The 106,638-nt window shown below is 44.2% G+C and overlaps 8 protein-coding genes across 24 annotated transcripts; 5 read left to right on the top strand and 3 right to left on the bottom strand.

Annotated features, from left to right (window-relative positions):
- Positions 1-1,166: 1,166 nt before the first annotated feature.
- Positions 1,167-14,066, top strand: erap1b (endoplasmic reticulum aminopeptidase 1b). 2 transcript variants are annotated; one of them, XR_010323771.1, is made up of 20 exons: positions 1,167-1,383; positions 1,873-2,441; positions 2,761-2,899; positions 3,413-3,547; positions 4,642-4,762; positions 5,448-5,602; positions 5,901-6,014; positions 6,461-6,592; positions 6,914-7,045; positions 7,500-7,580; positions 7,807-7,964; positions 8,582-8,661; positions 9,284-9,467; positions 9,802-9,958; positions 10,613-10,797; positions 11,717-11,878; positions 12,405-12,545; positions 12,660-12,741; positions 12,961-13,576; positions 13,790-14,066. XR_010323771.1 is itself a non-coding variant. In XM_064296429.1 (19 exons), the coding sequence occupies exons 2-19, from the start codon at positions 1,912-1,914 to the stop codon at positions 13,120-13,122; spliced, it is 2,850 nt and encodes a 949-aa protein (XP_064152499.1). In that variant the 5' UTR covers positions 1,167-1,383; positions 1,873-1,911; the 3' UTR covers positions 13,123-14,066. The 2 variants fall into 2 exon arrangements, 1 of the variants encoding a protein (XP_064152499.1); XM_064296429.1 differs by having other exon boundaries at positions 12,961-14,066.
- A 667-nt stretch (positions 14,067-14,733) lies between these two features.
- Positions 14,734-21,351, bottom strand: gtf2h2 (general transcription factor IIH, polypeptide 2). 2 transcript variants are annotated; one of them, XM_064296431.1, is made up of 16 exons: positions 21,198-21,351; positions 20,252-20,345; positions 19,967-20,044; positions 19,548-19,584; positions 19,108-19,194; positions 18,939-18,989; positions 18,776-18,830; positions 17,835-17,940; positions 17,593-17,683; positions 17,123-17,210; positions 16,818-16,925; positions 16,513-16,576; positions 16,064-16,167; positions 15,553-15,655; positions 15,313-15,352; positions 14,734-15,214 (listed from the first exon to the last, which is right to left on the bottom strand). In XM_064296431.1, the coding sequence occupies exons 2-16, from the start codon at positions 20,305-20,307 to the stop codon at positions 15,104-15,106; spliced, it is 1,179 nt and encodes a 392-aa protein (XP_064152501.1). In that variant the 5' UTR covers positions 20,308-20,345; positions 21,198-21,351; the 3' UTR covers positions 14,734-15,103. The 2 variants fall into 2 exon arrangements, with proteins under 2 accessions (XP_064152501.1, XP_064152502.1); XM_064296432.1 differs by having other exon boundaries at positions 21,203-21,321.
- Positions 21,352-21,978: 627 nt separating this feature from the next.
- On the bottom strand, positions 21,979-46,846 carry marveld2b (MARVEL domain containing 2b). The gene is made up of 15 exons (XM_064297528.1): positions 46,688-46,846; positions 45,154-45,415; positions 42,894-44,107; positions 42,053-42,088; positions 41,657-41,805; positions 40,980-41,151; positions 40,495-40,545; positions 39,439-39,593; positions 33,021-33,723; positions 31,998-32,162; positions 28,875-28,996; positions 25,240-25,401; positions 24,486-24,657; positions 23,054-23,095; positions 21,979-22,914 (listed from the first exon to the last, which is right to left on the bottom strand). The coding sequence occupies exons 3-15, from the start codon at positions 44,088-44,090 to the stop codon at positions 22,816-22,818; spliced, it is 3,225 nt and encodes a 1,074-aa protein (XP_064153598.1). The 5' UTR covers positions 44,091-44,107; positions 45,154-45,415; positions 46,688-46,846; the 3' UTR covers positions 21,979-22,815.
- Positions 46,847-48,005: 1,159 nt separating this feature from the next.
- Positions 48,006-52,066, bottom strand: ak6 (adenylate kinase 6). 2 transcript variants are annotated; one of them, XM_064296438.1, is made up of 5 exons: positions 51,817-52,066; positions 51,226-51,318; positions 50,687-50,745; positions 50,315-50,460; positions 48,006-49,674 (listed from the first exon to the last, which is right to left on the bottom strand). In XM_064296438.1, the coding sequence occupies exons 1-5, from the start codon at positions 51,851-51,853 to the stop codon at positions 49,485-49,487; spliced, it is 525 nt and encodes a 174-aa protein (XP_064152508.1). In that variant the 5' UTR covers positions 51,854-52,066; the 3' UTR covers positions 48,006-49,484. The 2 variants fall into 2 exon arrangements, with proteins under 2 accessions (XP_064152508.1, XP_064152507.1); XM_064296437.1 differs by lacking the exon at positions 51,817-52,066 and adding an exon at positions 51,684-51,788.
- Positions 52,067-52,095: 29 nt separating this feature from the next.
- rad17 (RAD17 checkpoint clamp loader component) lies at positions 52,096-63,970 on the top strand. 2 transcript variants are annotated; one of them, XM_064296433.1, is made up of 17 exons: positions 52,096-52,247; positions 52,976-53,066; positions 53,322-53,570; positions 54,055-54,138; positions 54,248-54,410; positions 54,709-54,845; positions 55,846-55,898; positions 56,197-56,322; positions 57,052-57,121; positions 57,404-57,515; positions 58,618-58,815; positions 58,999-59,084; positions 59,248-59,394; positions 60,610-60,756; positions 61,255-61,375; positions 62,300-62,357; positions 63,111-63,970. In XM_064296433.1, exons 2-17 carry the CDS (start codon positions 53,025-53,027, stop codon positions 63,358-63,360), a joined length of 2,043 nt encoding a protein of 680 aa, XP_064152503.1. In that variant the 5' UTR covers positions 52,096-52,247; positions 52,976-53,024; the 3' UTR covers positions 63,361-63,970. The 2 variants fall into 2 exon arrangements, with proteins under 2 accessions (XP_064152503.1, XP_064152504.1); XM_064296434.1 differs by lacking the exon at positions 52,096-52,247 and adding an exon at positions 52,389-52,545.
- A 318-nt stretch (positions 63,971-64,288) lies between these two features.
- Positions 64,289-76,087, top strand: ccdc125 (coiled-coil domain containing 125). 2 transcript variants are annotated; one of them, XM_064296435.1, is made up of 12 exons: positions 64,289-65,071; positions 66,226-66,577; positions 70,518-70,576; positions 71,141-71,227; positions 71,474-71,551; positions 71,905-71,990; positions 72,429-72,511; positions 72,824-72,939; positions 73,126-73,239; positions 73,596-73,758; positions 74,068-74,186; positions 74,295-76,087. In XM_064296435.1, the coding sequence occupies exons 1-12, from the start codon at positions 65,054-65,056 to the stop codon at positions 74,826-74,828; spliced, it is 1,809 nt and encodes a 602-aa protein (XP_064152505.1). In that variant the 5' UTR covers positions 64,289-65,053; the 3' UTR covers positions 74,829-76,087. The 2 variants fall into 2 exon arrangements, with proteins under 2 accessions (XP_064152505.1, XP_064152506.1); XM_064296436.1 differs by having other exon boundaries at positions 74,071-74,186.
- A 138-nt stretch (positions 76,088-76,225) lies between these two features.
- Positions 76,226-100,639, top strand: LOC135233170 (zinc finger FYVE domain-containing protein 16-like). 9 transcript variants are annotated; one of them, XM_064296441.1, is made up of 20 exons: positions 76,231-76,481; positions 77,205-77,259; positions 78,016-78,123; positions 79,382-81,012; positions 82,116-82,212; positions 87,811-87,876; positions 90,616-90,780; positions 90,907-91,061; positions 91,567-91,783; positions 91,984-92,106; positions 92,228-92,383; positions 92,483-92,707; positions 93,293-93,375; positions 93,755-93,859; positions 94,338-94,488; positions 94,794-94,874; positions 95,692-95,854; positions 96,961-97,066; positions 97,396-97,572; positions 97,970-100,639. In XM_064296441.1, the coding sequence occupies exons 3-20, from the start codon at positions 78,054-78,056 to the stop codon at positions 98,126-98,128; spliced, it is 3,930 nt and encodes a 1,309-aa protein (XP_064152511.1). In that variant the 5' UTR covers positions 76,231-76,481; positions 77,205-77,259; positions 78,016-78,053; the 3' UTR covers positions 98,129-100,639. The 9 variants fall into 9 exon arrangements, with proteins under 9 accessions (XP_064152518.1, XP_064152517.1, XP_064152515.1 ...); XM_064296440.1 differs by lacking the exon at positions 77,205-77,259 and having other exon boundaries at positions 78,013-78,123; XM_064296442.1 differs by lacking the exon at positions 77,205-77,259.
- Positions 100,640-101,686: 1,047 nt separating this feature from the next.
- On the top strand, positions 101,687-105,017 carry fam151b (family with sequence similarity 151 member B). Of its 4 annotated transcripts, none has more exons than XM_064296453.1 (5): positions 101,687-101,806; positions 102,915-103,037; positions 103,224-103,383; positions 104,132-104,349; positions 104,845-105,017. In XM_064296453.1, exons 2-5 carry the CDS (start codon positions 102,920-102,922, stop codon positions 105,000-105,002), a joined length of 654 nt encoding a protein of 217 aa, XP_064152523.1. In that variant the 5' UTR covers positions 101,687-101,806; positions 102,915-102,919; the 3' UTR covers positions 105,003-105,017. The 4 variants fall into 4 exon arrangements, with proteins under 4 accessions (XP_064152523.1, XP_064152520.1, XP_064152521.1 ...); XM_064296450.1 differs by lacking the exon at positions 101,687-101,806 and adding an exon at positions 101,991-102,289; XM_064296451.1 differs by lacking the exon at positions 101,687-101,806 and adding an exon at positions 101,992-102,198.
- Positions 105,018-106,638: the final 1,621 nt, after the last annotated feature.

Here is a 106,638-nt window from a genome sequence, read left to right on the forward strand (position 1 = left end):
TTGATTCCTCTGTCCTTGCATCCTTTCCTTGCATCCTCTGATGAGTGGAGCTAAGGAGTGAGGAAATGATGCAAGGAAAGAATGCAAGGAGATAAAAATAAATGATTGGAAAAAGCCCCTAACTACCAAACTACTCTTCAGAGATCTTTTTATGAGCCACACTGAAGAAATTATGCGATCTTTTTTTCATTCCAATTTGGTCCTCATTTTGTTTTAGTCACAGTGTGTGTACATGTTTGTGCGAGCACAAAGGGAACACCAGCATATTAATGTACATGAGGCTGTGATGTTAGTAAGCAAAACGGAGAAAGTTTCATGCCCAGAATGGATGTATCGGAATGCATTGAGCTTTCCACCCAGGAGCATGTACCCCCTTCAGTGTCATTATTGTTTTGAATATATTGTTATTTTGACATTATTCTTATTAACATTAATAATAATGTTATGTGTGATAATGTCCTATTCTTGTTGTGTCCATTGTTCTTGATTATGAATTTTGAGGAATAAATGAATGGTACTCTTAAATGAAGATGCTATGATGCTGATATGATTCACTCAAATTATTATTTTGAATACATTATTATTTTGATATTGCTAATTATACTGTAATTAAAAATGTTATTAGTTGTAGTATTTATATCTGCAAGATGATGCAAGATATTGTATTTATTCTGATGACATGGTGGTGGTGATGATGGTGATAGCCTAAATGTCACTTACAAAGATGACGACTTTGAAAAGCGGATAGTAGCCTACAATTAAAAGCAAAATGTGGCAGCATTGTCACTATCTGTAATTACCTGGAACAATATGAAAGGAATTTCAATGCCATAGCGATATTCTATATAAATTCCTATAGCCGCTGTCATGATGTTTGCGCTAGGTGATGATATCTTATTGAATAATTTCTACATTGTACAGTTCAGATTATGCTAGTCTCAGAGTTCAGAATAGTAACAACATTACCGTAGCCTACTATGAAATGAATGGTTACCTTTAAACATCAGCAACAATTGCTGAAAACGTGAGTATATTTTATGCAATTACATCCAACTGTATTGGTTACAAGAAGAAAAGCAACATTACCCTTCAAAAATATTTTTATTTACTGAACTTTTATTTTGAAAAACGATAACCGGAAATCTCCGATGTTAGCAGCACGGAGCAGTGAAATAGCACAGTAAATTTATAATTGTATTTTTCTAAAATCATTTACTTACTTAGTTTGTTTGATGTTGAAATACGTTTCTTAAAAAATAATTCTATTGCATTTCCGAATTTAATGGTGTCCCAGAATGCAGATCAGCGTTAGCAGTTTTATTTTCACTTTCTCTATCGCGTTCGCAATTCATAAAATCAAGTTTTCAATTCTATGCCGCTCAGGTGAGTAATTCAAATTGGTTAAAATTAGTTAAGATAGTTATGCACTGGTCGAAATGACATACTGTATACTTTTTAGAATCGTGATGATTGAATGTACGTTACGAATGGCGTTCTTCGGTTTGGTTAAATTGGTAGGCTATTTAACCAGTGAAGTTAACTATGATGCTAGAGCTTAAATCGAAACAAATTTAAATATGCGTTGTCATGAGGCTGTAAGTGTGGCTATATCTTAGAGCTCAAATTCAGCTACATTCTTTGTTGTGTTTCATAAACGTTCAGTAGACAAAATCTCTATATTGTCAAAAAAATAAATGTATACTTTACTTCAGAAGCTATGCTATTCATTATGCGTATTGTGAATAACTCAGTGCGGTCCCGTAAATCGCTCCAAACTGCCGATTGGCTGTCATGCTGCTTGCCAAAGACATTTCAATAGAACTATATCACGGAAACTATATCATTACTTAATTTTCTTTATTGTAATTGCAGGGACACGCTTTGGTGTAGGTTGTCTAAGCCCGGAAGACCATGGCTAGAAAGGGGCTGATGCCACGGAGCACTGCATTTTGCCTATATGTTCTTACTGCGTTCCTACTCATCTTCCCTATTCCCTCCGTCGCTACGACGGAACGAAGTGATGATGAGAAAACGTCGCCCCCTCTAGCCACTAACGGTCAACCGTTTCCCTGGCGCAAAATGAGGCTTCCCGAAACAGTGTTGCCTCTGTACTACGACCTCTTCATTCACCCTAACCTGACCACCCTTGACTTCACTGGGACCGTTCATATCCAGCTGGAAGTCCTAGAGGACACTTCAGTCATCATTTTACACAGCAAGGACCTCCGGATCTCCAAGGCGGCCCTCCTAGAATCAAGCAGAATCCTGCCTCTGCAGGTTCTTGAGTACCCTGCCTTCCAGCAGGTGGCACTCCAGGCAGATGGCGTAACTTTAACCCGGGGCAGCCGGTGCGCGGTGTACTTGGAATTTGCTGCCAATCTCTCCGAGAGCTTCCACGGGCTTTACAAAAGCACGTACCGCACGTCCGAGGGAGAGGTCAGGTAAGGCATCCCTTTGTTAAATTTTGTTAAATTTCTGGCTTAGTAGCTTTGCCTGCACTGCGCAATCGGCATTGTGTGTACCGTTATCCTTCTTTTGCATTGACGCACTTGTGCTCAAAGTTCAAGATTAATTCATTTTTGGTTCGTTTTCCAACTGAGCTATTTAAAGAAGTTCGCTGCCAAAAAAACATGTATGTCAATAAACAGTAGTTTTTCTTGGTGCGTGTCAGAAAAGGCTGTTTCTTAGTACGTCTGACTCATTTAGATTAATGGCTGCTCTTCTGTAGGATGGCCTACTAAAATGTTCTGTCTGTCTCAGGGTTATGGCTTCCACCCAGTTTGAGGCCACGAGCGCCCGGGCTGCCTTCCCCTGTTTTGACGAGCCAGCCTTCAAAGCCAACTTCTCCATCCGGATCTGCAGGGAGGCCAGACACATCTCACTGTCCAATATGCCAAAGGTGTGCTGAACAGACTGTTCTTCAGCCAACACACATGCGCAAGCATGCACATATATACATATGTAATGCCTGCACACATACATGCATATATGCATATGCACATACAAATGCACTCACATGCACACATACACATATAATGCATACACGCATGTCCATGTATTCCCGTAAAAAACACATGCAGATACATATACACTCACATTGTCAGGTGCACGCATACCCAGATGCACACAGATTCACCCTCTTATGTGCTAACACACACATAGTCATAATGACACAAAAAGGTACAAACAAGAAAGCGATCTGTAGCTTTAATCACAAAAGATGTTTACTTTCTCATTGTTCAATATTATAAACCATACCACTGGTTATATGCAGACAATCAGGAATTATAGAACTGTGGAGGCATAACATCACAATAGAAATCTCATCACTAATGAGTGCCTCTCTGGAGCCACCATCATGTGACCTGAGTAGGATGTGAGGCTCACGGTGAGCTGTTTTCCCCACCCCCAGGTAAAGACGGTGGAGCTGTCCAATGGTCTGCTGGAGGACTACTTTGATGTGAGTGTGAAGATGAGCACCTACCTGGTGGCCTTCATCGTGTCAGACTTCGTGTCTGTCAGCAAGATGAGTCAGCATGGAGTCAAGGTAATTCCCACGCTCACTTCTCATGTGGTTTTTTTTTTTTTGTCTGTTTGTTTTTGCTGTGAGTAACTGATCTCAGATCAGTAATGAAATGTTTCCCCTTATGGGTGGGGTCAGGATAAAGAGTGAGTGAACTGACCTTGGATAAGTTGCCAAGTGTAAAATGTCCCTAGAAAACCATTACCTGTCTGAACCACCATGTTTATGAAGGCTTCAGACCACCTCTTGGGTCCCAAGCACTATGGCAGATTATTAGATTGAATGTGGTGAATTAATCTAATAATTGTGTGTTCTTATGTGTGAGCATTATTCCGCTCCATTATTTCATTAATTTAACTGACTCATTCTTTCTCGTTTGCTTGTTTTGTCTTGCGGGTTTTATGCATTTATTTACATTTTGAATTGTTAAAAAATTAAAATAAAAAAACATTTATTGTTAATTAATGAATTGTCATTTATTCGCTCTTGCTATGCTTTTGCCTTTATTTATTTACACAAAAAATATTTGCCTCATTCCTGATTTCCTCTATTATTGCATATTTGTCACAGAATGTTTTCAGGTCTTTAGACAAAGGGAACCTAAGTAAACACAAAACAGAGAGATTCTGTGGTAAGACCTGAAACAAGCAGTTTATTCTTGAAAACCTTCCAGTTTGTCTGAATTAAAGTAGTTCTGCAAAGAAGAGTGGGCTAAAATTCCTTCACAGCGATGTGAAAGACTGATGTCAAAGATAGTTTTGTTTGCAGTTTAGTTGCAGTGATGTTGCTGCTAAAGGTGGTGCAACCAGTTATTACGTTTACGGGGGCAATTACACATGGGTGATATGGGTGTTCGATTATTTTTTTCATTAAATGAAATTTTTACAAAAAATGTATTTTGTTTACTCAGTTTCCCTTTTTCTAATATTGCATTTTATCTAAAGATCTGAAACCATTCAGTGTACAAATCTGTAGTAATAGAGAAAATCAGGAATGGCGCAAATACTTTTTCCTGGCGCTGTATGTATGTATCTGTTTATTTATTTATTTATTTATTTGCATTTTTTAGAAGTCATTTATTTGTTCATTTATTCACACGTACACACACCTTCGTTTAGATATCAGTGTATACTGTGCCAGAGAAGATTGACCAGGCTGAGTTCGCTCTGAATGCTGCTGTGAAGCTCTTGGACTTCTACGATGATTACTTTGATATTCCTTACCCTCTTCCGAAGCAAGGTGAGCAGGACATCTCGCATAAATGCCGTGCTTCCGTTCAGGGAACAGAACCGTGCGTGTTCCTGTGTGAAGTTCCCTGACTCGTGGTTGAATGGCGATTGCTTTTTAATGCCAATCCACTAATGTGCATCACTTTGGATCATCTGCTAAGTGATTTTAATCTAATATAACTGCGTATTTGTAATGCAGAAATTGCAACATTAAAACTGTGTGTCCTCATAAGATCTCTTCTGTATTAATGTTGCATCAATTATTTGTATACCTGCTAGAAGCCTTTATGGTGTTAGGTTTTCTGTGAAAATTGCTCTGTAGGTCACTGTACTGCATTCAGATCAACGAACCTCCAGTTTAAAGACCCCACAGGTGCACCATCTGTGCTAGGATGGCTGCCCAGTTGTGATGCATTGCCCATTAAAGACCAGATTTATTTAAGATATTAAACTGTTACACTAATTGTGCTGTGTCGTACTGCTGCTCCCATTAACCTGTGTGAATATATCTGTGTGCTTTATTTTGCAAGTTACTCTAATGGAAAGAGCATCATGTAAAAGTGAGTGCGTGTAATTAGACTGCAAATGCCGGTCTGCTGGCTACTGTTAGAGGGAGAAAAAGAACAGTTGACGAGCGGAAAAGTGAAATCTTGTGAGAACTGAGTTTGCTAAACATCTCCCGTTGACCGCTGCAGACCTAGCGGCCATCCCAGACTTCCAGTCCGGCGCCATGGAGAACTGGGGCCTGACCACCTACAGGGAGTCGGCCCTCCTCTTCGACCCCAAGAAGAGCTCCGCCTCCGACAAGCTCGGGATCACCATGGTCATCGCACACGAGCTGGCCCATCAGGTTCGTCAGCCTTCCAAATGTTAGCCAATCAGTTTCCCCGGCCTTCCGTACACTGGCCAATCAGGTTTTTCGGCCTTCCATACACTGGCCAGTCAGTTTTCCTTGTCTTCCACACTAACCAAATAGCTTCCTGAGTCTCCCATACACTGGCCAGTCAGTTTTCTGTTTATATCTCACTGGCCAATCAGGTTCGTCTGCCTCCCTCATACTCACAGGTCCCATGCCCTCACCACTTATCATCTGATTTATTCTGCTAGTGCTAATACATTGCCCCCCTCCCTCAATCTCTCTCTGTCAGTGGTTTGGTAACCTGGTGACCATGCAGTGGTGGAACGACCTGTGGCTGAACGAGGGCTTCGCCAAGTTCATGGAGTTTGTGTCCGTCAACATCACCAACCCTGAGCTGCAAGTGGTGAGGCCAAAATTACTGACCACTGGGGATGACTCTTGGCAGTGTCCTGTGATTTATAACCAGAGAATTATGAATATGGGACTTTACCATGGGAATTTTTAAATAATATATGGTCTATAGTAGAAGTTCTTCCTTCACGCACCTCTATAAATGCAAAACAGATTATGCAAATATGCTGAAAATATGCATAGATCGAAGGCTCTGGAGGACCAGGCCTGTATGTGTATTCATTCAACATTTGTCCTTAACATTGGGTCTTTAAGTTGTTTCAAGCTAATTTTGGTGATTGCTGAACTTATTCAGTTGTGTTTGAGAAGAAAAACATTAATACTTGCATTTCATTGTAAGTCAGAGTTGTGGAAAAATGTTGATTGAATCCAGCCAGTGTCTTGCTTAAAGTTCCAGGGATTTCCGTGACTGTTTTCCCCCACTCTCTTTGTTTGCAGGAGGATTACTTCTTGGGGAAGTGTTTTGAGGCCATGGAGGTGGATGCCCTGAGCTCCTCCCATCCGGTCTCCACGCCTGTGGAAAACCCCGCCCAGATTCAGGAGATGTTCGACGATGTCTCCTATGACAAGGTCCAGCAGAACCCCACTCCATGACTGCATATCTTTAAAGTGGGGGTCTGCAGTCCTGGCTCTGGAGAACTACAGGGTCTGCTGGTTTTCGATGGTATTGGCATTCAATGGATCAATTAAAGTCGTTTATTGTACAGTTACTTCACCTCAACTGGTTTCTTGGCTCTGAGCTGGTTGCTGATTTTAAGGTGTAAAAAAGCCAGCAGACCCTGTGGCACTCCAGGACGAGGGTAGCAGGCACCCGCTCTGGAAGTTAAGACCCAGCCGCTCGATCGTCTCGCTTGCTGAAGGATGCATTACTCGACCGATTGTGTGTTACAGGGAGCGTGTATTCTGAACATGCTGAGAGATTACCTCACTCCCGAGGCTTTCAAAATCGGGATCGTCCGATACCTACGCCGCTACAGCTACCAGAACACGGTCAACACCCACCTCTGGGACAGCCTGACTGGGGTGAGAACAATGCATCCATTTCATTCTTTTCTTTCCTATTTTCATTTATTCAAACATTCCTTCAGACAGCATACAGCTTCTCTGTTTTCATCACATTCATCCAGCCATCTTTGTGTTTTGGAAAATGCATTTATTTATCTGCTAGAGCTGAAAACTGCATTAATTCATTAATGGATTAGGTTCCATGTTGTTAAGCTGAGCTCGAAATTTTTTATCATGTTTATCCTGCTAAATTTTGCATTGTAAGGTTAATTTAAGTCTATGCTGTCATAATATGATTTTGAATACTGTATAAAGTACTGCATTTTACATGGGCAGTTATATGAAATGGCTTTCAACTTATGAAACAGTGTAAAATTCTGCAGAGTCTGTAAGTGGTCCAGCAGATTGGTAAACACAGTAGTGTCAAATTAATAGTTTGCATATGTGTGTGTGCATTATTCTGTGACTTCAGATCTGCCAATCAGATAACCTGGACGAAGGGAGGCTGGGAGGAGGGTTCTGTTCTCAGGGAAAGTCCCACTCAGCAGCTTCCGTAAGAGACCGCACAAGCACCCGCCTCCCGCACACACACTTCCCTTTCACAGTCAAATCAGGAAGTAAACCGAAGCTCAACAAATGTATTGGGAAATGGCCATGAAGTTCTGTGAGGCCCTTTCACTGAATTAACTGACTGAATTTAAGTGGAATTGACTCTCATGGCCAGTGTGTAACTGACCACTTTTTGACGTGACTGACACCTGTCGCTTGTGGCCCTGCAGAAGTGGTACACGGAGGACGAGCTGGACGTCCGAGCGATGATGGACACCTGGACTCTGCAGGAGGGGTTCCCCTTGATCAGTGTGGAGGTCAAAGGTCGAGAGGTCAGGCTGAGCCAGGAGAGGTACCTCAAAAGCGAGGACCCCACACAGACCTCAGGGTAAGAGCCTTTGGGCTTGTGGTTGCCCTGTGGAGATAAAGCTCTCCTTCTCTGTGCAGTAACATGAGCCCATGCCCTGCTGTTGAACCTTGATTCTGCCAGTGCGAGTGAGACCAGCAGCCCCATTGGACAGTGTGCAACTGCTACTAGCGTAGCACCGCCCAGGCAGGGAGGGTTTTGGTCAGTAGTGTAGTCCTCTCATGCGATGACTCCACGGCTGAGCAGGTGGATGGCATGGGTGGCAGATGGGCACATGCATTCTGGATGGCATAAGAGCAAATCTCTGTCCTCCCTAATCAACAGAGCATGTTGTGGCAATGAGATAGGCCAGCAAGTGTGATTACATTTGGAGGCACAAAATAACCTTTTATTATTACAAAGATTAGCAAAGATTCTTTTTTCTTAAGACTTGGCTCTCTGCCAGAGAAACAGCAGTTTTACCCTCAAGCAAGACACAACTTCCTTTTGTAAACATACGGTTACATACACAGATCATGCGTTAAATATAAAAATGAAGTAATACATTGCCGATGTACTTATGTTTGTTTTCATATGCCTGCCAGAGATTGGCTCACTGAGGGGTCAAAGTTCAGGCTTGTCTTCCTTCCTCTCCTCAGCTTCCTGTGGCAGGTTCCTTTGACCTACATCACCAGCCGTTCCTCCACCGTCCATCGCTTCCTGTTGAAGACCAAAAAAGGTGTCCATCTTTTCTCTCAAAAAACATATTCCCTTAAAAAGCATATGCAATATGCCTGAGAATGATTTCTCCTTGATTAAAAAAATAAAATAAAATCAGAACTAGTTCTTGGAACTCATTTTCTAACAATTGTTCTTTTAAGTTTTTTTAAAACAAAATTAACATTAATTGACAACAGGTCTGTTTTAATAAGGCATTCAGACTGTGAGTATCATTTCTATATAGCAATGAGAAGTGATAGCAGACCTGGGTCAAATAGGTATTTGTTTTGGATTCTAATACTGTTCTGTGCTCTATTGATCTTGCCTGGTGTAACTGAGCCTGCCAGGAGGTTGGGTTTGCACTTTTTGAGAGTACACCATACATGATCAGTAAAGCGTAGAAAAGTATTTGAATCCAAAACAAACACATATTTGACCCAGGTCTGGGTGATAGGAATGACTATTCTGCTGCTGTTTCACACTTAAAGTCTGATGACTAGACCATTTGTACTTACATGTGGCCTCTGTCTAAATCAGTATTTTAATAAGCAGGTTGAAGGATGTTATGGGAAGCTTCACCTGGTTGCCTCCATCATTAAAAAATCCCCTATTCTTCACCCCCCCCCCCCCCGATCACGCAGACGTGCTCTACCTGCCCGAGGAGGTGGAGTGGATCAAGTTCAACGTGGACATGAGCGGGTATTACATCGTCCATTACGAGGCGGGGGGCTGGGACCCCCTGATCGGCCTGCTCCAGCACAACCACACCGCGCTCAGCAGCAACGACAGGACCAGCCTCATCAACAACATCTTCCAGCTGGTCAGGTGGGCATGCGGAGATGGGCGGGGGTCAGGGGGCGGAGTCTGGAGCTGGAGAGCGGGACTGAGGGTGTGGGATTAGGGAAAGGGTACCGAGAGTGTTCTGGGTGTTCCTGTCCAGAGTGATTTACTAGTAAGAAGATCTAACAAGCCTAGAAGAAATCCATTACGTCACAGATGAATCTGGAGTGCCGAAAAAACATTTTAAATTCATAGACTCAAGTAAGGTAGTTATAAGCATGCAGTGATGGTAAAGCTGAAGTTCTAGATGGTGTGTCATGTTTTTTAACAATATTGTGTCCTTTCTGTCTGTCTGTCTGTCCATCTGTCCGTCCCCCAGCATCGGGAAGGTCCCTCTGGATAAGGCGCTGGACCTGTCTCTGTATCTGAGCCGAGAGACCGAGATCATGCCGGTGACTCAGGGGCTCAGTGAGCTGGTGCCTCTCTACAAGCTGATGGAGAAGAGGGACATGGAGGAGCTCGAAAACCAGATGAAGGTCAGGGGTCAAGGGGTCAGGGGGTGCTTTTCTGTTGGGGTGAAATGGCTGGGACTCAAACCTGTTCTTACAAGAGCGGTTCCTTACCCATTATACTGCACTGCCGCCCCTATGACATATCTGTTATATCACTGTGTTATGTTGGGAACAGATGAGATGGTTTAACACAGTAAAAACCTGCAGTGTAGATTACATTTTATCCCCACTGGATTCAAAAACTGTTAGAGTTGAATCAACACTGAGCATTTTACTATATGTCACAGTGTTCAGGTTAGGGTCAAATGAAATGCATGATGTCACTCTATTCAGGTTAGGGCTAAATGAGATTAATTATGTCAGTAGTCAGGTTAGGGTCAAATGAAATTCATTAGGTCACTGTGTTCAGGTTAGGGTCAAATGAAATGCATTATGTCACTGTGTTCAGGTTAGGGTCAACTGAAATCCATTATGCCACTGCGTTCAGGTTAGGCTCAAATGAAATGCATTATGTCACTGTGTTCAGGTTAGGGTTAAATGAGATTAATTATGTCAGCAGTCAGGTTAGGGTCAAATTAAATTAATTAGGTCACTGCGTTCAGGTTAGGCTCAAATGAAATGTCGCCGTCTTTGTTCAGTTTGTAGAGAGCTGAGATGGTCTGACTCACTGTGTTGCAGGGCTACATCGTGCACCTCTTCCGGGGCCTGATCGACGGCCAGTCCTGGACGGACGACGGCACGGTGTCCCAGAGGATGCTGCGCAGCTACCTGCTGCTGTTCGCCTGCGTGCGCGGCCACCCTCCCTGCGTCCGCACCGCCACCGAGCTCTTCCGCCAGTGGAAGGAGTCCGACGGAAACATGAGGTCAGGGGTCGCCGAAGCCTCCTCAGATACGCGGAGATGGGTCTCAGAAACTGCCTTCCAGCTATAAAGCAGTGCTTTTTGTACTTGTCTTTAACACTGACATTTTGCCTTGTCCCTGTCAAATAAATAAACTGCGACAGTACAACAGGGATAATACAAGACCACAGGCGTGTAGGGGCTACGGTAGCCATCGGTAAGGGATGGGACACACTTCCTGTTGCTGCCAGCTCTCTCCTGTAGCACTGTGTGTGCCCTTAGTCTGTAATATACTGTAGCCTGTGGCTGAGTGAATGAACATATGCGCTAAGAAAAGTTGTTGGCGTAAGGTGCAGGGTCACAATGTCACAAAGTGGTGTCTCCAGAAAGCAGGCAAGTGTGTAAATGTTTGTCTTATGTTTCTCGGTCTATGAGTGGAGTGTGTTTGCTTTGGCTGCAGTACGCCTGGTGTGTAGGTGCACAGGACACAAAGTTAACTTGGCAGACAGCTGGTGATTCGAAAAGAAGAGAATTGTTCCAGGAAAAACTCTTAAATCAATTCTCAGTTCTATCAATGGCGTCATCTGTATCCAGATAAGGGCGTCTACTAGTCAAATAAATAGTTTCATGCAATAATGTAAATATTCCAAATACTTACTGTTTACTTTACTTTATTTCCCCACTTGGGGAAATTTGGTTTGCAGCCAGGGTAAAAGCAATCAGTCATCACCAAGAACATCCAGGAAACAGAACAACAACAATAACAAGACAGCAGATTAAGTCAAAATAAGCTTTCCAACAATAGCCCAGTACAATAAAGTGCAGAGAGAACAGTTCCTTTTTTTAAAATCATTCAGAAGTCGGCAAATGATTCTTTTATTCACTCCGAAGTTGTATAAACTTTCCCCCTTCCCTCTCTCTCTCGTCTGCATCGTGTCCACAGCCTTCCCAACGACGTCAGCCTGGCTGTTTTCACGGTGGGCGCGCGCACTCCGGAGGGGTGGGACTTCCTGTTCGAGAAGTACCGCCATTCGCTCTACATATCGGTGAAGAGCCGCATCAAGTCGGCCCTCTCCATCAGCCCCCTCTCCCACAAGCTGAAGTGGTGAGTCGCCGGTAGCGTGGCGCTAACTCTGCCGCTAACATTTTGCATTAGATTGGAATCGCATTCTTTCTGTTAAACGAAGCATGAAATGGAAGATTTCCATCAGCTCAGCGCACTAAGAACAATACGGGCAATAAGAGGAAATACAAGACTGGATAAGAAACTTCAGAAAGCCACATAAAGTTGTTTGTGGATTGTGTCCTAGTCTCTGTTAGCCAGTGTGCTCTGAATGTCTCACTCTCTGTTTTTATGCTTGTCAGTCTTGTCCCGACTATGACTGTCTTTGTCTGTGTTTCATGTTCTCTCACTGTCTGTGCATCCATCTTCTCTATCTCTGTCTGCTTCTGTCCATCACTCATTCTCTTTAACTCTCGTGTCTGTAAATTAATCTGGCTCTCTGTCCCCGTCTCTCTCACACACTTTTACCTCTCCTCATTCATCCATGTGTCTGGATTTGAAAAAAATACAATTTCACTGTGGTGACTGACTATTTGTCTGTTTGTCTTTCTGTCTGTCTGTCTGTCAGGATGATGGAGCAGAGCCTGCAAGGTGAGGTGATGAAGACTCAGGATCTTCCCTACGTGGTGGTAACTGTCAGCAAAAACCCAAAGGGCTACAAGCATGCCTGGGACTTCCTGCGGGACAACTGGGGCACCCTGGTGAAAAAGTGGGTTCACTCTAGAACCTTCCTCTCTCTTGGTGGCTTATAGGATGCAAGCAACCATCAACAGAAATAGAAGCCAACAATTAATCTGACCCTTGACCCTCTCTGACCCTGCAGGTTTGACCTCGGCTCTCACTCCATCTCGCACATGGTGATCGGGGTGACCAACCAGTATTCCACCAGGGAAATGCTAGAAGAGGTATCTTGTTACCTAAGCTCTGTTTTGTTGTGGTTTAGAAGCAATTTAAGCCCCTTACGAGTGTGTGTGTTTGTTCAAACTGCTGTGTTTTTGCACTAGGTGGTAGAACATGGTATGCTAAATGAATGTAAAGTAATGTAAGTAAATCAAAGTTAATATCTGAGAGAGTTAGCTGTGTGCTTAAGGGCGTCCCTCTCCATCCTCCTCCTCCCTCCCCAGGTCAAAGCGTTCTTTGGCTCTCTGACGGAGCAGACGGGGTCAGGGCTGAGATGCCTTCAGCAGGCCCTGGAGAGCATCGAGGAGAACATCCGCTGGATGGACAAGAACCTGCCGCTGCTCCAGGGATGGCTGGACAGATGGGGGCCAAAGCCAGGGGCCTGAGTTCTGGAACTGGAGACATGGTCCGTGTGCCTCAAGAAGGACTGAGGAGCTGTGTTCATAAAATGCCAATTAAATCATTTCCTACAAGTGTCATTGGATACAATTATACAAAAAAACTGTAATTTCCCCACTTCGGTAGTAGCATAAGTTACATTTCTGATGGAAAAACCTCTTGAATCATGGATATGAAAGGAGCCTTTCAGGCACAATCAGAATTTCTTGTGAACTTCTGGATTATTCAAAAAAGTTCATTAATTTGTGTTGACTATTGTTGACACTGACTGTTTTTATGAATGTGCCCATCCTCACCCCTTACCCGCTCTGTTGTAATCATTACTTCTGGTGGAAGGGGTGGGTGGTGGGGGGGTGGCACTTGCAGGTAGTCTGTCGTCGTGGAGATAACACCCAACAAGGTGACAGACTGCTGAGAGCTTCACCGGCATATAGATCAGGGGTGTCAAACTAAATTCCCAGGGGGTCACAGTGTCGGCAGGTTTTCGGGATTTCCTTTCAGTCGGCCAATTAAGGCCCTTAGAATAAGGAGTGCCGATTCTTTAGCCAATCGACTGCTTAAATGAACCACTGGTGCTGAGAACCCTCCCTGAAAACCCAGTAGACACTGCGGCCCTCCAGGACTGGAGTTTGACACCTGTGGTATAGACGTTAGTCGCTGAGAGAATTTGTTTGAGTAGAATGCTTTGCCTTTGTTTTCTTTCCATTTGTATTTCGTATTGACTCTTACGGATACTGTTGCACTAAAATTGATTCACAAATACCCGTTTAGCCTCTCAAGTTGGCCCTCTACAAAACCTGTAGAACATGCTGCCTTTATTTTACATATTTTGCTGAAGGGTGTATTGTTTTTGCTGTCAATCTTCTATTTGCTGTTATTGTGTGTGTGCGTGCATTAATTTAATTTGGGTATTTCCTTATTTTGTTTTGGTTTTTGAATACTGAATCAACTTTGTGCAGCATGAAGGTGTATGTTTGTTCTTTTTTTTTTTTTCATTTGGACTTACAAAAAAAAACGATTTTTTTGCTACTTCCGAGGATAGTCCCTTCACTTCTGCATTCGGGAGCGCAGGCTAGTGCTCGCCTTTGAAAGCCACTGCTTCTCTTCACTGCAGTCTGAGCTGTGCGGCTAATGCAGTAGGGACTACATTTCACGCAGCTGGGGCAGACAGACCGCAGGTACCCGATCTACCGGGGGGGGTCGCTGTTGTGCGATGAGGCCGGCTGTGCAGCAGCACTCCCTGCCACAGTTACACTGGCAGTCAGGGTTCAGATAAAGGCGGGTACGTCTTCCTAGGACACCTTTGTCTAGCTGTGAGAAATGATGGTGCAATTCTTTGTGTGCTGCATGAACAGCTAATGAGTGAAAAGTACCCTCTCCAAAGTGAGCCTTCTCTTAAGTTTCTGTGTGTGTGAGTGTTTTTCTTTTTGTATGCTTATTGCTAGCTAGGATGATGCTTTGTTTGTAGACTGGTTGAGGAAATAAATAAAAAAAGTGACTCTGCCTTTGAAGTGGCAAGATCCTCTCGTAAAAAATGAGTCACGTGGTTTTTCAATGAGTTTGAGATGATGAGGGCTAAAATGAACAAAAATGTAACAAAAATTCATTTATTGACAGGTGTCAGGTTTTGGTCCACTAATCAGAAAGTCAATTACAACATCTGTCCACCAGGGGGTGCAGTGATTCACTTGGCAAGAGTCTCAGCTTGCCATTTCGAGCTTGCATCCGTGATAAAACCTCACTGTTCCCTTTAAGGAAACACATTTATAATACTATCGACCGTTTAAATTTGTCCATATCCAGCTACCTCCACGGCTGTTTGAGGTTCACAGTGGTTGTAAGGATCCACATTTCCCTCCGTGTCCATCTTCAGTCGAACCCTTGTGAAGGACGACCCGTTTCAGCTTTGATGAGCCCAGTCTGGACCCAGAGGGTCATCGACCTGTTCTGCAGTCAGTCCTCCAGGTCTCAGGGGGCGCTCTGAGTGTGTATACAGCAGGGGCAACAGTGCAAGGTCTCGTGGATGAAAATGTCACACTCCACGCAGAACGCGCAGTTGCACAGCGAGCAAATGAACACCTGGTGGGCAAACAAACAGAGAATAGAAGTTTCAGCCATTTTTTAAAAATAAAATAATATCTATGTGCAATAAAATGTAGTTAAAGGGCAATAATTACACTTTTGTCTTTCAGTTCCCCTTCACAAGCTTGGCAAAATCTGCAAAGGAAGATCAGTGCATCCGTGTTACTGTGAATTTGTTTTCCACAATGATGACGATAAAGCCACGACATGGATTTGATGAGAACTGTAAATTTGAATGTGATTAAATGTAATTCAATTTTGAATGTAATGTAATTAAATGTAATTAAAATTTGAATGTGATGTAATTAAATGAATGAAGGCGCTAGGCAGCACACCTCTCCCCCTGGTAGTCCTCCAGGGCCATCTCCTGAAAAGCATCCAGAGGGAAGAGGTGATGGAAGGACCGGGCCAGGTGAGGGGCGGAGACCAGCGTCAGCGCTGCGGACAGGAAACGCAGAGGCTGGAGTCAGCGTCCGACCAATGGCAGGCCGCCTCACGCGCCACCGTAAACTGCAACTCCGGACCACTGACGTACCACCGATGGACACCACTAAAACTACCCTTCCATAAACAGCTATACTCACTCTTTCACTGCTGATTAATGCACATACAATAACATACAATATGCAATGATAACAGTCAAGAGCATCACATGTTTTTGTGGTAATAAGTGGCTATGAATGACTGAATGGGTTTTTAAAGAATGAATTATACTGAATGATGACTGTGAATGTGGTTACATGCGTAAAACGATACCCAATGCTTTGGAACTCCTTCCCCTTGACAAGACTAGCCTCCCTGACAGGAAGTAGGCACAAACAGGAAATGACTGAGGGCGGTACCTACCGCAGACTTTGCATTCCACGGGCAGCTCGGTGTACTTGGCGCGACACTGCGGGCAGTAGTACCCCCCCATGGTCAAACCGGGACTGTCTGTGCTGTCCAAATGCCTGTAAAGGCCGGGGACAAAAACAAAGGTGCAGAAAGAAAGCGTCAAATTTTCACAATGCGAATATGTGACACCGACTTAATTCACACGGTTTTTCAAATCGTTGTAATTGTAACATTTTTTTGGCACAATACAAATGCCTTGGGTGACAAAGACATGGTGCAGTTAAAATATTTACAAAAATATGATTTCTTTCAATTTTTTTTTTGAATGTCTCTTGTAATATAGGTTTCAGCACAGTAGCATAGCAGAATATATGTTTCTTGAGATTGAGGCCAGAGACTCACGTCCCACACAGGGGACAGAAATGAACTGCAGGGTCTCAGGAGGATACCGAGTCACTCACGCCATGCTGAAGGAAGGCTTGGAGTCCGGATCCGACACGGAAGCCATGGTGTGCTGGGGGAAGCCTGTCAAAAAATACAACCACATGTCCATGATAAATGTCTATTGTATGTGTCACATGACCAGAACATTCCAAATGCGTAAGCAGTAAAAATCAGACTAAGAAGCAGGGGACAGACTGAACCACCGCGGTCAGAGTCCGCCTTGCCGCCGCTATGCTCAGTATGTCCTGAGAAGGGAGCGGAAAGGTTGGGCAGGGCCCTAGTGAGGTGGCTAACGAGCGCTCCACGCTAGCCCGGCACGCACCCATGCGTATGAGGGAGCACTCCGAGGAGGAGCTGGCGGGAGGGGGCTTGACGTGGAAGGTGAGCAGCTCGCGCAGGTGGGTCTCGTCCAGGATCACGTGGTAGGTCCCTACGAAAAGGGCGGGAAAACACACAGCGGTCCAAAAAAATGAACCGATAAGCAAAACAACCCACACTCAAACAGACGCTGGCTACCTGAAAGAGTCTGCCTGTGATGAACACTCGTACATACATCATTATCATTCCATGTTTTTTTAATGAATGTGTTGTTAAAGGTGTAAAGAGTCGACTGAGCGCGCTCCTCACCGCCCGTGTCCCGTGTCAGTACCGTGCACACCCGCACCTCCGCCGACAGCCCGATCACCGAAACGCGGATCTTCTTCTCCTTCAGAGTCTGCAGGGTACGGCACTGTTACTGACGCACACACGCACACGTGTGCACACACAACACTAGCGGGGCTAGAATCACTTCCAGTTCAATTCAGTCTCTCCAGGATATTCAAGACATGAATTGAAAGATGCCCAAAATGTTCTACGAGGAATGCATCAGTTCATTTATTCAGTTACTTCTGAAGAGAATGAATTGAAATGGAATTGGCAATCAACTAAAGATTCTATTCACACTTTATATCTATATGATCAGGTCTATCGGCAAAATATACAGGATTAATCACAGTCATAAAGATTACAAAAACCGTCATGTCTGCTCCAGAGTCTACTGTGGTTATTCTTTTGTAGTACTATCCTTTATAAGTGATCTTCGACCTTTACAGTACCTTGACTAGCTCATAGATGTTGGAAGGGTCGCAGGTGGTGAGGCTGCTGAATATGACCAGGATTTCCCTGCTGGTGTGGCCAGGCATGTGCCTGCAAGGACAGGGCCAAGATCCAAAGGTCAAAAGGTCAAAGGTCATTTAACAAAAATAATCAAGTGTGTCCCGTTCAGAGCTAAAAAATACATTTTCTTAAATACAACAAAGATTGCACATTTTGACAGAAAAATCTCTCTCTGACGTACTTGAGCGTCTGCATTGCCAGGGAGAGGGAGTTGTAGAGGGAGGGCTCCCCGACACATGTGGAGTCCACGGCTTTCCTCAGAGCGGCCACGTGCTTCTTAGGGTTCCCTGTGAATGAGACACAGCGCTGTTGCCGTGGAAATAATCCACTCTGCTTTCGGGAGGATCACACGGTACGGCACTCTTTATTACGTGCAGCACAGAGACATGTACACATCGGTTTAGTGCACGCACGCACACACACACGCACGCACGCGCACACACACACACACACACACACACACGATCCCTATAGCATACAGTCTTCCACACTACTGACCCTCCAGAATGACCTCAACAAGAACCGACTTACAGACCGATCTTAGAGACTTACAGTACGTCATATGGGCCAGCGGTTCTGAACCCTGGTCTTAGAGGGCCGTAGAGTCTGCTGGTTTTTGTTTTCACCTTAAACAATCAATAACCGTTTTAGATCCAAGAAGCCAGGTGAGGCGATGCGAGTTAATTGTTTAATAAACTGTTTTAATGAACATATTAGTGCCGAGTAACAGCAAAAGCCAGCACACTCCATGGGTCTCCAAGACAAAGGTTAAGGAAGCCTGACCTGGATGCAGAAGTCACACTGAATTATGAATGTCTTTACCTCCTTGCCTCCAATACCTGCACCAGGTAAGGCCACTGCCAATTAACACCTTAGCAAGCCAGCTTACTCATTCACATACTTTTAATAGCTCTGCTGTCAAAAAAGAGTGCTCTACCTCATAATCATCATCAGGAAGGCATGTCAAACTTAGGCTGTTGTGTAAGTCTGAAGTCTTGATGGAAAAGCATGTTGGGATTTAGAAAGTATCTGTACCTAAGGGGTGTGCCAGCGCCAGTTCTTTGACCTGTATGACTTCACTGTCCAACCAAACACTGTTCCTGGGTGCTTATGATCACTCACCAGCCAAATCAGTCAGTTTCTCTGCTCTCTTGTTCTTTGTAGTGATGATCCCAATCTGAGGGGGAACACGAGATCACATGAGCAAAATGTAGCGATATCAGAAACTTCAATAAAGTTTTATTAACATAAAACATCTCAGTAACAGACCTTTCTACTCACTCACCTGGCTGATGGGATTCTGGTCAAAGTACTCCTCCACGAAATATTCCATCAGCTATAGGGTATTTAGAAAGCGTGCAGACAAAACATTGACACACAATGGATGAGTTGTTCTAGCACTACCATGTTAATAGAAGCCAACTGTAGACAGGAAGTTGCAGCTTGTGCCCTACCTTCAGAATGCAGGCTAGCCTATTGGGTTTCAGGTCCTGGTCTTCCATTGTCCTGGAGCTGTCAATCACCACATACATGTGGCGCATCTGCAACAGAGAGAATACCTAGTATCCCGGCAACAACTCTGTGCTGATAACAGCCTAAATGTCAATCTTGCTCACTCATTATCTGAAATCCCATGAACAGCAAACTGAATCTGAAACCCTTATGGCTTTCAACAACTACTGTCATTATTTCAGTGCCATGGAGATTGCCTGAATAACAGTATTGGGGAACACTTTATTATAAAAAAGATGAAAGCAAATTTGTTTTAAAAACCACCACTACAAATACAAATTCAAACTGATTCTCTAAAAGACATTTTTGTTTCGCCTAATGGCTGAGTTATTTCCTTCGATATTCCTTTATGAAGTCCGGAGAGCATACGATGCACACTCACCATGCCAAGCCGGATCTGTCCATGGCTTTCAAACACTCTGCAGGGGAAACAAACAAACAAGAGGTGCAACTACAGAGTCACACAAGTATTCCAGCAGACCACAGTAAGACCACATGGAAAATCTGGGAGACCCCCTGTCCTTATACTCACAGTCTTAATTCAGAAGCATTATTCTGACACATCATCATTAACTTCATGACTAGTGAAGCGGTGTGCATAATCAGTAATTAAAGAGTTGTAAAGAGGGGTTCTACTCTTCATAGTTGGAATGGCACATTTGAAAATAACATTCATTGCAATTGAGTGACTTTCTGCTTATATCATTTTCAACACGCAAGATCAGAGTAAGGAGTCCAGTAAACTGATGGTGTGAGTTGTGGGCCTTGCGGTTCCATGTAGGAATTTCCGCCGGTCCCTACCTCTTCCTCTTGGTTTGGAAGAGAATGTCCTCCACGGAGGCCTTGAGTGACCCAGACTCATCCTCCTTCAAGACCTCCCTGCAGGCCAGAAACGACACCGTGAGGACAACCAGCACCACAGCCCCCTTACATTCTGCATCGTTGTAACATCGGTGAGCTAGCGCTTTTACGCACGTGCAAGAAAAAGGTTTTGAAGCCGATGGTGAGCGAATTTCATTACATTGTGTGTTTTGGGGCCAAGTAACAGGCTTTACTCTAATGACTGATCGGCGAAGTCGGACTCACCAGGTCCGTTCATAGCCCCCCTCCCAGCGCTTCGTTCTTTCGGGTTCCTCGTCCATCCTCTTTCGCCTTCCTGACAGCAGCAAAGGATGAGGGACTAGAGGGAAAGCGCAGGCATGGTTCATTAATCTTGTTAACTAGCTAGCATAAAATAATAGCTCTACTCAGCTACGGTCTCATTAATATTATAGGACCTAAAATGACTAATTAACAGGCTAAATGAATCTGTTGGGTATGTCAGCATTCAGTTATTTTGCGCTTCCTCCTTGTTTGCAGGCGATTTCATCATCACAAATACTCCACTGTGTTACAGTGAGATTCATGTCACTTCTGAAGGTTGATAGCGAAAACAAGTGGAACACATCTGAATTGCAAAGTATTTACACTATAAATGACATGTATTTGACATTTTGATGTGGCACACAGTTTGAATGACCATATTCTCTTCAGATGGTAATATTAAAAACCACAGGGCCAAGTTACATGAAATAATTCTGGAAACACTGGAATAGAGCTCGTTTAATTATCGTTAGCTGAAATAGCCAATATTGTTTGTTGTAACTTGGCCTTATTTTGATATCAATACTTTTAATGGCAGGCCTAGAATTATAGAAGTTTAAATCAATGACTTACAGACAGTGGTTTGTATGCGTGCGTAACTTTGTTTATTTTTGTACGCTGAAAACGTTTATTGCTCAGATCAAAATTGAGCGCGTCAGAAATAACATTCCGATAGTTAACCTATGTGTTAGCTAACTTAATATTACCCGGCACTTGCAAAATCTTGTAGCCAAGGGACTATGAATAATGTTAGTATATTGTTTTTCAACATGAACACAAGTCGCAGTATATTACAAACAGATAGTATTTTAAAATAGATTGCTGATACACATGCGAAATGGTAAAAACAAACAACAATAAAATAATATTCATTACAGAGTTGACGTACCGTACCGTTCCGAATTCTGCAACGGTGTGCACTACAAAAATGTCCCGCGTGTGCAAAAGCTGTGGAACAAACCGTTCCGTCCTCTTCGGAACTGCTTCGCAGTCGTGGGGTTAAGAAGTAATCGGATGTTTCATTTGAATGTCTACAATGCTGGCCGAGTTCTCACATGCGAGGTGAGTGGCAAAATAATCAAACTCCACTTCGAGGCAAAGTACAGGTCAGTGGTGCACATAACAGAATCAGTTATCTTTGTTCACGCTGCACAGTATTCCAAACATATGCTACACACAGCCTCTGTACCAAAATCAAGGTAATTTAACTCATCAAATTAATTGCTTTACATTATTTATGTGTTGCATTCATATGAGAAGTAATATTCATTCTACAGCGAGATAAACGGAGTGAATGTGAATGTCAGAACTGTCTGTCCTGCACTGACCAACAGAAACGATAGGGAAGACTGAGGATTTTTGCATAACTCAACAATCATCACCTGTGCCAGCAGGAACGAAGCCAGAAATGAGCCTCTTACACACACACAACAACTTCAAAAAAGTAGTAAGTTAAATATTGTGCTATTTGAAAAACGTTTTAGTATGTATAAAATATTTATACAATGTTGTATATTTTATGTAAACAATGTTCATAAATGAAGTGCTGTGTGAATGTTCAGCTGAACAAGCGATCAATGAAAATGAGGTGTTGGTACTTGCATACATTTTTTTAAAGACTTAAGAAAGCATATTATCACTTATTATATCAATGAATAAAACACACCAGCTTTCTTTACTGTTGTTTTTATTGAAATTTTCGTATTTACAAAATATAAAGATACACATTGACCTTTTCCATCATCACAGCTTAAAAAACCAGATATGTACCTGAGATGATATTTCACTTCAGATTTTCATTTTTATTTTATTAAAAACAAAAGCAAGATGATGCATGCAAAAAAGACTCTTGTCATACTCACATATTTGCATATTTACAAAATTTAATCTGAATAAAAATCTCTCTATGATTAGTTAATTTGCTTATTTTAAATTAAACAAGAAAGTTGTGAAGCATGGTAAAGAAACATGTAGCAGTGCATGCTGAGGTGTAAAGTCTTCCAAACATTAAAACTAATAGAAAAATACTGAAGGATCGGTTCATATTTGAGCAAAGAAGAGAAACTCACAATTTCACAAAAAAGGATTTGATGGTTAGAATGGTTAAAATGTACAGGTTTTTCTTTTCCTATTAAAGAAAAACTAGAATTGCAAATTCCATGTTGACATCAATTCAAAATAACTTTCCAATAACCCAGTGTTGTTCTTCTCGAATATGTAGCATGTCACATTGTTGCCGTGTGGTGGTGAATCCATTTTGTTTCCTGAGAAGAATTATACTTAAGAGCCATTTATTATTAATATTAAGTGAGTTCTGTCACAACACCGCAAGTTACAATAGCAACGCACCCAAACATGTAAAACAAACTTCATTTTCCCAGGTATCTTCTCATGGTTAGCTGGTTGAGATCATTCCTGATTCATCCAAAAATCGCACAATTGAACCCTAGGCAAAAGAGGCGGTGATTGGCTGGGGGAACGGGGTCAGGGGTCAAGCATCAGGCACATCACGCCCTACGGTCATAATCGCTGACCTTCTTCTTGATGTGGGCAAGCTTGGCCTTCAGATATTTGCTTCTTTTCTTCTTTAACTGGTAATTTGAAGACTGGGGGGGACAGAAGATAAACAGTCATTACCTTGTAGTTACACTCTGCTAACGTTTTAAGAGACTACGTGAACAACCTGGCCTGTAGCATAGCCATGGGTGTGGCTACTGAGTGCTGTCAGTTCTGAGTCAGACATACCTTTTTAAGGTTCCTCAGATGATTATATTCATCCAGTGTATCCTGTCCACATAAAAAAACCATAAGTTTAATCAGCTTTAATCACAAATGGAAAAGTCATGTGAGACCAAGAAGAAAGAGTAGCAGTGATGTTTTCATAAGCTAAGTATCACCCATCTGTCGATGCTTGAACTTGAAAGAAGAAATAAAACTGAGCAATTTCATGTATGAATACCAAACTCATAGATGTCACAAATTTTTTATATCTCAATCTCAATGCAGATAATAAATTCAAAAACATATCAAAAGGCATTGCACGCCTTCATCAGTGCTATAATTTTTGGTGAGTTCTTGTTCTGTAGATTTTTAACATGAACTTTTGTAATTATCAGAAGGGTGAAAATCCATGAATTCATGTCCTGCTTTCCTGCCTTCATATTTATATTTCATATGCGTATTTCTTTATATATTACCATAGCTTATTACCATAGCTTATTACATAGCGCTTCCTGCAATCAGCACATAGTAATCTGTGACTCTGAAAACACAGTTTGGATTATGTTTGAATTTTTGTGGGATTACATAATATACTTTACTGTTCCATAATGTCAGTGGGAATTCAAATAAATCCATACCAATAGAATCAGGTCTTTAATGGAGTGACCCCTGACCTGGAATTAATTTTGTGTGAAGAAGCCACTGGCGCTTTCAGTGTGGTCTTTTTATTTTCAAAGACATTGTTGAGTTTATGCACTTAAATGATAATATTATTCTATCCTTGTCAGTACCTTGCCAATTTTTCCCACTGTACTGTAAATGTTGTCCCCCCCAGCACATACACACACACACACACACACATGCGCGTACGCGCTCTCTCTCTCTCTCTCTCTCTCTCTCTCTCTCTCGCATGGACAAAGACACATGTAAAAATACACAAACAAAAATGTACACTTTTAATCTCACATAGAAACACCTCTATGTGTACACACAAACACTCACACATGCATACACATACCCATACACACAGCAATCATTTCCTGAGAAAGAGGGCAATATTTATGGGAGAATTTGATTTTATGAAGCTGATAGTGTGGGTGGAGCTATCATGTGCTGTCAATCACTTATTTTAATTCACAAACTAATCACATTTATGCAGTTTATCCAAATATAAGCTCTGTTACAATTCTATTTTTAAAATTGTCAAAAATATTTTTTTTCAAATTTCAAAGTTTGGTTTGACATACCAAGACCATATACCAGTTATGTATTTCAATACATTACAAAAATGTTGTGTAAAATAGAATTGCATTTAAACTGCTCGACCATGATTCTATCGGTATGGATTTATTTGAATGTCGTCGATCACATGTGAATTTAGGAATTTGCTAAATCACGCTACACTTCAGCAATGCCAAGTTGCAACTGCATTTCTGGTGAGTTCCCCATATCTTACCAGGTACTGTGGGCTTCCTTCGTGGAGACTGTTCAGCTGTTTGTCCAGCTTGGACAGGTTCCTGTTGATGTCATCTAGCTCAGACTGCAGGTCCTTGTACTCCAGCAGGTCCTTTTCAAATGTGCGCTTGTAGTCTAATCTGTCCTGTTCAGTGAGGATGGTGGGGAACTCACTGGAGGGAGGGAGATGGAGAGAGAGAGAGAGAGAGAGAGAGAGAGAGAGAGAGAGAGAGAGAGAGAGAGAGAATAAAAGAAGTACACTGTAAGCTCTATGTCAGTTAAGCAGGTCATTTGAGTTGACCAACCGGTTCAAAACCGGTTTTTACTGTCAAGGTTGTGGTGACTTTCATTTCAAACCAGTCTGTTTGGGGAAGGAATTGAAACCAAATGTTTTGTGAGGATTTTAAAATGAATTAAGGGAACTTCAATTCATTTCCAAAACTGACTAAATTGGAAAGGAGTCAACACCAACCCAGGTCACTTTGTTCAATTCAGTGACCTAAAAAAGGAGGCAAAAAGTGAATACTGCAGCCCTCCCCTGCCAGGTAATCATTTACCTGCTCAAGATTAAGTGCTCTGCCAACCCCCTAACCCTCTGACCCCACCCCCATACCCTCTCCTGCCCGGCAGGCCAAAACAAACAGTCCCTGCACGCCACCCCAATCCTGCATTTTTGACTGAAGTAATCATTTTTTATCTTGCTTCCCCAACCCCCATTCTCACCGCCCCCATCCCCATCGGCCCCTCCCCCTTACTCGTCAAAGTCGGTGTCGTCCAGTTCGTCTCCAGACTCCCCGCCCGTCGTGTAGCCGCCATCATTGTATCTATTCTTTTTCAGTTTCCCTGCAGAGCTGGGGATGTCAGACGGGTTGCTGTAAGGTGCCGAATTGTACAGGGGGGCGTCCTGCTCTGGGCCCCTGGATAGGAGGAAAACACACACACACGCACACATTACATTACATTACAGGCATTTGGCAGACGCTCTTATCCAGAGCGACGTACAACAAAGTGTATAACCATAACCAGGAACAAGTATGACGAAACCCCTAGAGAGAAGTACCGGTCCAAGTACAGGGAACAACCGCATAGTTCAACTTGGCACACATACACAATGTCACTTTAATTTCATTGGGGAGTTGACATAATTACCACACTGATTAACAGCAGTTTAAATGACATTCTTTCAGTCTTGGAATTACCAAACATACTGTACAACTGAATTTTTTTCTTTTTTTGTCACTTTTAAAAATAGAATAGTTTTTTTTTTGTTTTGGGTTACTTGCAACAGGACTTATATTTGGACAAATTGCATCAGTTTACTGATGCAACATGAAGATAAAAAATCTAATATATATATATATATACAGTACAATGCAATCTGTAAGTATTGGGCACTGAAATATTTTTTGTTGTTCTGGCTCTGTATTCCAACACACAGCATTTTAAATGAATCAATGAATATGAAGTTACAGTGAAGACTGTCACCTTTAATATGAGGGTATTTACATCCATATCAGGTGATCCAAGTATTACAGCTGTAACGATGTTCAACTATACACAGGAACTTTGGGGCCTCTGACTCACTGACCACGGGACTGACTCTGCTGAGTCAGGTTCATCATTAAATTTTTGGTCAACCAAGTGCCTGTCCACTTCCGCTTGTGACCCTGCGATAAACTCTCTGCGTGATCGATTAAGCATCAGCTTGGGGCAAGGAACACCCCCTTTTTGGAGGAATGGGGAGCCCAATTTAACAAGCTTAAACATTAACGCAGTCGTCAATGGTCTATCTATCCATGTTTCATTGACTCCAATAGCACAAGCCAATCAAATGTTTGTGTGGCCAAAATAATAAACCAATCAAATTACAGAGATCATACATGGGGTTCTGTCGCGTCAGTGACTTTTGAGGATGAAAGTCATCAAAAAACTTAACAACTTTGCTATGATGTAAAGCATTGCCTAACCGACAAGACGCGCATCTCCTTAAGGACATCACCAGACTTTGCTGCGCTTCCCAACTTGCACCTCGCTGGAGACCTGCCTGAGTTGGCCTGCCACCGTCCGTGAAATAAACCAAACTGGTTTATTTCGATCTACAGCTGTTTGAGGAACACGTATCTGCATACTTTCCCTCTGTATCTCCCTTGCGGCCGGGACCCAAGTGGAAGATTTGTGCACATTCGTCGTCTTGACTGTAACCTGTTGCGACCCCGACTTCACAGAAGAAGTTTCCCTGCGCACCTGCCACGGACCCCTGAGACCAGTTGACGAGCTGAACGAGCATCACCTAACGGAATTAAGGACTGGCCTCCCTTATTATGACCGTTAAGTATTGAAACGCATATTTGACACTGACATCAAGGTATAGCGTAGAGTACAATTTGAAATACCTGTTTAGGTTATTTTACTGCTGTTTGTTGTTGTGTTTTGTTTGTTGTGCGTATGTTGGTCGGGAATAGCAAATTCCCTGACTTTGTAGTTTACGTTGTTAAACTTTAATTTTTTATGAGACTGATATAACGAATTAACCAAGTAACATAGAGTAGTATGTCACTAACTAATAACACCAACTAACCTTCGTTAAATGGTAACACTGCCAACCTCTTATGTTTAGCCATCGCAAAATCATTATTTCCTCATATAATTCTATTTATCATATTATATAAATGATTGTTTTCAATTAGCCTGTTACCAACTCATTATCATAATCAATAAATGTATATTCTTTATTTATAACCGTGTCCATGTTATTTCAATAAGTTAGGCTCTACTGATGTCTCAAATTCTGATTGGTTGTCGAAACTCCATTTATCTGAGTAAACCTCACTACACAGCTCAACTTTATAACATTGAAATCACAGGGAACTTAAAGAATCAAACAATATTGGAATCTCACACAAGAGGCAACATTCATGCACAGAAATGACTTGGGATGTTTTGCCTTTTTGTTTAAGGGTCTAAAAAATGCCTTCCTGCATGACTGTACAATATAAATGCTATAAATTCCAAACAAACCAGAGCTCTCAAAGTTTCCAGGTCAATTAAAGGAATAAGTGATGAAGTTCAACAAGCCACCATATTTCACAGTGTACTGCAGTGCGTATATTACCTCTATAAAAAACCTGAAGAGTAATACAAGGCGAGTTTTTGATTGTTTAATTTTAACAAGGCCAGGATACTGAGAAGCAGCCATCCAAAAAATAAATCAATAAATAAAATAAAAGAACAAAAACAAACAACAAACAAGTCACTCTAAAAGTGCTGAAGAACATTGAGGTGCTGTAGAATACTGTACTTGGCCCATTCATTTTCCAATAATTTGTGCCGCACCCTAATATAGGAAACAAGCTGGCCTACTTTTAGCTAAGTATCTTTCTAGGAAAAAGTACAATCACAATACAGGTCCTGTAACCGCAGTATCAGTCCAACCTGCTGATGTGGGAGGAAGCAGGGGGTGTGTAGGCGTAACTGGTTTATTGAGTCTTATGTTTATGATTTCTGCCTTGCCCAACTTTTTGGAATGTCAATGTTGCTTCTCCAACCATTTGTTTGGTCTGGAGGCGGTTTTGCTCGTCTGCACCAGATACCAAAAGTTACTTCACTTTAGGGATCGTGGGTCTGGCATGACAGGGTGGATCAGAGACCCTCAGACACATACTGTACGCAGCAAACTCTCAGAAATTCAAGCTGTACAGATTCTGCACTGATATATCAATCAGCTGGATTGCTCGTCCAAATTCATTGTGGGGCTTTGGCAGCTGATCCACATACTGTAGAGATCAGTGAATCGTCCCTAAACCAGAGAATTGATGAGTCCTGCATTACTCCATCAACCTTCTGCTGTTGTTTTCCACAGTGGACTGGGTCTCTCTTAACATGTTACACTGCTGTGGTGATATCACAGGTCTCTAGCAGCTTATAAATGGAGAGGTGAGGTTGTTGCTTCATGTAATGTAGTGCTTCATCTTCACCAGTGGTCCTAATCATAGAGAGACACATAGTGTGCTGGTTTTTGTTGTTCCTTGTCACTTAACCGGTTGGCTACAATAGATTGGGTGGCTGTGTAGCACAGTGAATAAGGAACTGGGCTTGTAACCGAATGGTCATAGATTCAATTCTTGGGTAGGACACTGCCATTGTACCTTTGAGCAAGGTACTTAACCTGAATTGCCTCAGTGTATATCCAGCTGTATAACTGGATACAATGTCAAATGCTATGTAAAAGCATGTAAGTCGCTCTGTATAAGAACGTCTGCTATATTCCTGTAATGTACAACAGTTGATTGGCTAAATTGGCTGCTCGTTAAAAGGGAAACAAGCAGACCCTGTGACTCTGTATGATTGGGGTTGGGGACTGATTTAAACTTAACTGAGGGAGTGTACTCACACAGGGGTATAGGGGGGCTTGGCGTAGTCGAAGCTGGTGTTATCCAGGAAATTCCGGGAGCCTCCAATGTTGTCTGGATAGTCGCTGACCAACACCTCCGGCATCTCAGACACCTTATTCACCTGCACACAGGGCAACATGACAGCATATCAGCAAGCGATGCCTTTCCACATCATAGTAACACGATGACAGCTATGTTTACAGCTACGTATTCTTGTGTACTCCTGATTAGATTCCATTGTTTTAAAACCCTTGTCATTCCTGACAAAAAATACAGTGCTGCACAACCAAGCAATAAACACATATTTTTTTGGCAAGATGTGTGTGTCACAGTCCATTGGGTGGCCAACTCTCAAGCCGTATGTGATTGCCTCTGTACAGTTGAGGGTTTGATCCCCTGCCATGACACCTTTGAGCTATAGAACCTTCTCTATCTGTTACTCTCTCAGAATAAACTAAAACATTCAAAAAGAGGGTGGGGACTGTCTGTTCTCCTTAAAAAATGAACAATTCAAGGAATGTTTCTTTTGCACACTTTCAGGGCACCTGCCACTTCCTGTTTTCATACTTTCCCACACTAGGGGAAACGAGAGCATTCCTTTCTGCGTTGTGAGCCTTCTGCGAACAGAAACTTCAAAATGGTGCACGCCCTCAAAGAAGATCACCGACGACAAAGAATGGTACTATTGGAAAACGTTGGCGTGTTCCAAGAGGACAGATGAGATCAGTGCTACAGGTGGGAAGACCCTGGTCTGGAAATGTAGCCGCGGCTGTTCCCAACCAACCCGCATCTCTCACGACTTTGAGCCGCAGGGCCCAGTTAGCCACGCATCAGCGTTTTTATCGGATCTGTACAGCAAACAAACCAGGTGAACTTTAAATCCAGTCTGAACTGGTTGCTCTGCTCCCGCCCAGGTGAGATGCCGGAGACGCTGTGTCACAGCTCAACCCGAATGTTGTCAGTCAAAATTTATTTGTTTACATGGATTGTATGGCTTGTATGCTCTCTTCTTAATGACGTTCCGAACAGTTGATTTCGGTACGCCTAAGGTTTGGTTTATGTCTCTGAGTTTTAAAAAAAAATATTTCTCAGCCTCATAATGGCTTCCTTGACTTTCATTGCCACAACTCTGGTCTTTATGCTGACAAATGCCAAATTCCAAAGGCATTCAAAAGCCTAGAATCAAGAGTAGATAATGTAAGCTGTCTGATGCTTGCAGTAAAGAAGCAATTGAACACACCTGACTAATCAGAAACACCTGTGAAGCCATTTGTCTCAAATATTATGGCGTCCTGAAAAGGGGGGCTATGTATATAAGGCGCTCTTATTTCTACACGGTGAAACTAAAATGTACAAAAATACCCTTTAACAAAAGCTGAGCATCTGCACTCTAACCACATATGAATTGTTTGATTACAAATCTAAAATTATGGAGTACATAGCCAAATAATGGAAAAATATGGCTTTGTCCCAAACATTATGGAGCTCACTGTATACTAAACTTTTTTGTTTAGTTCAATTTAGTTCAACTGGCTTTTCAAGGATTAATAACTTGATTAGATGAGATAAAGATCAGCACAAGTGAAACTGCTCCAACAGGCCACACCTAGAAACTGGACATGCAACTCTGCTCTTCCCCTCCCCCTCACCCTCCCCTTCCTGACAGACGCTGGAGACTCCTGGCAAACAAGTCTGCCTCCCTATCTCTCGAACCCAGGGGAGACGCGGCAAACACACTGCCCGTCTTCCTTACCGCAGCTGCAACAGCGTAGCAGTAGTCCCTATACGCTGATGAGTATCTATTCATCAAAATGCTGTCTCACAGTTAGGCTACCCCCAAATGCATTGTTTTCTTGGCCATTTATACAGTCTCCTAACATGAATATATGATAAAATATGCCACAGAGTATGTACTGAAAGAATTATATGCAACACTTGATTATTGTGCATTATTGGTCGACATATACTATATATAGTGAAACTCTGAGGGAACCAAAAAATTGAGAAAATAAGCCTCAAGCCCAGAGGGTTAAAATAGACTTTTAATCTTAATTTGCATCGTTTACATTAAATAATGCAATACAATAAAGCAAATAAACACAGATATTAAACACTGATCCCAAGGCATCACCTATTGAATGGAGCCAGCTCTCCAAAAGCAGACAGTAGCTTGGTTCTGTCAGAAATACGAAACTCTGGGGATGTGTTCAGGTTGGCCGCACCAAGTGTTTACAGACTGGGTATTTAGAGACTGTCGACTGCTGGGTGTGTATATGTTTGCATACACTCTATGCATATGTCTCCCCTTGGGCTTTCACTTTCATTGAATTGTTTCTGTTGCATCCATATTAGATTCGCCATAAAGGAACTTTAAAAAGGAATTTCAGTTGGAATGTGTAGCAAAATGACAGAACAAAACATTCCACTGCTGACGTCTCTTTTTTGACAAATGTCAGTGATGATCCCTATCATTTTAAGCTGTTGGATTTTAGTGTGTGACACAGACAGACAGTAAAAAAAAAAAGCATTAGCATTTTTTTTTCATCCTCAGAATAAGGCTTACGTGAATGGCAATCAAAGCTTCGCCTGCAACAGCCCGTGGACAATAGCTGTGATTTTTGCGAACCTTGTTTGCATGCACAGGATTTTGGAGAGATGTCATTTCGCTGTTCTGCTACTCTGTCACTGGCTTGATTATTTTGTAAGGTAGAAACTAGCAAGCAAGACAGAGGTGCAGAAGATTCCACTGACTACAGTGGCTTGCAGTTGTACTTTTTTTTCAAAACGTGGTGCTAAACCGTCGGTGGGTGTGGAAGATATGTTATCCGTTAGAGGCCAAATGAGTTTTTTCCTCCCCCAGGGGCCATTTCAGAAGCCATACAAAAATCATGACATCACTGAGAAGAGTGAACAGGGACCCAGATCACGTACGCCTGGTTTTCCCTACACACATGCACTTCAAAGCCCAACAGCCAATGTCTAAGAATAGCATCATATTCCATTACAATGCAGAAAACAACAACAATTCACCAAAATCGAAACCCAATGTTATGTCGTATTTATAAACGTAAACATATCTGCGGTTTTATGGACTTTCCCAGGCTCCATACACTTCAACTCACCCACTCCCCCACATCATGTGATGTGCCGTTGCCGACAAGCTTCACCTCCTCCCACAGGACGTTGGCTTTGCCGTGCTGACGGAGCTGCGCCCTCGTTTTCGCAGCGAAGACCACGAGGATGATGAGGCCAATCACCACCAGGACACCGAAGACTATAGCGATGGCCTAGCGGGGACAGGAACGAGAGAGGGGGTTAAAATCCATTTAGAAAGGTGGTCCGCACCAGTACAGCCCCCAACACAATCCCCATATTTACCAAGAAAAAGAAAAAAAAAAATTTTAAACACAGCTTGAAAGCAAAATAAACACATTTAACAATGCTAATTGCACAATGCTAATTCCTAAAATTGAACGTGTAAAAAAATAAGCACATAGAAAATTATTACTTTAATTACAAACAAAATTATTTAAAGTATGACATTTACAGTTCTTATTTTGTCGGACACTTTTCGTACTTACATTGGGTCAAACAGCACAAAGTGAAAATAACAAGTTTACATGACAAACACCAGGACAGAGCTGATGTTATTTAGTGCAGATAGAGTATTTAGTACAAATCTGACTCTGCCACTATATGGGTGAAAGAAATAAGATACTGATTAAGTGACTAAGAACTGGACACAATGCTTTTGGTACTGAACTAAATAAATTAAATTGGCCCAGGAAAACAGTAGCGCTGAAACAAACATTGGTGACAAGTAATGCCTTTTAGTAAACAGAGAGGAACTGCCCACTCAAGTAAAGTGCAGGTTCTGTACCAAAATAATGTTTTTTACCGCAACTTTTTCTTTTTTTTAATTGAAAGGGACCATTTGATTCTTGGTATAACTGGAGCAACGAAAGGAGCGCCATGCATACATATGCTCACCAGAAAGTCTTAAAAAATAAGAATTAAAATCAAGTGACGAGAGCAAGCCGTTCAGTCTTGTTCTTTTGCCTACAACAGATATCATGAGCTAAGCGCCGTCGGGTGGTTCTGCTAAATGAAAGGCCAGTCGGACCCACGGTCGGGCTGACCCTTACCTCCTGTGGCTCCACCACGCAGTAGTGGTACAGGTACTGGTTGATGAAGATTCCGGTGGGCTCGGGTCCCTGGTTTTGGTACTGGGCGCACAGCGCCACCACCTGGTTGTAGTACACAGAGCCGGAGGCCTGGGCCGTGGGGTTGACAGCCACCAGGTAGACGATGGTGGCTATGAACATCAGGATGGCCAGGATGGCACCGACGATGATGACTGCCAGGTAGAAACGGCGGGAGCGGGAAATGTTCTGGCGGGAAACCACCAGGATGAAGATGACCAGGACGGCCAGGAAGGTAATGGCCGCTAAGGCGATGAGGAATCCCTTCCCTGCAGCCGGGTCGGTGTAGTTGCCTCCGATCCCTCCGTAACCATAGGAAGAGCTGCCTATGCCGCTGCCCCCGTAGCTGCCGTAACCACCCCCATAACTGCTCCCGTAGCCGCCCCCGTAGCCGCCCCCGTAACCGCCCCCGTAACTACTCCCATAACCCCCAATGCCTCCCATTCCCCCGCCAAGGCCTGACAACCCCAGGTCTGTCTCCCAGGCCAGTGTGGACGCCACGCACGCAAAGATGGCCACGCAAAGGATGATGATGATGATGGATACGATCTTCATCACGCCGGGCGGGGAGGTCCAGCGATAGAAGTGCAGGAATTCCTCCTCCTTGAAAGAGCGACTCCTCTCTCCGTACAAATCCCGGCTGTGGCTAGAGAGAGAGAGAGAGAGGGAGATAAAGAGAGAGTTAGAAGATGGGTGGAGGAGAAAGAGATGAGAGATGAACAGGACATGACAGGAGAAGAGGAAAAAGATTGAAAAAAGGGAGAGTTATTTCAATTCAATTCAATTCAATTTTATTTGTATAGCGCTTTTAACAAAGCAGCTTAGTCACAAAGCAGGTTTACAGAGAACCGGCCCCCAAAGAGTAAGCCTAGGGCAACAGTGGCAAGGAAAAACTCCCTGACTGATAGCAGGAAGAAACCTTGAGCAGAACCGGACTCAGAGGGGGAACCCATCTCCCGCGGGCAGATGGGTTCATAAGGAAACTGCCACGGGTGAATATATATATATTCGGATGAATATATTTATAATGAGCTCATTCAGTTTTTTTTAGAACCCGACATATTGCATTCTTCCCAGTGATGAGTCCATAGTAAGTTTGAAATTGTGGTGCATGTTGTCACCCCCTGGGTAACCCCTGACTTACATTCACCTACATTTGATCTTCAAGCTGGTTCAGGGGCTTCTTGTCCTGTAGCTATTGTATGAATGTGTTCTTAAACTTTGCTTATCAGTAACACATCAAGCAGTTGCCCACTAGCCCACTTGTCTAAACAGCATATGCTAGAGCAGGGGGGTCCTATTATATCTGAAAAAGGGTGATGTGGGTGCAGGTTTTTGTTTTAGCCCAGAGCTAAGACACCTGATTCTACTTATCAAGGTCTTGACTGAAAATCACGATTAGTTCATTAGTTGAATCAGGTGTCATAGGGCTAAAACAAAAACCTGAACCGACATCAGCCCTTTTCAGATTGGATTGGCCACCCCTGTGCTAGAGGTCGGCTTAAAAATTGTAACTGCTAAAGACCATATTTTATACGCAAAATATTATTGGTTCTCAGCTCTGACTGAGACCTGCAACTTGACCATGTGCACGATAATTTAGCTGAACCCTCTGCACCAGATAAACTATGTATATATAAATTTATTGCCACCATTACAGTATCACAAGTACAGAAAACTGTCCGAACAACATGCACTCTGGGGCTGCTATTATGCCACTCAGAGTCCCAACAGAGCACTGTACAAGCCAGATATGAAAACTCTGCCATGTGACTGCAGAATGCCAGTCCTGGGTGACAGAAGTGAGGTAACTTACTGTCTGCTGCCATGATTGTAAGGGGGAGGACCTCCCTTGTGGCCTGAGGGCATTTTGAATTCCGCAGAGTATCTTCACGTCCCTCCCTGGTTGTGAGTGTCCTTGTATCTCTGCACAATGCACAAAATAGATAGCCATGTGACACAGCACGGAAACAAAAACCCAAAACACAGGATTGCTGGCAAATTTGCCTCAATAATTTTGAATGGCACCTTTCCAAATATTGAAAATGTAAAAAGCCTCTCATTAAAACTAGAAATACTTTTGATTTAGCAGCTGTTTTGGTGTTTGTTGAATTTATACACAAAAACATTGATATAAAGAGTTCTCTGATCTATGATACAAATACATTTTTATTCTGTGATCATCCTTTTTAATTTGTTTCAAGCAAATGCCACACAATGTGTATTACCATTTAGATTTTTTTAAAATATAAAATGTTTTAGGAAAAGCGTCTTAAAGTAGGCTACGTGTGTGAAATTAATTCAAATATTCAGAAATACATGTTTTTCAGTCAATGGCTTCATATCTCTTTTCATAAGCACCCACCAGTTGAATTGTCCTTGGTGAAGCACAATTGTCTATAATAGTTGTCAATTACTGTAAGAACAATACAATCCCTGTATCTGGGTTTTGAATAATAAAGGTATTCGTGTAAGAAGGTGCGGGCCTTTCACTTGTCCTTCCCAATTGCCAAGTGTCGCATCACAATAAATACAGTATATTTTCATGAGTTTAGTTTTCAGTTATATATTTTTATTTCATATATATATATATATAATTTATAAGAAATGTTATAAGAAATGTAAATTGCATGTGATTATCTTTCACATGTAATTTACATGTGAAAGGTTTGTACTTTTAACTTCGATGGGGTAAAAACTAAATTCATTCGAGTTGGTTATCGTAGACCTGTGTGTTAACATAGTTCATGCCAGAAAATTATATTGGCTAATTTTTCACATCGATCCAAATCAAAGTTGTTTATTGAATTAAACAATTAAAAACTGTTAAGGCTCCTGCGTGAAAAAAAAAAACGAAACATTTACAATGATTTATGACAATAATAAATCGAAACTACCAAAACCTGTGAGTCCCGAAATCAAAATATTTTAATATTAACAAAATACGCGATGCATGCACACCCAAGAGCGCACGACTGGTAAAACCAGCGCTATCTAGTGTTCTATTTATCTACATTCTACATTTCCGCACAAAATAATTTATTTGTCAATTATCTTGATGAATTCTTTGTTTACTCAATATACATGATGCGCTTACTAAAACACTGAGGGAATTGCGCAGTGTAGCGCTGATCCAAAAAAGCGGCTCGCGCCCTTTCAATCCCTCGATCATTCACGTATGTCAATACAAAATAAATAAGTACATTAAAAGCCACGTCCACGTACAGTTTTCAAACGATTTAATTCTGATTTGCTGCGGGAAATCAATAACAAATTAATTCGTTCCAGAATTATCGCATAGAAAGCAACCTACCTGATTTACGCCTAGTCCGTGTAGGAACACCACAGCGCGCTCGCTGAGAAGACTTATATGCTAAAAAAAAAAAAGGGCACGCCAGGAGTGCATCACAGCTGTCCTGTCCTCCCAGGTAGGCGACTGTTGCTCCGCCCATGCGTCGCAGAAGTGGGTTTGGTTAGATTTCCCGCTGTCAAATTGGTAATAAGAATTTAAATCCCATTGAAAGCGACGTCCCTTGCATTTTTTACTTTTCAAAGGTATGCCAAAGCGAACTAACAGGTTTTCTTTACTGCTCCTTACCTTTGTTTATGCTTCTTTAACCTACACACCAATGCCCGTGTCCTACATTTACTTTTCCTGTTCCAAACCACACAAAGGCTCAGCTTTTAAACTGGACACGACTTTCAAAAGTTGAGCAGTAAATTATGATTCACAATGTATTATAGTGGATTGAGTTAAATCCAGACACAATAGCCTGTTTGCTGTTTCCTTCTTTCATCCATGATGGAGGAATATAGCTGCCTCATAGCCTATACACAGTAAGCCTATTTTTGTATTTATTAATTTATTTATTAATCTGTGGATTGGGAATATCGATCATATTTGAGTGATTACGCTATGTGGTGTAATGAATGACTAAGACTGAAACCTCCCATTTCTTTGTTTCTCTTACGCCAGTTACCTATAGCGTCCTGAAACCGATCACGGGTTGAAAGATGACACCTCCCCGACACACTATAAGTTGCAAAACCAGAAACTGCTTTCAGTGGATTTAGACATAGGACACCGCCATCTTTCCATCTCCCAGCATGAAAAACACCACTATTCTTTGATAATGTGGTTTTTGATAACGCATTTTCAGGAGCTTAGTTTCAAACGGGGCGAAAACATCAAATGTAATATTAGCTTAAATACTAAAGTGCAGGTGCGTGCGTGTGAATACGTTGTGCACTTGCGAGGGATTCCAGAACGTGGATCAGTGGTGGCAAACATGAGAATCACCAATCACTAAAATCGAAGGGCTTCACGTACCTCTCTCCAGCTAGATGAATAAATGAAATGTTTAACTGAAAGGAACACACAAGCTGTACTTCTTTGTGTTTCTACAGTAGGAAGAAACCTTAGTAAGGACAGCGCCCAGTGCCACTGGTAGAGAGGGAGTCAGGCAAAAAAAAAATAAGTGTGGTGTAGTGGGACATACTGAAGAGAAAGAACTAATAACCACAAGGGGAAAAGTTCTGGGGCAGGGAGCTGATGTGGTCTGTTTAATGTAAATTACTTATTAAACATCAGCTATTGAAACTGCTTGTGGTAAAGCAGTTTTTGCTAAGTAGGATGGCTCACACAAGAAGGATTTGTCTTGTACTGACACATGATACAAATTAAATCCAAGTCTGGCTCTGCAAAGTACATTTGTGCAGTACTGTATATTTATTTCACACCCACACACACACACACACACACACACACACACACACACACCTGGGGGATATATGACCACTGGGAAAATTATACTGCTCTGTGGAGCAGACTGTTATAGGGTTAACCACGCCTGAAAAAGTACTGAAAGCAGTGCTGGCTTCCCCCCCCTTTTTTTCTTTTAACAATGAAAGGACTATTTGTGCTACCTTAAATTACTGTCCATAGCGGCAAATGTTTGTTATCAAAACAGTGGCAGGATTGTCTGGCTTGCGCCAGGGTGTTGAAGAGGTAAACAATCAAGAACAATTCAAGACACAAGAGTGCGAGAGTTTTTCAGCTTCCAAACCAGTATCTATTTACATATTCTGCAGATATGTGGAGGTTCAAAGAAAAAAGATACCACAACACGAATGCTCATCGCACAGCAGTTTGCACACTCCTGGGTGAATGCATTTACAAAAGCAGGAGGAACACAAGGTGCAGTCAAACTTAGACAATTCTAGAGAGCACCGTTTTGCTTAGGTTCACAAAGAGGAAATAAATATTGGTTTCAAAGTAGTGGAGTGCCATCTATGAAGTCTTAAAAAAATTTGCTTTACTGAGTTTATGAAAGCAAAAACACATTAGGATTTCAAACTCTCATGGAAAAAAGAAAATAAATCACACAAAATATTGTTAAACAAATAACAGACTGAAGAGGCATTCAGCTTAAAAACACATGCACATTTGCAGACCTGAAATTATACTGAAGAGGTCTGTGTCGAAATGAGCACAACTTGATTACAATTCCAACGTGAAGTTGTACAGAAGGTCAGATAATGAGACACAGACCAAAAAAAAAACAGATCATATACACAGCAGTACAGGAGGTAAAAGGCTTTGCCACAACAGGACGTAGAACCATGACCATGACTTTTGAGAACTGCAGCCCGGTTGGCTCAGTTTCTCTACAAATTTTTTCAAGGTCACGCAACACATGGGCTGTCTTTTACAATGGTGTTGTGCCAAAAAGCCACAGAGTCACGCCACAGAGCAGGTATGCAGATGCCTTTCTGAAAGCAACACCGGTAACGTTACTCAGAAACAACGTTCGGAATTACAGACACCGGAATCATGGAAACGAGCAATTCAGTCAGAAGGCACGGTGAACGGTTAGCATCATTCCCCTCCCACTCCCCTTCAGAAATACAATCCCAAACAAACGGAATTTCCTTTTCAATTTTCAACACGCCGGTTAATTCCAAAGTAAATGTCACATTTGTGATGTATTTTGGTTCCATTTGGTACTGTAGTCTGCACTGAATGACCGCCATTTGGAACTTGCCCCATTGTGCAGTTTTTGCCACAGATCAGCTGTCTTATATGTTCCAAAAACGACAGAAGAGTCTCAGTTCCCACATCTCCCTTCCATTAAGCTTTCATGTTCTCTTTTCAGAGAGAGGGGAAAATGAGAAAAAACAGTTTCGAACAGTCCCCTTTCTCCCCCGAAGTTGTGCTTGCGCAGGCAGGATCTGACTGGTCAGAAAGTTCACTTTGTTCAGCAGGCAAAAAATTTGATATCTGCTTCCAAGTCCATTTGGCGTGGAAGGAGGCGAGCGACCCGTCGGCGCCGGTGGCGGTATCGAGGCGGCGGCCTCTCTCTAATCGTAGCGGTCCGACCGTGTTCCAAGCCCGTCCAGGCTGTAGCCGTCGTTCCAGTCCATGACCTTGTTGTACTCCTGGATCTTCTGCTTGATGTGAGAGAGCTTGTTCTTCAGGTACTCGCAGCGTTCACGCTTTTCCACGAACGTGGGGTCCTGTGAGGGGAGCGAAAACAGAGACACGACATTTCGAGATTTTCTGACACCCAAATCATGGTGTGGATCAAGCGTTTGTCATACCGACAAAAGATAATCACGCTTTTAGGCACCTGTCCATGTTAAACATCAGCTACAACATACCAAGAAAAGTCAGAAGAGGAACAGAAAAGCAACTTTTGTACTCTCCGTTACCAGCATGTTTATGGACCAATCTTCCAGACTCACAATCATGAATAAACAGGACGAGAGAGAGAGAGTGGTAGAACAGGAGGAAAGGTGTGAGTATAATCTCTGGTGGACAGAGGCCCATGATTCATATGGGGAATAACCAGGAGATTACAAACAGGTCGTTCCGTTGCTAGGGCAACACAATGCATCAACCCACAGTCACCAGTGGAGACACCCCCTCCTCACCACAATACACAGGGGCACCTGCTCAAGTGATCACAGGTAACCCTGACATGGAAAAGTGTAACATAAAAACTGTTACCAATGTAAAGATACAGCTCTGTTACTGGGGTCACGTGGAAGTGTTTGTACATTTGGACTGATTTCGCTCTCCTTTGGTTCAGGGTTTTTTTTTTTTGCCACATAACAATTCAAGACAGACTGAGGAAAACCCTCCCCCTCTAACCCCGACCCTCCCACAGGCCCATCCGAAGATGGTGAACCTGGCACAAACGCAGAAGTGAGGTTCTCTGAGATACACACACATACACAGAGCATGACTGTGCACACTGAGCATGACTGCGCACACACAAGAGAGCGAGGGGAGAGGGAGGGAGAGAGAGATGAAAGACATAGGTCCTTTTTTCTGCTTCCCTTTTGAACAGGCTGGTGTTTGAATCGTACCGGTTACTCAGACCAGCGCTACGGTACAGCACCAATCCAGACTTACCATCTTTTTCCTCTGATACTCCTGCATGAGGAAGTTGATGCGGTCCTGCTCCTGAAAGACAAAAAAGGACTTTACTCTCAGGGTGAATTCTTCTCCTTTCAAACCCGCTGGACTATCTCACCGTTTTACCAAGCAATGGTAACTACAATCTTAAACAGAGGTAGTTCATTTTTAAAAGCTCTGGGCTAGCCAACAAGCTAGAGTGCTGGCTAACTAAGTGTCATGTTGAATGAGAAGAGCCAGTATGGCTAACTAAACATCAAGGCAACATTATGTTTATTCACAGTTACAGTTTGTTTGCAGAACCAATACACTATATTCTATACTGTATAAAATGCATTTTACGTGTTAGCTTCAGCTAGGCTATGTTTCAGTATGGGGTGAATTACAGGAAATGACTTGGACTCATTAACTGGGTCACGAGCTCTGAAAGTTCGGGAGTCTCCGTTTGAGATGAAAGGAGGGAGGCGGGGTCAGTCCCTCACCATCTGGCTGGTGGGGTGAGTCGGGAGGCTCCTCATGAGCCCGTCCATCTCATCGAACTTCTTGACCATGGCTTGGACCTCGGCGTGGAGCTCCTTGTACTCGGCGTACTGGTCGTTGAACACAGCCTTGTACTGGTCCCTCTCCTCGTCTGTGCGGATGGTGGGGTACTTACTGCACAGAGGGAGGGGAGAAACCCCAAATATCAGCCTGCCGTCGAGCTATGGACATTTGTCCATTAGTCAATCAATCAATCATTAGAGGCATTTAGCAGGTGCTCTTATTGAGAGCGACTTACACAACTTTTACATAGTAATGCCATAGCATCCATGAATACAGCTGGATATATACAGAAGCAATGCAGGTTAAGTACCTTGCTCAAGGGTATGATGGCAGTGTCCTAATCGGGAATAAAACCTGTGACCTTTAGGTTACAAGACCAGCACCTTACCCATTATACTACACTGCCGCCCCACATCAATGAATGAATGAATCAATCAATCAGTAAATCACTTACTCACTCAATCCCTCGATCATTCATTCAGTTTTATATCGTTTTGTATAGAACCACATGCAGGTGTCGCATTGCACCAACAATGCAACATCGGATGTGAGGTGCATCCCCAGGTCACGGGATTGAATAGGATCCCCGTTCCCATCGCGAATCCCCGGAACTCACGCCACATAGTCGGGCATTATGACGGGCTTGGGGATGTGCCCAGACGGGATGTGCCCACTCAGGATTTCTGGCGGCATCACCACCGAGGGCGGGGCCTGGACAGGAATGGCCCGGACTGACTCCACCGGTCCGTTCGAACTTCCGATCAACTGACACGCCCGAGCGCAGAGAAGAAAATCAAGAGCAAGGAAACGGCAATACTACAGCACTACAGTGCCAACAAACATACTCTGTATTCTACTATGTCATGATTTTTACCATTTACCATTATAATAATGACTGATTTTAGCATTAAATAATCTCAAGCTAAACAGAATTTTTATGTTGTATCTGAAACTATTGACAAAACTACTAAAACCACACACAATGTCTGGAGGATAAAGCAAGAATGGTTACCAAGGATCTTGGAACAGAAGATGCTGTTGTTTTCATCTAAGAAGCAGGAGAAAAGAAAAAACTCATTTTAAAATCCATGTGAAATTTATGCACATTTCTGATACTTCCTTCAAAGACACGGAAGATACACAACAGAAAAACGTATAAAACAGGAACAAGCATAAATGGTTAATCCATTACGGACACACTGAATAGGTAAAACTTCCAGAAGTAGAACACCTGTGCCTCTTGGTGTTGCTAAGGGATGGCACTAGCATCTGCATACATAGCAACACACCATGGCAACCCCCAGGTTAGTCAAGAGAATCTACAGTCTACCGGGACCCTTGGTTATTGGAGACACAGAACAAGCATGAAGCTATAACATTACAGAGTCACACAGACTACATGCAGAAGACCTTTTTTGTTCTCAATTCCCTGTTCAATGAATTTCTGAATGAAAATCTAAAACACTGAAGAGTTGGCCAACAACATTGAAAAGAATTATGTTGGGAGCTCTGAATATTTTTCTGGTATGAGGTCTGAAATGGGGTCATTACTTGATGTTAGCAATTCAGTCTCAGAGACTAACAGACTTATTTATCATTATTACTGAAGAGCTGGGCAACTACAAGTGAATGGGTGCATCCAAGGGGCGATGAATTGTGCTGTGCCATCTTTTTTCCTCTCAGAGTTGTGAAATTAGCTCATTAAACTCATTTGGTCAGGGACACTACAATTTCTGGGGCTGTTTCCTCCAATAGCAGTCAAAAACATCACTAGACTGAATCAACTGTGAATCTAATAATGGGCACTTCACTTTCTACCAGACTATTTTTGGGGGAAGGGGGCCCAGCCTCACCTCCAGCGCCATGCCCTCCCTGAGACGGCGGGCGGCCTCGTGCCTCCAGAGCTTGAGGCAGACGATGGCGCCGATGAGGTACACCAGCATGGTGACGAAGAGGAAGATGATGGCGGCGGTCTGTCCGGCCTCCACGCGGCAGAAGGCGCCGTTGATGCCGTTGTTGAAGACGGGGTAGGAGCAGAGGCCGCCGCGGTTGGTGTCCCGCACGTACACGATGCCGGCCGCCATGAAGAGCAGGGCCAGCGCCAGGTTGATGATGAACTCCGTCAGCGGCCACCAGTTGGAGTCCAGCAGGATGGTGCGGTAGTACATGGTCATGCCCATCACCAGCAGTATCACGGTGACGACCCAGGCCAGGCCGGCCACCACCAGGATGAAGGGGGTCTTGGGACCCGTGTAGTAGGCCCCGCTCCCTACCCCGGCCATGCCCTGACCCCCGTAGCCCCCGTACATCTGGGGCTGGGAGTAGCCGTACATGTTGAACCACTCGTTGTCCTTGTGGATGTACGCGCAGACGCAGGCGAAGATGGCCGCCCCCAGCAGGAGCTCGATGCAGCCCAGGATGCGCAGCAGCCCCGCCCACGACTTCATGTAGGCGTAGCGCTCGTTGTAGGCCTCCACCCGCTCGCTGTAGGTGAGTACCGTCTGGACCGTGCGCCCGTCGATCGACTCCAGGGGGTCCAACCCGAGCAGCATGGCCTCGCGCTCCTTTCGGGAGTTGTAGCTGCCCCCCGACCCGCCGTAGGGGTCCCGGTAGGAGCCGGGGACGGAGGGGGAGTGGGGGGGTGAGCACCGCACCCCCTGGGAGGTGCCGTTGTTCTCCGGGTGGAGCATGGCCCACGGCTTGGCGTCGCTGCTTCCGTCGCTCCCGCCGCCGCCGCCGCTGCCCCCGCCGCTGCCGCCGCGGAAGAAGTTTTTGACAGAGTCGGGGATGAAGCGGCGCACGGGTTTGATGTCGAGGGCGTCGAGGTTGTCCTCGCTGTCACTGGGGTAGAACTCGGGCCCCACGGGGGGGACGTCCGGGAGAGGAGGGGGCGGCAGCGGGTCGGAGCTCAGCGCTAGCTCCGCCCCCCTCAGCTCTCCGAGCGCGCGGGGGTCATCCTCTCTCCTCAGCGAGCCCAAGGGGACCTCGTCGTAATACGGAACGTCCCGCACCCGGTCAAAGCGGGCCGATGGCCCTCCTCCTGAAGACATGGGGAATGTGTACAGCCCTGAGAGAGAGAGAGAGAGGGGGCAGAGAGGCACAGGGAGAAAGAGGGAAAGAGAGACAGAGAGAGAGAGAGGCACACAGAGAGAGGGGCACAGAGAGGGGGGCAAAGAGAAAGGGAGAGAGTGAAAGAAAGAGAAAATTACTTGAAGAGGCTTCTACCCCTTCTGCCCTTAAAAAACCTTCAGTCAAGTGGGCACATAATCAGGTTGCATGAACAATTCACACCCTGTAGTTCAAGACCCACGCCCACAGAGTCAAAAGCCCGAACAATCTTTGCATACAAATAGCCTGAACCCTTGTGTTGTCTTCATATTATATATGGCCCCCATGTCCACAGGGTAAAAAATGACCTTCCTTGCTGGACCCCTTGTTGTTGAACTTTAAACCCTAAATCAACCTGTTACTCCTCAATGAATCTGTGAATAAGTTTTCCTACTTCACAATCCAGAGAGACTGCATTTCCTCAGTCTACACAACTTGTTTTACCGCAAAACACACATCACAGTTCTTTTTTTGCTGTAATAGATCTGTGGTGCATAACGTATGACTTCTGATATAAAAAAGTGCAATATTTAACGTTTTCTAATGACATGGTCACTGCAGGAAAAGTCATCAAATTTCATGCTGAAAAAATTTGATTTAGGGGGTTTTCGCTGCTATTACACCCTTTTTGTGAGGACAACACAAAGGTTAAATGATCAATGCTATGAAACATGTGGTAGCCCAAGACAGAAATTCTACAATTCTACACAATCCAACTAATCAACCCCAATGTCACAATCAATTCACCAAAAAAAGCAGCAAATAAAAAAATGATTCCTTCCCACTAGTCATTTAGTTCAAGTAATTTTCAGATCATCAAAAACTTGGTGTACACCCAACAAAGAACCCCATGTGTGTGAGAAACAGGAGTGTGTGAGAAACAGGAAAACTCACGACAGATTTCTAAAACAGGAAGTCCAAGAATACCCGCATACCATGATAGCTGCACCATTTCATTAGTGTATTAGCCGATGAATAGGTTTAAAAATGTGTTGGTTTAAATACCTCGTTTACACGCTGTCACTCGGCAAGACTTACATTGCCTTGCAGGGGGGAGGTCACAGTGCAAACCGCGGTTGGCTTTGAGCACTCAGCTACCTGGACAGAGCAGGAGTCGATGTCACAATGACCTGAATCTCCACAGGTGAGTGAACCCAGGTGATTGGCCAAGAACTGCTCTTACACTGTGGTAGAAGCACAAGATTGAGGCCTGTTGTTTTCACAGGGAATCTCCGCCACCAATTAACACACGGTTTGTGTCCCTCACCTAAAGGAGAAGAAAAACACAATTAAAATATATTTCAATATTTTTTCAAGCAGTAAAATCTCTCTAAAATTCCCCAATATAAACAATAATCTTGTCCCTAAAAATGTACTTTTTTTCTAAATATACTATTTTATGGCTATATGAAAATGTCTAACTCCCCATACCAGTCCAGAATAGAATACTGCCATTTGACAACTGAAAAATAAATTAATACATTTTGAACATCTCAAATGGGCTGCTTTTAAATATAACTTTGGTAATTCATATGGAAACACAATCTCACCAAGTACTCATTATATTTAATGACAATAAAGGAAGCAAAAGACAATACCCCAGTAACACCACTTCCCATTAACAACAGACGTATACAATACTTTGTACATTATAACTAGGTTTTTACTGGAAATGAATGAAACATATCAGCTGGGACTGCGTCATTGAAAATGCATGAAGCATCAAATCTGTACATCAATCAAACCAGGAGTAACTGGCAGTGGACGTAAACATTAGAAAAATACAACCTGAGGCACTAAATGCCACCAATGGGATGGTCATTTTCATATTTTATTTCTTTATCCGATTTTCATCAATTGCAGAACAATAAATGATAGCTATATAGCCTACGCAATAAAAGTTCAATACACCGAATTAACAGGAATACAAAGTTACACTCAAAGTTTGTATTTCTAATGTCAAATATTTTCTGTAACTTATTGTGCAACACCTTTCCGGAACGGCCGACAACATTCAGCAATCAGGTTAGCCCCAGCTGACCAAACTTAAAACATGTCATGTGGTTAAGATCATAGGAAAGTAATTTTCCTTTCACAAATAGATAACTCCTATATTCATAGAAAATGTGCAGAATCAAGCGCCGCTTACACACAATGTTACAATTCAGCAATGTCCGCCTCCCAAGACGTTCTTTAATATAACGTCGTTACATTCACTAAACTACTTACCCGTCTTCGCAAGCTGCAAGTTTGTTTTTTGCCCAGAAATGAAGAATAATTCAATTGAGAACGATAAAATTACAACCTAATTATATGAAGCACAATCGTAAATAACTGCTTTAACAAGAAACATGGCAACCTGTTGTAACCACTGAACCGAATTTGAAACTTCAAGAGAACATCGCCCTACTTAATAATTCAAAAAACTAATCATCGACTAACAAGAGTTTATTTATGTTTCTGTCGATAACTACTACCACTTTAGGGTCATCCGTATGTTGCTTCTTTTAAGTAAAAAAAAGTGTTTTATGTCTCCTACCTGTTGTTTGGAAAATATGTTTTCCTTTTCGTCCACCTCCACCGAAACCATGAAAAGTGCAGGAATCTGACCACGTGACCGACCCATCCCTGAGAGTGACGTAAGCCTCTTTGATCCAGACGGAAACCTACCTGTCCGGGGAGTGGGGACGGGGGACGGGGGACGGGGTTCTGTCGACGCCAGGATTACGAGCGGAAGTGATACTAATGACTAATCCAGGAACGTAATAATTAGTAACGATCCCTCTCATCTTAAAGCTCTCAGGCTTATAAAAATATGTCAGATTATTTTTAGGTATAGTACAAATGTTACTTGGTTCCTGTTTTGGATGGAGCAGGAAGTCGGAATATGACTGTCATTGAGGGAATGTGTAATATATCAGCTTCTTAACACGAGACATAAAAACCAACCTGCAATTATTTCAGGTGACACATATCATGATTTCACCCCACATCATGTACATACTGCTACACAAATTATAATAAAAACAAGATAGTGTTATTAAGCACAGGGTTTCATTCCAAACTGTATACTAAATATAGAATATATTATTTATTGCAGAAAGACAGGCAATATGATATGATTAAAGAAATCCATATAGCCCAGTGTTATCATGTGATGTGATTTTAAGGTTCTTAAGATATCCAGTGTATTTTGTCAGTTCTTCGTGGTCACGCAAGGGTATATTGTTTCTCATTTCCTCAACATTTTCAGTAGTACTTGGCATTGTCTGGTTTCCAACATGTAAAAAAAAAATCCTTCCCTTTCTTTTCCTGGTTTCAAATAACGCTCTTCCTCCCCCCAGCCCCACCCCCACCACCCCTTTGGACGACATGTCCAAGAACAACGTAACTGTATCACAGTGAGGCAACAACAGCAGTACCTTCAAACAGAGGCGCATCACATAACTGCGAAATTACCATCTGCTTAGAAGCCTTTGTGAAACATATTTAGTAGATCATCTTTTTTTATTTTCAACATTCTGGATATAAACCAGAAAATATGTGAACAATAAAAATTAAATTAAAAAAAAACTGAAACATTTAACATGCAAAATCAAGTCACTTTTGTAATGCTTGGTAAAAATTATATTTTACATTGTACTCCCGGGAATATGTTATGAAAACTGAAGAATGTTAACTGAACCTAGACTCTGATAACATGGATTACCTTTAATTGGTTTAGTTAGCCTCCAACTGTATAGACGGTCATATACTGAGAGACATTGCATGTTGCCATGGATACTGGATTCTGTTACGCAAATTAGTAACACCTCTGTGCTTTCATCGACCAATTAAACTGTCTTCAGACCCAGGTCTTGAATTCAAATGTATTATTTATTGTCATGTGAAGTACAAATAATTATACAAAGCTTATCAATACGAAAATGATACTGTCCCTCTTTAAACCTGGAGTATTTCATGGAAATACTACAATAGCAGTCGACACATACAACATGAACATCAGTCTAATGAAGTGACTTGAACATTACATGATTAAAGTAAACAAAAATTGTGTATAACTCAAGACATTATGTGGCCAAACCTTTTTCATTTTGCTCATTTGCATCATGACTTTGTGAGATATAATTGTGGGGGTTTTCTTTATAACTTTGTTCCATTTTTAAAGACATATAAAGTAGCCAAATGCACTCACTAGCGTGAGCCACACTGTGATGTCATGATGTTAATAGGTTTTTACTTTTCCTTCTTCTTACACACCCCCCCATTTGGAATCTACCATTAAACTATCCATTATGGCATCACAGTGTGACTCACAGTAGCACACAGAGTAGTACTGTGGTCCTCCCACTTTGTCCCACACTATGAGCCAGAGTAGCATATAACTGTCTACCAGAATGAGGGCAGGCACATCTCCCACTAGTAACCTGTTCACAAAACAGCAAGGAGGAGGAGGGGGGGATTCAGCTACCTGTAAATGCACAAAATGCTCTCATTCCATTGTAGGATAACACAGGAACATTCTGGTTGCAAAAGCCCCACCTGCCCTTTGTAAAAGAGTGTGTCCCTTTATTTCCAGGTTAATAAAGGGGAAAACAAGTACACAATGTTCCACAAGGACAAGGCACAAAATAAAGGGCCCCATTACAAGTTATTACTGTCTTTTCCTACAGCCATTGTGTCATCCATATCTGGTTAACATTCTCATTTTTCTGTTAAACTCAAAGTTTTTTTAAAATCTCTTTCGAAGTAACAGACAAACTCTGGAATGCTGCATATACAAATATCAAATCACTTCAAACTGAATGTACCATTATGTTTATATCATTGGGAAAAGTGGACAATTTTAATATTGGCTAACTGCACTCAAATCCAGTTGGGTAGTCAAATACACAAGGCCAATCTTAAACCTATATCAAAGGTCAAAACTGAGGCATCCATCAAAACATGCAGTATATTCTTGAAGTGCAAGTCTGCTGAATTAATACAAGAATAAAGCATCTCCATCAAAAAAGACTGCATTGGAATTAGTCTACATGAAATATGTCATAGTGCTAGTACTTGTTGACCTCTTCACATTTATCCTACCACTTTCTATAGGATTCTCTTGTATCTCTGAGGCTATAGCATGCGACAGCTTGTCTCTCAGTGTGGGGTGACATCATCAATGTGGCAGCCGGAGTCTCCCCAACAGCCACTGACATGTCCCTACCTCGGTCTGAGCAGCTGAATGCCCGTATATGGCGGTACTGTGTGGCTGTGTGTGCATTCGCGTATGTTCCGTGTGTGTGTGTGTGTGTGTGTGTGTGTGCATGTATGTGTGTGTAAATGGGTGGTCAGTTATTGTCCTTCATCCACTGCTCTGTCCACTGCACTATCTGCTCCAGGTTGCGCTCCAGGTCTTCAGGGTCGTTGCTAGGCAGCTGGTGGACAATCTCATCCCTGTAAGCTTCCATGGCCTCTTCGAAGATGGTCTGGAAGATCTCACACTGGATATTATCCTGTAGCTTTTTTCCAGCGTATCCTCTAGGCAGACCAAGAGACAGAAAGAGACTTTTAAAGGCCTGTTTTGTTACTGAATATATTCAGGGAAACTTTATTTTCCTAGTGTGAGAGTGAAAAACTGTCATACACAGCTGGCTTACAGTTTGAACAGCTTTAAGCTACAGTTAGGCTGGCTCACTGTTTTAGAAAGAATTAAATTAACAAAATAAATAAAGGAAGAAGAAATAATTAACAAGGGAGAAAAGTGCCCAGCTAAAATATTCACAGTCAACTGTGTTTCCCTCTCAGAACACACAGAGGCACCATTGAGTTTCAAAGTTACACAAGATGGCATTCAATATGCAAACTCCTCCAAAATGCCTTGGAGCAAAAAAAAACCGACATGTCTACAGAGGGATCACACTCTGATGCAAAGCAAATGCCCCATTGGTTTTTTTTTTGTTGTTTGTTTGATTTTCTAAAAATGTTGCAGTAGTTATGAAAAGGTTAGGTGCTCCGTTGGGTTGCTTCAAACTGCAATGCATCAGCATTTAATCCAGGCCATATCTACAAGTTAAACTACAGTTCTTTTGTGGTGGCAGATGTGGAGAGTCATAGCTAATTTAGAGAGGTAGGACTAATGTGGAGGAGGTGTGGCTAACAGGGCAGGGCCACCACTGACCTGCTTTCCAGGCGGTTATAGAGGACAGTGTTGTCGGTTCTCAGCACAAACACAATGTTGAACCAGCGCTCGGGAAAGAAGTCACATCCGTGGTAATCCACGATCATCCCTCCATCTCCCATCCTGTCCTCCAGCTCGTCCACCACCTGTAACATAGAGAATTCACCCGATAGTACACGCAAATCAGGGCCACTAACATTGATAAACTGATAGCATTCGCAACTCAAACAATGCTTGAGAAACCGTAACCACTAGATGAGTTGTGCCTGTATTTAAAGGTGCAGGTTCTGAATGTAACTAACAGATAATCAGTTCTTTGCAAGCCAGTTAAAGCAGGGATAATGTAGAATTCAGTTTAATACTCAAACTCACTCTGTCCTCATCCAAGATAGGACACTGGTATTCTTCATCAAAGCCATCATACAGCTGCCCTAAGGAGACAAATGCATACGTTACTGGTCCTTGTGCTCCGTTGTTCTTGCAGTCTCCTGCATGTGCCTAATAGATGGATATTCCTAGCAAACTGAATGCACATTCACACCATTCAACCTTGACGAAATGCAGCTTTTTGTGTATCTTGGGGAGAGAGTTGTTAAGAGGACTGTGCTCAGGACCAGGGGGGTCTTGATTCCCAAACAGGTGTATTTGACTACTGAAACCTTCATCTAGGCACCAGTATGGAACCGACAAGATTATGTTTTGGTTACAGCCTGTGCATGCTGTCGCACACTTCGAGTGAATGAATAAACGATGAAATCTGTATGTACAGTAGCACATTAATATCATTCTGAATATGAGCAATTAAATTAGGGGCAATTCTTTCAGATCGATTCCGGAAAAGCCATCTCAAGTCATGCTTTAAAAAGACCACCAAAGTTGCGGTCTACAGAGTTTGAAGCTCCGATGCCTACCTTCCTGCGCGAGATCTCCCACATTTACGTAGCTGAGCCCCGTGCGCTGGGCCAGCTCCTTTCCCAATGTGGTCTTTCCCACTCCTGGGGTGCCTGTCACAGGTGTACAACCGATCGTTATAAACTAAACAAAAACATAGGTCAACTGATTAATGCTGTACGGATTCACTGGCCTATATGCACTCGACTGTGTTGTAGTATGCAAGATGAATCATCCAAGTTATACTTCATGGATTTAAGTTACTTCAGCAAGGGAGTTAACAGCGAAGATAGCAAACAAGCTAAATGATCATTGACAGCGAAAACGTGCAGTTTTGCTCCGTGTAAGATATTACGCTAAATAGTGGAAAGGATCGTTCAACACACAATACATTGCCTCGAAAATCTGAAAGACAAAATGCGCAATCACGTGTAACTCGCTAACTTAGGTAGCTTGTTACATTAGCCAACTACCGTACCAGCTTTTGACGGGACCCATCTTTTTGTTTGCACATCTGATTTGTTTAATAGCTGAAGGCATGCATGATCATTCAGCATATTTACATTTTAATGTTACAAAATAATCCAACGAAAAAGAAGAAAACGTCTCACCTGTCAGAAGTATGTTCGGTCTCTTCATGATTTTCATTGCTCCACGTGACCAGCTCCACACAACGCAGGGACTTCAACTTTGCGCAAATTCTACTTTTGCTGTTAGTTCGGTTTTGCTGTATAAAAACAAAGTAACAGTAAATATAAATATGTAGGGATTTTTGCTTATAGGTATAGAAATGCAGCAGTCTAATGAAGTAATTACGTATCAAAACAAGTCTCTATTGCGTGTTCAATTTGGGCCACAGAACACATGTAAGGAAACGTCATCAGAAAGCGTCACTTTCAACGAAGGACCTCTGTTTTTAAAGGGAACGTTTCAAAATGTTTTCAAAATTTAAAGTCGGTTGTTTCATTTGAACTACTGAGAAATGCATTAAAAACGAAACCACAGAATAATTATAAATATACACTCTTTTTAAAGGGCCAAGGTAAGGAATGTTTTGTCGTAACTTGACAACTGTTTAGCAAGCTATCGGGTTTGCAGCTAAATTTGCTAACGTAGCGTAGCTAATAGTTGCTAGTGTTATATAGAAAAAAAGACAAAAATAAAAACCATTAAAAGTTCGTGGTTTCTTTTATACAATGTGCATACTAGTTCAAACCTATCCAGCCTGCTTGGTCTGTGTTTAGCTAATGTTGACGCTAGCTTACATGTAGCTAGCGCTACATCTACGTCACCAGGAAAACGCGTTACGCTAAAGTTGTCAAATAGTCAGAATACGAAAGGTAGATAGAAAGCTAGCTGATGTTAGGTTAACCAAATTCAATTTAATAAGAAGGATTTTTTTGTTTCCTATAATGCTATAATTTTGTATGCCATTGGAGTTTAACGGGTTAAAATTATGTATTAAGTATTGGTGGGAGTGGTCCGAAAGTGTTACCGTTAATATTAACGTTACCTATTGTTTTCATCTTGATATAGCATACTACATTAATTTACATTTCTGGGGTTTTGTGTTCATTTCATAAAATCGTAATTATCGATAGATTGAACAGATTAAGCTGCGTCCGTGTAAGGTACATTGCGATATGTGGCCTTCGATTAATCGCAACTGAATATGTTGCGTGTTGTTGCTGTGCACTTTTTGATCTTAGTGCACTATAACCGACACGATGATGGCGATGTATGCATAGTAATGCTTTTAAATCATTGCAGCTACAGTGGCTAACTAGGGCTGTGTGGATGGGAATCACTGGAGATAAGAATGTCAAAACTTTCTGCTGGAAGAAAGGCCTCCTGCAGTAAAGTAAGTCTCAGACATAGGGCATTTTCTTTACCTAAGTGATAACATGCTGTGTCATTAGTGTACAGAATAGGATATTGTCTTCCTTCTGAGGTACTACCTTAACTGTTCACAATCATGCTTAATTATAATGGCAGTTAGCCGTACATTAAATGACATACAAAAATGGGGATGGCTATATGTTCTTGAAAAACATTGTTCTTTGGGGAGGAAAAAACTGGACCAAAGATCTTCTCTGTGTTACATCTTTTGTCACAGTTGAGTAGTTGGGTGGAGCCATCCTTCGGCGATCTGTTCAGTGGCCCCGGTTTGAACTCCTTTCGGCCAAAAAAGGGTGTCAGTTCAGGAGAGACCGAGAGCAAATCCAGAAAACAGGTCGCCGACAAAGGCGGACAGCGGCCTTCGAAGAGACGGGCTGTCCCGGACCCCCAGGGTCCCCTGGACAGTGAGCTGAGCCAGGGGGAGCAGGATGAGCCCTGGGTAGACAGACACGCTCCCTGCTCACAGGTACTCCGCACTAGTTTAACACCAGCCCAGGTTATGTACATCACGGCTGTATGGCCAAATTAGTGGATGTTACTGAGTCGCGATGTTTTCTCTGACACACTACATGGGCAGCAGTGTAGCACAGTGGGCGAGGAACTGGGCTTGTAACCAAAAGGTTTGATTCCTGCCGTTGTACCCTTGAGCAAGGCACTTAACCTGCATTGCTTCAATATGTATCCAGCTGTATAAATTGATACTTGTATTGTAATGTAAAATGTTATGTAAAAGTTGTGTAAGTTGCTCTGGATAAGAGCATCTGCTAAATGCCTGCAATGTAATATTAAATTTTAGCCACGTCCTTGCAGATGTATTGAATATGAATAACCTAGACCTTGAGAGACACTGTTCTACACCATGGGTCGTACTGACTACCTCCCTCTGCACTGTGTATCTGTTTTCTGTGCATGTTGGTCTCAGAAGTGAAATGTTGCATTTGTCTCGTCAGGCCGACCTAGCCGTTCACAAAAAGAAGATTGAGGAGGTTGAAAACTGGCTGAAAGCGCACTTGGACATCAAGCCGGAGACCAAGGTGGCCGCGCGATCCGATTTGATGTTGGCATTCGAAATGCGGGTTGACCTATATTCTTTTCATGGACGCTAACGCAGACGCTATAGAGATATTTGTGACTGTCCCACAGGGTGGCGCCACACTGCTGCTGACCGGCCCTTCAGGATGCGGGAAGACCGCCACGGTCCGGGTACTGGCCCAAGAGCTGGGCTGTCGTGTTCAGGAGTGGTCCAATCCCCTAACTACGTCAGAGTTTAAGACAGAGGAGTCTTTCAGAGATACCTTTAACCCTGGTGAGGAACCATACTATCAGTACTATTGGTTGTGAATAGCATGAGCACTGGTTATCGTCAAACCCTGAATTTATGCACTTTTACGCATGTCACTCTGCGTTAGAGTATCTGCTAAATTCCTCCATGGAAATTTTTTGCATTTGACAAATGCATGCTCAGTATTTTAAGTAAATTGGAATAGTTTTTTTTTTTTTTAAATAATTTTTGTTCTGTCAGACCCAGTCATTTTCTATTTTTTCTGTGAATTTATTATAATTTTTTAAAAATGAAAGGCGATCGGATTGTTTCTCATCGGCAGATTCTAGGTTCAACGGTTTCCTTGGCGTCTCCCAGACGGCGGAGTTCCAGGAGTTTCTGCTCAGGGCCAACAAGTACGGCCGGCTGCAGATGCTGGGGGAGGGCGTGACCTCCGGCAGGAAGGTCGTCCTCGTGGAGGTGGGACACAGCTGCAGCTGCTCTGTTAACGTGGGCCGGTGATAGGCCGCCCTCTGTACAGCACAGAAATGAAACTGACCCTCAACCTTAGCGCCGCGCTCAGAAACCAGCGAGCGCGTTCGTGCACTCCCGTTACAGATGACATCACCCACGTAGCCGAGTGAGAGTGCTTGGCACGGGCGGCCAAAACCAGGCTGCGTTTTTGAAGCTCACTTCCTAGTCTGGTTGAGAGATGTTGCTCACTAGCGCCAGTGCGGTTGGCTCCAGAATAGGGGTTTCAGCCACCCGCTTTTATGTAAGTCAATAGTAACAATACGGACAAAAAATACGAAGTCAGTCATTTTTTCCCACAAGAAAGTGTAGCCGCAATAGGTGTATTTAGTGTCTTCCCGTGTGCCGATTTGTTAAGTTATTGTGTTATTTGGGAAAGATTGTACTGTTTTGAATCTGGGACAATTTGAGTCACTGCCGAGTCACTGCGTCTCATGCCCTTAGTGGACAACTGGACTTCATGGCTATGTAAGGGGCCCCCTTTTTCCTACTGCACAGTCTCTGGCTCCAGTTTGTACAACATGGCAGTGCCCACAAACTGCACTTCCTGGGCTTCGGAACACTTTTTACCAAGCCCATGGAGAGTCAATGGGTAACGTCACAGTGTCTTGGTCCATATTTTGTTCTGCAGCCTATGGTTTGGCGCAATTGGCTGGGCACCTTTGGTATTTAGTGCGGTGAGCAAATTGTGTGAGCCGGTATGGTATGCCGACGGTTATGGAGGATTTCACTGCGCTGTGAAAATTTAAATATGCAGTAAGGCTGTGAGCTCTTTCTTCTATAGTGCTATGTCCTGTTTGTGTCCTGTGTGTAGTTTGTTTATTCCCTTTGATACTGGCATGTTGACATCAGTGCATCACTGGCTTTTTTATCTTTAACATTTTGTGCTGTGCTGTTGAAGTGTTTGCACAAACTAAAGAGCCATTTGTATCCCTCCTCTGTGTGACAGGACCTCCCTAACCAGTTCTACAGACAGCCAGCCTGCCTGCATGATATTCTCAGGTAACAAGCACTCTCCATTGCTAATGGCTTAACACAGCTCTTTGTAATAGGTTTCCTCTTACTTTGCCTTTGATAGCTCAGTGTAACATAATCACACCACAACCAAGTGGGTGATGATTAATCCAGGCCAGTTGAAAGCACACTGTAGACATACGATACTGTGTATCATGACGTGATCTTGGCCCAGTTTTCCCAGCTTTGACTTACCATGGAATTCACTTGGTGCTGTGGATTCTGATGATTTGATGTGTGTGCAGGTCTGCACTTGTCAGTGTGATTATTCGTGTGTAATCCCTAGGCGCTTTGTGAAGATGGGCAGGTGCCCTCTGATCTTCATCGTCTCAGACTGCCTCAGTGGGTCCAGCAGCTCCAGGCACCTCTTCCCCAGAGACCTGCAGGAGGAGCTGGGAGTCTGGAACATCAGGTACCCTGGCAGTCGGCACACACATGCACACGCATACATACTGCTGAGCCTGTATCCTCAGGTACCTCTGCACACGCACTGCAGAGTGTGTGACATCAGGTACCTCTGCACACGCACAGCAGAGTGCGTATCATCAGGTACCTCTGCACACGCACAGCAGAGTGCGTAACATCAGGTACCTCTGCACACGCACAGCAGAGTGCGTAACATCAGGTACCTCTGCACACGCACAGCAGAGTGCGTAACATCAGGTACCTCTGCACACGCACAGCAGAGTGCGTAACATCAGGTACCTCTGCACCATGCAAGTGCGACATCAGACTCTGAACGCACAGCAATCGACATCATGTACCTCTGCACACGCACAGCAGAGTGCGTATCATCAGGTACCTCTCACGCAGCAGAGTGCGTAACTCAGCCTCTCCACGACAGCAGAGTGCGTAAACATTGCCAGGCAGATCACTCAGTCTCTGCACACGCACAGCAGAGTGCGTAACATCAGGTACCTCTGCACACGCACAGCAGAGTGCGTAACATCATGTACCTCTGCACACGCACAGCAGAGTGCATAACATCAGGTCCCTTTGCATTCCTGCGTTTACAACATCGGGCATGACAGCATACACACAACCACAGTTTCACTGCACTAGTACAGCCGTGCTCCACTTTGCCTGTCATTGGCTGGTGTGCTGCGTCTAACAGGGCGGGTCTTGTCTCATTCTCTTCTAGTTTTAACCCCGTGGCGCCCACCAGCATGATGAAGGTGCTGACCCGGATCGTGACTCAGGAAGCAGCCAGGGTAAGGGCGGCTCCCCCTGCTGGCAGGAGGAAGTCATGCTTTCATCGTATTTTTTATTATTTTTTATTTTTTTCATTTGGCTGCACTGGCCTTTACGCAGAATGATCACACAAATGTGATGTATGGTTTATGACTGCTTAAGCTCCTGTCTTGTTCCTTCACTTTTAGTTTGGGTATAGTGCATTTATGGATCCCTTTAGTAAGCACAGGTTTGCGTGAGGGACGCGTATGTGTAGAATCGTGTGGCGGCTGAAGTCCTGTCCCTCCCTGTGCTGTACTCAGAGCGGGGGCCGGGTGGCGGTACCCGATAAGGCCGCTCTGGACCTGCTCTGCACCGGGAGCTCAGGGGACATCCGAAGCGCCATCAACAGCCTGCAGTTCTCCTGTCTCACAGGTGAGGGCGCCAAAGCACCATGCTGATGTTCTTTCGGTGCTATTGGGGTGGGAAGATGATTTGGACTCGCTTTGGTACATTTCTTATTTTGACCTGCGAAGCTTGCAATTTGGGTCTCTTGGAGGAACAGGATGCAAGAGGGGCAGTTAACGGATACATTGCTTGTTTTTTGGGGGATGGTTTTAGAACATCTTCGTATAGAGTATGTATATTTTAGTTTGCTTAGCAATGTAAGTATTTTCTGGAAAATCTGGTTTGTAAATGAGACTATTTGTGTTGTGGGTGATGACGGGGGCTTCAAGATGTGTTTTTAAAAAAATGGTGTAAGACATGGTAGGGCTGGGCAATATATCGATATTATATCGTGATATGAGACTACATATCGTCTGGGATTTTGTATATCGTAATATCGTGATATGGCATGTGTTGTCTTTTCCTGGTTTTTAAGGCAGCATTACAGTAAAGTGATGTAATTTTCTGAACTTAGCTGACTGTCCTAGCTGTTCTATTATTTGCCTTTACCCACTTAGTTATTACATCGGCATTACTGATGATTATTTATCAAAAATCTCATTGTGTGATTTTGTGAAAGTAACAATAGTCATCCCCACAGTATCATCACAATATCGATATTGAGGTATTTGGTCAAAAATATTGTGATATTTGATTTTGTCCATATCGCCCAGCCCTGGACATGGGGGGAATTGGAATGAGTTTGCTTTTTACTGCTTGGTTTTTTTTTTTTTTTTTGGTTTTTACTTTGTTATTTATTGGTTTTACCATTGTCTTACTGGTGGTTTGCCTTTTGATGGTTTTATAGCTCTATATTGGTTTTATTGTGGTTTTATTTGATTCTAAATCTTTATTGGGCTCTTGTCCCTTTTTAGTTTATTTTAGGAACATTGTTATGCACTGAAGTTTTGTGTTTATTTGTTTCTGTAAATATTGTGCACTGTTTAAATAAATGGGACATAAAAATATAATCTTTCTCTTCTCCCTCTTCCTCCCCCTGCTCTCATTTTATCTCTCATTATCTGTCTCTCCATTCTCTCTCTCCTGCTCTCTCTCTCTCTCTCCCCCCCCCCCCCCCCTCCCTGTTCAGACTGCTCACTGGAGGCCAGAGCCTGGCCAGGGAAGAAAGGTAAAGTCTTGGCCTCGTTGAGCAGGGGCGTCTCCAGAGCCCGGAGCAAGAGCAAGAGCTCCAAGAGCTCCGAGCTCCAGGACCGCAGCCAGGCCATCGGGGGAAAAGACGCGTCCCTCTTCCTGTTCAGAGCGCTGGGCAAGATCCTGTACTGCAAACGTGAGGGAGCCGTCCGTACTGCCTGCGTTTGCCTGTCTGTCTGTCTGTTTCTCTCTGTCTCTCTATGGCTTTCTCTCTGTAGGCTCTGTCAGCTAGTGTGTATATCGCCGTCTTTCTCTGGCTTTTGGTCCCTGAGTTAGGCGGTTGGTAACGGCTGTAACCATTGAAACGTATGATTGACAGGGGAGCGCTGCACAAGTCCAGAGGTGCCCAGTCTTCCCGCCCACCTGTCAGAGCATCAGAGAGACAGGCTATTGGTGGACCCAGAGGTAGGGAAGAGACATGTGCATGTATGCGCACTCAAACACACACACACACGCACAAATACAGAGACACATATATGTCTTCATAGATACAGACACGTGTAAACACACAGAGACGCATGTTTTCTCAGTGTTTTCTTCCCCCTCTCGTCTCTCTGCCCTCGCTCAGCTGGTGGTGGAGAAGTCCCACATGTCGGGCGAGCTCTTCAACCTGTACCTGCAGCAGAACTACCTGGAGTTCTTCTCGGACGTGGAGGACGTGGCGCGGGCCAGCGAGTACCTGTCCGACTCGGACTTCCTCACGGCGGAGTGGAGCGTAAGCACCGCCCCTTCCTCCCCCCCCCCCGACCGTCCATGCTTCACTTTGTGTAGAGTATCACAAGGCTCTCTCTGTTTCAAATGGGCAAAACATTCTGGTACCATTTCAAACTTTTCGTTCTGTCTGTTGAACAGGACGTTAGGTTCACGGTGGGGTTTTGTGTAGCAGTGCTACCAAATACGTAATTGGCCATAGTGAAAAGACTGTGCCCAATTGCCCACTTTTCCATCTCGCATACACACACGCACACACACACACACACAGCGTTCTGCGACTGAATGTTTATTTCAGGCCTGCTAATGTTTTGGAGCTTGTGAATATGCCAATTATGTGAACAAACCATGTCCCCTGAGAAACCTTCTGCATAATGTTGATACTTTTATTTTCATTTGAATATTACGTAATTTCATTTGCTTAGCACATGCTGTCATCAGGATATGACAGTGGTAATGTCAATACAGGAGTGGTAATGGCATTGTATGACCATGAGTAATTTGAAATAAAGTATACAAGCCAGTTTTCTTTGCACATTATCATTTCATGTAGGAAAATTCTAGACATGGAAATACATGTTCAATCTGATTATAAAATTTCCAACAGTAAGATGCATTAGACTGTTCAAGTATGTAGGTATGACCTAATACATGTAGTAAGGTGTATGATTATTACTTGTTCAACATGAATGCTAATTATTTCTTCATAGTTAATTACGTGTTGTATTTATTATGCCAAAATAGGAACCGTTGCAAAATACTACATTATTCGTCAAACTCTGTTTATAAATGCAGTGCCTGTCCATAATTTGTGCCTGTAGCATTTGTTTTTTTTGTTTTTTTTTTAACAAAAATAGTTACACAGTTCACCATCTTGAATTTGCAAAGGTAGAGCTTTGAATTATTTTTAAAAAAATTTTGTGTGTGTGTATTTCTTGGTAATTTTGGGGGAATGATGAAACTACATGGACTCTTGCACCACATTTTTTTGTGAATCCCCCCTCACCTTGGCCCCAAACATCCAGTCCAAGATCAGCTTACTCTGCCCCATATCCAAACTTTTTTATGGATACTGATCCAGGATCAGTGGTTGGAGGAAGTATCTCATGACTCTTGAAATGAGTAAGCGTACTTTCTCCAGCCTATGTTGTGGCCTGTTTTTTTTGTACTGGTCCAGGATCAGTGTTTGGGGCTCATTACTCCGGTGCTCTCTCTGCAGTCTCGCTCCACCATGCAGGAGTACGGCTCCTCCGTGGCCACCAGGGGGATGATCCACTCCAACTCGGCCCGGGCGCACGCTGACAGCCAGGCCTCCGGAGGCTTCCGACCCCTGCACAAGCCCCACTGGCTCCTGGTCAGCAAGAAGGTATGGCTTCCCCCCCCCACCCCCCGCCCTCTGCACTCTCACACACCAACTTATCTCCTCGCTGTCCAGTCACATGTTTCATTTCTGCCATTACTGACCTCTCCCCTCTTCTCTTTCTCTCTCCCTTTCCCCATCATTCTCTGTTTCTCTCACTCTCCATATCGCTTTCTCTCCCACTCTTCTTTTCCCATTAGTAATTTGTCGTTTGTAGTACTGGTAATTGGAATTTGATTGAGCGGAAAGAGATTTGTCATTGGTTTAATAAGCATGGGGAAACAACTGGTAGAGTAGTAATATGTTTTTGATTAGTGGATAAACCTTTTAAGGTGTAAGATCACAAATATGTGATTAGAATGTTCTTAAAATTCTAATGCTGAAGTAACAATCGCTTGTAGTAATTTCTGAAAGCAGTGGAGTTCTAGAACACTGACTTGGCGTTGTTGAAAAAACTGAAAGTAGGCCCATTGTGATACGTGTCGCTCTCTTGTGATGTCACAGTACCGGGAGAACTGCCAGGCCGCCCAGTGCCTCTTCACCAGCTACTGCCTCACGCCTCTCAGCCTTCAGACTGAGCTGCTGCCGTACCTGGCCCAGCTCACCAACCCAATGAGGAACCAAGGTAGTGGACACTCCCCACCGTACTGCGTCCAATCGGCCGACTCCACCGGTTGCCAGGCACACCCCCTTTGCTCAATCCAATCAGCCGACTCCATCAAGAGCTATGCTCCAACAGCAGTCTTTTTGTAATCACTCACTTCATAAAGAGACCCGGAAATCCAGCTAAACCGACACCTTGCTCGATCTGGGATGTGGTCCTGTCACTCCCGTCTAAGTATTTTGCACGTAGATGGCCATAAATCGATAATTATTGAATGAACACACAGCGGTGACAGAAAAAGTAGTCTTCCCAATTTGAAGTTCCACTGGGAGTACATTCTCCCAGCTGCAAAAACTAGTCTGGCAGTCTTTTTCTTTGAAGATAAGTGCATGTAAATTGTATTCAAAACTAGGCCGCTGCCAGCAGCCTCAGATCGGTGAGCAGCAGGGCACTTGCATTTGAATGGAGGTGCTCTGCGTAACTGCAGCTCTAGCTCTTCTCCCTTGAAAATGCAGATTGGGCCTGAGGGGTTCTGCCTAGCGACGTTCCCAGCTGTGACGCCTGTTCTTAGTGCAGACGCGCGGCCCTGTGGTTCGTCTGTCTGTCCCCGCTGGGGTAGGGGGACAGACAGATGTGCGGCTGCTTTGAGTCTCTGGCTTGTGCTTGTGTGTAAGCTGGAGGAAAGGAGGGGTGTGAAACAGGACAGTGACAGGACAGTGCACACACAGCTAAGGCAGATTTAGTGGAGACCAGGCTGGAAATGCACCTGCAGCACATTTTGGGCTGAGGGTTCAGTAAAAAGCTCTGTCTGAGTGGATGACACAGGAACGCTGCGTTGCATGTAACACATTGTGCCCCCCCCCCACCTGGTAGTTTTGGGATGTCTCAGAAATATGGGGAAATGATCTCTGTTTTTTTCATTCCTCTCTCTCTCTCTCTGAGCAGCTCAGATAGCCTTCATTCAGGACGTGGGATGCTTGCCCCTCAGGAAGTACCCTGGCAGGTATGTGAAAGGGAAAGTCGGCACTGTTGCATGCTGCGTACACAGGTTTCCTTTAGCAGCATGGCTCATCTCTAACAGAGGGCTGTGTACACTGTTGCATGCTGGGTACACAGCCTTCCTGTAGCAGCAGGATTCATTCCTAACAGGGCTGTGTGCACTGTTGCATGCTGGGTACACAGCCTTCCTGTAGCAGCAGGATTCATTCCTAACAGGGCTGTGTGCACTGTTGCATGCTGGGTACACAGCCTTCCTGCAGCAGCATGATTCATTCCTAAAGGAGGGCTGACGCTTTTAATGAATACTGAATGATGTGTCAGGCCTTATTCCAGCCAGTCTGCTTTTGGAAACTGTAGTGCCGTCTCTGAATTACCGCCTGAATAATGTTTCAGTCTCAATCGATATTAATTCAATGTGATAAATCCGCTGCAAATCCGCTGTTTATTTGTTTTTTTTGATGCAGCAAATTCTGCATCTGTTAGCTGAACAAAACCTAAAGCTCAAAGCAGGGGCTTATAATTGGTCACTTGATGCAGTAAGTTGCATAGTTAACCATATAATTTACCCGGTATAACCGTGTAACTTACCGTGCCTCAACCTGGTCTCTTGGGTCTAAACTTATAGGCAATTTTAAGGTGAAAATAAAAATCAGCAGATCCAGGACCAGGGGTGTAGACCCCTTGCAAAGAAGTGTGGAGGCATAACTAGTCACTTGGCAGGCAAGCTGACGGCTGTTGTCTTGGGTGGTCCCGACAGGCTGAAACTTGAAGCGCTGACAGACAAAGACCCAGGGATGCTGGATGAGGACAGCGAGGAGGAGGAGGCGGGGCCTGTTGTCCCCACCCCCTCAGACGCAACAGGCTCCACCCCACCACCGGAAGACTCCGCCCAGCCCTGCAGCCAGGGCCCAGGGGGTGACCTGCCAGCCAGCCAGCCACAGCCCACCACCTCCCAGGCTCTGCTGGAGGACGAGGAAATGGTCATAGACGAGTATGACAGTGACTGACAGATCGTCACCTCCTCCATGGAAAAACAAAAAAAGCACAGAGAACTCTCAAATTTCAATTCTCCCCCAAAACTGTGAAGTCCTTACATATGTCATTCGTCCAAGATTTGTTGCTATTATTATAAATCTTTTTTTTATTATTTTTTTTTTGGGGCGGCGGGCAGCGCAGGACTGGTGTATTTATTTGGGTGCCCCCACAGGATTTGGACGGTCAAAATAACCTGTGATTCCTTGTTGGCCAGGCAGAAAAAGGCCGTCTTCATCATACTTCGGCGACTCCCGCAAATTTTAAACAAGATTTGCAGATATTTATATACTTCTTTTTTTGTCAAGCGCTTAATTTTTTGTTCATTGTTACTAGTTTGGTTGAGTCATGGTTGATATTGAAATGAGTGATTTCACTGTCATATTGAGAGGAAGACTCCCTTGATGCTATAGGACTGTTAAAGAAAAATTACAATGTATTTTTTTTGTCTGCCACTGATACCACACAACAGTTTGTTGGCTTTCCTGTTGGGAGTCTTTAATGGCCTTTTATGGCTCTTCCAATGTTGGCCACAGGTTGATCTGTAAATAAACCATATTTCATTCCAGAAGGAAAGAAACACCACCTGCCATACCATCTTCTCTGCAAGTCTGTACAAAGTGCTGGCTTTGTATAATTAGGGTTTTTCATGGGGAAGGGAAGGGGAGGGGTAACCTATTTTTCTTATTTGTATGTTGGCATCAAAATGCACTGAAGACAGGACTGCAATAAAAAAAACAGGGCTTTTGGTCCTATCCACAAAATAACTGAAATAATTATTCCATGCTGTCACTGATTGTCTGTATTGTTCATTCTTTAATTACTTGTGTTTTGACTGAAAAGTTGCCAATAATATTTTGCAGTGTACACTTTACCTTCCCCGAGGTGTCAGAAGTGTTCAGCTTTAAATCTTGGATGTCCTGCTACATTTCTGCCCACAAACGAGTACCCTACAATCAAGGGCTTTTTATTTATTTCTAAAAAAAATAATAATAATTTTACGACATTTTACCACACATTATGGAATGCTCCAGGTTGGGTTTCATTTATTTATTTGGATCAAATGTTTAACTATGCATTGACGGCATACAGACTTTTTTTTCGCATAGATGGTATTTCTCGATATAATTGTGCAGCCATGTGAACACATTTTACGCTTGCCGGTCAGGACATTTCTCCGCGGTAAGAATAAATTTAAGGACAGCGCTTAAGGCGTAGCTTCTTTCGAAAGTGCTGCGAGGGGTAACCGCGATATATTCGCTTGCAGTCAGATCTGTCCACAATGTAAAAAAGTCTGGGATTCTTCACGGTACAATTTTTCACGACAAAGTAGTTTGAAACAAGCGGCTTAAAGGTAGTCACTAGATTATCCAAAAGCGTGTACCCGTCCGTGACAGCGAGGGTTTGAGAGTAGATCCTAACCAACCAGCAGGAGCGACACTGGTGTCACGGAAACTACTTTTCCAAGTGATATTGTTCTGCTTAACCTAGTGCTTTGTTAGCTACTGCTGCGTCCGGTTTTGTCGGAACAGATAAGAGGCAGGTCTTTTCCCATGGGAAGTAGACTATTGTTTTTGCAGGAGTTTGCCGTCCATACGCTGCTGCTGCCTTATTTTGCTGTTTCCATTTTGGATAAATAATTGACACGTTGGCACTTATGTTTTCTTAATGCCGGTGGATTACCAGGTAAGCTCTGACACATATGGGCAGGTGTAATTGTAAAATGAACAAAGTAATAGTCGTTGCTTTGTGGTGTTGTGTTATACTTTCTACTATGATGTTCAACTATCCGAAAACTGTTATAATCAGAACTACGACAACATTGAAATCCCTCTGGATTAAATAAATTCTTAAAACGAAACCTCTTGGAATCTCATCTGAAACGCACAATTCTATCCCAAATATAGCTATTAATTGTAAGTGTAGCCTACTTTTATTTAACGATTTCTGCGTAAATCGTGCTGTTTCTATAGTTCATTTAGTTTCCGCTGTAGTTTACTTCAGCTAAATTGAATGTGTAAAAAAAAAAAATTAAAAAAAAACGTGTGAAGGGAACAGTTAGAAATCGATTTCTATTACGTTTGTAGTCCCAAACTGAAAACCACATTAACCCGAACATTTTATTTTAATTGTGAGTGTGTGTGTGTGTATGTATGTGTGTGTTGTATGCTATGTTTGTGTGCAGGCGCGTTTAGAACTACACACTACTGCAATTTTAATGTTTCTTTTGCTTTATGTATGGGGTAAGTAATCCAAACGGGTGTAGATAAATCCCAGATGGGGCTTCAAACGTGTGTGTATGGTACCAGACATCTAAGTATGAAAATTTAACTGAAGTTGGTGCTTGAGTCAATAACCAGAAGATCTGGTTAACTGCAATCCCCTGTGGCTGGGTTTTGCATGGGAACGATGGCAGACAGCAGCCTCCTGCCGCTGTTATTCAGCCTTAATCCTAAGAGTTTAAGTGAAGACAACTGCAGGAGTGTTATCTGAGTTTGAAACTCCCTTAAGGAAATGAAATATAGCGCTGCTTATTGACATAAAATATATTACCAGGATATTGCAAAACTTCAAAACAAATAGGCAATAGAAATAATTAATACTGCTTTCGATATGGCATAATATATTATAATAAAAGTCTTATAATATCTTATAATTAAAAATAATAAAAATACATTGATTTGAAATAGACATGGTCTTATTTTTATGTTGCAGTGTTCTCCATTTCTGTAACGGTTGCTCCATTGGTAGCCGAGCATACAGCACTTGTAGACAACTTTTATTCAGTATTGGCTTTATTAGGCTATATTTTCCATTGAGTTTTTATCCTATATCCTCAGATTTCTTCAGAGGTTGTTGGATTGATTTTTCGGGAGCAACTGGCCATGCATGTTGGCGAGGAGCAGGCCCCCCAGGCAACCAGCGGGGTGCCCGAGGACGACATGAAGGAGGGGGATCTGGGGGATGGGCTGGGGAGGAAGCCGGGGGGTCTGTACGACAGGAGGCGGGGCAGAGGGGTGGCCCCGGTGGTCCTGCCATACGCGGGGCAGCCACACGCGGGGTCACCGAAGAAGGCCGGAGGGAACGGAAGTGTGGCCTTCTCATGGAAGTCCTGCAGAGCCCTGTACACCACGTTCCACCGCGAGCTGGAGGCGGAGCGACCTCGCACTTCCTGGAGGTTGGGTAGTACAGGTAGGTCGCCTCCTCACTGGCTGAACAAAATTAGCTGTTTTTAAAGGTACTCTATGTAAGGTTGTTTGAGAAGACATTTCTTAATAGTTGGTTAAATTTCCTTCACATCCTGGCAGGTATTGATAAATTCAAAGCTTAAAGAAAAAAAATCTGGTCTTCTCTGACTGCCCCAGGCTGCCACTCCAAATCAGCTGCTCCAAATTTCACCACACCAAAGAGGCTACCCTTCTTGCCTGTCAATCCTTTTGTGCGTTCACAGCACAGCACTGCAAGAGCAGGAAGGGCATGGCTACACAGATAAGAGCAGAGCAGATACTGCAGAGATAACGCTAAAGCTAGACCTCAGAATGACACAGAACTATGGTACTGCCTCGTCAGCTTAAGTTTAAAACCTTCTCAACTATATTTTACCCTGAATTTGACACTAAGACATACAGATAATGAAAGCAAAGACATTTTTGAGTAAAATCAGATGAAACCCAATTTATTAGTTTGTCACTGTGAAAGCAACTGTGATGTGACAGGTGAAAAACTGGCTAGCCTCAAAATGATGTGAAAATCCAGTGCAACCTTGTCATAGGTTTAAAAACTTCAAAACTATATCTTACACTGATGAAGCCCGTGCGAGGGCACAACGCATAGGTCCAGCACGTTTTAATTGTTCTTGCCATGTTTCGATAAAGGCTTTTAAATTTACCATCAAGTGACTTGGATCCCTACCTGTTTGCCACTTGTATTTTTTCATAATTTTGACTGGCAAACTAAACCCTTTTTGATGTATTGATATTTCCTCTTTTTGGCTGGACCGCAACAGCGGGGCCAGCCCTATAAACGCAAATATCTGTGACTGACTGAGTGACTGAGTGATGAAGTTACACCGTTGGTCGGCCGAGTTAAGAAGTTACACCATTGGTCGGCCGGTCCAGCCATATACTAGGTTTTGACCTGGTCTTGTTTGCAAAGAGCACCTTTTGGGCCATTATCTTTGTCCATGTAGCACTCCTTCTCTAACCTTTTTATATTTTACACTGAATTTGACACTGAGACATAGAGCTTATGAAAGCCCAGGCACAAAGTCAGGGCCAGAGTAAGACTATTTGGGCCCTGGGGCTACGACAGTCTTTAGCATCCGTCCCACCCATTAGTGAAGTAGCTAACATTTCCATAAACTCATATTTATTGTGGGATTGCACTGGTTGTGTTGCTAGGGAAACTGCACCCTTAACAAAAATGCTTGTTTAAATTTTTGGCGTGTTACCATGGTATGGACGGGATAATTGAAAAGTACTAAATTTCTTGAAGGTGTGTCGTTATTTAACGCACTCCACTTCATGTCGGGAGGTTTGTTGCCTCCGTGGTGTGCATTAAAATAACATAAGCATTCACCCAGTCGTGGATCATCATTTGCATAGCCTAATAAATACCTGTGTGACTGGGGCCAGTCTGTGCCCTCTAAAGCGTTGTGATAGGACTGCCCTGCATAAGTTGACCTAATCGCTATGTGTGATTGGTGACAAACGGCAGTAGCTATGGTTTCTGTAGCCTAACCAATGCTCGAGTTGTCATCTTATGTTTAAGACCTTTACAGGTATATTTTATACTGAATTTTACCTTAAGACATGCAGATCATTGAAGCAAAGACTTTTTTTCAAGTGAAATCAGATGAAACCCTTTTGCAAACCCATGAAAACAGTTGAGGTGATTATGTGACTGTTGTCAATAAGCTGGCTATTTTCCAAAGAATATGAAACTGCGGTGCTGTCATCTTATGTTTAAAAGCTTCCAAACTATATTTTTACTCTGAATTTGGCATGGAGACATACAGCTTATCAAAACCAATATATTGTTCTACTAAAATAAGATGAAACCCTAAATGCCCTAAAAAAAGATTTACATTTTTGACATAAACATTGATTCATATGTAATTGGCCACAGCAAATTCTGACTGATGACATGAAGAGGTCACTTATGCCCTCACCTGTACTCAGATGTCAGGCAGCGTGCTTGCATGTGTTGGGAGGGAGGGGCTTTGGAGGGTGAGCTGAGGGGAGGGGATGGGAGGTGGTGGAACGTTTTGTTAAAAATTTAGCTCTTTTGATTGTTTCTCCAAACTTACATACTGCATCTTTAAATAACAGCTCCACAAGCCCCACCCCTTTTACAAACAAAATCCATATATTGGTCAAAGGCACCACACAAGAGTGCAGGGCAGTCACCCTTTTTGTTTTAGTGAACCTGGGCCTTTTATTTTAGCCTGAGTATTATGCGGCCTCATCTGAACCGGAAATGCCCACACCACTTTAAACTGTGTGACTCAACACACCCCACTCCCCACCCTCCACCACTTCCCGCCGAGGTCAACATCCTGGTAAACACGGCTGACCAATCTAGCCTCTCCTCGACTCACTTTGGTTGCCATAGAAACAACAACTGTGTTTACTCAGCCTGAGAATCCGTGTTGCCGGATGGGCTGTTAGCAGCAGCCTTGCGCTAACCTGGACCCAGCCATCCCTCTGGGTGACTGGCAATTTATTGTGTTTACTCTGTATTCAGGATAGTGTACGTCAGCCCAGGCTAGAACGTGTGCCTACTGTTACCCTTTATAATACCATATCAGCAGTAGCCAATCGTGGGCCGTCACATTGTGGAGCAGAGAATTGACGTATTTTCGTTTGCACACCGCAGCACACGCCCGCCCTACAAAAACAGCAAGGCAAAGAAAGGCCTTGTTATTGAATGCTATACATTACAGAACCAGCCAGGGGGATAACATTTTATTTAAAGCCTTATTAAAATTCTGAAGGCATTACTAACTGTGTGAGAATGCAGCGAGCTCCTTATCTGCGCTTGCACAGGTGGATGAGGTGGCATTTTAAATGGCAATTCTCTGGGTGCGTCGATGGCCAACCGCCAACACACAGAGAAGAGGGATGCTGGACTCCAGCGGCATTCTTTCTCATAAATCTCTAGAGTCGACGTACTGATGTTAATTACTAGAGAAAAACCCTTGGTTTCTTCTGAACAGTACATTAAAAACGTCTCCAACAAATGTTATTGTCTGATCTTGAATGCTAATAACTGTATGTGTACAAAGGCTCAGAAAACCAAGTGAGGTTCAAGTTTACTGTCGAAACATGGCCCTCACTTCTGCCTTCGCTGTTCTCTGTTTGGATAATGAATGACTGTGTTTGACAAGACATATCAAACAGGGTAGTATCACTCTGCCTTGTGATATAATCAAAGTCGGCTTCCAAAGGGATTAGTTGATTTTTGATGCGTCATCTACAAAGTTTGGTTTTTTTAATGTGCGCATTATTTTATCTGTAGGCCAGTTAACCCTGCTTACATTGCTAGTCTGTCTTGCATTTTCCTTGGTCACTGGCCGTTGGAGTCTTCGCCAATCTGCATCAATCCTTGTGTTTGCTTGCCCTGCTGTGCTCCTGGCTGTAAGGACAGAAGCTGGAATTAAGGGAAAGATGTGAACGATTTCTATTTGTCTTTTGTTGTCCTCTGATTCTTCTTCCTCCTATACTGCTCCTGTTGCTTTGTTTACCCACATCAGCAACCACAAGTCCCAGTGACTGGCCAGAAGGCTTTTAGTGAAGGGCCCACTTATGCACTGCTGGTTGATTTAGTGTTATTGTTGTTTTCATTTTGTAAGCCAAGAGCTGAAGGAAATTTAATATTATGGGTTTAATGGATTATAAAAATGTATTTTCTATTCGGTTCTACCAATTTCTCTAATTGCAGCACAACCTCATGTTTTAAAATAAAGAATGTCCAGTACTTTTGAACATTTGGTCTACATTGACACTGCACTTTACACCATTTCATTTTTCAGATGAAAATGTTTAGGTGAAGCCTCTGTTTTTGAAGTCACCCTCCCATGTCTGTGTCACGTATTTGGATTACATCATCACCCTTTGTAACTTTCTCCCAGAATCCCTCAGTGATCTCTCCTGTGAAGAGCTCAGGCAGAGACTACAGGAGGTCTCAGAGGTGAGTGTGCAGAGTGTGTATTCGCTGTACTACCAAAATATTAACAGAAGTGCTCATCAAGGTCTTTTTGTGATTCTGTTTTAGTCCTAGTAATTAGCCCGGGGCTCCACACCTCTCTACAGCAAGTATTTCCATTCATTTCGAAGGCTGTCTGCTGAATCAGTAACTTACTGCAACATTTGTGATAAAATCTGGTTATAATGCCAACTTCAATGTTGTGTAAACATTCACCTGGAAGTGATGCATAGACTTCTGAATAGAGTGAGAGTAAATGCAGTTGATGTGGTTGTTCCTTTGTTATTTTTTGAAGGGAAATGGGTTTCATTGGCTAGGAGTTCTGTGGAGTGATACGTAATTGGCCAGAGCGTCACCGAGGAAGAGAAAGCTTCAACCAACAGTGCTGCCTCATTGCTCGCTAGCGGCCCCTCTGGTTCATTTGGCATTCGCAATCTGCAGGCTAAGAAGTCAGCTGGCTGCTCCCTTCACAGGAATGGGATGTACAGGTCTAATAACAGGCATTCGGAGTAGCAGCTGTTTTTGATTAACACCTCTCGTGTGTGACAGGAGGTAGAGCTTCTGCACTGTGAGCTGGAGGCCACCCAGCGCCACCTAGAGGGCAAGCATGAAGCGCTGAAGATCCTGCAGGGCCGAGTAAGTTTCCGTAACGTTATCGCTGCGTTATTTATGCATTTAACACACAGATGTACACGGCTAAATGTTTTCTTAGGAACTTCCATGGGTTCAAGGACACAGCAGCAATGCCCCAAATGGGATTTTAACCTGTACGTCCTGTTACATTGCCACAGTGCTGTGCACAATGTGGTGAAGTCCAGCCTTTGTGTGCTTATCTTGGCCTTTTCACGTTAGTTTTCTCTCTTCCTTATTTTTTCGCATAAGGCCATGTTTGACCAAGCAACCACTCACACCAAAACACTGCTCCAGAAGAGCGAGGAGAGGAACAAGGCATTGGAGAAGGTGACTGAGCTTTTGTACCACGTCTTTGGCCGAGTCATGGATTTGGTCTGTAAAGTGGGTGGGGCTTGTGGTAATTTAAAAACAGCATGGATGTCAAACAAAGGCTTGGTTCCTTTCGCGTTATGTTTGTTTACCAAATGTCACCTCCATCATGAAATGTTTGAACAGTACAGTTTTTAAACTACAATTTAATCACAAAACGAATGCTACGCTTTTGCCTGCTTTTGTGTTCTGGGTCAGCGTTTGACTTTGCTGTGCGCACGGCTACGTTGCGTGCCTCGCCTCACAAACAGGCCGTTTGATAAATCAGCCCGTGAAACAGGTTCGTTCACGCACCTTGGCTTCTCCTTCAGGAAGTGAACGCTCTGCAGTGGGAAATCACCTTCAACCAGGTCCAGTTCAAGAACCTTGAGCGTTCCTGGAAGGAGAAGTACGAGAGGTACGTTTCTGATGCTGTGACATGTTGGACCATAAGGAAAGCCATGGGAGTGCACAGAGGCGTAGGATTCATTTCAGTTTTGGGCAAGACACACTGCTGGGCCACCTAGTCTGGTGTGGTCAAATTTCAAACTTCACAAGCATACTAGCTGGTGTAGCAATTCATTCACATCAAACTATCAGGGTGACATGCCTCCCTGTCACCCCCCCTAACCTACAATTTTGAGAGAGCTGCATGATAGTCAGGAAAACCTGGCAGTTAACTGATAAATAAAAGTGGTTGGAAGTTACTGTACTTGGGGTGGATGATTTTTTTGATTCCTGTCTCAGTTCATTATTAGGTAGCTCCTGCATTTTGAGCAGAACATTTTTGAGACAGTATGGCTGAACGCAAGTACTGTAGTGAGATTTGTGACTGGCCTGTGCTACTGTTGGACAGGATGTGCAATGAGAACAAGGCTCTGAGTGACTCAGCGGAGGACAGACTGCGAGAGGTGCAGGAGCTGAAGTCGGAAAACGCCTGTAAGTGTCCTGGATACCGGCTGATCTCCCCATGACAAATAGTGTCCCTAGATACCAGCTGTTACCAGAGGAGTCCTTTGTTTTTTTGGGTGGAGGGGGATTTTGTTGATTGCACTTATGAATCATTATGATTATATTTGTAAAGCAAGTTGGAATTGTTTTTTTTTTTTAAGTACTGTTTTTTCAGGCATTTCACAATGTTGATATATGTTCAATATTTCATATAAACACGTGTATATTTATTTATGTGTGTGTGTGTGTGTGTGTGTGTGTGTGTATGTGTACGTGTACGTACGTACGTGTGTACTGTAGCTCTTAGTCAGCGGTGTCTGGAGCTGGTTTCCATGCTCAGTGTTCAGGAGAAGAAGGCCTTTCAGGAATCACTGCCCCCCAGTTTCAACCTGGCCAGGGACGGTACTGCACCGGAGGTAAGGGTGCGTGTGTATGCGAATGTACTGTATGTGTATGTGTATGTGTGCGTGTGTGTGGTGTGTGTGTGTGTGTGTGTGTGTGTGTATGTGTATGTATGTGTTTGTGCGTGTGTGTGTGTCTGTGTGTGTGTGCACATGCCTGTATGTGCATGCGTGTGTGTGATGCCCCTCTCTGTACCCTAGCTGGCTGTGTTGGGGGCGTGCCACTGCAGTGCCGGTGTGAGAGCCCAGTCTCCCTGTCCCTGTGCCAGGACGGCAGCAGCCAGCCGCAAACAGGTCCTGCAGCTCAAACAGGAGGTAACGCATACCTGCTCACACACCTGCTCCCAAACACCCATGCCAGGAAATGTGCTTTATTCAAGAAAATGCTGCTGAAAACTAAGAACTGTTTTGCACCTCAGCTTCCAACTAGAACAACTTTTATGCAGCTTTCATTACAGATACCCCCCCCCCCCCACACACACACTAAATGCTAAATGTAATTTTAAGGAGCACCCATTTTGGAAGTAGTGAGGGTGAGAATGGGTAGGTCCCATTTTGGGAGAGGAATGGGATGCGTTAGGGCATAGGGCATGTTTTGAGAGTGGGTGCTAACATGGGCTTTGATTTTGGACCTCATCTAATTTTTGGGGGGTTATGGGGGGGTTTCTTAGCTGGAGGTGCAGATGAGGAGGAAAGAGGAGGCTCTCACAATGGCGGATGCGTTCCGCATCGCCTTCGAGCAGCAGCTAAAGAGGAAGAACGACCACATCATGAGACTGGCCGAGGCGGAGGGGCACCTGTGGAAGGACACTTCCCCCACCAGGAGGGAAGAAGGTGAGGTGTCCCAGAATGCAGCTGTGTGGGTTGAAGAGATAATAGTGTGTGTGTGTGTGTGTGAGAGAGAGAGAGAGAGAGGCTGTGTCAATCAATCAATTATATATAGGAACACCATATTCTGAGTTTAAGAGATGATTGCAGTATGATTACAGTACAGTAGATTACAGTATGTGTGTGTATGTGGGTGTGTGGGTTGAAAGATGACTATCACAGTGTGAATATGTATCTCAGTGACAGTGCAGTGGCTGTGTGAGTACTTCCCTGGGAGTGTGAATGTGATTGTTAATAACACTGTTTCTCCTTTAGCAGCAGTGAAAGGGGGCTCGGTCAGTGTGGCTCAGAAACTGAAAGGCATGCTACAGAACTGTGCCGAAGTCAAGATGTCTGACGACCCTGCTGAGGTGCTACGCAACCTGCTCGATCTGGTCAGTGACTCACGCCATGTTTCCCCTCTGCCTCTGAGTGCTGGTAGCTGTGTGCATGTGTTCTGTGGTTTGGGTTTGTTTGCTCACTGGGGTTCTTGTTCCTCACAGCTGAATGACAAGGAGGAGGCCCTGGCGCACCAGAGAAAGGTGAGCTACATGCTGGCCCGCCACTCGGAGGACCTGGAGCGCCGTCTGCTCCAGCTCAGGGGGCGGGACTGTGAGACAAGTTGCCAGGGGACGGTGAAGGAAGGCGGGGACAGTGGGGGTTCAGACAGCCCCGCCCCAAAACCCTCAGTGACCCAAGAGAACCCCTCTACAGACTTGGACAGCCCCGCCCTAAAACCCACTGAGACTCAAGGGAGCCCCTCTACAGACTTGGACGGCCCTGCCCCAAAACCCTTCGAGACTCAAGAGAACCCCTCTACAGACTTGGATGGCCCTGCCCTAAAACCCTCAAAGACACAAGGAGGTGCCGAGGAGGACTCGAACACTGGGGTGCAGCGCCTGGCAAAGGGAAAGCCGTCCCAGGAGACTCCGCCCACTGCTATGAGCAGGAGAGAAAGCCGAGGGAGCGGTGGTGCGCTCAAGGATCGGGAGGGCCAGACAGCAGAAGAGGAAGAACAGAGGAGTGAACCGGGCTGAAAGCAGGTCTTTCTTCCTCTGCGAGTGAGGGGAGCACGATCTGCCTCCCTCCGAGCTCTGAGCACACAGCACAGTGTATGTTGTCGTGGCTTGTACCTCACGGCAGACATCTACAGTGGGAGGAGTCATTAGAAGACAGCTGGGAGCGAATCGGCCCTGCTCCCGTTCTGTATCTGGAAGAAGGTGGACGCTGAGCAGCCCCGATGTATCCATATAATCCAGACTGCCATGAAGCACTGTGTTCATTTTTATGGCCACACTTGATGATGTTGTCATTTCTGTTGCTGTTGTCGTGTTATTATAATATGCTGTTTGCATTTTTAAAACAGGGATTCATATATACCGCCATTTCACATTGAAGAACTTTAGTATTAAGTGTGCGGACGGCAAGGACTGTTTGTTTGATACTGTTGTGTGAGTCAACGTCTCCTTTGGTACCTCAGTCTACTCAGTCTTTACTTTTTTGAAATATGGATTTCAATATTCAACTTCTGCCAGCTGGACTGAGATTAAACTCCAAACTAATTGAGCTTTTGTTAGTAACAAAATATTGGGGGCCAAAAAACAAGTTTCTTCAGACTAATTGGGTTCTCCTTGGCTATGGTGCTCTTAAGTGCAAAATATGTAACATTTGAAATGTGAAGTGTGATCATTCCTGATGACTTCTTTATACCTAGAGTATTCTGCCATACTCAACAAAAAATGTTGTTTTCTCATTTCTGTTTTTTGTCATTTTGACAGGAGGTAACAATTATAGATTGTGCCGAATGCATTGAGGCACAGCCAACTTCTGCTAAATGCCTTAAAGTGTTTTGTCACAAGAGGGTTGATACTGTGCTGTATTCCTTTTTTAAACATTTATCTTACCTTTCATCGCCCATTTTAAAGGTCAAAGTAACTGATTTTCTACCTGGTTTTGAATTTAAATATCACAGAATATCTGGTCATTGCTGTTATTTTAGTCTTCATTGAAAGTTCTGGACAAAGGAGAATCCACAACAATTCATTTTATTTAAATTGCCTGAAAGTGTTTTGTTGCAAGAGGATTGATACTGTGCTGTATTAGGCTATATTTTAAAAAGAAATCATGGATTTACCTTTCATCATTTCAATGGTCAAATTAACTTTCTACCTGGAAAGGAGAATCGATAAGAATGAAGTGTAATTTTGGTTAAAAGACAAACTCTTCAAATAAAACAACACTACTATCATAAATGTAATGCTTATCTAAGTCAATCAATAAACCATTTTTCAGCTTATTTTTATTGGAGTGAAATCTTTCTTGAGTATTCCCTTATTTTTCCAACTGAATTGGAAAAATATGTGAATCAAGTAAGCTGTTTTAGGATGAAGAAAAGGTGGTCATTCCTTACTGCACTAAATATGCATTCTGTAAGCGGTTTAGTGTGTGCGCGTGTGTTTGTTTGTTTGTTTATTTGTTTGTTTTCACTCGGTAATGATGCTGGAGTGGAATAGCCCGGATGTCACTAGCGAAAGCAGCAATGGCGGCGTGGACTGCTCATGTAGAAATTTTGCGGGGCAGAACATCGACTGTAATCGATAAATTATCAAATGTATACACTGAAGTGCCCAAGGCAGTCCAGCTGAAAGGATACAGAAACTGGGTCCAGGGTTACATTCACGATATTCTCGGTAAGAGTATTGTTGACGTATTTTGCAGCCAGTTTTTGCTAGTCAGCCAAGGTAGCTTGCTTGCTAACATCAGTTGTAGGTATGGATGAAGGTGCGAGCTTGTTATTTCAACATAATTATTGAACGATATTATCCATCACTAATGCTTCCAGCTGTTGTTATATACGACATTTGTACGTTACAACTGTGGTGATTGATTATGTCTTGTTCTGCTGTTGTGGCTGTAGGTGATAGCTGTCAGTGTCATCCCAAACGCCGGTTGCAACAGTATGAATACTAACGTTACCATAGTAGCATCTTCCTCTCCCTTGACTAAATAACGGCGATAGTGTTTGTATAGCTAGACATGCCCCCGCCAAGGCGCAACTTGGCGCGATGGCATACCTGCCATCCCAATTGACAGCCAGCTAATGGGTACATACAACTTACGCTAACTAGATGTGCTTGTCAGTTCCCCTCAGAAAGAAAATCGAGTCACTTAATTGCGTTTCTTCATAACAGTTTATTAACCGAGTTAGTTAATTAACTTTATTGTTGGTTACTTGCTAACGCCATTATTATTATGCTCCTGTATGTTGAATTACGACAATGCCAATAGGGTTTGCGGGCTAAATGATCTCAGTAGCCCTAATAATTTATTAGCTGGTCATATTGCTGCATATGAAGTTTTGGTGGGGGGATGATTGATTTTCTATTAATTCTGGTCTGTTCTATTCTTGATAGCTTCCCACCCACGGCAGTCTAAAACCACCTGTGCTGGTATCAGCGGCATAAACATGTTAGTACGACATATTTTTTCTCCCAAATATCGTTTGTTCATTTAAAATGAATTTTTCTTCTGCACCAACCAGAATAACCCATTCCCGAGCACAGGGATGGGCACTGAACTCAGGAAAGTGCTATAATTCAGATTAATTATGAAGTCCTGACTCACTGTGGTCATTACATATCTCATGGATCTTTTCAAAAGAGTAGGGCAATTAACCCCAGTGTCCTGCTCAAATTCCCACAAAAACTGGCTCCCTGCACGTGACCTACCTGTAATAAGTTAACCAAAAAAAGTTGTGTGTAACTTATGAAAATCCTCATGTTATCCTTTTTCCGTGAAAATGCATATAACAGTTCTAAAGTAATGATAAAAACAACATTTAATCTAATGGCTGAGTTGTTAAAAATGATAAGATGCTAACTGAAAAATGAGGCACATCACCTGAGGAAAGGTGAGAGGGTTCACTAGACTGTTAAGCAGCATCAGGTGTTTATATGAGAGAGAACTCCTGCCACACATTCTATTAGGAATATACATGAGGTTGTATGGCTAAATGCAATACTATGGCAATAGATGTTCTGTACTGTAACATGGCATCTGAATCTCCTGTCACCCACCTCCTGACACTAGAAAGTAGAGGGGACAGACAGAAGGCAGGAGCTGAGTTTCTGGTTAGTCTGCAGAATCTGCTTTAACAGCAGCGTGTCATATACAGATCAAGGGTGAGTTGACCTGACCTTGCTTCTTTTTGTATTTCTCAAGCAGAGCAGGGGCTCGGTTGAGCTCCCCGGGCCTGTCGGAGGATGGACAGCTTCTTCAGGGCTGCCGTGTGTGAGCTGGACAAGCTGCTCGACGACTTTGAGCAGAACGAAGGTGTGCATTGCCAGAGTCATCACAGAAATGTGTAGGAAATCTGTCTGGGAATGACTGTGGAATACCTACCGTGACGCGGTATTATCTTGGAATACCTACAGGAAATTCCCAGTGAAAATTCTTAATGCTGATTTTAAAATGTTTTTAAAAAATAACTTTTGCTAATTGCACACTAATTAGGCCTATATTGTATATCTTTATACATGCATTTGTGCTTATGTGGTTCAAAGGTCTTGTCCTTTTAATTATTTTCTTTATACACGTTTATTTATACACGTTTTGTTACACACACACACTATATGATCAAATGTATCTGGATACCCCTTGGTCTGTTGCTGTTTTTCATGGTTTGGGCTAGGACCTTTAGTTCCAGTGAAGGCAAATCTTAATGCTACAGCATGCAATCACATTCTAGACGATACTGTGCTTCCCCAACAGTTTGGGGAATGACAATGACAATGCCCCTGAGCACAAAGTGAGGCCCATGTAGAAATGGTTTTGTCGAGAACAGTGTGGAAGTTGACTGGCGTGCACGGAGCCCTGACAACCCCAGCCAACACATTTGGGATCATTTGGAAAGTTAATCGCCAAGTCAGTGCCCAATCTCACTAATGTTCTTCTGGCTGAATGGAAGCAAATGCCTGCAGCAATGCTCTAACATCTAGTATAAAGCCTTCCCAGAAGAGTGGTGCTTGTTATTACATTTTTTACATTACAGGCATTTAGCAGACGCTCTTATCCAGAGCGACTTACACAACTTTTTTACATAGCATTTTTACATCGTATCCATTTATACAGCTGGATATATACTGAAGCAATTTCGGTTAAGTACCTTGCTCCAAGGGTACAACGGCAGTGTCCTACACGGGAATCGAACCTGCGACCTTTCGGTTACAAGTCCAGTTCCTTACCCACTGTGCTACACTCCGTGTTATAGCAGCAAAGGGTGGACCAACTCCTATAAATTTGGATGAGATGTTGGACGTCAGGTGTCCACAGACATTTGGCCATGTAGTTTTGGCAGGGTAGAACATTCTATATTTAAAACTTGTAACTTCCTTTTGAGGCCTTATTTTTATGCATTTGGGGTACCATGAAAATGTAAGTTATTGATATTAGGAGAGGGTTGTTTTCCAGGGCATGTTTTCCTCGTGAGAGAAGAGGATGTGGGAAAAGTGCAGAGCTCGCCAAATTCAGCTTTCTGTTCTACATTTCCAGTCTATTTTTACAGTCCTGTCTTTCCCATTTTGGGTTCCAGAGGAGCCTGGACGTGCTGCAGCTGAAGGGTCATCCTGTTCCCCCGCCTCCTCGGAACCTTCCGAATGCCATTTCGCACCCCTCGGTCTGCCTGAGGGCTTTCCGCCCATCGTCGTCGGGCTCGAGAGCCTTGGCGAATCTGGGCGGACGGCTTCACCAAGCAAATCGGAAGTCCCCGTTCCCCTTCAGAGCAGGGCAGAGGAGGCCGTGCTCCAAAATGGCGGGTCGCTGAGTTGTGATTTTACAGCGAGCCGCACCGCCGGCGGAGTGCCTGACCTCGCCGAGGAGGCCGGAGGCGGAAACCCTGGCGGAGAAGACTTGGAGCTGCCCCGTGGCACGCAGTTAGACCACCAGGGGGCACCGTTGCGGGACGACGTGGGCATTCTCCCCACATTCTACCCTCCTGTGTCTGTTGTTGACCCTGCAGAGATTGAAGAGGCGGGGGTCATGGATGAAGACGGCTTCTGTTTGGCAAGAGATGCCTTTCCCCCCGTGTTTCAGGTGCAGAGGACGTTTTCAGTAGATGATGCGGTGAGCCATTTGACCTGTAGGGGGAGTGTTTCTGACCATTATAGAGGAATAGCCAGGCCACTTTCTGGGAGTCTTCCTCCAGTGGCATCCTTGTACTGTGTCATCTCGGCCCCCTCGTCCCCTCGATCTCCGTCCCGCCCTCGCACCGTGCGCCCCGAACCCCCACCACACGTCCCGGACGACATCCTGCTGCAGAACGAGCGAGCACCCGTGCCGGTCACAGATGAAGAGCTGGACGCCTTCCTGCTGGGGCAGGCGGAGAAAGAGGGCGGGAGCGCGGGGCGGACCCCGGAGAAACGCGTGGACAAGGGCTTCTCCGAGACGAACGGAAGCCCGGAGGAAGGCCCCGACCCCCCACCGGGGTACGAGGGAGAGGGCGAGGAGAACACGGAGCCCAGGGGCTCCATTGGACGCGACGCTGACCTGAAGCCTTCACCTACAGTGATAGATGATGAGGACTCCCACTTCTCTCCGACTCTGGACCAGAGCCTGTGTGAGGCCGATCTGGCCAGGGGGGGTATCCAGGAGGAGGCGATCGACGGCGCCCCTCACTGCCCCGACCTTGCTGCTGGCCGGCGCCTCCATTGTGGAGCGAAAAGGGACAAACGGCAGCGGTTTGGCCAGAGTCCCAGCACCCTGGAGGCTGAGGAAAACAGCAAGAATACACATGCTCTGCCCACTGGAGAAATCTCAGCCAATCACATCCATGCTCCTCCCCCAGCCCCTGCTGTGGGCGAAGGTGTCCCTAGCCTGCCTGCGGTGGGGTCCGGCCGTGCTCGTCGAAAGACGTACGAGAACAGCTCTGGTTGCGACCAGCTCTCTGAAGCCCCGCCCTCCCCCTCCCCCTGCAGGCGGGAGGACTCCGCCCCTCCGGTCGGGGAGCGGAGAGGGCGCCGCAGTCTGGGGGCGACGCAGCCCTCCTGGGTGCCCGACTCGGACGCCCCCAGCTGCATGAACTGCCTGCAGCGCTTCACCTTCACCAAGAGGAGGCACCACTGCAGGGCGTGCGGCAAGGTGAGCGCGTGCGCACGGCCTGCTGGGTCCCAGCCCGACTGCGGATCCACTGAAGGTCCACTGAAGGTCGTTCAACTCAACGCCTCTGTAAGCCTTATTCATTCAGCCTTAGCGCACTGGGCTTGTGCTTGGCTTTGAGTGACAGGATTGCGTACGCGGTGTCTTATTTCCCCTTTGCTAAACGCTTAGCCTTGTGAGTCTGGAGGAAGCTGAGTATTTAACTTCTGCTTAGTGTCCTTCATTTGCTTCAGAGTCTTAGGCAAGCCAGAGAAATAAACTGCAGCTTAACAGTCTTGGCCAAGGTGTAGAAACAGAGCGTCTATGGTACGGGTGAATCAATGTTGAGTCTATCTCAGTTAATAGAAATCATTATATCATTCTCTCTCATCAGTTTCCAGGAAAAGTGCATTTAAGAACTAGCATAGGAGTTACATAATTTACGTGCACTGTTACTGTTCCTGCCTGTAAGTGTGGGTGAGTCATTATTTACATATAAAGAGCTGGAGCTGTACGTGGTTCTCTGGGGGAAAGGTACAGTTTAGTTCATCGGCATTTGACCCTAAGAACCACAGTGCGGCCATTTGCACGACGCGAATTTAACCACTCATCCTTGCACATGCATACGCACGTTCTCTGGCCCCTCGCTGCTTATATGTGTCCTCATATGGGGATCACCTGTGATTGGACGTCTGTAGTTAGCTTGTCTTGCTAGTAGGCACCAGGTTATTTTTCAGCTGGGTCTTTGCAGGCTGACAATCCATTATTCTGTGGGTGTATTCCAGAGAGCCACTGGCCTCTTGCGTCACACCACTTTCATTATCCTAAACTCCCCTGTACAGGCCTCCTGAGGTAATTGTGCAGTGGGGTTGATGGGTAAAGATAGACTGACTAAGCAGGTGATATTTTTAGCAGCTCCAAATGTCTGCGCAGACAGTTCTTCTTCCGAGAGAAGCTCTGAGCAGCAGTGCCGTAGTTATAGAGCGCTCGCGGTCAGTAATCGAAGGGGAACGCAAAAGGACCGGCCGTACGCCACGTTCTTCCTGGTTATTTGCTCTGTAGGCACGCATGCATGGGCAAGGTTGAGTACTGTTAAATCGGCCTTATCTCATGGGCTGAGCACAGCTTTTATGGTGCGCTGGAGAGTATGCACGGGTGTGCTGTACAGAGCCTGTCGTGTGGGCTCCCTGCAGGTGTACTGCGGAGTGTGCTGCAACAGGAAGTGCCGGCTGAGGTATCTGGAGAGGAACGCCAGGGTGTGCACCGTCTGCTACGAAGCCATTCACAAAGGTGAGCAGTGCTCTGTCTGTAAGCTCTCTCCTTATGAAGTCATTCACAGAGGTGAGCAATGCTCTGTCTGTAAGCTCTCTCCTTATGAAGTCATTCACAGAGGTGAGCAATGCTCTGTCTGTAAGCTCTCTCCTTATGAAGTCATTCACAGAGGTGAGCAATGCTCTGTCTGTAAGCTCTGTCCTTATGAAGTCATTCACAGAGGTGAGCAGTGCTCTGTCTGTAAGCTCTGTCCTTATGAAGTCATTCACAGAGGTGAGCAGTACTCTGTCCTTATGAAGTCATTCACAGAGGTGAGCAATGCTCTGTCTGTAAGCTCTGTCCTTATGAAGTCATTCACAGAGGTGAGCAGTGCTCTGTCCTTATGAAGTCATTCACAGAGGTGAGCAGTGCTCTGTCCTTATGAAGTCATTCACAGAGATGAGAAGTGATTGGTCTGTAAGCTATCTTTATGAAGTCATTCACAGACATGAGAGGTGCTCTGTCTGCAACCTGTTTTTATGAAGTCATTCACAGAGATGAGCAGTGCTCTGTCTGTAAGCTGTCTTTATGAAGTCATTCACAGAGGTGAGCAGTGCTCTGTCTGTAAGCTGTCTTTATGAAGTCATTCACAGAGATGAGAAGTGATTGGTCTGTAAGCTCTGTCTTTATTCAGAGCATTTCACTGAAATGACAGACCCTGGGCAAGTGTGAGATACGTTAATTACAGAGATGTCATTAAATATTGAAAAAGCATGCTACAGATTCCTGAAAACTTTCAACGAAACATTAAACTAGCCATCAGTCATGTGAACAGGCATTTTTTCCCCCAAAATACATGGTTCAGTTCAAATAATGTATTTGGATCTGGTCTGGCACAAATGATTATTTTTTAATTTGTGTCATACCTGTGTGTGTTCTCAGTAACTGCTGATGTATTTGGTTTAATTTTTATGACATACAGTCCCTATATGTCGGTGTCTCAGCTGTAAGATCGGGAAACGATGAGTATAACGGAGAGGATGCGTCAATAGCTATATCTCAGGTCCGACTCCTTTTTTCTCTGTGAGTCACTGCAGCGAAGGTCATACAGTGCGCTGGTGAAGAAACACCAGAAATAAACCACTGACGCTGTAATTTGTGCATCATGCAAACCCACCATGCATTCACACAGCGAGCGATTCGTCAACCAGTTGCCGGAAGTCCATTCATTCTCTATGAAGCTGAGCAACAGCCAGCGACCCAAGCAGCTAGACAACTCACGGCTAAAGAATAGTTTATCTTTCAGGGGCATCACCCATCAACAGCCAATCAGACTTTTAGGTTTCATATTTCTCCGACCGAAATGATATCATTTCATCAGTAATTGTTCTGCCTGGTTTCACTCATTGCAATAGAGGAGCAGCTAAACAATTAAATGATAGGCAGGGCAGCTGACTATATGGCAGATATGTGGCTTGTTCTACCAAAATCTGTCACATTGACCCAAAAACATGTTGAGTCTTATACACCGCTGGAGAGGTGGCTATTGCTTGCAATCTGTCTTACTAGCTAGATAGCTCTTGAGAGATAGAGAGATCGTTAGCGAGCTCTTGAGAAAGATATAGGGAGATTGTTAGCTAGTTGGCTAACTAGTGACAGGGATATATAGAGAGATCGCTAGCTAGCTAGCAAGTGAGATTGATTGGTAGCTAGCTGGCTACCGAGAGAGAGAGAGAGAGAGAGAGAGAGAGATAGCTAGCTAGCTAGTGAGTAACAAATAATAATTATCAGTGTCATGATATACAGAAACCCAAGGATAGGCTGTATGGCAAATGTTGTTTGTTTCACTCTGTTGTTTCTCTTCAAAAATTTGTAGCTGCATGAGACCACTAGACAGACGCAATCATCGCTTGCCCCTCCCTCAGCCTGGTACACTTCAGAGACCCATCAACCGAATCGCCTGCTGTGTGAACATGGGGTCAGAAGCATGCCATCACTTTGAGAAACACTGTTAAGTAGGTGCTCTTTGGCACGAGTAATGCAAAAAATGTTCTGAATTCAAAAATGATATGTCTGATATAGCGATGGAGAAAAAACGTAGGATGTTGAAATGGGTTCTTTGAAAGTCAGAGGCGGAGGAATTTGACATGCACTCCACCCTGTGCCACCCCACAACCTACCCCTTCCAGTCTGTTGCCTGGCAACAGAAAAGGGCAGCAGTACCAGTCAGTACAGTGAAGGATCAAACCACAGGCAGGGTGCTTTCTTTATGACAAAGGTCTAACCCGTTATAAAAAATATATAAAATCTGACCAGCCCTGAGCCGTGATCAGAATGTATCTGCTTCAGACTGTGCCAGGTATGATGTGTATTAGCTTTAGTCTTTGCCTGGGTTATAATTTACTTGGCTTTTCCTGTGTCTGGTGTAATATGGCTGTTGTAGTCTGTTCCCGGTTTAGACTGCCTGGTTTGATATGGGTCAGTGTTAGGCTATGCCTGGTTTGATATGGGTCAGGGTAAGACTATGCCTGGTTTGACATGGGTCAGGGTTAGACTGTGCCTGGTTTGATATGGGCCAGCGTAAGACTATGCCTAGTTTGACATGGGTCAGGGTTAGACTGTGCCTGGTTTGATATGGGTCAGGGTTAGACTGTGCCTGGTTTGACATGGGTCAGGGTTAGACTGTGCCTGGTTTGAGAAGGGTCAGAGTTAGACTGTGCCTGCTTTGATATGGTTCAGGGTTAGACTGTGCCTGGTTTGATATGGGTCAGGGGTAGACTGTGCCTGGTTTCACATGGTTCAGGGTTAGACTGTGCCTGGTTTGATATGGGTCAGGGTTAGACTGTGCCTGGTTTGACATGGGTCAGGGTTAGACTGTGCCTGGTTTGAGATGGGTCAGGGTTAGACTGTGCCTGGTTTGACATGGTTCAGGGTTAGACTGTGCCTGGTTTGATATGGGTCAGGGTTAGACTGTGCCTGGTTGATGTTAGTTAGACGTGCCTGGTTGAATGGTCAGGTGACGTGTGGTTTAATGGTCAGGTAGAGTGCCTGCTTTGATATGGGTCAGGGTTAGACTGTGTTTGGTTTGAGATGGGTCAGGGTTAGACTGTGCCTGGTTTGATATGGGTCAGGGTTAGACTGTGCCTGGTTTGATATGGGTCAGGGTTAGACTGTGCCTGGTTTGATATGGGTCAGGGTTAGACTGTGCCTGGTTTGAGATGGTTCAGGGTTTGACCGTTGTTAAAAAGGGGTTTGTAAAAAATCTTTCTTATGAGGTTGCCCCTTATGAGGGCCCCTTGGGAAAGAAAAGTTTGCACTGGCCATCCAGTGTTCTGGAGCCTTTAAGTAGAAAGACTTTAGTCCCTCTTGTCTTGGGATTTATGTGTTTGTGAAGTCCTCCTGGAAATATGGTGTTTAGTTTTACGATCCAGTGTTTCTCTGTCCTACATCTATCCTCTAATGTCAGTGTTTGTTTGCCTGCCCAATATTTCTAGTGCCTCAAGTCCATGGTGAAGTAAATGAGCCACTAGGTGTCTTTGTGTCCCTATGAGTTTTAATTTTATATATGTGTCATGCTAATCTAGTTCTAATCTTATTCCCTGTTTCTCCTACATATTTATGTCACAGTGTTTACATTTTGACATATATGTAATATTGTGTGTTGACTGTAAGTGTTTGTTTAATTATGTACGTTTCGTTTTTATTGTTGTACCTTACTGTTCTGGCCTGTTTGTAAAATACTGGGCCTTGTGTGTGTATCGTGTTGATTCCTGGTAGTTGGCTGCTTATTAGATAGTCCTTGAGGTTTTTGTTTTTCTTGTAGGCAGATGATCTTGTAGTCCTGAAGCAGGTTTGTGTTCTGTAGGGTCCTGGCCAGGTTTTGTTTGATTTTTCTGTTAGCTTCTTGGCTTAATGCCAAATAGGTGGTGATCAGCGTGATGGTTTTCCTTGTGACCTGTTGTCATCTTGCCAAGACGGTCTTTCAGATCTGTCTAAGGAAAGATCTGGAGTAACCACTTGGTATGATGCATTGAAGAGGTTCAGGGTTCGACTGTACCTGTTTTTCTATGGGTCAGTGTTCGACCGTACCTGATTTGATGTGTGTCTGTTTACAGTGGTGTCTCAGGGACCTGCCCTTGCAGTGTAGGGTAAGAAAAGCTCTCAAGACTTCTGTCTGTCAGCGGGACTCTCTGAGGCATGCTGGGAGAAGTCTTGTCTGGTGCAAAGCATCCTAGAGCCATTTGAGGGACTGGGGCGGGGGTTTGTGAGTCATCGCATGGTGCAGAGGTCATCCGAGGTCAGGGGGTAACCCATGTCTATGCATTCTGAGAATTATATTACATTAGATTTGAGTTCCCGTCCATTAAATATAGCCCAATACGGAAGCTTTCCTTCAGTGTTCACTCGATTTGGTTAACTCGATACGGAGCAAAATACCACCCATTAAAATCTCTGCTTCAGCCCTCTGTTGAAGATCTGTCAGAGTGATTGGTGGAGCCGCGACACCCAATAGCGCTTTTCCGAAACCACAAGAGAGATGTTCTCCCAAGGTCACTGTCTGCTGGCTTCTGCTTTCATCTTCTGTTTCTAATCCTGGGGACACCAAAGGATTTTGGGCTTTTGAGTTTGTGAGCCTTGATGTAGTCCAGGCCGGGACAGGGCTTGCTTTAAGAGAAGCTTGCCCCCTCCTCCCCCTCTCCCTATCTCGTCTGTGGTCTGTGTTGTCGATAAAGGTGTGGTAGAACTTGTTGTAGTCGTGGAAGCAGAAAGACTGTGCCCTGCAGTGCCTTTCGAGGTCTGTTTGTAGTGCACATGTATAATCTGCTTGTTAGGGGAGGTTACATATGCTGCCTACCATGAAAACACTGGTGTTTTGTAACCCTATCCAGGAGACAGTGCTGCTTTAGGCTGTTCGAGTGTAACTCTAATCTAAATCAATGGAGGGCAGTGCTGTGCTGCTCCTCGACTGTACGGAGACCCGGGGAGAGGCTGTCCAGAGAAACAGTGATTTCATCATCTCTCCTCGTGGCCTCTTTCTCCTCCTCACTGTAACCAGATAAAGGGTGTGTGTGCGTGTGTGCGTGCATGAGTGAGTGTGTGTGTGTGTGCGTGTGAGTGAGTGAGTGTGTGTGTGTGTGTGTGTGAGTGTGTGTCGTGTGTGTGTGAGTGAGTGTGTGTGCGTGTGCGCGCATGTGCGTGTGTGTGAGTGAGTGTGTGTGTGGGTGTGTGAATGTGTGTGTGTGTGTGTGTGAGTGAGTGTGTGTGTGAATGTGTGTGTGTGTGTGTGAGTATGTGTGCGGGCGCGTGTGCCTGAGGTTTTGTCGGGCTGCTCAGCCGCGGCAGCAGTAAGTGACTCTCTCACAGCTCAGACGACGTCGTCGCTGTGGAGAAACAGGAGCTTTTTCCCCATTTCAGGATCCACTGTGGGAGCTCTGCTCTGATAGGACAGCCTTCCGGCTGCCACCCTTCTCTTTCTCTCCCCGTTCTTTCTTTTCTCTGCCTGTCTCTCCCTCTTTGTCCTCTCCTGTTCTCTCTCTCCCTCTCTCCTCTCTTTCTGTTGTTGTCCCTTGCTCTCTCTCTCATTCTTGCTCATTAGTATGGGCAGGCCAGCCACTCTGTCTCTCTGCTCTTGTACAGAAAGTGCATCTGCTCGAACCCTGCTTCTAAGTGGACCGTTACTGGATGAGGGGGAATACAGTCAAGGTAAGATCCAGGAATGGGGTAAACGCGAAGGATTGGCTGCATGCTTGTCCGTAGTGTGGTGTATTACGGTGTTGGTGTGTGTATTGTGGTCTATATTGCTGTCGGTATTGTTAGTGTTCAGATCTGAACACTCACGCAGATTGAGGTCAGATTGTTGTTGCTTCTTTGTTTGGGGACACAGATAGTAGTGGGTTGTCTCCTGTGTTGTCTTTCTCCCTCTCTCATTCTCCTGTCTGCCTCGCTCCCTCCCTCTTTTCCCTTTGAAAAATTGCCCATGGGTGTGGCCGGGGTCTTAAAATTAGACTATGTCAAAATAAAGTGCTCTGCTGCATGAGCACATTAATTTGTTGTTTAAGTTCAACTTTTCATAGCATTAGAGATAGCATGCCATGCTGGTTTGTTACTATGACACTTTTACTATTATTCTTTTTCTTTTACTTTGATTCACATGCTCCCTTATCCTAGGGTAATGCTTTTAACACAATTTCTTAGCCAAGGGTGGTGCTTTTGACACACTCCCTTATTCAAGGGTGACTTGCATAGCTGTCAGTTTTACTATTATTCATTTGCTTTACACACACTCACTTATTCAAGGGTGATGCTTTTACATACTTCCTTATCCAAGGGTGATGCTTTTATCACACGTTCTTATCCCAGGATGATGCTTTTAACACTCCCTTATCCAAGGGTGATACTTTTAACACGCTCCCTTATCCAGCGATGACTTGCATAGCTGACACATTATCCATTCAAACTGGGAAATTCAGGTTGAATTTAAGAGTACCATGGGCTATGGACCTCTCCTCAAACCTGCAGCCTTCTGGTTAAGGCCTGCTCTCTGTGTGTTATGACACACAGCTGCCCATAGATCCATGAATAGGTCACATGGTGCTGTGTTATTTTCATCTGTGGTGGAAGAGGGAGAAATGTGTGGTTTTGTCCCCTCCCCTTTCTCTATGGCCCCACCCCACATCCTTCACTCTATGAGTGATTGATTCATTGAAATTCTCTATTGGCTATTTAAAATACAGGTGGCTCCTCTGACCAGAGATGCCCCAACTACTAACCAGGTCAAAACCTAGTATATGGCTGGTCCTAACACACGTGATCCGGCCGACCAATGGTGTAACTTCATCACTCACTCAGTCACTCAGTCACAGACATTTGAGCTTGTAGATCTGGCCCCGCTGTTGCGGTCCAGCCAAAAATCATCAAAAAGAATAAAACACAATAAGGCCAAAGGCGTATTTCCTTTGTGGTCCTTTTAGGGGAAGGGGGAGGGTGAACTGTGGCCACTACCAACTTTCAGCCAGTAAAGTCCAGATACATGTATTTGAAATATGTATTTGAATGTAATGTATGTATGTCATATGTAATATGGGTTGCTGGTCTCTTTTTTACTTTTTTATATGGTTTAGACCTCAGTGACAACTGCAAAGCAACCTACACCTCCATTGTTTTGACTGTAGTTCATAAATAGATTTTGATTGGGAGGTATGTTGTATTTTGTAGCAAGATGCATTTTCGTGTAGTTGTTGTTCATCCCAGCCCTAAGCCACAACATTTTATAACTGACATGGAAAGATCTAGAATGATAGCTATTATAGTTGGGTTGTGTTGGATTTTTGGGATTTCCATGGCTGTGGTTCTCTTTGAGTATCCTAGTTGGGCACCCTTTGTTAAGCAACCACCCTTTGTTTACTCTCTGTTACTGCCACGCCATCACCATTACATCGTCACGCATCTCCATTACAATCTGTCCGATGACCCGCGGGTCAGAGCGTCACTGCCTGGCTCCGTTGTGGGGGGACCGTCCCAGGCTGGAGGTGATTGGGGCGTGGTGCAGGATCACTCCCTCCCTCCCTCCCTCCCTCTTCCGTGCAGCGACAAGCTGAGATGACACGCACATCGATTACGAAACGCGATACCGTCAGGGGTGAAGGCAGCAAGGCTAGCAGGGGAATTTTTAGCCTCTGTTACAGGCTGGCCTGGTTTTCCTCTCCACTGTTAATGCTGAGATCTGTGACTCACCCAGTATTCATTACATAACACATGTTGAGTTATGATGACCTGCAAGTCCTGCAATTATATTAATAACCCCCCCAATTAACACATTCTGTATGTACGGAGTGACAGTATCACCCCGGTCCTGCATTTAGACTTAAAATAACTCCCTTGCATCAATTATTAAGCATTGTATAAAATACCAGACTGTGATATTTTTACAACGACCCAGTTCTGCAAGGATTACATACTGTTTTAACGCCACCCCTATTTCTGTGTTAAGTACATAAAATAACCAGAATTCCTGCGTTGTTTATATACAAGTTTTTTATTGCCCCAGTCGTACATTAATCCTTGGAAGAGTAGGTTTTTTTTTTGGAATGTTTTCTTTAAATTCTAAGATAGTGTTCTAGAACTACATTGCTTTCAGTTGCCAGTAGTGTGACATCAGCATTAGAATGTTCAGTTCAGAACGTTCTAATTACATAGCCTTTCATTAATTACGTTCAGAGTTTCAGTACAGTGTAAGTGTAGTATTAAGTGCATATTGAGTTCCAGTAACTCCCATTCACTCAATTAAATTTGAGTTATTTTAGTGCAATTTTGTATATATATGCTTACAAATACCGCCCTCTGGCTGCAGTAATGGGTGCATGCGCTGTTTCTCTCTAGTCCTGTATATATTATAGATGCAGATGTGGTGACCCTGTCCCTCTTCCTCACCCCTGGCCTTAGAGAGGACTATGAGCCCCAGGGGTCCCAGCCCCAACCCCAACGCCCCGTCCGAGTACTGCTCCACCGTACCACCCCTGCAGCAGGCCCGCACCTCCGGGACCCTCAGCTCTGCTCCGCCCACTGTCATGGTGCCCGTCTCCGTACTCAAGCACCCCGGCAACGAGGGTACAGTCCACCCTGAGCACCCTGTGGTTGTTTAATGATAGTGTAGCGTAGAATAGAGCACAGCAGTGGAGAGGTAACACACGAGTCATCACTTCCTGTTTCAGACCTGTCACTTCCTGCCACCAGGTCCCCCCTCAGCGTTACCTCGAGAGCAGCGGCGCGTGTGGTTTGCTGACGGGCTTCTGCCGAACGGGGAGGTCGCGGACACCACCAGGCTCTCCGCAGGGGGCAACAAGAGGAGTTCCGTGGACTCCAGCTCTGTCACAACAGAGCCCCCGGTGGTGAGAGCAAGAACTGCGCTTCTGTTTTAACACTAGAATGGTAGCTGTTGTAGAGACCAGGGCCCTGTTTCACAAATAAGGATTACTGTTAGCTGGATGACTGCACTGAGTAAAACCGAGAACCCTCCCAAATCACGAACACGAACCAAATTAAAAAGAGCTGTTCCGGGTTTTACTGTTCCGGGTTTTAGAACAGTTTTTCAGCTAACTTGGTGATCCTACTTCATTGAACTAGGCCCAGATCCTGTTCAGAATCTGTCAATTCATGACATGCACCAAATTCATTGAAAAAAGAAGATTGTGGACGTCTTTCAGTTCATTCACTGAATTTCATTTTCATTTCCTGAAGTGGCTGAATCTGAACGGATTTGACCTTTCTGAAACAGGACAATTTGTTGTGATGCCATTCACGGTGGTGCTTTCACTGTTAGCTTTGACTTTCATTTTTGTGAATGACAATATTGGGAGTGTTTCCAGCAGTCTTCGCGTCTCTCCCTGGTGGCAGGTGAAGGGAACATTGGACCCACAGGCGAAGGACCCGCAGGAGAACGGGCCCGCGGAGGGCCAGGGAGCAGAAGAGCGCCCCCCAGTGCCAGGGCCCTGGGACTACAGCCTGCTGTGTAGAGTGGCTGGCTGTGTGGAGAGAAACAGCAGCCTTCTGCCAGAGGAGGAGGAGGGTCTACCCCCCCTGCTCATCATCACTGAGGAGGAACTTGGAGGAGGTGAAGAGGAGAGGGGGTGAAGAGACTTGTGGGTAAAGGAGAGAGAATGAGGGGTGCAGCAGACCTAGGAGAGGAGAGATTGGGGTTGCTGGGTTGATTCCTTTCCTCTGTGTGTGTGTGTGTGTGTGTGTGTGTGTCTGTCTGCATATGTGTGTTTATTTATGCGAGGTAGACCCTGTTAATGCGTGTAATCTTTGCAGATGTGTTGACACAAGAGCGCCCCTCCCCCAGCCAGATCCTGCGACTCCTGGAAGAAGGGGGGCCACAACCTTTGACCTTTGTACTCAACGTCAACCTGCTCGTCAACGTAAAGCTGGTCACCTGTGAGTGCACCTGTCTAGTCAGTCCAATCCAGTCCAGTCTGTGGAAACTAAAACGACAGTTTCCTACACCAATGACTGACTGTGATCTTTCCCTCTTCTCTTGTGACTTCCTGTGGGTCAGACTGTGAAAGGAAGTGCTGGTTCTTCGGCTCCAATGGGCTCCGGGGGGCGGGGCAGCAGGAGCTGGTTTTCCTCATCCAGAAGCTGCCAGAAGAGGGCGCTGTCCCCAGAGACATCTTCAGCCTCTACATCAGGATATACCAGGATGCCCAGAGAGGTGAGATGCAGCTGAAGCCACATATCTCTGGTAAATCCCTGCAACCCTCCCTCACTGCAGCCCAGCCAGAGCTCAGAGGATCCCTCTTCTTCTCCTCAGGGAGGTTTGTGGAGGACCTGGGCAGCCTGACGCCGGAGGACAGCTTTCTGGGCAGCGGGGAGCACGGCGGGTTCCTGTTCTTCTCTCCCACCCACCAGCCCCTGGGGGGCCTCTCTCTTCCCCCGCCCCCCTTCCTGTGCGGGGTTCTGGTCCTCAGACCGGAGGTGCCCTGGGCCAAAGTGTTCCCCCTGCGCCTGTTGCTCCGGCTCGGAGCCGAGTACAGCGGTGAGCCCCGCAAACTCCCGCCTGTCCAACAAACACAGACTGAAGGAGCCCGTGGAACAGAAACTTATGACATTACATGACTTTTATGCATTTTCTAGATGCTCTTTTAGGAGCATAAGAGCAAACAGAAAGGTTAAGACAAAGAAGAGCTAGGTACCAAGTCAGGATCACAATGCATAGTACCTGTTAATGGTAGTACTAATATTATTCTTATTATTATTATTATTATTATTATTATTATTATTACCAGAACCACCACCTTTGTTTTACTAGTAGGTCCCACCAGACCTGTAAAACCTATGGACACCTAGTCAAGATTAAATGAGCACAGACCAAAGGAAAAAAAGTTCACCATCCCCTTACTGTCTGAAGCCATCTGAGCACATTTTTAGAGTGTTAGCATTTCGCTGCCAAGTCGAAGCTCAGTAAATGCCCATGAATTGATTTTCTCTCCACGGACTGGCTTCTTGTATATTTTTTGATTGTCTGGTGCCATTGTGGAAAGCCAGGTACTTTTACAGTGCCCTGTGGTCGCACTCAGACCAAACAGACTGTTTGACCTTTGACCCCTGGTGTCCCCCTCAGTCTATCCCAGCGCGCTGGTGAGCGTGAGGTCCCGCAAGGCCGTGTACAGGGAGACGGGGCACACCATCATGAACCTGCTCGCTGTGAGTGTCTCTCCCCTGTCCTGGGGTACCCCGCAAGGATGCCAGACCCTAAAATATCTCTGTCCTCCCGCTCAGACTCTTTATGAGTACGGGCTCGGACCTGTGCTCTCCGGAGATCAGAGAGCTTCTTCCCGGTATGCCGTGTTTGTTTTAGAACTGCGCAGAGGTGTTATGGCTGAGCATTACTGAATAAATGACCTGATGATGACAGGGGTACACATCACTCATGAATGCATGACTAGGCCCTGGGTTATCCTGTGCTGATCTCAGACAAGTTAGCAGTGTGGAGCACTCTGATAGGCTGCTGTTGCTGTGGGGTTGTTGTAAGGTTGTCGTCAGGTATCTGAGGGCTGGATTAACAGCCGATCTCCATCCACAGGACCTCAGGAACTTCCAGTACAGCCTGCCCGTGGTGGAGGGTCTGCAGGTGCACATGGAGATGGGAAACAGCTACATCCTCATTCCCAAAGCCAGATTTACTCAGGTGGGTGTTACTGAGGCTGCCCGCTCTATCCAAACCAGACCAAGACCCCTGGGATTCTGTTTTTCTAGATCTGTCTTTCAGGGTGTCACCCGGTCTTTTGTTTTGCTGTCATTTTAATTTGTGATTAAGTTTAAGAACTGCTGTAGACAGTGCAGTGTATGAACATCAAAAGATGTCCCTTAACCCTTTGAAGAGTAGGTTTTTTGTACTGTTTTTAAGTCAGTGTTCTAGAGCTCCATTGCTTTCCTTTGCCAGTAGTGATTGTTACATCAGCATTAGAATGTTCAGTTAAGAACATTCTAGTCTCATATTTGTGATCTTACACCTTAATTAGCCTCACCAAAGTAGTCACCATTTGTCTTTTCTTCTGTTTTTGTGTTTTATATCTATGGGTTATAACATGGAGAATTTCTGTGGAGCTGTGAACTAATTGTGTGTGTGTGCTTGTACATGTTTTTGCGCGTGTCACAATTCTCAGATGATGAAAGTGGTGAATTCGTCCAATGAGCACGTGATCAGTGTGGGCGCCAGTTTCAGCCGGGAGGCTGACTCCCACCTGGTCTGCTTCCAGAACGAGGACGGGAACTACCAGACCCAGGCCAACGGCATTCTGGGAAAGACCCGGACCGGTGAGATTTCAATGGTGTCACCCAGCAAATTCGAGCAGTACATATCGGCCTGGCTTAGGGTCTGTACTTCAGTAATTAACTGTAATTTAAAATCTCCTGGTACAGTTGGCATGGGCTTTTTCCTATACACATATACACACGCACTATATTTCATGTGGGTTCATATCCAAATATCTGAAGAGAAATAAAAATCATACAAGAATCCAGCGTCAAGTTGGTAGAAAAACTGGGTGATTCAGTCTAACCCCTCATCTCTCCTGTAACAGAGTGACGCATCCACTGAAGGATTGTTCTGTGTGTTGCAGTGACGGGGGCCAGCTTTGTGGTGTTCAATGGAGCTCTGAAAGCCTCTTCGGGTTTCATGGCCAGGTCCAGCATTGTTGAAGGTACATGCAGTTCGGCCTCAATGTAGCACGTCAGCAAGGAGCAGATTAGCCATGAAGCTCCAATTATAGTCATAAACGAGATGCAGGGTGTGACTTTCTCTTTGTAATGGGGATTTGAAGTTGATGCGTGTGAAGCCGCTGATCTTTGCATGTAATGCTGGTCTCATCTCCTCATTTAGTGCTGCTGATCGCTGTGTGTAGCGCCGATCATCACTGTACATACCGTAGTGCCCCTAACCTCTGCTTGTCACACTGCTGATTTCAAACTGTGAGCAGTGGTCATTTCTGCATGAATAGGGCTGTTTTTTATCAAAAATAATCACATTATTATGTGCGAACAACTAGTAGACTTTATTTCAACATTTAATTACTTAAACCCTTCTATCTCATATCTGTTTTTGTTCTTGAATAGACGAGCTGATGGTTCAAATGTTTTGGTTCCTGAATAGACCGACTGAGGGTTCAAATGTTTCTGTTCTTGAACAGCTGGACTGATGGTTCAGATGTTTCTGTTCTCAAACAGACGGACTGATGGTACAGATGTTTCTGTTCTCAAACAGATGGACTGATGGTTCAGATGTTTCTGTTCTCAAACAGACGGACTGATGGTTCAGATGTTTCTGTTCTCAAACAGACGGACTGATGGTAGAGATGTTTTGTTCTCAAACAGACGGACTGATGGTTCAGATGTTTCTGTTCTCAAACAGACGGACTGATGGTTCAGATGTTTCTGTTCTTGAACAGACGGACTGATGGTGCAGGTGTTTTGTTCTCAAACAGACGGACTGATGGTTCAGATGTTTCTGTTCTCAAACAGACGGACTGATGGTTCAGATCACGCCCGACACTATTGAAGGCTTGCGCCAGGCCCTGCAGGAGCAGAGAGACTTCCAGATCCCCTGTGGGAGGGCCGACTCCGTGGGGACGCGGGAGAACATCAATGTGCGCTGGGTGGACCGTATGCCTCTCACTAATGTGGGGTAGGACAACCATGAGAAACACTAACCAAACCGTGACCGCCGCTCACTAATGTTGGAGGGCACCATGGAAACAACCAAACTGACCATGCTCACTAATGTGGGTAGGACAAGCTTGAAAACACTACCACTGCACCTATGTTGGGTATGGCAACCTGGGAAAACAACCAAACCATGACCACTGCTCACTAATGTTGGAGGCAGCTTGGGAAACAACCAAACATGACCACTGCCACTAATGTTGGTTGGCACCTGGAAAAACTAACCAAACCATGACCACTGCTCACTAATGTTGGGTAGGACAAGCTTGGGAAAAACAAACCAAACCATGACCACTGCACACTAATGTTGGGTATGGCAACCTTGGGAAAAACTGACTAAACTGTGACTGCTGCACACTAATGTTGGGTAGGGCAAGCTTGGGAAAAAACTGACTAAACTGTGACTGCTGCACACTAATGTTGGGTAGGGCAAGCTTGGGAAAAACGAACCAAACCGTGACCTCCACTCAGTAATGTTGGGTAGGACAAGCTTGGGAAAAACAAACCAAACTGTGACCTCCACTCAGTAATGTTGGATAGGGCAACCTGAAAAACTGACTAAACCGTGACCACTGCTCTCTAATGTCATTAGGTAAACTGCAAGGACAGCGAATCATACAATAAGCTATTTTCTCTCATGCTGTGTGGGACAGTGATGGAAAAAACTACCATTACCATGGGTGGGGGGTTGGGTTAGCATGTAAGTCTGAGGGTGTCACAGATATCAACAGATAGAATCATGAAGGTGTGATTTAATTGTATAGCTACTGCTCTCATTGGGCCTCATTCATGAAACATGTACGATCACATTTGATCGTAAACTGCACGTAAGAACGTTTCCAAGAACATTTTGGTATTCATCATTTTTTCTTATCTGTATTTGTTCATGGCTGTTTCCTTATGCAAATCAAATGAATGGTATTACACATAAAATTTTAAAACAGCCAGCATTCATCATCTCATACACCTGGGATATGCACAAATACAAAGGTCCGCATATATGTCATGAATCTCATAGTTTTTTTGTGGGAACATTTTTAAGAACAACACGTGTGTTTGTCCCGGCAGAGTGACCAGTCCTGTGGACGGCAGGTCACTGGACGAGGCCCTGAGGGTCCTCATGGAGCATGACACGGAGTTCCAGAGGGACGGCAAGGCCATAAAGTGCACTGAGGTGTGTGTGTGCGCGTGTGAGTGTGTGTGTGTATGTGTCTGTGTGTCTATGTGAGTGTGTGTGCGTGTGTGTGTGTGTGTGTGTGTGTGTGTGTGTGGTGTATGTGAGTGTGTGGTGTGGTGCATGTGTGTGCGAGTGTGGTGTATGTGCATGTGTGTGGGGTGTATGTGTGTGGTGTGTGCAGTGCATGTGTGCGCGTCTTTGTGGCCCTCTCACTTCTGATACAGGGAATTTAACTCATTGATTTGGCCTGCTTGCAGAAGGACAGGGAAAAACAGCGCCCCACCCCAGCAGCTGTCTGTTGAAACTGCATCTCCCTCTGTCTCCAGGTGTTCTACCTCCCAAAGGCCCCGGGCTGCCCTGTCTCGGCTGTGCCGTTGCCGCTCGGCCGTTTGCAGCAGGAAATCGCCAGGGCAACCTGCGCAGCCCTGTGCCCCAACCTCACCGTGCTAAAGGACCAGGGCATCAACTGCCTGGGCCTCCGCGTCTCATCTGACACAGACATGGTAACCAGGGCAACGTGTGTCTGTCCATCCCACTGTCTGTGTCTGGTATGGCTTATGTAGCAGAGGCCCTCAAGCAGAGCCATCTTCTGTGCCAAATAATTACTTTGTAACAAGTAATTCAAAGGAGATTTAGATAATTGTTAGAATTATGATAGAAATAGTTTTCCTGTTGACCAAATTAGAGTAATTGCTTTCCTAGATCACATGTATGTCCACGCATGTGAGCGTTTACGTTCATGTGTGTGTGAGTGTTTCATTGTGTGCGTTTGTGTGACAGAGATAAGTATGTGTCTGAGTGTGTCATTGTTCGCGTGTGTGTATATGTGCGTGCGCGTGTGAGTGTGTGTATGAGCATGTGTGTGTTGTCTCTGCGTCAGCCCCTTCTCTTGACGCTCAGGTGGAGTACCAGGCGGGCTCCGCAGGGCGTGTCCTGCCCCAGCGCTACATGAACGATCTGGACGGTGCCTTGATCCCGGTCATCCACGGCGGGGCCTCCAGCATCCCGCCCCAGCCCGCGGACATGGAGCTGCTCTTCTACGTCACCGAAACCATCTGAGTCTCCCAGCACTGACCCTCTGTAAGAGCCTTATCGGGGGGGGGAGGGTGTGGGTCACCCCACAGGAGTGTGGGCTGGAACCTTCCCCGTGCAGAGACCGGTGGTCAGCCTAGCCCCCGACGGGACAGTTCCCCGCTCCCTCGCGCTAAACCCGAACACAGGTGTCCCACGGGAGGTGCTCAGCGAGCTCCTGCAAAACTTCACAGGAATGTGGAGATTGAACCCGCGTCAAACACTCCAGAGCGGTTGCGTGTAAGTTATTGAAAATGCCTAAATGCTCAACCTCCCAAACACTTGACCCTTAAGAATAAGAAGGACCGAAAACCAGGAGACAGCTGTCAGGAAGAATGGTTCCCCCTTAGGCCTTTATGGCCATTCATGGGAAATTGCTGAAAGTATACCAACCACGACTGTGTAAAGCAGCAGTTTAGGGGTTTTAACTTTAAACGTGTAAAGCAAGTACAGGTACATAAGTGTGCACTGCTAAAAAGGCAAGGCAGTTGTAGCTAAGCTAGCCTGTGTACAGAGATGCTTCCCTCGGTTTCGATGCTGGGATTTGATCTTGAAATATGATTTAGGCTCATCATCACCACATTTTAACAACAGTGGTAAGCAAGCATACTAAACTAGAAATGTTTGTACAGTCAGGTCTATAAATATTTGGACATTGACAAAGTTATTGCTACCACAGCATATTGGAGTTGAAATTAAATAATGAATATGAGCAGAGCAAAGTGCAGACCTTCAGCTTTAATTTGAAGGTATTTACATCCAAATCGGGTGAACGGTGTAGGAATTACAGCACTTTGTATATGTGGTCCCCCCATTTTTAAGGGACCGAAGGTAATTTGACAATTGGCTGCTCAGCTGTTCCATGGCCAGGTGTGTGTTATTCCCTCATTATTTCATTTACAAGTAAGCAGATAAAAGGTCTAGAATTGATTTCAAGTGTGGCATTTACATTTGGAACCTGTTGCTGTTAACTCTCAATATGAAGTCCAAAGAGCTGTCACTGTCAGTGAAGCAAGCCATCATTAGGCTGAAAAAAAATCAGAGATATAGAAAAAATATTAGGTGTGGCCAAATCAACTATTTGGTACATTCTTAAAAAGAAAGAACACACTGGTGAGCTCAGGAACACCAAAAGGCCCTGAAGACCATGGAAAACAACTGTGGTGGATGACAGAAGAATACTTTCCCTGGTGAAGAAAAACCCCTTCACAACAGTTGGCCAGATCAAGAACACCCTCCAGGAGGTAGGCGTATCTGTGTCAACGTTAACAATCAAGAGAAGACTTCACCAGAGTAAATACAGAGGGTTTACCACAAGATGTAAACCATTGATAAGCCTCAAAAACAGGAAGACCAGATTAGAGTTTGGCAGAAAAAAACATCTAAAAAAGCCTGTACAGTTCTGGAACAACATCTTATGGACAGATGAGATAAAGGTCAACTTGTACCAGAATGATGGGAGGAGAAGAGTATGGAGAGGGGAAGGCACTGCTCATTATCCAAAGTATACCACCTCATCTGTGAAGCATGGTGGAGGTAGTGTTATGGCGTGGGCATGTATGGCTGCCACTGAACTGGTTCCCTTGTATTTATTGATGATGTGACTGCTGACAAAAGCAGCAGGATGGATTCTGAAATGTATAGGGCTATATTATCAGCTCAGATTCAGCCAAATGCTTCAAAGCTCATTGAACGGCGCTTCACAGTGCAGATGGACAATGACCCAAAGCATACTGCAAAAGCAACCCAAGACTTTTTAAGGCAAAGAAGTGGAATGTTCTGCAATGGCAAAGTCAATCACCTGACCTGAATCCAATTGAGCATGCATTTCACTTGCTGAAGGCAAAACGCCCCAAGAACAAGCAGGAACTGAAGACAGCTGCAGTAGAGGCCTGGCAGAGCATCACCAGGGAAGAAACCCACTCATCTGGTGATGAGTATGGGTTCAAGACTTCAGGCAGTCATTGACTGCAAAGGATTTGCAACCAGGTATTAAAAATGACAATTTAATTTATGATTATGTTAGTTTGTCCAATTACTTTTGAGCCCCTAAAATTGGCGGGGGCTCATATAAAAATGGTTGTAATTCCTACATCGTTCATACAATATTTTTGACAAAACCCTTAAATTAAAGCTAAAAGTCTACACTTAAATCACATCTTGATTGTTTAATTTCATTATGGTGGCGTACAGAGCCAAAATGATGAAAATTGTGTCACTGTCCAAATACTTATGGACCTGACTGTATGTACTTTTCATTCTTCAGGTAAAATATATTATTGTAATTAAAATTAAGATTATTATAATGTATAATGTATTATAATGCACTATTAATGGTTGTTGTTCGTTTTCTTCATTATGTCTAGTAGAGGCCTTAACTCGCTTGTCACTGCTGTCATCTATAGAAACTGTAAGACTCTGAGAAATTCAGTTCGTTGTAACAAGCATAAAACCTATTTTTTAAACCATTCTGTCCATTAAAATGAATATTTTCTTATATATTGTGTGGCCGTTTCAATTGCTGGGAAGTTTGCATTACAAACTCAATGTCTTTATGACTGTAGTTGACAGAGTACTGTCTCCATTCCAAATGATTTCATGCATGCAGTAGTTTTTTTCACCGAGAGACAAAGTTAACATCTGATTCTGAAAACTCTGCATTTGAAAATGACAAATTGGTGACATCGACGCTCAATTTGCATGTGCATCCACTGCTCAGACTGCCATTGCTCATGAAATGCAGCTGGATGGTATTCGGGCTGGTTTTGGCCAGCTATTTACAGGATGGGAGCAGTGTACCACTGAGTATGTGTGCGCTAGCTACCTGCATTGTTTTTACTACCGAGATCTTCTGTGAGAGGATCTGTGGAGAGGATCAAGTGAAGAGCATACATTTCCCACCATCCAGTGTGTGTGAAAGAAGTGTAGTTCAAGTTGGATCAGCAGGCAAAAAAAAGCATAGACATGCATATTTGACTAAACTAACTAAACAGCACGCCTTCTGATAACCTGAGCTTGTCAAGCCTCAGAAGTAAGCCTGTACTGCGCATGTTGAGTGCAAAACATTGGAGTGCCCATTAAAGTAAATGAGGACTATCAGACTTACACAGTCTATCGACAGGATCGCAACAGATATGAAGGTGGGGTGTGTTTGTTTATTAGGAATAATATTGCTGTCTACCCATATGCAAAGATGCAGGAAACTGTGCTGAAACAGTGTGGGTGGAGCTATTTCTTCCTTAAACTAAAGGCAAAGTTGGGGTATGCTATAGGCTTCCAAAGAAAACGGACTCAAAATGTGGTGAAAGTAACCTTTAATTGAAGAAAGAATATTATTTTATGTGATTTTAATATCAATTTGCTCCTACATCTTAGGGAAAACGGTCTGCTTAAATCCCAATTCATTTTTTCTAAAACATTTGTTCTAAAACAGCTCATATCTCAACAAACTAGAAAATGTGTTGTAAGCGCTTCACTACTGGATCAGAGAATGCCATTGGACAGTGAGAGCAGAGGAGGTTTCTTGGACATTGGACTCTGTTACCACAAATTGATATTCTCTACACGGAAAGTTTGTCTTGGAGACCACCAGTCTGTCAAGATTCAATAAACCAGAAAATAAACTAAGGAGATATTTGAGCTGAAATTGAGATGGACTGGTCTGAGGTACTGGCATGTGATGATGTTGATATTGCATGGAGTTTGTTGAATATTTGTGTGGAAGTATTTCATTTTGGCTGTCAAATGAATGGAGCCCAATGGAGAAACTGGCTTTTGAATGAAAATCACGGATATCAGCAGGGGGCGACATTACATTCGTGGCTGAGGCTGTGAACCGAAATGCACTGAACATGCGCAGTGCAGGCTTACTTCCGGGTATTCACAAGTATTGGAGTACTGGAGTGGTTAGCTGAAGGCGCTCTTCCCCGTCTAGTTAAATATGCATGACTGAGCCAACTAGTTAAACGAAAAGGAATCCGAGAAGCCATTTGCGCTCTTTGGTTTACAGCTGCATCTTTATGAGCGCAAGATCTCCCTTTTGGACCCGTCGTTTCCGGGTACACGTCGTCGCGGTTTTCTTGATTGTAGTTGTTGCAGCATGGACTATTTACAGGTTACAGACCAAGATTCCGAGTTTCCCCAACTCAGGTGTGCAGTAAGCTAAGTGTTAGCAGTCTGCTGTCCGATCTTAAGATCTTTTGGTCTTTGCACTCGTAACTTTATTTGTGGTTAGCTTGTACGAGATGCAGTGCAGTGTAGCAACATTTCGAATCGGGGTTGGCAATTTCATAGTGACGACCGAAGTGTGACGTCAGTTTTTACCCAAATAAGAAATTCCGGTTTTATCACTTTGCCAGACAGCTTGCGATTTAATATGGATGTCGACTTGTTTACGTAGTGTGTAACAGTTTCGCACCCTAGATGGTGTTGATAACACATACAATGAATTTACCCGGCTGAATTTCTAATGTGTCGGTTTCACATATTTAAAGGACAAAACGATTAGTAAACTGGAACTACAAATCCTATCCATTTTAGTCGTAAACCAAAAAAAAAATGAACCTGAAGTGATCTTGAAAGCTGACAACACTTCGGTGGTCTATAGTAGCTTAATTGCCAAGTAAAGTTACCAAGGGGGAGTGCAGACCAATGTGCAGACAGAACGATTCATTTTAAAGCTGGTTAGTTAGCTGACATGGTTGACGTCCCACAACGCTTGCAATCTTGCTTCTGTGATTAGCGTCTTAATTCTGATACACTGACCTGCTTACAGGCAAGATGAGCGAACAGACGCTGGACTATCTCAGCAAAGGGAAAATTAAAGAGAGAGATGCTGCGAACGTGGAGTGGTACCATGCTGCCAACAGCAAGGCCAAAATCACCAAAGCACTTAAAAGTAAGACATTAAAAAGTTTGACTACGAATCATTTGTCTCGGGGACTGAGGTTCTAGCGTGCCTTTATGTGTTCTGTCCACCGCGGCGATTCAATTGCCGTGCGGGGCTAACAGAAATTTCACACCTTTTAGCAAAATTGCACTGATGGACTGAATTTTGCTGCTCAATTTTACTTTTCTGTTCGAGGTTCTGCACAAATGATTGAGGCGGACATTATTATGAGAGGCCACGACCCCAAAGAGCCAATCATGGCCCATCCCCCTCAGACCGACAGTGACATCACCTTCTGCGATTGGCTGAAGGAGGTGATGGCGTCTGGCAAGGGAATAAAATTAGACTTCAAGAGGTAGTTATAGTACTATCTGTATTATATCTGAATATTATTCTGTTATAATATAACATGACGATAAAATGATTGTAGTGCTACTTTCTTTTCAAGTGATTTGCCAATTTTTTATTTATTTATTTTGAAATGCTGTCCCAAATACACTTTACAGAGAAAACAGAAAAAGGAAAAAAATGATCTTACTCAATACCCTGGTTTGGTAAGAAGCTTCATAAGGCTGTTATGCCACAATGAGGAGCCATTTCACTATCAAATAATACTACAGACTGATATTTAAATGCTTTGAAGATAAGGCAGCCACATTAAGTTGCCTTTATGACAGTTTTGAACAGGCCTTTACACACGTTTATGCAGTCAGGAAAAGGTGAAATGTTGGCCAAACCCTAAGTTTGGCTGACCAGGCAAACTGTTTTTCCTGGATATTTCGTTTTGGGGCTGAAAATGTCCGTCCTGGTGGAATTCCTTGATTTCTAAAATGTCCGGTTAGGTTTTGCTCGTTCCATAGACCATATAATAAGGCTTTGCTTCGGGCGCATCACCACCCCTTTGTACATTATTTTCCAGTAACGGGACAGCCCGTCTTGGTTTATTCCCTACGTATATATAAACAAATAGCCTAGTATTATCTTTATAATGCCCACCGGTCCCTGTTCTCTTTTCTTGAAATCCGATGGTCACCGTACCTAAATGTCAGCCGTAGATACCTACTCCCATATCGTCACATTCATTTTCTTGAACTAAATTGCAGCCTTCAGGCAGTGGCGCCCTCTATGCAGCTGCTGGGGGAAGTGCGGGCGCAGCTGCACGTTCCTGTGTGGATCAATGCGGATATTCTCCCTGGTCCCGGTGGGAAGGCGACCCCTCTAGAAGCCCAGGCTTTCTTAGAGGCAGTGGGGCCCGGGCACCCCGGTGATGTTCTGTCCCTCGGCTGGACCACGGGCTGGAGTCCCAACACGGACAACCCCGGTGAGCTTACCGTTTCCCCACAGGCTCTTACTCTGAAACGTCACTGGTGAAACAAGTAGCAAGGCTTTTATTTTGTCTTCTTTATGGTGCTGTCTTAGTATTTAATGCAGGACCTACATTGCAACATGTATGGTAGTAAAAGTACTGTGAGTGAGATTTGCTTTTTTTGAGAGCTGTGTCTAATGTGGTGATTTCAAACTGAAGACTCTCTCAGATTTTCTCCAGTGGGTTTGATTTATTGTACCTAGCTGACAGACTCCTCGGGGCAGTGGAATAAAAAGGCAAAGTAGTAGTATGGAACTGAATAGCACAGGGCCAGCCTGATTGACTGAGGAACTCTTGAGTCTTAAGGAAGAGTGGTTGAATGAACTAACCAAAGTTAGTCTCTTGCTGTGAAGCTCAATATCAAGTTGGTATTATTTATATTGATGTTCATTCTACCTCATGTAGTATTAAGCATTAGTTTCTAACCCTGTGCTGGTGGTCCCATGGCAGGATACAGCTGGGAGATGGTTCGTGAGATGGAGGAGGTGTGTCGGCTTCTGAAGCAGCCAATCACTTTCCCTGTACGAGCGGCTCTTCTCCCACAGTCCTACGCCCAGCTCAGCTGGCTCCTGCAACAGTCTGACAGGTACACCCCCGTGCAGGTGTGACATTTCCACAGTGCTAACTCCATGTCGCCCCGTTGTGTTGGTTGGGGTTTCTGTATTGTGAAAATTTAACCCTTTGAAGAGTAGGTTTTTTGTTTTATGTAATGTTTTTTTTTTTTTAATTCTAAGTCAGTCTTCTAGGACTCCATTGCTTTCTATTGGCAGTAGTGATTGCCGAGTTAAGAGCATTCTAATCCCATATTGTGATCTTACATCTTAAAGAGTTAATTATGTAGAGGAAGCTCAATATTGGGCTTAATAAGGCTCATACAATGTTTATGACTGCATGTTCATGCGCCATTACCTGTGGTTTTAAGTGTCCAGTGAAATATGGAGGTGTGTTGCAGTTGTAATGTTGCAGCTGTCTGCCTGAACCAATCAGAAAGAATATCTTGGGGTGGTTGGGCAGTTAAGTGTATTCACTAACTGTGTAACTCCAGGCTCCACTTAATTGGCTGCACCTGTTCTAAATGAAGCATCCTCTCATGTCTGGCTGTAAATAAGCCTTTCCTGTCATTAGTGGCAAATGCTGGACCGCTCATTGTAATGAAAACTGATTGTTAAGCTACTCAGTTATATCTGAATTTATCTACAGTCCTAATGGCAATATTAAGGGCCTTTAAGTTTTAAGCTGTTATTACTGATTTAGGAAGAAGTGCACACAGTCAGTTGCTATTCAAGAGTCATACCTCAGTTCTCACCTTGAGTAAGAAATTGGGCAGACACCATGGTACTTCAAGACCTGGACCGGCAGACATGGGTGTTAGGATCAATGAGCTCACTAAATTGACTGGCAAAAAACTATGGTGACAGCTTAGTAGCAGGAGTTCCGTGGGACAAAAAAAAGGGCACATCTGTGTTTGACTGACCGTCAGTGTAGTTGCTGGTAATCACAGTGTTACCCGATGTTCTTCCCTATGCTACGGTGCTATGCATGGACTAACTGACTTGGCTAGCTAACAAAGCTAGCTAATTCATCATAAATTAGCCGCTGTCGCTAGCTGCAAATTACTTAGCAGCCATTACACTGTGCAAAAGACACAAGTTGACCACGTTCATGTGACATGTCACGTTTGCCAATCAGAGAATTATCTATGGGCCGTGGAAAAAGCTCAGTTTTGAGAAGGCGGTTTCCCTTCTAGTTCTTATACAGTTATGTGGTTAGGATGGAGGATTTGCTAATATGGATACTGATGAAGGTTTCCTGTGGCTGTGAGAGGCAGGAACAGGGGTCAGGTGATTTGGCGGCGTGCCCGACGTGTCACATTTAATGCGTGCTCGCAATGCCGAAGACAGAGCCGCGCGCTTTTCCCAGCAGGCTGCAGTGCATTGTGGATGAGGGGATGAGCTAGCCGTAATGACTTAATCTCCTTACCAAGTCAGAAGGACCGTCGTCCGTCGGTTGCATTTCTCTCAGCCATGGATAAGTCTGTACAATTTAATGCGTCCTTTAGTTCTGGCTCCTCACAATTGAACAACGCAGCGGTCTTTCAGTCCAACTCCCGGGTGATATACTTTGAGTGACAGGCACCTAGTTTGGTATTTAGTGACCTTTTGATTGAATAAATTTAAAAAGATTTCAGTTCATTTTTAATCCTGAACTGATGTGATGTGCCTCTATCTTTGTAGGCACTCGTTT

This window comes from Anguilla rostrata, chromosome 10, assembly GCF_018555375.3.
Source record: "Anguilla rostrata isolate EN2019 chromosome 10, ASM1855537v3, whole genome shotgun sequence".
Classification (NCBI taxonomy): Eukaryota; Metazoa; Chordata; class Actinopteri; order Anguilliformes; family Anguillidae; genus Anguilla; species Anguilla rostrata.

What these genes read in the sequence shown, in the direction of transcription:
- LOC135233170 (XM_064296441.1), top strand. Translation starts at nt 78,054, where the DNA reads ATGGACAGCTTCTTCAGGGCTGCCGTGTGTGAGCTGGACAAGCTGCTC. An exon ending in CGACTTTGAGCAGAACGAAG is followed by an intron (nt 78,124 to 79,381) that starts GTGTGCATTGCC and finishes TTTGGGTTCCAG; the next exon opens with AGGAGCCTGGACGTGCTGCA. An exon ending in TGAGGAGGAACTTGGAGGAG is followed by an intron (nt 91,784 to 91,983) that starts GTGAAGAGGAGA and finishes TAATCTTTGCAG; the next exon opens with ATGTGTTGACACAAGAGCGC.
- fam151b (XM_064296450.1), top strand. Translation starts at nt 102,160, where the DNA reads ATGAGCGCAAGATCTCCCTTTTGGACCCGTCGTTTCCGGGTACACGTC. An exon ending in TCCGAGTTTCCCCAACTCAG is followed by an intron (nt 102,290 to 102,914) that starts GTGTGCAGTAAG and finishes ACCTGCTTACAG; the next exon opens with GCAAGATGAGCGAACAGACG. An exon ending in AATCACCAAAGCACTTAAAA is followed by an intron (nt 103,038 to 103,223) that starts GTAAGACATTAA and finishes TTTCTGTTCGAG; the next exon opens with GTTCTGCACAAATGATTGAG.
- marveld2b (XM_064297528.1), bottom strand. Translation starts at nt 44,090, where the DNA reads ATGTCTTCAGGAGGAGGGCCATCGGCCCGCTTTGACCGGGTGCGGGAC. An exon ending in CTCACCCCACCAGCCAGATG is followed by an intron (nt 40,546 to 40,979) that starts GTGAGGGACTGA and finishes TTTGTCTTTCAG; the next exon opens with GAGCAGGACCGCATCAACTT. An exon ending in GCGTGGTGGAGCCACAGGAG is followed by an intron (nt 32,163 to 33,020) that starts GTAAGGGTCAGC and finishes TGTCCCCGCTAG; the next exon opens with GCCATCGCTATAGTCTTCGG.
- rad17 (XM_064296433.1), top strand. Translation starts at nt 53,025, where the DNA reads ATGTCAAAACTTTCTGCTGGAAGAAAGGCCTCCTGCAGTAAA. An exon ending in GGCTCCTGGTCAGCAAGAAG is followed by an intron (nt 60,757 to 61,254) that starts GTATGGCTTCCC and finishes GTGATGTCACAG; the next exon opens with TACCGGGAGAACTGCCAGGC. An exon ending in CAACCCAATGAGGAACCAAG is followed by an intron (nt 61,376 to 62,299) that starts GTAGTGGACACT and finishes CTCTCTGAGCAG; the next exon opens with CTCAGATAGCCTTCATTCAG.
- erap1b (XM_064296429.1), top strand. Translation starts at nt 1,912, where the DNA reads ATGGCTAGAAAGGGGCTGATGCCACGGAGCACTGCATTTTGCCTATAT. An exon ending in ACGTCCGAGGGAGAGGTCAG is followed by an intron (nt 2,442 to 2,760) that starts GTAAGGCATCCC and finishes TGTCTGTCTCAG; the next exon opens with GGTTATGGCTTCCACCCAGT. An exon ending in CCTGTTGAAGACCAAAAAAG is followed by an intron (nt 8,662 to 9,283) that starts GTGTCCATCTTT and finishes CCGATCACGCAG; the next exon opens with ACGTGCTCTACCTGCCCGAG.
- gtf2h2 (XM_064296431.1), bottom strand. Translation starts at nt 20,307, where the DNA reads ATGGACGAGGAACCCGAAAGAACGAAGCGCTGGGAGGGGGGCTATGAA. An exon ending in TTCCAAACCAAGAGGAAGAG is followed by an intron (nt 19,585 to 19,966) that starts GTAGGGACCGGC and finishes TTTCCCCTGCAG; the next exon opens with AGTGTTTGAAAGCCATGGAC. An exon ending in GAGGACTACCAGGGGGAGAG is followed by an intron (nt 15,353 to 15,552) that starts GTGTGCTGCCTA and finishes CTTCCTTTGCAG; the next exon opens with ATTTTGCCAAGCTTGTGAAG.
- ccdc125 (XM_064296435.1), top strand. An exon ending in CTGGAGGTTGGGTAGTACAG is followed by an intron (nt 66,578 to 70,517) that starts GTAGGTCGCCTC and finishes ACTTTCTCCCAG; the next exon opens with AATCCCTCAGTGATCTCTCC. An exon ending in TACGCAACCTGCTCGATCTG is followed by an intron (nt 74,187 to 74,294) that starts GTCAGTGACTCA and finishes TGTTCCTCACAG; the next exon opens with CTGAATGACAAGGAGGAGGC.
- ak6 (XM_064296437.1), bottom strand. Translation starts at nt 51,762, where the DNA reads ATGCTGAATGATCATGCATGCCTTCAGCTATTAAACAAATCAGATGTG. An exon ending in ATGGGTCCCGTCAAAAGCTG is followed by an intron (nt 51,319 to 51,683) that starts GTACGGTAGTTG and finishes CACCTGTGACAG; the next exon opens with GCACCCCAGGAGTGGGAAAG. An exon ending in GGGAGATCTCGCGCAGGAAG is followed by an intron (nt 50,746 to 51,225) that starts GTAGGCATCGGA and finishes TTGTCTCCTTAG; the next exon opens with GGCAGCTGTATGATGGCTTT.